Below are 141,538 nucleotides of genomic sequence, written 5' to 3'. Positions count from 1 at the left end.
TTTCTGCATTCATTGCAGCTGCAAGACTGAATGCATGCAAAAATAATGTCTTAAATTTAAAATAAAACAGGAGCCCTACTCGATCATACTCAAGGGCACCCCCAGCTGAGACTTGCACTCACAGTGGCTATTCAGAAGCTTCCAGGAAGCCTGTAAGCAGGGCTTGGTGGCAACAGTCCTCTCTGGCTGTTGCTCACCAGCAGCAGGTATTCACAGATAGACTGCCCATGAACATGGGGTCTCCATCATATATATTATGGCCAGTGATAACTGATAGATGTCTCCACTATGAATTTTAAAGGCATTTCTCCTGTAGCTTCAGGTTCCCAAAATTAAGGTGCATCATGTGAAGGAAACACTACAATTTGCCTCTCAGAACTGCAGGATTATTTCCATCTTAACTCAAGGAGCTGATTTTGAGCTTCAAAAACTTGTAGGTGGTGCAAAGGTAGCTTTTCTTTTGTACTAAATTTCCTCTTCCCATCACTCTCATCCATCACCTGGTAACCACAGGATTAGTACTGAGGCTGAGGGTTTTAGCACAAGCCGTGGAACCCATGCACTAATGAGCAAGAGAACTGCTCCTGAGCATGTCCAAAGTCCATTTTCTGCACCACTGAATGACAGCCCATGCCTGCACACATATGGAACAAAGGGGCAGGACAGTGAGTGTGGCTTTCACTTGCACTTGAACAAGAGCCGGAGTGAAGCAGCTGCTTCCCCCTTTGAATAAAATTTAGGTGGCTGCCCTGAATTTTTAACTTTTTTTCTTTTTAAGTACAGTGGTACCTCTGGATGCGAACGGGATACGTTCCAGAGCCCCATTCACATCCTGAAGTGAATGCAAACTGCACGTGTGCAGGTCGCGATTCGCCACTTCTGCACATGCGCGTGACATCATTTTGAGCGCATGCGCGAGCAGCAAAACCTGGACGTAACACACTCCGTTACTTCTAGGTCACCGTGGAGCGTAACCTGAAAACACTTAACCTGAAGCACATTTAACCCGAAGTATGACTGTATGTCTCTATAGTTCTCATACTTACAAAGACTTAAGGGTGATGTGCAGACAGATATTCTACAGGAACACTGCCCACCTCCCATTCCCCCCCCCCCCGGCGAAGAGCTAAACTACCTACTTTGCACAGAGAAGATCACAGCTTCAGTTCCCCAATGGCATTTCCAGATTGGGCTGGGAACGTCCCCTGCTTGAAACCTTGGAGAGCTGGTGCCAGTCATTGTGGACAATACTGAGCTAGGTAGACCAGTGGTCTAAGGCAGTTCCTGAGTTGCTGGCCAATGCATACAGAATTCTGGAGTGATGGATAAGCACTTACTTATTTAACAATTCCCAGTGTATTTAACCCCTTATGCTGCTGGCATCGACTGGGGGCTTGCTATGTCTCCCCACCCACAGTGGTGTCAGTTGGGGATTTAACCCCTTATTAGCACCAGATGCTGCTTTGCTCCTTGGCATCCACACATGAATTTCAAAGTAGAAAAGATATAGCTCAGTTGGGAGAGCATGGGACTCTTAATCTGAGGGTTTCAGGTTCAAGTCCCACATTCGGCAAAAGATTCCTGCATTGCAGGAGGTTGGACTAGATGACCCTCGTGGTCCCTTCCAACTCTACAATACTATGATTCCATAGAGCTGGCTGAGTCGTGATTAAAAAGAATCCCCAAAGCCTCCATGCTCCTGTAGGCAGTTGGAAGCTTGGGGGTCCAGTGCTCCCTGGCAATGCTCCCTGTTCCCAAGGAGGCAACTGACAAGGGGATGTCCTCCACACTACGTTTTGTGATGGTCTTCCAACGGTGACTGGAGCAGAAAAGCAGCAGGAGCCTGACGAGAGAGGATGGCTCTACTGAGACATGAAGGGCATCCTGACTTGGAACAGCTTCCTGTCTGCTGACTGTGATCCAGCCAGAGCAAAAAAACCCAACAACCCGAGCTTGCTGTCCTTTTGGTCCTGGCAGAGGACCATCTGCTTGCCTGGAAGCCTTTCTGTCAATTGTTGTGGCCTCAGACACTTCCCCTATGCTGGCCGAGGGGGGCTGTGCTGTACTGCTTTTATGTTACATAAGATGATAAATAAGTATGTTTTGTTTTTGCTCAGAAGTGATCAAAGTGGTCACAAAGCTTTCCCCTTTACTGTTTGATCAACATCCCTGCGAGGAAGGCTAGGCTGAGGGACTGTGGCTTGCATCCAAAGTAGTGCTAAGTCACTCACTCTGTTAGCGCAAGGATTTCTTCTTATGTGGTGGAGCACGCCCCATTCTTTCCCCCCTTTGATTCCTGTAAACCTGCTGGGGGGTGGCCTCCCAACCCTCCAGAGCAGATTTGAGATGGGCATGGAGAAGAGAAATGGGGGGCAAGTTCCATTTCACCAGTGTAAATTCTTGCATTAGAGAATGACAATATTGGATACCACCCAAGGCCCAAGATCGCCCATTGAGCTTCATGGCTGAGCAGGGATTTAAACCCTGCTCTCCCAGGTCCAACCCTCTAACCACTACACTAAACTGCCTCTTGTGGTACTTGTACTGTACAGAGTAACAAGCCCAGAGACCCTTCTCCTGCTGACCAAGGAGACTGAATCTAGAGAGGCATTCTAAGGGGAGAGGCAGTGAAAGTGGCTTTCCCACACACTAGCTATAGTCTGTGGGGTGTGCATTCAAACCACTCTCCTCATGCTCAGAAGCCCTCTCCACATATACTCATGTGCAGGAGGAGTCGGGCTATACTGCTGACCCACCCACAACAACCATAGAGTGGGTGCATGGGCACCTGAAAACCTGAGTGGTTGCTCATGCATTGGGGCACCACATGATCAGGATACCTGTGACCAGTGCTTTTTTTCTGCGGGGACGCAGGGGTATGCATACCCATAATCATTTTGTGAATCTTTGTACTTTTGTTCATTTACTGTAATTATTTTTCCCAATTTGAACTATAAAATGGTGATTTTCTTGAGTCAAAATGAGAGTACACCTAAACATTTTTTAAGAAAAACAAGCACTGCCTGTGTTATAATCCATGGAGATGCTCTCTACTAAGGAGGGGTGATGCCAGGGGAGTGGGATGTTGCGCACTGTGGTCACCCAGAGAGGGTGAAGAGCAAGAGTAGGCAAAGACAGCATCTTGGAGGGAGATCAAGATGTGGGTTCGGGACCACAGATAGCAATGCTGAGCCCAAATGTCCTTCTTTGGTCATGGAGCAACAGGCTGACTTTATCACAGGGCTGGGTCCTCACACATTGGAGGACTCACACCTTGACTTTTTTTGCCTTCTGGCTAGTTAAAGGGCTTCTTCGAGGTTAAGGGCTTTCCAGCTACGAGGGCTGTCAAGCAAGCATTTCTCAGGCCATCCTGCCTCATTGTGCTGTGTCATCTCTTACACAAAATGGGATTCATCTGCTGAGCTCTCCAAATCTCCTGCAACTTTATATCAAAGGCCAGAAAGCCTACCACAATGGGCTGAGTGTAACTCGCTGTTCCAGTTCCCTATTTCCCCATTCTACTAGAGGCTGTCTAGTAAAGCTCATCTTCAACAGAAAATTTCTTCTCTGGCATGTGAACGATGTCAAAAGAGTACCTCTTTCAGAACTGCTGTAACCAAGGAGTCAGCTAAGCTAATCTCTTGGTCAGGCATAGGCAAACTGGCCCTCCAGATGTTTTGAGACTATAATTTCCATCATCCCTGACCACTGGTTCTGTTAGCTAGGGATGATGGGAGTTGTAGTCCCAAAACATCTGGAGGGCCAAGTCTGCCTATGCCTGCTTTTGGTTGTAAGAATGGGGACAGGGTCTCGTGTCACGTAGTCTTGTAGTAAAGTTGTTCACACACTCACATAGTGGCCAAAGCCACTTTTTTAGTTTGAGCATACGGCTTTTCTGTTTGGAATAGGGTCTTCAAGGCAAAGACAACTGGCTGGATGTGCCCATCCTCCTGGCACAGCAGCACTACAGCTCCTAAAATGTAAGGTGAGGCACTCCTAAAATGTAAGGTGGAGACAACAGTCTTTTTCTGTGAGGCAAATGTCAAAAGAATAGGCACCACTCTTTGGTCATTTTAAAGGAGCATTCCTGACGCAGGCCCCAGACAAATGCATTGTTCAGTTTTAACAGCTGACGGAGTGGGCCAGTAACATCAGATAGGCAGGGCAAAACTGCACCAAGAAGTTCAGAATTCCTAGAAACTGGCAGGCCTTTGTGGTAGATTTAGGTGGTAAATACTTGAAGTGCTGTGTTCCTTGTGTTTCTGGTTATGATCTTAGGTCCTTCCTCTGTTCTTGGTTGCTCTTTGGTCCTAACTCCCAACTCTTGACTTGCTCTGGACTGCTGCTCATAACACAGCCATGATGCACAAGGACAGCCTTGGGAGCCCTCCAGATGTCTGACAAATGCTCTAGGGCGAGAGGGCATTGCAACGCAACATCTAGAGGACCTCAAGGTTGGGAAGACAGTCCAAAGAGTTTCATGGTCAAGCAAGGATTTGAACCCAGCCCACTCCTAGTCTTATGCATTAACCACTACACCCCACTGTTTTTGCCACTGCTACTAGGGCTGTCTCCAGATTCCAAGACAAGAAGAGCTATCACACAGGCAGCACTCCTCTCAGTTTTCCCTTGTCTTCCTTAGAATGATTTGCACCATCACCCTGCTTTGTGCTTTCATTGTCTTTACACACCCACAGCTACTAAAACTACTCCAGGTAATTACCAATGCCCTTTGTTAGGAAAGAGGCTATTGATTAGTTTAGACGAATAAGAATTGGAACTGATTGTCAGAGATTAAGGGCCAATCCCCCCAAAATGCTGCAGATTTGGCAACTGCTGTTTGTGTTTTGCTTTTTGGAGAAAGTAAAATGTGCACCTAAAAGCCCTGTGTTCCTTCAGCCTCCAGGCATATTAAAAATCAAGCTTGTTGCCAAGTGGGGAAAATAAACACCCAGCAAACACAAGCCAGAGGGGCTGTTTAATTCTAAATGTTAAGGAGAGTGACAGTTGTGTACATTCCACCCCCAAAAGAGGGATTAACAAGAGCGACCCGTTTCCTCTCCCCACAAAATGAAAGTTTGTTGTTTATCTGCAAAATGACTTGGGTCCTCTGCAGCCCAACCCAAATGTTTAGTGCTGGGGGGGCATTGCTTAGCTAGCCCCTAAACCCATCATAAAGTATCTTCATCTAGACTTCATCTTTAAGCAAATTCCAAATGTTAGAGCTTTCTGGTGAGGGCATCCCAAGGAGAAGAATAGATTGGGATGGTCAAAGAAACAGAGGATTGAGTGCAGACATGAAAACCCTAGAGAGACTAAGAGGTGGGAGAGTGGGGAACAACATTTAGATGGCCTTTAAAATTCCGAAATGCTGTCTCCCCCCCCCCCAGTGGGAGGGAAATGGCTGTTTTAAAATATAAGATCTATAGGATCATAATAATGGGACAAGAAAATCAAATTAAAACTTAAGAAATATTGCTTGAGTTTGCTTTTTTCCTCTCCCCCTTCCCACCCTCATTCTTTTGCATCATGTCTGTTAAGTTGTAAACCTAAAATCTGAGCAATGACATTTTGAAGTCAATCTGGGTGCCTCTTCTTTTTTGGCTGAAGAAGAGTAGGGTGAAAAGCAAATGAATGTGTCCTGAGAATGAGGACAGGATAATTGCAGTGAATGCACCTGATCAGCTCTCATTAGATCCTTGTCCATCCTTTTAAAACTAGATGAGGCTCACTGCCCAGTGAGCAAACTGGTTGTGGTCCCTCTGCCTCTGGTGGTGGAGAGGGTGGTGTGGAGATTGATCATCATTCTAGAGCAACTACAATCTGTATTCAGACCTGGTTTCAAAACTGAATTAAACTTGGTTATCCTGATGGAGTCTGACCAAGCTGCGGGAGGCAGTGGAAGACAGGGGTGCCTGGCATGCTCTGGTCCATGGGGTCATGAAGAGTCGGACACGACTAAATGACTAAACAACCCTGATGGATTACCTTTATCATGAGATCCTTCCAGGAGGAGTGTGACCCTGTTACTTCTGTTTGATATCTCAGTGACTTTTGGTCCCACCGATCATCGTATCCTCCTTCACCGACTTAGTAAGATGGGCATCAGAGGCACTGCATTCCAGTGGTGCCATTCTTACTTTCAAGGATGTGTCCATAGAGTAGCACCGGGTGAGTGTTCCTCAGCCCCCTGCCATTTCTGTTATGGGGTTCCGCAGCCTGCTATTCTCTCCCAATGCTATTTAATATCTGTATGAAGCTGCTGAGTATAGTCATTAGGAGTTTTGGAGCAAGGAGAAGCAGACTATCGATGGCTCCTGGCCACAAGGGCACAATTGGAGGCAGCAATGCTTCTGAATAGCAGTTGCTGGAAGCCACAGGAGGGCCTTGTGCTTGGGTCCTGCTTGCGGGTTTCCCATGGGCATCTGGTTGGCCAATGTGAGAACAGGATGCTGGGATAGATGAGCCCCTGGCCTGATCCAACAGGCTCTTCTTTATGTCCTTATATTCTCCTGCACTGCTTCAGCACTTCCTAGAGGCAGCTGTTGGCCAATGTGGGGAAGGGGATGACTCTGTCTTGATAGACCAGTGCACTGTAGCAGGGTCCAGTTGCCCTCTTCTCACTCTCCTCCAACAAACAAACAGTTGCACTGACTGACTGACGGACGGACGGAAGGACTAGGTCTGCATATATGCTTGTTGGGTGGGTGGGACTGGGCATCCTGCTCAGGGCCATTTGCAATGCATGCTGGAGAAAGTAGGCACAATTTGGGTTTCACCTCTGACTCGCCAGGGCTTCCCTGCAGCCCCAGCCCACTGCCTTCCCCACAGGTGTACGTGCTGCAGGGGGCAGAGAAAGAAGGGCGGAGAAGAAAAACCCTTTCAGGGCCTCTGCTGGCTCCATCTGCAGGCATTGTCCTGAGAGGCTTGTTTCAAATCCTGCTTTGTGAGAGCCATTCAGAGCTGTGCATGAGTTAATCACTTCTTTTGCTTCTCTTGCTGTAGATCAGGTTACTGTCCTTAACAGCAGGATTCTGAAAGGCGAGAGGGATGGTGGAGGAGGAGGAGGAGGAGGAGGAGGAGGAGGAGGAGGAGGAGGAGGAAGAGGAGGAATCTTCCGGCTGCCACCTCCATTTTTCTGTCTCCTGCTTGAGCTGGGTTAACTGTTAATGCTAAATGGAAGGAAGTAGAAACCTCAGGCCAATGTGGTTTTGCAGGACTATCTGTCTGACCTCAGGATTTTCCCGAGTCCATGCCTATCCCTGTGTCCTTCTTCAAACCGTTCCATTATTTTTTGCCTGTCTGAAATGTGTCCTTCAACTCTGATAATGGGCAGTGGCCCACTTTAAACACCTCCTGAAGATCCCTCCATTTAAGTAGCCATTAGGTTCATCGCTATGCACTATTTTATTATCTGTTGAAATTTAATCTAAGGTTTTGTTGATGGTATCTCCATTTTTACTGATGCATTTCTTTGCAATTTTGGCTTTAAATGCTTCATATACATTTTTCTTTAAAAAATAAATAAAAATGTAATGGTCTTACTGTGTTTTATGTAAACTGAGACGGATGCGGCTGGCGCTGTGGTCTAACACACTGAGCCTCTTTGGTTTGCTGATCAGAAAGTTGGTGGTTTGAATGCCCACGACGGGATGAGCTCCCATTGCTCTGTCCCAGCTCCTGCCTACCTAGCAGTTCAAAAGCATGCCGATGCAGGTAGATAAATAGGTATCGCTGCAGCGGGAAGGTAAACAGCATTTCTGTGTGCTCTGGTTTCTGTTATGGTGTCCTGTTGCACCAGAAGCGATTTAGTCATGCTGGCCACATGACCCAGAAAGCTGTCTGTGGACAAACGCTGGCTCCCTCAGCCTGAAAGCGAGATGAGTGCCACAATCCCAGAGGCACCTTTGACTGGACTTAACCATCCAGGGGTCATTTACCTACCTTTTACCTTATGTAAACCACTCAGGGATTTTGCGTGCTAATTGGCATATAATGATGAGGGAGAGGGAGGTGTGTGTGTATTTCGAAACCTCTTGACTTCTGCATGGGTGGAATGCAGCCAGTTGTGGAAATGTAAGAGTCACACAAATTGCTCCAACCATTTTTGCCTCAGGCCCCGCCTACCAGCGTTATGCACCCCCAGATGATTGCCCATGAGCTGTGGTGGCTCCTGGCCTGAAATGGTTCTGCTCTTCTGCTCCGGAGGTTAGAATTTCCACACAGTTTGGGGAAGCTGTGATTTATCTCAGACATTTCCCTCTACTAAGTGACTGCATCACAAGATGGGGAACAGCAGCTTTTCTTGTTACAGGTAGGTAGCCGTGTTGGTCTGCCGTAGTCGAAACAAAATAAAAAATTCCTTCCAGTAGCACCTTAGAGACCAACTAAGTTTGTTATTGGTATGAACGTTCGTGTGCATGCACACTTCTTCATGAAAGCTCATAACAGTAACAAACTTAGCTGGTCTCTAAAGTGCTACTGGAAGGAAGTTTTTATTTTGTTTCAGAAGCTTTTCTTGTTTGCTTCTCTGGGGGTGAAGAGAGTTATTAGATGAGTTATTAGAGACAACTTCTGTGGGGTGACACCAAATTGGGAGCAGTAGCTAAAGCCTCAGAAGACAGAATCTGGGTTCTATATGACCTTAACAGATCTTAACTGGGCTAAAACTAACAAAATGAATTTCAAGAGGGAGAAATGTAAAGTTCTGCACTTAGGCAGGAAGAACCAGCTACACAAATATAAGACAGGGGACATCTGGCTTACTAATAGTACATGTGAAAAGGATCTATGAGCCTTAGTAGACCACAAGCTTCACATGAGTTCACAGAGTGATGCAGCAGCAAAAAAAGCAAATGCTCTTCCAGGCGGCATCAGCAGAGGTCTTGTGTCCAGATAAGGGAAGTCATAGTCACACACTATTCTGCCTTAGTCAGACCCATGGGTGTAGCCATGATTTATGTTAGGGGAGGGGCACAACCTCAGTTAGCTATGCATTTTTATTGATTTAGGGGGGCAGTTGCCCCTTCCTGCCCCGCCTTGGCTATGCCCATGGCTCAGAGCCCACCTAGAATTCGTTGTTGTTTAGTTGTTTAGTCGTGTCCGACTCTTCGTGACCCCCTGGACCAGAGCACGCCAGGCACTCCTGTCTTCCACTGCCTCCCGCAGTTTGGTCAAACTCATGCTGGTAGCTTCGAGAACACTGTCCAACCATCTCGTCCTCTGTCGTCCCCTCCTCCTTGTGCCCTCCATCTTTCCCAGCATCAGGGTCTTTTCCAGGGAATACTGTGAATACTGTGAATATAGAATACTGTGTCCAATTCTGGGCACTACTATTTAAGAAGGATGTTGACAAGCTGGAAGGTGAACAGAGGAGGGCGACCAAGATGATCCAGGGTCTGGAAACTGAGCCTTATGAGGAATGGTTGAGGGAGCTGGGTATGTTTAGCCTGTAAAAGAGGAGACTGAGAGGAGATTTCCTCAGATATCCCAAGGGCTGTCACATGGAAGATGGAGCAAGCTTGTTTACTCTTGCTCTGAAGGGTAGGACTTCAGCCAATGGTTTCAAGCTACGAGAAAGGAGATTCTGACCAAACAGCAGAAACGGTCTCCCTCAGGAGATGCTGGACTCTCCTTTCTTGGAAGTTTTTAGGCAGAGATTGGATGGTCATCTGTCATGGATGCTTTAGCTGAGATTCCTGCATTGCAAGGGGTTCGACTGGTTGACCTTGGGATCCCTTCCAATTTACGAATCTGTAACAATGGCAGAAAGATTGAGATATGTTTGTTGCTCTGGTGCAGCTTGCAACTGTTTTTTTTAAAATGGATTCATCTGCATTCAGAACTGTCATTCACACAATGTAGAACCTGGGTGTTGCCACAGGTTTGGCCACGTGCAGAGAGCATCTTAGCTTAATATCCAGGAACTGGAACTTTGACGCATGTTGGCAACTACCATTCCCTTCAATTGCTTTCCAGGATGAGAACACATTAGCTTCTGGAGGGGGTTTTTTGGATCTCCAAAAGGTCCACCAGATTGCAATAAACAACAACAAAACCTTTCCAAACCTTGAGAAACTGGGAAATGTATGCAAATGTCTGGCCTTTGTAGATTAGCAGGTAAGTGCTTTGGAAGTGGCTAGAGCTTGCATTTCTATTCCTTTAATTCCTTCCTGTTGCAGTGTGTTGAGTCACAGAATAGCAAATAGATTTTATTGGTGGGGTGGGGAATTTTGCTGTCATGATATCACTGCCACAGCATCTGCTGTTCAGCCTTTTAGTTTATGAGGTGGGCACAGAATAAATTTGCAGAATTATAGTTTGCTTGGCTCAGGATCCTTAGAGAAATAAGCCTGGTAAATTCTAGACCCTAGCTATTTTGTCTGTCTCAGGAGACAACGGTGGAGTACGTCTTCAGGGGTGAAGTCAAACCACTGGAGAGTTACGGCGCCTGCTGTGGCTGTAGAGACTGGTGTGGTAGAGAGGTGTTTGGTTGCAGCTGTGGCAGAGGAAGGCGTCCAGTTGTGCTGCTGCAGGTGCACCAGGGCGTTTCTTTCTGCGCTCCTCCCAGTGGTCATTCCTCCTCTGGTCACTGCTGTGGATACCCAACCTGTCTCCACGCACTGTGGTCATCTACAAGGGATTTCCACACAGCAAGGTTGATGTTGCCAGCCTTCATGTCTTGTTTTCAGTACAGAATTTTTGTTACTATTTCATATGTCACATGTTTACTTATTTATCTGTGAGCCAGTGCTGCAGACTGTAGTAGTTAAAAGTGTTTGGTTAGGACCAGAGGAATTTGATTTTGAAAGCCACGTTAGCTTACTGTGTGACCTTTGGCCAGTGACTTTGTCAGGCTCAGAGGATGAAATTGTTGTGGAAATAATAATATATGCCAACCTGAGCCCCTTAATTGGATTTAACTAATTAATTTAACACATTTTTTTTCTTCAAAAAAAAAAAAAGCATGATGGAAGGGAAATATGCCCACACATGTCCACATGGGTTTGCCCTTGAAGACAGTCTAGAATTTGCAACTGGTGCAGAATGTGGCAGACAGATAGCTGGTAAGTTCTGCTGCTTTGGATGCATAATACACCTGTTGTGAAATATTTGAAGCAGTTGCCGGTTTGATACTGGGTCCAATTTAAGGTGCTTCTGTTGATGTAAAAAGTCCTAGGCTTTTAAAGGGTGTTTTTGCTTAGTTTTTCTTGTTAAAATTGAATGTCTGTTTGCTTCCCTGGGTCCTGAGGGTGGGGGAAGGGCAGGTTACAAAGCCAATAAATAACTAATGGTGTACCCATCCAAAACACAAGATTCCTGCATTGCAGGGGGTTGGGCCAAATGAATCTTGTGGTCCCTTCCAGCTCTGTGATTCTACAACATTTTGAAAAATTGTGTGTTTTGTGCATCTACAACTGGTCTGCCCCGCCTCCTTCCTGGCGTGACTCATATTAATGCCTGAAGGAAAGATTTCCTCCTTGTGGAGCAACTCACCCTCCTGGGGCTCAGCTTCCCCGTCCTCATCCCCTTCCCTCCAGCTGTTTGCATTGAGCTCCTGCACTGGACTAAGGAAGGCCCAGGCACCTCCTCTCCAAAGCTGAAAGCTCTGAAATGCCACTGTGCTTTGGAGCCACCTCCCCCTCAGAGGACATTTGGGCAACCTGGTGATCCACATGCCAACTGTGTCCCTTGGTCAGTGAGTACCCGAGGTCTGCCTCCTTCTCCTTCACTTTGCTTGATACTAAGATCGTCTGCATCTCCTGTGACCCTTGATGTCTTGTGGGCTCTCCAGAGTCCCTGGAAGCAGAGGGCCAGAATGGACATGGCCTTAAATGATGTGTGTCCTTAGCAGGTATTGGGAGATCATTGTTGGTTGGGTGATTCTTGGGATGCTAGCAAGTTCTGATGCTGCACATCTGACAAAAGCCATTCCATTTGAACCTGCTATTTACATGAGCAGAGAGCCCCCCATGATTTCTTCACATGGGGATAGCAGCTTTAAATGAGTGGTTTCAACTCAGATAGTTATCTGCACCTTCCGCCAGAGACGGTTATCTGTCATACCCTCCTACATTTCTCCCATGAAAATTGTTGTTGTTGTTTAGGCATTTAGTCATGTCTGACTCTTCGTGACCCCCCTGGACCAGAGCACGCCAGGCACTCCTGTCTTTCACTGCCTCCCACAGTTTGGGCAAACTCATGTTGGTAGCTTTGAGAACACTGTCGAACCATCTCGTCCTCTGTCGTCCCCTTCTCCTTGTGCCCTCCATCTTTCCCAACATCAGGGTCTTTTCCAGGGAGTCTTCTTTTCTCATGAGGGGGCCAAAGAATTGGAGCCTCAGCTTCAGGATCTGTCCTTCCAGTGAGCACTCAGGGCTGATTTTCTTAAGAATGGGTAGGTTTGATCTTCTTGCAGTCCATGGGATTCTCAACACTCTCATCCAGCACCATAATTCAAAAGCAAATTCAAAACTCAGAGAAGCTATGAGCTATGCCGTTCAGGTGATCAGCCTTCTTTATGGTCCAGCTCTCACTTCCATACATCACGACTGGGAAAACCATAGCTTTAACTATACGGGCCTTTGTTGGCAAGGTGATGTCTCTGCTTTTTAAGATGTTGTCAAGGTTTTATCATCACCTTTCTCCCAAGAAGCAGGCATTTTTTAATTTCATGACTGCTGTCACCATCTGCAGTGATCATGGAGCCCAAGAAAGTAAAATCTTGCACTGCCTCCATTTCTTCTCCTTCTATTTGCCAGGAGGTGATGGGCCCAGTGGCCATCATCTTCGTTTTTCTGATGTTGAGCTTCAGACCATATTTTGCGCTCTCCTCTTTCACCCTCATTAAAAGGTTCTTTAATTCCTCCTCACTTTCTGCCATCAAGGTTGTGTCATCTGCATATCTGAGGTTGTTGATATTTCTTCAGGCAACTTTAATTCCAGCTTGGGATTCATCCAGCCCAGCCTTTCGCATGATGAATTCTGCATATAAGTTAAATAAGCAGGCGGACAATATACAGCCTTGCCATACTCCTTTCCAAATTTTGAACCAATTAGTTGTTCCATATCCAGTTCTAACTGTAGCTTCTTGTCCCACATAGAGATTTCTCAGGAGACAGATGAAGTGATCAGGCACTCCCATTTCTTTAAGAACTTGCGATAGTTTGCTGTGGTTGACACAGTCAAAGGCTTTTGCATAGTCAATGAAGCAGATGTAGATGTCTTCTGTTGTCTTTGTCCATGGAGTTTTCTTGGCAGGGATACTGGAGTGGCTTGCCGGTTCCTGCTCCAGGTGGATCACGTTTGGTCAAAACTCTCCACTATGACCTGTCCATCTTGGGTGGCCCTGAACGGCATAGCTCATAGCTTCTCTGAGTTTTGAATTTGCTTTTGAATTATGATGCTGGAGAAGACTCTTGAGAGTCCCATGGACTGCAAGAAGATGAAACGCATCCATTCTGGAGGAAATCAGCCCTGAGTGCTCACTGGAAGCACAGATCCTGAAGTTGACGTTCCAATACTTTGGTCACCTCATGAGAAGAGAAGACTCCCTGGAAAAGACCCTGATGTTGGGAAAGATGGAGGGCACAAGGAGAAGGGGATGACAGAGGACGAGATGGTGGGACAGTGTTCTCGAAGCTACAAACATGAGTCTGACCAGACTGCGGGAGGCAGTGGAAGACAGGAGTGCCTGGCGTGCTCTGGTCCAGGGGGTCACGAAGAGTCGGACATGACTAAACGACTAAACAACAAAAGATGTCTTTCTGGAACTCTCTAGCTTTCTCCATAATCCAGCACATGTTTGCAATTTGGTTTCTGGTTCCTCTGCCTCTTCTAAATCCAGCTTGCACTTCTGGGAGTTCTCGGTCCACATACTGCTTGAGCCTTCCTTGTAGAATTTTAAGCATAACCTTGCTAGGGTGTGAAATGAGTGCAACTGTGCGGTATTTGGAGCATTCTTTGGCACTGCCCTTCTTTGGGTTTGGAATGTAGACTGATCTTCTCCAATCCTCTGGCCACTGCTGAGTTTTCCAAACTTGCTGGCATATTGAGTGTAGCACCTTAACAGCATCATCTTTAAAAATTTTAAATAGTTCGGCTGGAATACCATCACTTCCACTGGCCTTGTTATTAGCAGTGCTTTCTAAGGCCCATTTGACTTCACTCTCCAGTATGTCTGGCTCAAGGTCAGCAACCACACTACCTGGGTTGTACCAGACATCCATATCTTTCTGGTATAATTCCTCTGTGTATTCTTGCCACCTCTTCTTGATGTTTTCTGCTTCTGTTAGGTCCTTACCACTTTTGTCCTTTATTATGGTAATCTTTGTATGAAATGTTCCTTTCATTTCTCTGATTTTCTTGAACAGATCTCTGGTTCTTCCCATTCTGTTGTTTTCCTCTATTTCTTTGCATTGCTTGTTTAAGAAGGCCTTCTTGTCTCTCCTTGCTATTTTTTGGAAATCTGCATTCAATTTCCTGTATCTCCCTCGCATTTTGCTTGCCTTCTCTCCCCCACTATTTGTAAGGCCTCGTTGGACTGCTTTCTTGCATTTCCTTTTCTTTGATGATGATAATAATACCCCACCCCTTTGACTGGGTTGCTCCAGCCACTCTGGGCAGCTTCCAAACAACAACAACATTAAACAATAAAAGACCCCTTCCTATAGGGCTACCTTCAGATGTCTTCTAAAGGTTGTACAGTTACTTTTTCCCTTGGCTCGGGTGTTGCATAACTCCAGACCCTCCAATGAAAATAGTGCTTTCCTACCATACTCTCCTAAATTTCTCCAAAGAAAAAAGGTGTATCTTAAGGAAAAGTGGGACATTCAAGATCAAATCAGAAACTGGGATGGTTTTCTGTAAATCTGGGACTGTCCCTGGAGAATAGGGACACTTGGAGGTATCTTGGACATGAGTATCTGCCTTGCATGCAGAAGGTCCTGGGTTCAATCCCCAGAGGCATCTCCAGGTAGGGCTGAGACAGACTCCTTTCCTGAAACCCTGGAGAGCTGCTGCCAGTCAGAACAGACAATACTGAGCTAGACGGACCAGTGCTCTGACTCTTAATAAGGCACCCTCCTGTTTTTCTGTTAACAACATGAGAACAGCCTGGGAAACCAGGCCAGCAGCCCATCTAGTCCAGCATCCTGTTCTCACAGTGGCCAACCAGATGACTCTGGGAAATCCACAAACAGGAGCACAAATGGCCTCCAACTGTGGTTTCCCGCAACTGGTATTCAGCTGCATTTACTGCCTCTGACCATGGAGACAGAGAGCAAAGCCACAAAATTCTCCAGTCCTCTTCTTCAGACATCTGAGCAGGTGACCATCCCTGCAAGTTCCATTGTTTAACTATGCTCTGTGTGAAGAAGGACTTCCTTTTATGCACCCTGGATCTTCCAACATAGTTGCATATCACAAGAGAAAAAGCAATCCTTCCCCCATCTCCCCAGAATCTGCAAAGGGTGTGCGTGTTTTATCACAATAAACTTGTCTTTCTCACTCCTCCTGAGTGTGGGCCTCCAACATATCTCTGAAAGAAATTGAGGCAGGCTTGTTAACGCCCCTGTTCTCCTCTAAAGGATTATGACCCAAAGCCACCCACTCCCTTTCACAACTGTGAACTGTTTGTCTTCACTCTGTAATAGCTAGGGCTTTTTGTGGGGGGGGGGGGGGTTTCAAAAATTTAGAAGCCTGGGGTTTTTTTGTTTTTGCTTTTAAGGGAGAGGAATTGCCTTTTGGGGCTTTTTATTTTAAAGCAAACGTTTAGCCCAGAGAGCAATATGTTGTCAATGAGCCCCGCTAGCATGTTAAAAGGCAAGGTATGAGCTGCATGGCACTCGCCTGGGTGCATCTCCATGTGTGTGTATTGGAGATGAGATGTGTGCAATCTCATCCCATTCGGAGAATAGACTACTAGAGGCCCTGGGAGTGAGGAAAGAGTTGAACCGTCAAGAAAGACAGCTTAACAACATTTCTTTCGTTTAACCCCACTCCCCTTGCATCCAAGGAGCTCAAGGTCCTCATTTGATCCTCTTTTTTCCCATATCATTTTTATTAATTTTCCAACACAATTATACATTTTTCTCCATATTTTAACAAATTAAACTTTTTGACTTCCTCCCGCTTCTCTGGTAATCATCCATATTTACTCTTCAATTACGCATTCCCTTCATTGTATTGCCATTTGTCTTCTCTCCCCTTTCTATTTCTTATTGACAATACGTCTCATACTTTTACAGTGCTTCTTGAAACCCCACTAGTGTTGTTTGCACATCACATACATTTTTCAGATAATCTACAAACTTTCCCCAATCTTCGATGAACTTTTGGTTTCGAACATATCTTATTTTCCCAGTCAGTCTATCCAGTTCTGCATAGTCCGTTAATTTCGATCTCCATTCTTGTATCGTCGGTACTTCCTCTTGTTTCCATTTCTGGGCCAATAAAATTCTTGCGGCTGTAACTGCATACTGGAAAAGTTTACAGTCTTTTCTTCTTATTTCATTTCCTGTAATCCCTAAGAGAAAAGCTTCTGGTTTCTTAACAAAGGTGTATTTTAACATCTTTTTCAATTCATTATATATCACTTCCCAAAAGCTCCTCACTTTCTTACATTCCCACCACATATGGTAAAACATTCCCTCTTTTTCTTTACATTTCCAACACATTACATGTTTTATACATTTTTGCAAGTTTTACCGGTGTAATGTACCATCTATAAAACATTTTCATAACATTTTCTTTCAACGCCGTGCATGCAGTAAATTTTAAATTTTCTTTCCAAAATTTTTCCCAATCCTCAAATTGAATGTTATAACCAAAGTCTTTGGCCCAGTGTATCATTACTGATTTAACCTCTTCGTCTTTCGTGTACCATTCCAATAATATCTTATACACTTTTGACAAAGTTTTATATTCATTATTTATTATATCTATTTGGAACTTAGAGTCTTTTTCTACATAACCACTTTCCTTTATATCTTTTTTAAACATTTCGTTTACCTGGAAATAATGCAGCCAATCATACACATAATCTTTAACTTGTTCATATGGTTTTAATTTCCATTTTCCTCCTTCTTTAATCACCATTTCCCCATATGTAGCCCATTTACCTCTCATATTAATTTTCTTTACACACATAACCTCCAACGGGGATAACCAATGTGGAACTCTCGGTTCCAAAAGACTCTTATACCTGTCCCATACTTCTATTAGCGAACTCCTGAAAATGTGGTTTGCAAAACCTTTATGTACTTTCTTCTTATCACACCATAGGTAAGCGTGCCAACCAAATCTGTTGTCAAAACCTTCAAGGTCTAGCAATTCCATATTTTCTAGTTTAACCTTTCTTCCTTTAACCAACGTAAACATGCTGCTTTGTAATATAATTTCATATCTGGCAGGGTGAAGCCTCCTCTTTCTTTTACATCTGTTAATAGTTTAAATTTTATTCTTGGCTTCTTGCCCTGCCATATATACCTTTAAATCACTCTTTGCCATTCTTTAAAGATCCCTATCCCCTTAATAATGGGGATAGTCTGGAATAAAAATAACATCTTTGGAAGCACGCCCATCTTTATCGTAGAAATTCTGCCCCAAAAAGACAGTTTAATTCTGCCCCACACCTCCAGGTCGTTCCTTATTCCCTTCCAAACCTGTACATAATTGTTCTGGAACAGGTCAATATATTTTTTTTATTAGATTTTTTTTACAAATTTCTCTTTTACAAATTATTCAAACATTACCATATTTGCCAAATTACAAATTTTTGACTTCCACCAGCTCCTCCCACAATCCTCATATTTTATATTTATTATGCATTTCCTTTATAATATATTGCCAGTTAATAATATCCCTTCATCTCTTTTTCTTTTACAATACCCTTTCTCATCACAAAGCCTCTTTAAAACCGACTAGCGTTGTCTGTTCATCACAGATATTTTCCAGATAAATCGTAAACTTTCTCCAGTCCTCAGTGAACTTGTGATCTTTCTGGTATCTAATATTCCCAGTCATTTTATCCAGTTCTGCAAAGTCCATAAGTTTCATTCTCCACTCTTCCACTGTCGGTAATTCCTCTTGTTTCCATTTTTGGGCCATTAAAATTCTTGCCGCAGTCACTGCATATTGAAAAAGTTTGTAGTCACTTCTATGAATTTCTCTTCCTGTAATTCCTAACAAAAAAGCTTCTGGTTTATTTTACAAATGTACATTTAAACATCTTTTTCAACTCGTTATATATCATTTCCCAGAAGCCCTTCACCTTCCTACACTCCCACCACATATGGAAAAAAACCCTTCCTTTTCTTTACATTTCTAACACTTATTACATGTTTTGAACATTTTTGCAAGCTTAACCAGGGTGATATACCATCTATATACCATTTTCATAATGTTTTCTTTTATCGTCATACATGCAGTGAATTTCATATTTTCATTCCATACTTTTTCCCAGTCTGCTAATTGTATATTGTAACCAAAATCCCTGGCCCAATGTATCATAACCGATTTGATCTCTTCGTCCTTTGTTTGCCATCCCAATAACATTTTATACATTTTTGACATTATTTTACAATCATTATTTATTATCTCTGTTTGAAATCTGGACTCTCTTTCAATATATCCCCTCTCTTTAAGATCCTTTTTGAACATTTCATTTATTTGAAGATAATGCAACCAATCATATACGCAATCTTTAACTTGTTCATATGGCTTAATTTTCCATTTCCCCCCTTCCTTGATAACTGTATCTCCATAAGTAATCCAGTGCTCTCTCATATTTGTTTTCTTTATACTCATAATCTCCAGTGGAGACAACCGATGTGGTACTTTAGGTTCCAAAATGTTTTGATACCTATCCCATATTTCTATTAGGGAACCCCTAAAAATATGATTTTCAAAACTTTTGTGGACTTTCTTCTTCCCCAACCATAAATAGGCGTGCCAGCCAAATCTATTATCAAAACCTTCAAGGTCTAACAACTTATTGTTTTTTAATGTTATCAAATATAGATCAATATTTTTAGGAGTTAACCAAATTCCCAAGTATTTTACTTTCTTCACCACCTCTAACTCTGTCTGTTGTTGCATTATTTTTATCATATTATGCTCCATATTTTTAGCCATTATTTTAGTCTTTTTCTTATTCAATCTAAAACTGGCTACATTTCCAAATTGTTCAATCTCCTTCAATACTTCTTTAACACTTTCCATTGGTTCTTCCATCGTTATAACCAGATCATCGGCAAAGGCTTTTACTTTATATTCATTCTGACCTACTGTCACCCCTTTAATTGAACTATTTTGTCTAATCACATTTAAAAAGACCTCAAGGACCGTTATAAATAACAATGGCGAGAGCGGACAACCCTGTCTTGTTCCTTTAGATATCTTTATATCTTCCGTAACTACATTATTAACTATCAGCTTAGCTCTCTGCTCTGTATATATTGCCTTGATTCCATTGAAAAACTCTTTCCCCACTTCCATATATTCTAAATTTTTCAGCATAAAATCCCATACTACATTATCAAATGCCTTTTCAGCATCCACAAACATTAATATCGCTTGTTTCTCATTCCTGGCAGTCAGAAATTCCAAAATATTAATTATATTCCTTATGTTATCTTTCATTTGTCTGCCTGGCAGAAACCCTGCTTGGTCTTTGTGGATAGTCCTTATCAATATTTTTTTCATTCTCTTCGCTAAAATCCCCGCAAATATTTTATAGTCCGTATTCAACAGTGAAATAGGTCTGTAGTTTTTAACTTGGGATAAATCCGCATCTTGTTTTGGAATCAAAGTAATAAATGCTTCTTTCCACGTTTCTGGGATCTCTCTTGCTTTTAGAATATTATTCATAACTTCTTTCAATGGTATCATCAAAACATTTCTCATTTCTTTATAATATCCTGATGTAAATCCATCTGGTCCGGGGGCCTTTCCCCTCTTCAGTTCTTTTATAACCTCTTTGATCTCTTCAACTTCTATTGGGGTGTTCAGCTGGTGTTTTTGTTCTGTCGGGATCTTCTGCACCTTTTTATCTTTTAAAAATCTTTCTATTTTCTTCATATTATTCCTTTCCTTATTTCTATATAATTGCCTATAAAAGTCCAAGAATCCTTTCCTAATTTCTTTCAGATTAACTGTCTCTTCACCGTTCATAATAATTTTGTTAATTGTATTCTGTTCTTTTCTCTTTTGAATTTGCCACGCAAGCCATTTACCTGATTTGTTAGAGAACTCAAAGTTTTTGTGTCATAACTTTTTAACATTCCATTCCACTTCTTTATTTATTATCATTGCAAATTGAGTTTGAAGTGTCTTGATTTCTTGCTTGATTTTTAAATTATTTGGTTTTTTAATTAATTTTTGCTCATTGTCCATGATCTGCTTTAGAATTTATTTTTTCCCTTTTCCCCTATGTTTGTTCTTCAGTGAGTTCTGCTGAATAAAGAATCCTCTCATAACTGCTTTGCTTGAGTCCCAAACAATGTTCATCTTTGTACCTTTGTTAGAATTGTCTATAAAATATTCCGTTAATTTCTTTTGTGCTTTTTCTATAATCTTCTGATCATCCAACAAATAATCGTTAATTTGCCATCTAAATGTTCTTTCTTCAAAACCTTTAAGTTCCATTTTTATTGGACTGTGATCTGAAATTACTTTAGGTTGTATTTCAATTTGTTGGATTCTTGGAGTCAATTCATTCGATATCCATATTTGATCGATTCTTGACATTGACTAATTCGGTTCTGAATAGTAAGTAAATTGCTTCTCCAGTGGGTGTCTAAGTCTCCAGATATCAATCAGGTTACAGTTCTTGGTCATTGTAAAAAAGGTCCTAGGTAGTTTCCTTTCTTTATTTATTTATTCCTTCTCTTAATCTATCCATTTCCAATGAAAACACTCCATTCATATCTCCCATTATTATGATTTTCTGGTCCATGTGTTCAAAAAGATTTTCTTCCAAAGCTTTATAGAATTCAGTCTTATTTCCATTAGGTGCATAGATCCAGACAATTATTAAATTTTCGCCTTGCCATTTGATCTGAACTGCTATAATTCTTCCTTCTTCATCTTTAAATATTTGTAGAGCTTCAATTTTGTTTTTGATATATAAAACAACCCCTCTTTTTTTCTCTTTATCCGAAGATATAAATTCATTCCCTAGTCTTTTGTTGATCAAAATTTTTCTGTGTCTCCTTGCCACATGTGTTTCTTGTAAACATATAATGTCCAAATTTTTCTTTTAAAAAAATTGTTCAATTTTATTTTGTTTCTTTTTGTCATTCATCCCATTAATATTCCAATTCCATAGTTTTAGAGCCATGATAGAAGCCAATTAAATAAATTTACGTTAATTTACTTATAACCTGTCTTCCTTTTCTTCTACTTCTTCTTCTTCTTCGGAACTCTCTTCTTCCACTGATTCTGACTCGTCCCTGGGTCCTACTCCTCCTTCTGCACCTTTGACCTCTTCTTCTTCCACTTGCAATTCTTTGTATCTTCTCGTAAACTTCCCTATTTCTTCAGGGCTTGTCAACTTACGTTTCTTAGTTTTATAGACAAAGGAAATTCCTTCTGGAAATTCCCATCTGAAGTCAATCTTATTCTTTTGAGAATCTGCACCAGTGGCTTATAGGGGTCCCTTCGTTTCAACAGCCTTATCGGAATATCTTTGAAGATGATTATGTAGTTCCCATGATCTTCGTTTAGTCTTTTCTCTCTATTCTTCTGTAGTATCAAATTTCTCATCTCTTGATCTTTAAACGTAATTAAGCAGTCACCTGGAAATTTCCTTGCCTTGGTTGTTTTCACTCTCATCCTAAATGCATTTTGCACTGTTTTTGCTACTTCTTCTACAGGGATCTCCAGCCACTGTGCCAGTTCTGTAATCAATCTCTCTTTAACATTCTCGTTCTGACTTTCCGGTACAGATCTCAGCCTTAGGTTGACTTCCCTCTGTCTCAATGCATTCATAGCAATTGCGTCTTTAATTTCCTCCTGCGATTTATTTATTTTTATCATCTCCACCTTCATTCTTTTTTCCTCTCGTTTCACTTCCCTCATCTCCAATTTTGTCTTTTTCAACCCCTCTTCTAGTGATTGTGTTCTTTTGGAAACCTCTTTTATTTGCCCTTTCAGTTCATTAACTGTCTCATCAATTTTTTTATCCACTTGTTCCATTTTATTATCTACTTGTTCTAATTTTGTTTCTAAGTTCTTTTCACTTTGTTTAATTTCTGCAAACATTTTCAATATTTCTGCTCTAAAATCAGATTCTTGCTTTGACGGTCTCCTGTCAGTTGGTGTCCCCCCCCCTCCATCCCTTTCTTTTGTTGATATGTCATTTTACCCAAGATATCCTTTATTACGTTCCCTACCTGTTCAAATCACAGCAAATATGACCAATTTACAAATTTTTTTTTTTTAAATAGCTATGATGGAAAACCCACAAACTTTTTTACAAATAAAATATCTTATAATTTCCAAAAGAAAAAGAATTAATTTAAGATTAATTAGTCCCCCTTTAATAGGGAACGTTAAAGGGGAAGTCACAATCCTGACCAAAGTTGACCAAAGTTGAAGACAATCTTCTTGCCCCCACTTGGGCTAATCCTAATTGGGTTCTTCCTTCTGTATTTGTACTTGCCTCAATTGTAATCCAAATAAAATTGTAATCCAAATTGTAATCCAAATAGAGTGTAAATCCAAAAGATCAAAATTTAAAAAAGAAAAATGAGGAACTTAACTCCAAATACAAATTATATATTCCACTTAGGATGGGGTGGTCCTTTCACAGTATCAATATGGAGAACCGATTAAACCTTAAATTTAATGTCTGGATTATCTGTTTAATATTCCAAAAAAATGGTGTTTAGTGTCTGCAGAAAATAGCCACAAATAACTGAAGAGGGAAGCTCCACTGAGAAAGGAAAAACAGCACAAGGAGGAAGTGGAGCCAAGGTCACTTCAAAAAAGAAGAGAAAAAAATAATAAAAATTCCACTAACATTGGAAGAAGCACAGAAAAACAAGTTGTAGTAACTTAATCCATGCACTAGGTGTCCGTGCCCAAATCCAGGGTGAATAAATTAATAGTCCAGATAAACAAATTCCAGCTTTTGTTTTTATATACCGAAATCCAATTAATAAGGAGATTGAAGATACATAAAAGATGTTAAATCCTGTACGTTGCAACTGCAGGCTTTTCAGATTCCCTTCTATTATACTATTAACAATGGCGTCGAAAGCTTCTCCTTTTTTATCCTTAAAAGCGAAAGTGGGAAGACAAAGAACTTGGCTCTCTGTAAGTCCTCCAATCCATCAAAGATCTCTATTTACCACAACAGTTCCTCTGTTCCCTCTTTTGGTCTAATACTTCTTTCAGCCTCTTTAGAACTTGGCAAAGTTACTTTTTAGCTTCTTTGTTTTGTTTCTAAAAGTTACGGGGAAAACGGAAACAATAGCCGCTAGCGGCAACTTACTTTCGCTTTCCAGCTCTGCATTTGTTGCTGCGTCAAAGCTGATCCCAGATGACAGCCGAACTCGAAAAAGTATCTTTATTCTTTCGGAGCCTTCCTTGGTTCCACCTCTTGCAGTTTATAGCTTAATTTAGGTCCAAATTTCTTAATTTTGAGAGCGAAGCGCTGTTCTTTGCAAGCTCGGGGCTTCGCTATTCGGGTGCAGCAATGGCTTCCCGATAGCCTGCTAACCCGTTCCGCCGTACTCTTCACCCCTTTTTGGGGTTACCTGACGGCCAGATGGGCAGTTTTAAGGGCACTGCCGGGAACCTGACACCCCTGGACACCCTCCAGAGGCTTTATAGGGGGCTACCGCGCCCTGTAGCACCCCTTTCCCACCCGAAATAGCTGGGATTCTTCTCTGCGAAGAATCCCTCACTTGCGGCAAGATTGCGCTCCACCGGAAGTCTCCCCTCATTTAATTAATTTGATCCTCTCAACAACCCTGGCAGGTAGGTTAGACTAAGTCTGGAGGTACTTCCAGACACAGCTCCGTCCCTGGAGGCTCAGGTAGCTTCAGGGGCATGAAGTGCCATTTCCCAACTGCAGTTGGTACAACAGCTACTGCCATTCCTGGACTGGGAATATGTGGCCACAGTTGTTCATGCATTTCTTAATTCAAGACTGGATTACTGCAATGTGTGGGGCTTCCCTCATGCTTGATTTGGAGACTGCAGTGATTGCAGAATGCTGCAGCATAACTGCTGACAGGAGCGAGACCTTGTCAGCATGTAACACCTGTGCTCAGAGATCTGCGCTGGTTGTCGATTTGCCACTGGGCCAAGTTCAAGTTGCTACTAACAACTTAAAACCAGTTTACTTACAATGTCACCTTACCACCTCAATATGCAGAACTGGCACTGCTGTACAAAATACCCATTCAGCATTTGTAAGAAATAAATCCTGTAGTGTGGCAGCACCTACACTTCGGAACTCCCTGCCTGTTGACGTCAGGCAGGTGCCTTCACTATATTCTTTTCAGCGCCTGCTAAAAACATTTTTGTGTAGGCAAGTCTACCCATTTTTCATTTCATTTCAGATAGATAGAACTTTGATTAGTGTTTTAATTTATTTATCATTTTAACCTTTTCAGTGCTTTTAAATAGTTGTTTTAAACTGTTTTTACCTATAACATCATTTGACTCCTTTTGTAGACCACTTTGAGGGTTTTTATACAATCAAGCAAAGTATAAATTTTATGAAATGAATAAATTGAATAGACCGTCCCAAGTTCATACGGTGGGCTTGCTGGCTGGGTGGGATTGGAACATGGATCTATTTGGGTCTAGTCTAAGACTGTATGCCATTGGTTTCCAAAGGAGGTGGTACCACTACCTGGGGGGCTGTGGGATGACCATGGAGGGCATTAAGAGGCAGGGGAGTAGCAGTGGGGCTCTGGAGTTCTAAATGGCTATCAGACTTTGAAAAGTTGGTATAATTGAAGTTCATCAGTTTTGTTCAATTAATTAACCCAATAGCTTTAACTGGATTTTGAATAAATGTGCAATAAACTGCTACTGTTTTGAATTTTACTGTGTTGTTATTTTCCTTAAAGAGGTCATGCAAACAACTATTGTGAATCATGATTTTTATAGAGTAGGGTAGAGTAGTGGGCAGTGGGGATCAGTTTATGGACCAAGGGAGCAGCGCCCTGAAAATGTTCAGGAACTTCTGCTCTAAACACTAAACACCAAAGTGTCTCTCTACACCAACCCTGCATTGTCCGAAGACAAGAGTGTGGTCACACATGCAACACGTTCAGGGACAAGAAGACGTGGATACATAGCTGTAACAAAGAGCGGTGCCATTTCTTCTTGTTTTGCATTCCCCTTACACTTTCAGGGTACAGAAGAATCCACCTCCTCCCCCCTCCATTTTCTTCCTCTGAACATTGTTCCTTTTGATCTGTGGCTGGATGAGGTAGATGAAAATTGATCTTGCTTGCCGTGGAAAAATAGATCAAAGGCTTCACCAGGGTTCCATGTGCTTTAAAACTAGCACTTTCTCTTGCAATGGGGGCAGGAGTGGGGGCTAGAGGAAGAGTGAAGGGCCTTCTGGAGTGTGCCATCGTGATTCCAGCATTCATCTACACAAGTGATGACTGCCTGGAAGTGCTTCAGAGGCTGCTGATCTTCCCAGCTGAGTTCCTAAGATTACCCTCTGAGCAGCTGCTGGGTGTGAAACCAAGCCTCTGCAGAGGATGGATCTCCCTTTCCTAGCGAGGGCGCCTGCTGCCTGGAGGAGGATTCCTTTCCCAGGCAGGCACACACTGCCTGTTTTCTCCAACAGACAGATTTCAGAACCATGCAGGGTAAAGCAAGTACAAGTGAATAAAAAACCTGCGAGGCAATTGGTGTTGCTTCTTCCAAGCCTTGCATTTCAGAAGCATCCTTGCACCGGGAAGGTGACTGCTGCATTGCATGCCCAGGAAGAATGCAATGCAAGACAGGAAAGGAGATCCCTTTCTTCCACTGGAACAACTTCTGTTGGCGATAAAGAAGCCCTGCTGCAGCGGCTTTCTGCTTGACTCGAAAGCTTCCCATAATTTTCCGACAACAAAAGTTGGCCCAGTAAAAGGTATCACTTTACCTATATGCTGCTGCCTCTCCAAATTCACTAGCTGCCCCCTCGGCCATGTCATCCTAGCTGGCCCCGAGATCTTAAAAGGTGCCAGGCATTTGCCTCCATTGCCTGCTGCCCTGTAAGCCCTTCGGTCATTTTCTTCCCCCCACCTTTTTCCCTTTTGCTCAACCTAAAAAGCAAAATCTAGAATGATAAAGAAAAGAGAGGCAGCGGGAATTGAGGGAACTGGGCCCAAAATTTTAGAAACCAAAGAGCTTGCAATGGCTTGTAACTTTGATAAAGGTTATGGTCCAGTTCTGCACTTTGCCATGCAGTTACCTGGTTCAGACTCATTGCGGGTCCGGCCCTCCTCACGCAGCTTGCATTGTTCTTAGATTGGGTTGCCAGGTCAGGAGCATCCCAGACCCTGAGATTTCAGGGCCGAAACCTGAGACCCAGGGCTAACCCCTGACAATGGTGTCGTGAGGTGGGCCCTGGTGATGGCTCTTCTGTGTTCCCTACCAGTGCTGAGCCCTGGAGACAGAAGAGGGAGAGGAGAGGAGAGGGGCAGGGGGAGGCAGACACCCCGCACCCCCACCCAGAGTTTATGCAGCAGGCTCCTGTCATGTTGAAGCTTACAAGCATACACCGTCTTCCTAATTTTGTATATATATATAATATCTGTGTGTGTGTATGTGTGTGTGTGTGTGTGTGCAGTCTTGCCTGGAGATTCAGGCTCTCCCTCTGCCACCTTTTAGGCCCAGGAAGTCCTAGAGTTTTTATGAATAGTGGGAGACACATCCAGATGGCAATGGAGCCTGTCCTGCAGGCACAAATTCCTGCCTTCATCTATCCTGCCACCCCCAAACTCATGGTAATGGCTGAAGCAGGTCACTGTCACCTCAAGCAGATTGCCAGGCCAGCCTCCCAAAGAAGCCTGTAACTTGTAGTTTTATTAGGATGGTGTGCAGACTGCTGTTAGGAGTAACTAACTCTAGTTCCTTCCTAGGGCTTCAGTGTGGGAGCTAAAGAGGTTTAGTTACCCCTCTGCCTGCCTCCAAGGACCTCCGCCCTTTGACATGAACCCTTACACATAGGGTTGCCCAACACCTCACTCCCAAATGGCCAGCACTTCCAGATTTCAAGAAGCACCAGCTTCTTTGTAGGATACAGTTTCCAAAACTGTCTGCTGTGTGACTAGGGTTGCAGCTTTTGCCACTGGTACCAAAACAGTTGGTTTGGAAAGCAGAAGAGAGGGGGAGGGGTGTTTCCAGATGACCTGTTTATTGGGCATTCATCCTCATTTGTTTGCAGGAAGGTTAGATGACGTTGGCTACTTAATGAGCATTGTTTCTGATTTGTTTGTTAGAAAGGAAAATGAACTTGCATCAAAGCAATGTTCTAGGTTGTTTTCACATCCCTTTCATTACTGCAAGAAGTCCAATCTTTTGGGGACGTGGGTTTGCTGCGCAAAAGCTTCCAATCAGCTATAATTGCATAACAAAAGAAATAACTTCTTCACGCAGTGCATACTTAAACTGTGGAACACACTCCCACAGGAGTGATTCTATGATTCTATGAGGAGACAGCAATGGCCTCCAACCTAGATGGCTTTAAAAGAGGATTAGACATATTCATGAATGAGTGGGTTAGTGTGGCTATGAATTTAAGGTCTTTAAAAAAAATTTTCTGTGGTGCAGAGAGAGACTTTCCCATGATTGCAAGAGTTGCAAAAAGAGCAGGGAGCACTTACCGGAGGGATCCTTAGGAGGATGAGGGAGGCGCCTTTTGCCCTGTCCGGGCGGAGATAAGTGCTGATAAGTCCGTAACGTAGTCCAGAATCACATTCACACGGGAGCTCTCACCGGGGATCCACTACGTGGATGAACGACGCGTCTGCAGCCCTGCCGGGCGAGGTGAGGCTGAACGTTGTAAAACAGCATGAAGTCCGAAAGAAATCACACGGGAGCACTCACCAGGGATCCACTACGTGGATGAACGACGTGTTGGTGAGTGCTGAATAATGAAAAACAACGTGAAGTCCGAAGGCAGTCACACGGGGCACCAATTGTCGAGTTGCAGCTCGGCATCCAAAGAAAAATCAGTCTCACACCATAATAGGTTCCGAAATATAGCTACCCCTAGGGCTCATGCAGCACAGCTTTTATTGTGTGAAATCAGAAAGATACAAAGTACAAGCCAAGTAATTTGTTCTAGCAAGCAGATAAGAACCTTCGCACTAGACCATGCGAGCATCAGGCCATGCCACGTTAGCCAATCATATAGGACAGCACGAGCTGTTCACGCGCTGTTCATGCTCCAAGGATGCTTCTAGCTATGAAATCACCCTGTAACAATAAGAACTTTGCTCATGCTCTCATGTACAAGCAATCATTTTCCCACAATGCTCTTCCTCCATGGTCAGAGGCAGCAATATTTCTGAATATCAGCTGCTGGAAACTGCAGGAGGGGAGACAGTGCTCCTGTGTTCGGGTCCTGCTCTCAGGCTTCCCATAATGGGCATCTGATCAGCTACTGTGAGAACAGGACGTTGGACTATGTGGGCCACTGTCCTGATCCAGCAGGCTCTTCTTGTGTTCTTAACCGAATTTACCAGTATGTGACTGGATTTAAGGCAGTTGGCATCCACCTGTCTCTTGGGAGACAATGGAGGAGTGCACCTTTGGAGGTAAAGTCAAACCATTGGAAAGTTGCAGTGCCTGCTGTGGCTGGAGAGACTGATCAAGGAGAGACATGTTTTGTTGCAGCTGGGGCAGAGGAAGGCATCCAGTTTTGCTGCTGCAAATGTACCACGGGGTTTCTTCTCTCTTTGCTCCTCCCATCAGTCACTCCTCTGACCACTGCTGTGGATGCACAACCTGACTAAATTCCACATGAAAATTGCATGTCTGTAGGCGTCCAGAGAGAGAGAGAGAGAGTGAGAGAGAGTGCAACTGAGAGAATCACTCCTGACTGGCAAAAAGACCAGGGAGGGAGGTTATTACCCAGCAACACTGTAGCTGGCCTGCCTTGGATCAACTTGCTGTGTCAGTGGGGTGTGGGGTGGGGACAATCTGTGGCCATCCAGTAGCAGCAGCAGAAGCCTGAGAGCAGCTGCTTGGCAGGGCACAATCCTCTAACAAAATGGCACAAGCAGGATTGTTGAGAATGGCCATCAACGTTCATGCTGAATGAGCCAGCATTGTTTTCTGAAGAACGCCAGTGGAGGAGGAATGCAAGAGCATAGCTAGTGGATGAAAATGCAGGGGCGGTGGGGGGGGGGGGAGAAAGACAGAACCTGGAGAGGACCAATACTTCCCTGGTCTCAGTTTTGTTCCCCACACTTGCAAGGTTTAAGTTTAGCTTCCTTTCAAAAGCCCTCCAGTGCTCTCTTTCTGACCACACTCCTTATGAGTGTTTCTGCTCAGCTGTAAGGTCTCTTTGAACCAGGATGGAGGGTTGAAAATGGAGTGTGGAAACTGGCCTCTCAATACTAGGTGCTGGAACGTCCTCTGGAAGAGGGTCTGCAGCCTAGGGGCTCTGCTTCTCGGAGGCATCTGGTTGGCTGCTGAGAAGCAGAGATGTCCAGCTTCCAATCCATCAGGGCTTTTCTGTTTGGTGACCCAGGGCTGAATCAGCCACAAGAGCCAGGATGGAGCCCCACATCCACTTCGCTTGGCTCACGGGGAACCCATCCCATTTCTCCTGGAGCCACCAACATCTCGCTTCAGCAGACTGGTTCTCTCTCGCCTTGATTTGGTGATCTGCTCAGCTCCCAAGCAAAAACAAAACCAAACCCCAACCCCTTTGTGTTATTCAGGTTTTCTGGTAATCCTGTATCTCTCCCTCCCTCCCTCCTAGGTTGTATCAAACCACGAATAGCAAGCTGCCTTGCATGATCCCCCCCCCTTGTCAGCACCCCCACCCACTTCCTCTCGCCCTCCCTTTTTATCTCCTCTCTTTGGAATGAAAAAATGTACTACACCCTGCTGGGCTGTCTTTAAAATTCACATTGTCCCTGGGAAGAAAGGCTGGGATGGTTGTGGAGCTGAGAAAGCAGGGCTCACTCAAAGTTGGCAGGCCAAGAGGCTGAAAGGCTTCGCTCTTTCTCTCTCTCTGAAGGGCTTTGCAGCCTTAACTTCATGAGAACTTGGAGCTCAGTTTGTCCCCACACAGGAACGTAAAAGCTGCCAATGAAGCAGAGAAGAGCTTTTGAGCAGGACTGAGGAAAACAATAAGCCGTTCACCCACCAGTCCAGCCTTTAAACACACACACACACCAACCCCCCCCCAAACCCAAACCCCCTCGAGAAGCAACAAACCTTCAGACCCCCCTGCTACAGGCTATGCTTCTCACTGAAAACTTAAATCAGTTTAACTGAAAGGAGGGTGGGCAGTTAGGCGTTGGGAATCTTCATAATCTGCAGATGACGGAGAAGCAAAAATATCTGACATTCTGAAAAGAGATGGCTTCCAGCAGCCTCCTAAACTGGTACCCTTGGGATGGCTTGGACCTCAGCCGTCCCAGCATTAGTGGCCTTGGGAGTTGTAGTTGTAACCATCTGTGGGGCAGGAGAGTTGGGGGAGGCTGGCCGAAGGGGTGGTGGCAGAGACAAATATGGAGGTGCTGTGCAGATTTGTGTCACTTCCAATATTTCTTAGAATCATAGAACTGTGGAGTTGGAAGGGACAATGAGGGCTATTGAGTTTAACACCTTGCAGTGAAGGAATCCTTTGCCCAACAAGGGACTCAAACCCATTTGCTGGAGTGCCTTTCCCAGTAAGCTGCAGGGAGCAGACAGTGGTCAAATGGGTTCAGAATATGTATGCACTGGGTGGTATTCAAAGCTGTCCAGGATGGAAATTTTTCTATGCAGGGTTGCCAACTTACATGGGGGGCGGGAATCAGGCCTAACTTGCTCTTGTGCCTTAACAGCCAACGGATCAGTGGCAAGCAACAGGTGGCCATGCTTGTGCCCATGGTGTGAAAGGACTTGCTTGCTGATTCCTGCAGATTGGTCCTCTGCTATAAAGGAACAGCTAACGAGGAATGTTTACCAAAACAGCTATTTTGACATATTAATATTTGTTCTAGTGAAGTTCTGTTTCCTCCTTGGCAGTGGGTCTCCCCCAGTCCTACTTGGAGACTTCAGCATGCTCAGCAGGTGCTCTACCATGGAGCTATAGCACCCCCCATTTCTCCCTCTCTCTTGTAAGCCAGATGGGACCCTCTAGAATAAGAGAACTGTAGAGCTGGAAGGGACCTTGAGGGTTATCCAGTCCACCTCCCGGCAATGGCATTGCTGAACTCCGGCTCCCATGGTCCCTGGTCACTGGCCATGCTGGCTGGGGCTAATGGGAGTCTAGAGGATCTCAGGTTCCCCACCGCTGCTCTAGCCCTGCCTATTCAGTCCCACTTCCCTTCCATCTCTGGCCACACTCTTTCTCAAGGAAACGGATATGAAGTCCCATTGAAGTAACATGTTTTGTAACATGCTTTGGCTGCCACTCTTCCTCTGGAAATGAAGGATAGGTCCCCCCCCAACTCCCTTGGCAGACTAGATGCCATGCTCAATGCAATGCATATTTCCCCCAATGACTAATTGAATTCAAAGCAGCCATGGAGCAGAAGAATGTTCAAGGAAGAAGGGGAGGAGGATGCTTGTTAACTTCCATATCCAAACTATCCTCCCTCTCCAGCAACCTTTCACCCTGCAGGGGGAAAAGATGAATGCACCTGAACATCCTCACTGCTGCAAGGCACAAAGAACACAGGTAACATTTTTAAATTTCTGGCATTTATACCGTGCCATTCCTCCCACAGCATCATTAAATCGATTGCTGACCAATTATCGTTTTATCCCGGTTTGAGTATGGCCTTATGGGAGGCCTTGGGCAAAGCAGTAATTCCTGGCCTCAGTTTCTCAGCTGTGCAACCCTGCGCAGGGGGAGAGGAGCTGACTTGCCTCACAGGGTCGTTGTGATGTTGAAACAATGACTTATGTATCTGGGAATTTTTTTACAAAGCGACAGAGACTTGGGAAAGTTTCCTCATTGTAGCTACACGTTGTGCCTTACAGTTTACGGATCAGGTCTGCACCTGTTTTGCTTTGGAACAGCTGCTATTTTTCACAGGCTGTTCACTGAGCTCTGAGTGATACAGATTTTTTTTTAAAAAAAATATTATTTTCAGAAAAAGACAAGAATGCAAATCATAAAAGCAGTAACAGGAGAGAAATTTCCAGGCCATAACAACAAAACAAAGTAAAAGCAAACAAGATGTAAAACAAAGGTCTGGTTATTCTGCTTCTCTTCACAGGCTCCCAATGAAGCAGCAGAGAACTCCAGAGATACTGGGCACTGATCTCTTTGCTGTTAAAGATGCTAGAAACTCACATACCTTGCTGGTGAATCTGCAGATTCTCTGGTTGTCACTGCTGGTTCTCGGTATTTTCTTTTCATTGTTACAGGGAAGTGATGGTGCCCATTTGATATCTTTTCAGGTATAACACACACAAATATTCTGAACAATATGGGTGAGAGGCGGGAGATCCCATTTGTCCTCCAAGTCCACTTTTAAACTCTATTCGTGAAACATAAGATGTGTGAAAGGCTTTAAAAACAAAACAATGCCTCAGATTGGATCAGAAGTTGAAATCCTTGAACTGGTGCCACAGTGCAAGCCTTGTTGCTACTGATCAGTGACTTCCTAAATGAACAAGTTACGGTACTTTCGTCTTTTCTGCCCAAGTGATCAGATGATATTAAAACCTATGTGCAATTTGGCAGGAATCAGGGAGAAAGCGAGAGAGCAGCAGTCACTAGCAAACCTAAACTATTTACCTTATGTCAGGTTCTGCCAGGGCTACAAAAAGCTGGTTTTCATGTCACCAGAACAACACTTGGTTTCTCTCTTCCCGCTCCCCCACTCCTCCTCCCCATTTTGGAATTAACAAAGTAAACTGATCTTCCTGCAGAATGTGTCATACAATTAGGATTGGGATAAACAGGTTTCTCAGTATGGCCTCTGTATCCTGGTGGGCTGAGGAGACAAAGGGACAAGGATGGGGAAGGTGGAGAGAGCAGGTTTCATCAAACAAAGCTTGCGTTTGTTTTCAGTGCCAGAGTCTAGATGCATGTATGAAATGGGGTGCTTCTTCTGGGATCAGATAGAACTCATGGGCATCCAATGAAGCTGAATACTGAAAGTCTCAGGACAAGGAAAATAAGGTCCTTCTCAGCACAGTGCATGTTTAAACTTTGGAACTCACTGCCACCGGAGGCAGTGAGAGCCACAAACTTGGATGGCTTTAAAGTGGATTGGACAAGATAATGGAGGCTGTCAATGGCTACTAGCCACAGTGATTGAAGGCGGCAATGCTTCTGAATGCCAGTTGCTGGAAACCGCAGGAGGGAAGAGGGCTTTTGTCATCAGGTGCTGCTTGCCGGTTTCCTACAAGAATCTGGGTGGTCACTGTGAGAACAGGATGCTGAAGAGAATATTCTTATAGGCAATGCATAGGAAGTACATACCAAGTTAGAACACTTGCTCATCTGGATCATTATGCTGTACTCTGACTGGCAGTGGCTGCCCAGGGTTTCAACTGGAGTCATTTTCAGCCCCAGCTAGAGATGCTTCTGGGGAAGGAAAGCAAAAGGAGGCCCTACCACTGAGCTATGGTGCATATGCCAAATATACCTTTCAGTGAGTCAGATGATTATCAGAGGATAGGTACTTAAAGCAGCTATTACCAGGGCAGCTCAATGCCTTTATACTGAGATACACACACACACACACACACACACACACACACACACACACACACAGAGAGAGAGAGAGAGAGAGATATTGCCTAGCCACTGCTTGCTCCACTCACCCACCACACCTACCCCCTTGCAAATCACCCTTCTTCCACACCCAACCAAGCCCTAACAACTTGCCCAAAGTCCCATCCATTTTTTAAAGGAGGGGGGAGCAGTTTGCTAAGCTGCCTTGTAAAGTGTGCCCTCCCCCGGTTAAGCAGCTTGCCTATGGCGCCTGCCCCGTGCTGCTTCCTTGCTTCTCTGCCTGTTTGCCTGCTGTTCATCACAGAACGTTTCTAACTATATAGGAAGATATACTTGCGATTCAAGACAACACTTTGTGCATCTGATGAAGTGGACTATAGTCCATGGAAGTTTGTTGTGCCATTGGTTTTTAAGGTGCAAAGCAAACAAACAAACAAAAACAGCCTGCACACCCCTCTCCGTTGTTTTTTTGCTGAAAGTAGACCTGCCATGGAATCCTTTCTGGAAGTTCCACCTACAGAAACACTGAACTGATCTTGTGTACCAGGTCGTAAGAATAAACAACATGAAAGGGTGGCTGTCTTCATTCTGTTTGTGAGCTTTGCACAAGATGGGCTTTTACTTGGTATGATCCAGTGAAGCATTTGTGAAGAGGACATGCCAGTCTCTTGACCACCCTTTCAACAGATGGTGATGAAATTGGCACCAGGCTGCCTGTCCGAAAGAACAAAGGAGCGGCCTCTGTCCAGCGGACAGCACATTCTTTTTCCCTTCAGGCAACTACACAATTAGTTATAACCCAGACCTATGCATGCTTACTGAGAAGCACCCATTAAGTTGAATTGGACTTGCTCTAGGTTGTGGAATGGCTGTAGCACAGATTTAGAGCACCTGGTTTGCCTGCAGAAGGTCTTGGGTACAATCCGTGGGATCTCCAGGCAGGATCCCCTGTCTGCCACTGCCAGTCAGTGCAGGGAATACTGAACTTGATGGAGCAATGGTCTGACTCTATAAGACAGCTCCCTGCATTCCTATGTCTTAAGGGAAAGCCATCTGTTTTGCATGCAGAAGATCCCTTGCTCAACTTCTGATGTCACCAAGTCAGGCTGGGAAAGACCCATAGCTGAATCCAGTACTGAGCTTAGTGAACTGATGCTCTGACTCCATATAACTGAGTATCCTCTGTTCCTAAAGGAAGGACTAAAGCTCAGTGAAAAAGCATCTGTAGGGTGGCCATATTTCAAGAAGTAAAAATCCAAACACCCACAAAGTTGTTGAGTTTTTCTTGGTTCCAGGGCAAACCGCTGCCTTCCCCCTGAATGTCACTTCCACCTTTGAAATTCTGGTAGCACCCAGACATAGGGCAGCCACAGAGGTCCATGATTCAATCCCCAGGATCTCTAGGCAGGACTAGGAGTTGCCCCTGTCTGAAACCCTGGAGAGCTGTTGGCAGTCACTAAACTAGAGTTAGTCACTGAATTAGTGGACCAATGCTTTGATGCAATATAAGGCAGTTTCTTAAGAACTGTGGACTCTGTATGTATGTGCACACACACAGTTTCATGTATGTACGGAAAACACATTTAAAAGACTTTGAGCCAGACATGCTGGTGGACACACAACCATAACCACAGTCCTGCACGGTCAGACTAAAGTAGGCCTGTTTTGCTCAGCATGCTGATACCTCAGAATCCCTCTGCAGGTGTGAACAAGAATTTGTAGGGTGCTAGGATTCCCCTTCTAATTTCTGGGTGTCAGATGCTGGATTTAGCATATTAAAATCCAACCCAGGAGCCAGCTTGCTAATGGCCTGCTAAAAATGGGTGCATTAGGGTGACAAAGGGATTGACTCTGTGCCAGACAACAAAGTTAGTTACAAAGACAAAGGCCTTTGAAGGAGAGTTTTAGTGTTTCTGCTGGGATGTGAGTTCAGGGAGAAGTGGCAGTCTGTAAAATGCAGAAAGCTGGAGCACAGGGCCAGACAGATGTCAATTTGAACCCAAGGCTGCAGCAAAGGAGAAACAAGAACCTTTTGTTGTTTTGATGCTGTGAGCCCCTCCATCATAGGGCCAAAAGGCCCTCAGCGCTGGATCTCAGTGTCCAGGCAGAACTGGGCGGGTGGAGACGCTCCTTCGGGTATACTGGACTGAGGCAGTTTAGGGGTAGAGGACCCAAGGCCGTTTAAAGGTCAGCAGCAACACTTTGAATTGTGCTCGGAAACCTACTGGGAGCCAATGTAGGTCTTTCAGGACTGGTGTTATGTGGTCTCGGCAGCCTCTCCCAGTCACCAGTCTAGCTGCCGCATTCTGGATTAGTTGTAGTTTCTGAGTCACCTTCAAAGGTAGCCCCACATAGAGTGCATTGCAGTAGTCCAAGCGAGAGATAACTAGAGCATGCACCACTCTGGCGAGACAGTCTGCAGGCAGATAGGGTCTCAGCCTACATACCAGATGGAGCTGGTAAACCGCTGCCCTGGACACAGAATTGACCTGCACCTCCTTGGACAGCTGCGAGTCCAAAATGACTCCCAGGCTGCGCACCTGGTTCTTCAGGGGCACAGTTACCCCAATCAGGACCAGGGAGTCCTCCACACCCACCTGCCTCCTGTCCCCCAAAAACAGTACTTCTGTCTTGTCAGGATTCAACTTCAATCTGTGAGCCACCATCCATCCTCCAACCATTTCCAGACGCTCACACAGGACCTTCACTGCCTTCACTGGTTCTGATTTGAAAGAGAGGTAGAGCTGGGTATCATCCACATACTGATGAACACCCAGCCCAAACCCCCTGATGATCACCCCCCCCAGCGGCTGTATGTAGATGTTAAAAGGCATGGGGGAGAGGACGGAACCCTGAGGCACCCCATAAGTGAGAGCCCAGGGGTCTGAACACTCATCCCCCACCACCACTTTCTGAACACGGCCCAGAAGAAAGGAGCAGAACCACTGTATAACAGTGCCCCCAGCTCCCAGCCCCTCTAGACGGTCCAGAAGGATGTTATGGTCGATGGTGTCAAAAGCCGCTGAGAGATCCAGCAGAACTAGGAAACAGCTCTCACCTTTGTCCCTAGCCCGCTGGAGATCATCGACCAGCGCAACCAAGGCAGTTTCAGTCCCATGGTGAGGCCTGAACCCCGACTGGAAGGGATCCAAATGGTCCGCATCCTCCAGGTGTGCTTAGAGTTGTTCAGCAACCACTCACTCAATCACCTTGCCCAAGAATGGAAGATTTGAGACTGGGCGATAGTTGGCCATATTGGCCGCATCTAAAGATGGTTTTTTAAGAAGCGGTTTGATAACCGCCTCTTTCAGCGGGTCTGGGAAGGCTCCCTCACGGAGGGAAGCATTCACCACCCCATGAAGCCTGTCTCCCAGCCCTTCTTGGCTAGCTTTTATAAGCCAGGATGGGCAAGGATTCAGGAGACAGGTGGTTGGTTTCACTCGTCCAAGCAGCCTGTCCACATCCTCGGAGGTAAGAGATTGGAATTGATCCCACGCAACTTGACTAGACAGGACTCTAGCACTCTCCCACCCTGGCCCTGCTCCCACGGTGGAGTCTACTTCTTCCCGAATCTGAGTGACTTTATCTGCAAAAAAAACTTTGCAAAATCATTGCAGAAGATCATGTGACCTGTACTGGGCCCCGATGGAGCAGGGGCAAACCACCTGAAAGAGTCTCCTGCTGCTGTTTTCTGCAGATGCAATAGAGGCGGCGAAGAAAGTCCTCTTTGCCGTCGCTATCGCCACTGGGTAGGCTCGACATTGAGCTCCAACCCATGTCCAGTCAGATTCAGAATGAGTTATCCGCCGCCGGCACTCTAGCCGTCTCAGCGAAAGAAGCCCAGTTGGCCATGGGTGCTCTGCATCTTGACTTGGAGAAAGGGTGTTTGTTTATAGAAAGTGGCTTTGTTGGGTATAACATGGGAGTGGATGAAGTGAATTTGGTTTATATACAGTGGACTTACCTTCTGAATTTTATTTTTCTCTCTCTCAACCTCTTTTCAATTTTTCTTTATTTCTCTTTTTCTCTGTTTTTAATAATTTCTCCCTCCATTCTCTTTATATTTTTATTGTATTTAAATCAAAGTCTTAGTTCGGATAAAAAAAGAGGAAAATATATTTGATATTAAGTTTTGCATTTTTCTCTATAAACCCTAATAAAATTTATTCAAAAGAGAGAGAAAGGGTGTCATTTGGGCTGCAACATTTCTTAAGATAGCCTTTCGCCTGGGAAAAATGTGTGTGCTTTGTCCCCATGTCTTGGAAAAATTGCTACTCCTTAATTCTAAAAATGTAAGGAAATAGATCATAGAATCATAGCAACTTTAAAGTGAAGGAAAATGTGTTTAGGCATGACAGGAGATTTTCTATTAAAATTGCTATAGGCAAGTTTACATCTATTTCTTTTTTTTAAATGGGCATAGCCAATCATGGGAGGGGTGTGGTTAAAGATAGAGAGGCGGGGCTCCAGGAGATGCTAACACCACTGATGCTTGGGGTATGTGTGTGTGTGTTTGTGGAAGCACGCATGCACATGTGCAAAGACAACCAATTAATTTGAATTGGTTTACCTGCCAATCAGAAATCGCCACACGGAAAAGATCTGCATCAAAATCCATTTGGGTCACTGACTTTTAACCCAGGCCTGCAGGAAAACAAAGAGATGTTGGGAGTCCCAGGAATCTCCCCCTCCCTCTTAATAATAACTAATAAGCCTCCAATAGAAGGAGTGTAGAAATTGCAAATCTGATGGAGTTAGTAAATAACAGACAAGACACACCACTGAGTGTAACACCTGTTTATTATTGTAAAGGCATCTGGTTCCTTAGCTGTTGTGTCAGCACCACAAAAATGTCAAAGTTGCCAGTAAAACACACACACACACACACACACACACACACACACAAAGAGGGTAAAGATGAGGCCAAATCTGTTTGAAAAACAAATGAACTTGTTACAAAACACAGCTGAGTGAAAAACAGGTGAGTTAATAAATTTGAACCAAATACAGTGGTACCACGGGTGAAGAACTTAACCTGTTCTTAACCTGAAACTGTTCTTAACCTGAAGCACCACATTAGCTAATGGGGCCTCCTGCTGCTGCCGTGCCACCGGAGCACAATTTCTGTTCTCATCCTGAAGCAAAGTTCTTAACCTGAGATACTATTTCTGGGTTAGCGGAGTCTGTAACTTGAAGTGTATGTAACCTGAAGCGTCTGTAACCCGAGGTACCACTGTAGTGTACAGCCCTGTGCATTATGTGTTTCCACAGAAGTAAGTCCCAAGGGATGCAATAGTTTATTTTCCAGCTACCTGTAGTCTGAAATGTGTGTTTTCAGGGTCCACCTTATTCCTGGGACTGAACTCTGTTTTAACTGTCGTTAATTCTGAATACAATGATGTAACCTGCTCTGGGATGTGCTAGTCAAGGCTGGATGGTAATAATGGTAATAAGCTGCTGCTGGTGTCAATAAATGCTCATTTTCTTTTCTGTCATTGTAATAAGACTTCTTGGTGTAGGGAGCGGCTACCCTACTACCTGAAAACGACCCCCCCCGCGTCGACTTCATTCGGGCTTCCTTCTGCAAACACCTCACCAGGAACAGGCTGCGCGGATCCAACCCTCCGCCTACTTTCAGGGTTTAACAGGACCCGCTCCATTCTCCCCCCGCACGTCTGATCAAAAGTAAGACCAATTGTTTTCAACGGGACTTGCCCCCAGGTGAGCAACCGCAGACTTTTCCCCGCCTCCGTCAGAGCCATTCTATGCACGTGGCTTCGGAAACAAATCCCAGGAAGGCTTACTCGCGAGGAAGCGCATGGAAGATTTTTGCAGCCTACAGCGCGCCGGGAAACACCCACCCACGCACCCCTCACCTGTTCCTTAGGCTCTCATTGAACTCAATGGGTCTCCCTTCTGGCGCAGACGGAGGGGGAGGGGCGTGCGGCTTGCCAGGATCGTAGCGGCGGCCAAAAATCTGCTTTTGGAAGGGAGGGCACGCTAGGGAATGGAAGCGAGACCCGCGCAATCTATTTTATTTTTTTTAAAAGAGCCCCTGCGAACTCTCAGCCGCTTCTCTCTTATCTTCATTATGGGCAGGGGCGGAGGGAGGGAGATTCGCGGTTGGGGCCAGCCCACCGATTCACTGCCCCCTCTCCGCACTCCCATCCCGCCCCCGAGCGCGCCTGCCGGCTTCCCCGCGCGGAGGGAGGTGCGCGCGCGCGCTTGGAGAGGCGGAGGCGAAGGCAGGACTCCAGCTCCACTCCGCCCCGCCGGGCTGCTCCTGCTCTTCCTGGGGGCCGCCGCCGCTGCCTGTCCCGGCTGGTGTTTCTGCCGCCGCCGCCGCCGCCGCCGCCGCTGCGTCTTTCCCTCCGAGGCGCCTAAAGTTTCTTCTCCGCAGCGGAGCCGCCGAGGACTCGGCCGCGGTGGGGAGCCTCGCCGCGCGCGGCAGGGCGCCCTCGCCGTCCTCCGCCGGGCCGTGTGGCCAGCGGCGCCCTCTCCTCTCCGGAGCCCGCGCGCCTTCGTCCAGCATGCTGGCCCGCCCACGGCTCCGGCCCCCGGCCACCGCCGCCTGGAGCCGGCCGCTCCTTTGGCTGCTTCTCGCCGCCGCCGCTGCCGCCGCAGCAGCCTCGTCGTCGGCCGAGCCGCGCTCGCGAAGTTGTTCCGAAGTCAAGAAGCTCTACGTGGCCAAAGGTTTCAGCCAGAGCGAGGCGCCCAGCCACGAAATCAACGGTGAGGGGCGGCGGGGAGTTAGGGGAGTGGAGTAGCCGTGGGGGACCGGCTTTGGGTCACTTTCTGCGGTGTGGGGGAAATAGAAGCCTTCTTTGTCGTCAGTTCTGGAGTAGGCTCGGGGTTTAATTTTATTATATTCCACGACTCTTTCTCGCTCTACCAAGACTTTTCCAGTTCTGATTTGGCAACCCATGCTGTCTGAACTGCCTTGGAAAGCAGGGCCTCGTTGGGGTGGGTGCGGGAAATGGACCCCAAACTCCTCGATACCGGGCCCCCTCCCCCTTTGCAAACTTGGGACAAGGCTTGCAAGCCCGACGCCGTTTTTCTGTGGAAGTTCGATTTGGAGCTCAATCCCAGGAGCGTGTACTTGCATGTAAGCCTCCTGGAGCTAAGTGGGACTTACTTCTAGGTAGGCGCGTGTATCCCCAAAGAAAGAATTGGGGAATGGGGATTTGTGTGAAGGAGAAAAATTTGCCCCCCCCCCGTTCTCTTTCTTTATCAAGTTGTTGCTTGTGTAAGGCTGGGGGCGTGCGGCGGCGGCCGTGTGGGGAGAGCCGAGGGGGAAATCTTCAGTGAACAAATTGGCAAAAAGCTGTATCCTTTTATTGCAACCCCCCAACACACACGCACACAAACGCACACAATTACAATTTAATTGTAATCTGGGTTCCTGAGTTTTCCAAACACACTTTTCAAGAGAGCCCTGGATTGCAGCCATTTCATTCTTTCTTTAAACAACTTCAGTTTCGGAGCAGCTGAAAAGAGGAGGGGTGAAGAGAGATTATTTGGTGAGGAAATCACCTCCCGTCTCTCTCCCCCAGCCCCCCTTCGGATCTACTAAATGAATTCAGGCAAACCGTGGAGGAATTTGCTGATGGAATTCGCAACAATTGATGCCTCCCAAACCATGTGGCTGTAGCTCTCTTCTCTACCCCCCCCCCCTTGCAGTGGGGTGGAGTTTCTAGCAAGGAAGCTGAACTCGGGATTGGTGGGAAAGAAGGTAGACTGCATTTACATTTCCTTGGCAATTGAGAAGCCTCTGCCATTGAGAAGGCCACACAGTATTCCTACCCCCCCTGCTGCTTTTTTTGTCGTAGCAAAAAGAAAGAATTCAGTAACTCCTAAGTAGTTTCGGGAGGCAAACCATAAAGAGGAGACATGGCTGGCCACCTTGGCCATTGCCTTGACCCGCGTTTCAGGCAGTTGATGAAAATTGATAATGGCCTGGAATAGCCAGGATGCCAAGAAGGATGGTGAATAAAAACTTACGAAGAGCCTGGCCAACATGGTCAGGCCAAAGGGGCCCAACTAGGCTAGCACCCTGCCCTGCCAGTAGCCAAGCAGATGACCCTGTGGGAAATAGCCTGCAAGCGGGACCCAAGGGAAACAGCCCCCTCCCCACTAGCAGCCCCCAGCAACTGGGAGTCAGAAGCAATACTGTCTCCAGCAGTGGAGTGAAGAATCTAACCACTGACACTAAGCCACAAATTGCCTCCTCTGCCTCCTCCAGGAACTTGTCCAGTCCTCTTTTAAAGCCATCCAAGTTGGTGGCCATCATAGGAGCCAACTCCTAGGGGTTGAAGGGTCTTTCCCCCCCCCCATAAAATATTTGAGCCCCCCAATAAATAGGCATTGCCATTCAAATTGTGTTTATGTGCTGCATCGTGTGAACAGTTATGTGGGGCAGGGCTTACCTGTCCCCCCAAATATTTTATTCAAGTTGGCATCCCTGGTGCCCATTGCTACATCTTGTGGGAGGGAGTTCACAAAACAGAGTAAAACTGTTTTGTGAAGGAGTCTTCTGACATTTGGCTTCGTTGGATGGCACCTAGTGCTACTCATCCAGCCCTGCATGCCCTGCTCCCCCCCCCCAGATATATTTATCTTTAAATGAAAGCAATTAACATGCCCTCTGTATTTTTATCACATTGCAAAAGCCACATTTAACTTGTTTGCTGCTTGCCATATTGTGCAGCTAGGCAGCCCCCACACCCCAAGCTGCCTCACCCTCTTGGGAGAGCATCACTTTAACTGGCCAATGAATTTTGGCGGACTTCTTGCCGAAACATGAGACTCTCTCTGGCCTTTCTCTGGTTTTACATTTGGACCCCACCAGGCTTTATAAATAGGCATCCTGACTTTTGCCTCTTGCCCTTTAGAAGAGAGTTAACAGCAACACTTCCTAGGGAGGAGGGGTGGGAAAGAGAGGTGTTGATCCCCTCCCCCTTAAGAATAAAGAGAGGCTGCATGCATTGTTCCGTACTTTTAAAGCTCATTCAGAACAAATCCTATTCCTAAAAAGAATTCTGGGCACTGTAGTTTTACCTCTCACAGTTACGGTTCCCAGCAACTTTTAACAGGTTGCAGTGAGGGGTCGAAAATGTGTATTGAATGTGCTTTAAAGGTATAGTGTATGCCCAGCCAGGTGTTACTAGGGGATGGCCTCCTGCATAAAGGACCCTGTTTTAATTGTCCCATCTAGCCCAGGACTGTATGCCTGCCTCCCTGCTCTCCAGATTACACTTCCATTCAACCCCAGGTCAAGGATGATGGGAGTTTTAGCTTACCAATATCTGGATGACACCTGGTTGGTCTTTGCTGACTGGTGGCAGCCAATCAGCAACTCTCCAGGATCTCTGCCAGAAAGAGGTCTTCCCCAGCTGATATTCTGCAAGATTGACCCTGGGAAGATGTGCATGCACTGCTGGCCCTCTGAAGGGAGAATGAAGGAAGAGACCTTACGCAGGGTCAGCCTGCTATTTAGCTCTCCCGCACTTCCCAGTCTTCTTTGACTGCAGTGACCCTCCAGGGCGTCTCTCTCCTCACTTACAGCCCAGATCCTTTAAAGCTGAGGAGGACTGGGTTTGAATCCCTACTTCGCCAAGCACTTTGGATCGGTCTCTGTGCATTCCCTTCTTGTCCTGTGCCAGTAAATGGGTGGTGGCGGTGGCAAAACCCTACTATTTAGGGGTTTTAGAAGCTGATTTCTGTGGAGTTTGGTCCTTTGTCTATCTAGTTCATTACTGTCTGCATGCTAAATGGCCATCCATCCCTGCATAGAGATGCCAAGGCTGAACCTGGGACCTTTTGCTCTGCTACTGAGCTGAGGCATCTGTGAGAATAAAATGGATTGTAAGACACTGCGTAAGATCAGTACTGTCCTGCTCTAGAAGAAGGACAAATCTCTGAGGTCTTATCCTTACAACGACCCTGTGAGGTAGGCCCGTGTTCTTATCCCTGCCCCCCAACATATAAATAGAACAGTCCTCTGTATAGAGGCTAAGTCCCGCCAACAAACAGGGCTTTCTTCCAGGCGGGGCTTCTGGGGTCTCAGCTTCTCCAAGTTTATAATGGAGGTGAGGCTTGAATGGATCCTTCTGGATTCACAGCTCAGTCTTGCAGTGATGTTTCTCAAGGCTACCTGAGAATGGGCCACAGAAGCTGAGTGGCAGAGCATTTGCTTTGCATGCAGAAGGTCTCAGGTTCAAGTCCCAGCATCCCCAGGTAGGATCTGCTGCTTGAAACCCCGGAGAGCTGCTGCCAGTCCGTGTAGACAGCACTGCAGTAGATGAACAAATGGCTGCTGATTCAATATGAGGCACTACTGGCAAAGAAGGGTGCTTTCTTTTTCTAGAGTTCAGAACAGCTGTGCCCTTCCAGATGTTGCTCGAAGACAGTTCCCATCGCCCGTAGCCTTTGGAGGGCCACTGATGCTCTTCTCCACCACAGCCTTAGAGATAGTGCCAAAACCAAGGAGGCCACTTTGCGCCACCAAAATGCACCACTGGGAATGTTCATGGATAGCATTTGTGCAAATCATATGCTCACAGGTGACTTTGAACAGGCTGCTCCTGTTGCTGTTGTTGTTATATTTATTTATATCCTGCCTCTTTCCCTGACAGGCGACTTACTGCTAAAATAGAAGCAGCTAAAAATACAGGGAAAAGCAACCATTTTTTTAAAAGAAATGCACACATTTAAACATCAGTAGAATATGGATGCTTTAGCTGAGATTACTGCATTGCAGGGGGTTGGACTAGATGATTCTCAGGGATTTCTTACAGCTCTACAGTTCTATGAATCTACACCCACCCACCATTACAATAAAAAGTCTGGGAGCAGATACCAAGAAGGCCCTGTCCCACGTCCCCACCAAGTAGACCTGTGAGGGGGGTGGGACTGAGAGTAGGGCAAAAGCCTCCCAAAAATCTCAGAACCTGGGCACGTTCACATGAGTGAATATGCTCTATCAGATAGCCTGGACCTAGGCTGTATAGTGCTGAATAGGTCATAGCCAGCACAGTTTGAATTGAGCCTGGAAACAGACCGGCAGCCAGTGGAGCTTTTCTAGCCAGGGACTCGTCTGCTGCCATGGTGCAGTTGGCTGAGCCATGTGTCAGTCTCCCATTATCCAAGAGCAAGCTTCTCGTTGCTGTTTCAGAACTGCAGGACACCCCCTTTGCAGCTTTGCCTTGATGCATTTGTGTGACAAAGGTACCTTGCACACTTTAAGCAAGCAAAACCGTCGTCACTGCGCTTGCACCAAAACGTTTTATTTCTCCCCACAGCAAGCCTCTTTTTCACAGTTGCTTGTTTCAAGGTTTCCCCCCCCCCCACCCCTCCAAAAAGAGAGAGACTGCTGCCTTTATTTTCCCTACTGAATGACCTACTGGACTGCATTCTCCCAAGGAACAAAGGATGTGCCTTTTTAGCCGGGGCCTTTGAGAGACCACCAAGGACTCTCACCCTGGTGGTGCCATTTCACACTACCCCCACAATAACAAAAATGCATGACTGAATGACTCAGAAATGTGGAGGGTTAAGGCATTCATCTGAGTCTAGGACACTGTCACAACACAGACAGCCCCTAAGTAAATACCTTGACACAGCAGGAAGTAGGGAGTGGGAGTAAATCTTCACTGTTGCAGGTGCCCTCCAGGTAGCTGTGGCATATCCTCTTTCCTTGCCATGAACAAAGACAGTGTTAGTTATTTTTTGTGTCTTGGGGAGGTGCCAGAGTTCAGAGGTAGAGCATTTGCAGGAAGACCTGAGGTTCAAAGTCCACCCCCCTGCATTTCCAGGTAAGCTGGGAGGGAGGACTGCCTGAAACCCTGGAATGCCAGACTCTGCAGACAATACAGAATGAGATGAGGCTACGCCATTTATTTATTTATTATTTATATTTATGATAATAATAATTTCAGTCTGACTTCCCACCCCCGCCCCTCAAGGTGACCTATGTGGTTCTCCCCCTCATTTAATCCCCACGGTGGCCCTGTAGGGTAGGCTGAGAGGCAGCAACTGGCTCAAGGTCACCCAGTGAGTTTCATTGACAAGTGGGGATTCGAACCCTGGCCTCCTAGGCCCTGGTTCAATGCTTTAAAGTGCTGCACACATAGGCTCTGTCTCATTTATTCAGCAGCATGGAATGTTGGAAGGTGACCACTGCAGGGTCAGCAGTATAGGGAGGCTTCCTATCTTTCTGTGTCTTAAAGGAAGGGCCATAGATCAGTGATGGAGCCCAAGCTTTGTGTGACAAAGGCTGCAACATTCAAGGCCTGGCATCACCATTTAGCAGGACCAAGTAGGTGGAGAGAGGCAAGGTGCACAGAGCGCCAGACAGACAGTAACTGAACAAGGTTCATTTATTTCATTCAATTATTAAACTTATCACCCAAAGGTATTCAAGCAACTTAAAGCAAAAGGAATATACAATACATAAAGCCATGGGGAACGGGGGGGGGGGGCGGCGGGCAGGCGGGGGGAATCCTATAATACATGAATATAAAATAACGTGGAAATAAATATACCAGCCGTATAGGTAGTGGTGAACAACAATAACAATGTTCAAATAATAATCAAAGCAGTTTTCTGGCCACAAATTAGCAAATAAACAAAACTTCAACCTCTTCCTAGTCCAAAAATCATTCACATCGAACCAATATCCTGCCGCCCATTTAATCTCCCCACCCAGAAGTCTGGTGTTACAAATTGGTGGTGGGTGGGTCCAGTGTCCTCCAGGAATGGTCTGCAAAGCAGGAAAATAGTAACTGCTTTGCAGTTGATCCGGCTCCTCCTCCTCTCCTGCTGCTGGTGGGGTTGCAGATCAATATAGTTAAGAAGTAGATGAGCATAGCTCAACTCTGGAACTATGTGCCTCAGGAAGCAGTGACTGCTACAACGTGGATGGCTTTCAAAGAGCTTTAGACAAATCCTCCCTGTAGTGAGTGCTTTGGAGACGTCTTGGAAGACCTTGAGGCTGATGATCCTGCGGAGGGTCCCAGTGGGGTGGGATGAACCATGCTGGGCCCTGGGAAACATCAGAGATGTCTACAGAGGATGTGGCAGGTGAGGAAACAGATTCAGGGGAGGGTTCCAGTAAACCAGCCTTTCTCAACCCTGGGTTCTACCTGGCCTTACCATGAAGTGGCAGATCCAGTGCACACAACATCGCTAACAGATGGCAGAGGGGCCAAACTGCCTTGGAGAAGCAGACTTTGTGATATACAGTGGTACCTTGGATTACATACGCTTCAGGTTACAGACTCCGCTAACCCAGAAATAGTGCTTCAGGTTAAGAACTTTGCTTCAGGATAAGAACAGAAATCGGGCTCTGGTGGCACGGCAGCAGCAGGAGGCCCTATTAGCTAAAGTGGTGCTTCAAGTTAAGAATAGTTTCAGGTTAAGAACGGACCTCTGGAATGAATTAAGTACTTAACCTGAGGTACCACTGTATCATTAAATTGTGATGTTTAGCTGCTGATATATCATGATGTTGAAAACCAGATATAGTCTGCCCTGGTGGCAGGAAGTGAACCTGGAACCTTCTGAATGCCAAGCAGGTTCTCTGCCACAGAGCTATGGTCCTTCCCAGCTGGCATTCCGCCCCCCCCCCCCCCGCCTCGGTATCTTTTTTCTTCACCCTGATGCTGCTTCTCTCTCTTCCTTGGGATCTCCTTGCCTCTCTTCCTAATCAGAACATAAGAAGCGCCCATCTCAGTCAGGCCAATGATCTGTCCAGTCCAGTATCTTGCTCTCATTATGTCCAACCAAATCCATGTAGGAAAGTCACAAGCAAGACCCTTTCAGCTATTGGTTTCTGAAAACCATCCAAGCTGGTGGACATCACTGCCTCTTGTGGGAGTGAGTTCCATAGCTCAACTGTGCACTGTGCCTGATGCTCCTTCCTGCAGTTGTCATTCAGTGGTAATACCAGCCATTGCATCTTTGTTGCTTGTTGGTTTACACATTTGTCATTGCAGCCTTGGCTCCTTGCCGTTTGCTTCCAGGCCTGTTGGGCAAAACTTCACCCCTTTCTGTTCCATTGCTGGGCGTCCAAATCAGTCCTCCTTGTTTTCCTGCATTTTGGAGATGCTTGGTGGTGGGTCAGGTCAGCCAATATGAAGCTCAGAATTTTTCCTGAAAGGAAATGAAGCAAACGTCAGAGAATGTTGTCTGGGGAATCCAGCTTTTGATTATCCTTGCATTTGAAATGCATTTGATTATCCTTGTTCCTCTGAAGTCAGGGCTGCAGCCGTGCACTAATCTCCCACTAGCGTCACTGCATCTCTGCAGAGGTGGCTCAATCCTGGTGCAAGAGCATAAAATAAGGAGAGTCCTAGTGGATCAGACCAAAATCCTATTTGTCCCATGATTGCATTGCCCACAGAATCCAGCTGGCTTTAGGAGCTCATGAAGCAGGGCATGTGAGCAATAGAGCTCTCTCTCCTTCTCCCACTCTTGTCCCCCAATTTATATGAAAAGCATTGAGGGCTATTCACATAAATTGAATTTTCAAATCAGCCTTTTTGTGCACGTTTTGGTTTTTGTTTGCATTGTGGGAAGCCTGCAAGCAGGAACTGAGCAAAACGGTAGCCTCCCCTGACTTGTGATTCCTTCATTGAGTGCTCAGATGCATAGTAGTAGCTGTTGATAGTGTTGTCCTCCAGGAATTTGTCCCATCCTCTTTTAAAGCCATCTAAGTTGATGGCTATCGCTACATCCCCTGAGAGCAAGTTGCATGCCCTGTGCGTAGAAGTCCTTCTTTCTAGGCACCTTTGTCCCGCCCCTTCCAATATTCAGCTTTATTGGATGGTCCAGAGTTCTAATACTGGGAGAAAGAAAAGCTTATCGCTATCTGCTTTCTGTGTGTAATTTTATACACCTCCGTCACACACAAACTGTACTTGCCATGCAATCAAAGTATCCCTTTCTCTCAGGGAAGTTGTTCCAGCCCCTTAATCATTTCGGATGCTCTTCTCTGAACTTTTCCCAGCCCTGCATTGTCCTGAGGTGAGGTGATTGGAGCTGTAAACAGTATTCCAAGCACAGTTTCAAAATACTTGTCAGTGCAGCCTGATTTCTGGCCCCTTTCCTAATTATCCCCAAGATGGCAATTCCTCCCCACTTCTGCTGCACCATGGGTCAGCATCTTCATTGAGCTGTCCATTAGGACCCAAGAGTCTTGTTCTTGGCTGGTCACAAGATGCCATGAGCGTAGATTTGAAACTGGCATTCAGACTTGGTGTTGTTTCCAGGACATCTCTTCGTTGTCAAATTTTGCAGGGTGAACTGTGTGTCTGCCTGGGCCCTGTGTGAGGGTTGGAGTAGATGCATGGAGTTCTGGGGTCTGAGAAGGGAGATATGTTAGGAGGAGAAGGAATTGATGTTGTTATATATTTATTAACAATTTATATTACTGTAACATCCATGCATGCAACACTCTGTATTTCTGTAACATTCCCTTATGTTATTATTGTTTTAGATACTTTTACATGTTAAGCAGTATGGAAATGGTCCAAATAAGAAAATAACATAGGTGACACTTGTTCTCCACATCCCCCAAGTGTATATCAGAACATGTGAAAAGGATAAAATAATAATAATAATAATAATATTTATTTATATCCCGCCCTCCCCAGCCGAAGCCGGGCTCAGGGCAGCTTAGATCCTTGTGCCTTAGATCCTTGTGACATGGAAGCAAAGAAGCCTAATGCAATTAAGGGCTGCATTAACTGAAGTTACCATATTTTTCGCCCCATAGGACACACCGCCCCATTTTTATTCCCCCCCCCCAGGCGCGGGGCTGGCGCGGGGGAAGCCCAAGCTTCCCCAGCCCCCAGAACAGGCTGCCGCCCTGGCGCGGGAGGCTTGCGGACACCTTCCCGAAGCACGGGGCGTCCTCCGGAGGGCACCCTGTGCTTCGGGATGCAGGCTGCTGCCCCAAGCCTCGCGCGCCCGCGGGAACTCCCCCGGGCTCTCAAGGCTTGCGGATAGCTTCCTGAAGCCTGGAGAGCGACCCCTCTCGCTCTCCAGGCTTCAGTGAAAGCCTGCATTCGCCCCATAGGACGCACACACATTTCTCCTTCATTTTTGGAGGGGAAAAAGTGTGTCCTATAGGGTGAAAAATACGGTAATCACACCTGGAGTCCTGTGTCCATTTTTGGGCCCCACAGTTCAAAAAGGGTACAGTATTGGCAAACTGGAAAGTGTGCAGAGGAGGGCGCTCAATATGATCAGTGGTCTGGAAACCAGGCCTGATGAGGAATGGTTGAGGGAGCTGGGCATGTTTAGCCTGGAAACAAGGAGACTGAGAAGGAGATATGAGAGCCAAATATCTAAAGGATTATTACACACAGGATGGAGGAAACTTGTTTTCTCCTGCTCTGCAGGGTAGGTCTCAAACCAATGGCTTCAAGAAAGGAGATTCCAACTAAACATTAGGAAGAACTTCATGATAGTAAAAGCTGTTTGATAGTTGAACAGTCTTCCACTTCCATGTTTCTATGATCACTACATGAAACAGTGAACACTATTTCATTTTAAAGCATAACATGATAAATCAAACAATGTCTTTTGATAGTACTAACACCATAGCCCTTTAAATTTATTATGAAATTTCAGTCATTAAGACACATATCCATTGATCTTACTTGTGTTGAAATTTACAGGCCTGGCATGACACAATATAACTTTGCAGTGCAATTGGGCATAAATAAATAAGATAACCAGCAACCTGTTCCTCAGAAGTGCCAGATTCAGGAAACAGCAGCTAGATTATTTGGAGCCTGCTGCAGAAGACCCCTCCCCCAATATATTCTGCTGCTGTTCTTTAAGGGTCTGTCAGTAGCAGAGAAAGGGCAAGGGTCCCCTCGCCTCTTCCCTATACACTGGGAGTCTTCCTGCTTTCAGTTGCAGTGGCAAAAATTGTCCAGAGTGAATCAGGAAGGCAGCTCTGCCTGCAGAGCCACCAGACCCACTGGACTGGGAGCTCTGGCTTTTCCATTTTCTTGCCCTTGGGGGTTAAGGCTAAGAGAAATCTGTCACTGCTCTGTCGTAAGAAGATGCCTTACACTGAATCAGGCTGTTGGTCCACTTAGCTCAGCATTGTCTACACCAGAGCTTTCCAAACTTTCCCTGTTGGTGACACACTTTTCTACATGCATCATTTTGTGACATAGTAACTCAGTTTTACTAGCAAACAAGAGGTTAAACTAACCCCTTTCCAGCCCCCGGAGGAGCATGGGGAGCGTTCATGTGACACACCTACACACTGCAGCCAACACACTTGCATGTTTGGAAACCTCTGGTCTACACTGATTTCCAGCAGGGGAACATTCTCAGCGCCATTTGGCAATGCTGGGATTGAACCTGGGACCTTCTGCCTACAAGGCAGACACTTCCCACTGAGCTCTGGCCCTTCTTCCCCTGTGGGAGCAAAGGAAACTGCCTTAGTTCAACCATTTAGTTCTGATCCATTTAGTTCAGCAGTGTCTACACTGACTGGCAGCAGCTCTCCAGGGTCCTGTGCATGTGCCTTCCTTGAGCTGCTTTTTCAGAGGTTGAAAGGGATTGGCTCATTTTTGAAGAGAAGGGGCAGCAAGACATGTTGAAGTTGGTATCTCCTCTTCCCCACAGCCCTGCCTGATTTCCTTGAACAGGAGTCTGAGCTTCCTTCTTTGCCCTCCCAGCTGCTTGTCTTTGCCTTGCTGCCTTGAAAGCTCCAAGATAAGGGTTTTGTTTGGCAGCAGCTGGGATGTTGGGTCTGGGCAACCTGCAGCGTTAAGCGTGCGGTTAGCCAGAGCTGCTTAGCGATGGGCCAGTGTGAGTGGGAGGACCGTTTTGCTTGGCATCCACTTCACACAGAGCCCTGCTTGATGTGCCAGAATAAGCAGTCATTACATTCCACGTCATTTACAGTCAAATTATTATCTATTGTTGGAATTGCCTCAATTATCAGATGGCTGCCTTCAGAAATGCAGAAGAAGACAATCTCCCCCCCCCCCACTCACCACCCAGATCAGTGTGGAAGACTAAAGTCATTCCCAAAGGCAGATAGGAGTCACATTTTAAAGTACCGGTATCTTTGGACAATGCAAGGAATGTGTGTGTGTGTGTGAGAGAGAGAGAGAGAGACAGACAGACAGACAGACAGACAGAGATAGATAGATACTTGCAACACTGTTGGCAGTTTCTTTCCTTCAAAATCCTTCTTTTAAAAAAGTGTTCTTCAAAGTGAGGCAGGTCTCCCTGAGAGGCGGGCAGAGCTGGCCTCAAGACTCGACCCTCCTTCCTGATCCTCCTGTGAGGCTCTACCGTATGGAGAGGAGCATTGCTTTGTCTGTTACGCCATTTCAGTACATTCTGAAAGCCAGATGGACAGAGCTTTGGAGTTGACTTTGAGCTTCTCTGGCGGCCTGTTTTTATGACATCAGACAAGGGTGTGGACTCTGAAGGGCACACGTGTGTTTCACAGTGAGGCCTGCACAGCTGGATGCTTTTAGAGCACACAGACCTGGATTCAAAAGTCCTAAGCAGCAGCTCCAGAATTTGGAAGGCCTTTGGCGAAAAGGTGTGAGTGAGCGCCTTTAATTTGGAAGTGGCAAGTGGCACCAATTTGATCTCTGGCCTGCTGGGATGCCTAGACCAAACCAAGGGTGCTTTGGACAGCTGGGTCCCTTGTCCATCTATTTTGGTCTTGTCACCTTCTGGAACCAGCCGAGCTAACTGACTGGCTTTAGAAAGCCCAGACCCCCCCCCTGAGTCTAAGCTTGCTTTTTGTTCCTTGCTGGAAGTTAAATAAAGAAATGTTAATTTTTGCACGTTTGACCTTGATTCAGGTATGTTTGAGAGAGATTCCAGTGTGCACAGCAGTACGTTTTCAGGTATATTTCCTGATAGCCTTCTAAGCCAGCTTCACCAGCCTGGTGCTCTCCAGATGTTCTGGGTCAGTGGGAGTTGTAGTACAAAACATCTGGAGGCCACCAAGTTGGTGAAGGTGGCTGTAAAGAGCCTGATTAGTCCAAGGGCCATCTAGCTGGGCATCCTGTTCTCACAGTGGCCAACCACAGATTTCCCAGTGAGAAGCACATAAGCAGGACCTGAGCGCACTCTCCACTTGTTATCCTCCACAGCTGGCATTCAGGGGCTACTGCTTCTGACAGTGGAAATGAAGCGTAGCCATTGTGGCTGGCAGCCATTGACAGCCTTTCCCATGGATTTGTCTTTCAAAACTGCCCAAGTTGGTGGCCATCACTGCATCTTGGGGCAGAGAGTTCCATAGTATAACTGTGCACTGCATGAAGAAGTCCAGCTTCATTGCACACTCGCAAGTTCTAATGTTAATGAGATACAGAGAAAAATGTTCCTTAATCCACTTTCTCTGTGCAGTGGCCCACAAACACCCACAATATTTGCTTCTTTGGTGGCGCCCGTTTCGTACGTTGGCTACCCGTTCTACGCATCCTTAAGTGCTGTCATTAATATGATGACACCATCCTGCCCCCATCCCCCCAAATTAGAAGCTGGCTGAAGTTTCTGGTCCATTTCCAAGCTGTTGAAAACAGTGCAGAAAACAATTCCTGGAACTTTAAGTGTACCTAAAAGCTGATGCACTTGTGTGTTTTTAAAACGGCATGCTTAATTTCAGCCAGTAAGTAGCAATAACCCAGGGTCCCAACTTGCAACTCTTTTCTCTGTGGCAGTTGATTTTAGCTGAACTGTACACGAATTCTGAGACCTGCACAAAAGTAATTGGGGGGGGGTGCCAGTCAGAAATTGCCAGCTGAGCTGACTCCTTTATGAATTGACTCTGTTTCTATATTCCATTGTTTCACTGTGGGCAGTAATGCCTGGAACTGTAAATGAAACTTGGGTTCATCTTGCAGATTCTAATAACAGCATTCAAAAGGGACCATGGGGATTTACCCTGTGAACTTCTCACTATAATGTCCCCACTGTGGAAGGACGTGTGGATCCAGAATTGGCCTCCACAGTCACTTACGGACTCATTGTTTAAACTGTGTTTATGGAAGACAATCTTACTCAGCTACGAGTGATCACCAAAGAATAATAATAATAATTTATATGTGCCTTTTCAAAATAGTGTGGGTCCTGTGAAAGTCAGCATTCCTTTACTGCTGTATAGGGTTATATATACTATACAGTAATGTCATCTGAAGGAAAAAATGCAAGCTTGGAATGTGATTTCAATTAAAAGCATGAAAATCTAATCTGAATCTGTAGAACTAGTTGCCTGAAAATGTTTGTGTGTGTGTGTGTGTGTGTGTGTGTGTGTGTGTGTTGTTAGAAAGCAGTATTTTCTTATCCCCCCTTCCTTCCCCAAAACTTTATATTGCAAGATTAACTCTTGCGTAGTCTTTCTTTTGGGTTGGGGAGAGAATGCTTTGTTAAAAAGGATTAAACACAACCACAATTGCAAAGCCATTTGATTAATGGAAAAATGGAGCTCTCCCTCCTTCCCTGAAGTTTATATATTCAGATTCTTTAAGCACATGGTATGGTCTTTGCGACAGACTTATTTAAAATACGCTAACACTTTTATGATTGTGGGGGAAGTAGAAGAATTTTCAGGTCAGTGCAAAGCAGTTAAAACAACAACAAAACAGTTGCATGCTAGAAAGTACCGCCACACATAGCCAGTGATATTTTGTTCTTCGTTTTGTGTGCACTTCTGTCAGTTTTCACACACACGGACTCTCACATTTAATTATGGTGCAGGGAGGATAATGAAATGAATGTCTCTGCTTTCTAGTACATGTGTTTGGCAGGAGTGGCAAGTCTTCCACCTGAGGCCTTTTCACTCAGCTCCACAATTGAGGCTTAGCTCTCGCTGAAGTGGCAAATCAATGTCCTTGGCTGCACCATTCCAAGCAGCATGGGAGAAACCAGAGGACTGCATGTTAGGATTCTTTGGAACCTGAGAGTATGGATTTGATTATAACTACTGAACAAGGTGTGGTACATCACCAGGAGGGTTTCTTTGTGTATTTCTTTGTTTTTAAGATTGCATAAATTGGCTCTAATTTTAGGGGGAACCAGGGACATTGACTATTTCATATCATAATGACGGTGCAATTTTGTGTTTTGGAGCTGAGATGGGCACCTGTCTTCTGAGCCAATGGGGCACATTGCTAGTGGCTGGTAGTGTGTTCAGATAGGCTGCTGGTGACTAGACTGCAGAGTAATGCTTTTGTAGCCTGCTGAGTCAGTAGAAAAGGCTGTGCTTTGTTTGCGGGCTACATCCCTGGCTTGAGGCAAACAAATTATGTTTCTGGGTGTGCATCGCTTAAGAGTGTGCAGCCAGCTTTAACACACCTGTTACTAGCCTCTGGGCAAAATCTTTGATCCCAGCAATAACTGTATCGCTTCACTTGAGCCGTTTGTCATAGAGTTAATGAGTTGAGGCTTGTAGAATGCTTTGCACATTAACAGTTACTATGTAAATGGTTAAGAACGAAAGGCGTATCTATTTCCTTCAGAGTAATGCTTGATTATTTTCATTTTTTCCATTTTTTTAAAAAAGAGACCTTTATTGGTATTCTTTGTGTCCATAGTTACAGATCCCTGGGAGCAGAAGAAAGTTTTGGACTGCGGTAATCCTGTTTTAATTTTAAGTCGCTAGCAAAACTCCCATTGATTTTGTCATTTTGCAGGAGCAAAAACGAATAGCCACAAATCTAAATGATACTGTGTTTGTTTAACAGGTTTGCCTGAGCAAATGTACTCCATGAGCCTCTGATCAATGTTTACACCTGCCCTTTAGACTTCTCACAGACTTCCAAGAGTTTGATGACTTTTAATCAGTTAGAGGAAGTCAGAAAAGGGGGAAATGTGATTTTTTAAATTAGGTTGCTTGAAAAATAATTTGGCAGGATTATGATTTGAAGCAAAGCAGCTTTGCATTTTTGTCCCATACAATGAATGACTTGATGTTGACACATCTCTCCCCCCCCCCCCGTGGGACGGAGAGGGAAAGGGGGTAGAAAGTGGGTGGAAGTCTCTCCCTTTTAAATGAATCGCACACACTCCTATTGTTGATTAGGAGGCTGTTCCATAACTTCTAAGTCTGGATGTGCCAGAGTGCTTTGTCTTATGACAGTTGCAAATGCTTTTGACTGTCTGGAATTGGTTGGGTTAATTTTCCCTGAGTTTGGGGTGTGCATATTCCCATAGCACAGGTGTGCAGAATTTTTGCACTTTTGGATGTAGCTGAACTATAGTTCCCATCAGCCTCAGCAAGCATGACCAATGGGCAGGGACAATATAAGCTGCTGTTAGGAACATCTGGAGGGCTAAAGGTTCCTCACACCTAGTGTAGCGTCTGGACCCCAATGGCTGTACGGCCTAGGTAGAGAGTGCTTTCCCAGGCTCAGAATAAGCCTGTGTGGACCACAAGTCTTGGCCCCTTGGACAGTTCCCTTCTGGTCTAACCTTGTATTTATACAAGGCCTGGCCAATCTGGAGGCTTCATACTATCAGCCAATCAAAGGAGCTGATATTGCACACACTTATTCATGCACACAGAGGAACAGAGCGGTGCTTTACTGGACTTTTTGATTGGCAGATAGTATGAAGCCTGGTATGAATTGGTCAGGTGTGGTATTAATAAAAGGCAGGGTTGGACCCACATTGGCTAAATTAGGCTAATCTCTGGCTGGAGATTTCTAGCCCATGCTTGGATGTATTGTTATGATTTATTTAATTTACAGTCTGCCCTTCATCTCAAGAAAGGTGTTCAGGACAGGAAAAGGATATACAATTTAAAAACAAAGAAAAAATATTCAAAATCAGATCAAAACATTATGAGAAATTTAAAGTTGAAAAATCTAAAAGCAGTTACAGTTAAAAACATTTTTAAAAGCAATTACAACTAAAAACACACTTCTATCCAGTAACATCAAGGTTTCCAGAAATAGTATTCTTCTGCCTCCAAATGCCTGGGTAAAAAGGAATGCTTTCAAATTCCTCCTGAAAGTTAGTAGTGATGGAGACAGGCACACCTTGTCAGGGGGTGGGGGGAGGGTTTTCCGCAACCAGGGAGCCACAACTCTTTTTCTCTTTCCTTCTCTCTCTCTCTGGGTCATTGCAGTTTAGGGCCAAAATGGTTGTTTCAAAGGAGAATTGAGATTGGATCTTTTCTAATATATGTTCCTTTTGCTAAAAGCACCCCCCCCCCAGGAACCAGTTTGGATCAATGCAGGCTGCAGGCGGAGGGAGCAGGCAGGGAGGCTTAACACTTTGCCCTGGTGCCAGTGCCTTGACTTCACTGATAAGAGTGAGATTACTGGGGACTAGTTTCTGACCCTTTGTTTGGTTTTTGTGTGGGTGTTTGCTTTTGCTTTCCAAGGATTTAGAAGGGCAGCAATGAGCTGAAACAAAGAAGTGAGATATAGGTGTTGGAAATTCACTGTAAGAAACATGAAAGATTTATTCAAGGTTGAAAGCTTTCCTGAGAGAGGCATTTTAGCCCAGCTCAGAAGATGGGTTGGGTCAGCTGTCTGTGGCCTGTATCACACAGAGACTCAAGCTGGGGGCAAGGTTCTTAAAATGCAAGGAGCCATGTCTATAGATTCAAGAATAGCTGCTATGTGGATTGCATAGGAATGTGTAGATTCACAGAAGTTGCCTTGGGCTCTGTCTCCCTGGTACAGCTAAATCCCACTCTCCTGAACTGTTTCGAACTCATTCAGACCAAGACCAGTGTTCTTCGAGAAAATCTCTTCCAGTTGCTAATGTAATTAATTAAGTTTAGTTTATTTAATGAGTCACATTGAATGCAAGTCAAACTCAAAGAGTATAGCCATTGAAATAAATTTATCTCAGTGGGTCTTCTCTGGCCATGTTGGATGCCACCCATTCCTTTTTTATATAAGTTTATTTTATAATAAGCTTATTTTACAATAAACTTAAAAAGCTAACAGTTTCTAAGAATAATAATCCAAGCATTTCTCAGTAAAAAGAATATAAGCTTGCAACAGTGAAATAAGACAGTGAAAGAAAACACCCATAAAACAACAATAGTTAAAACTTAAAAAGATGGCTGAATTAAAAATTCAGGAAAAAGCATCATGAAATAACAAGTCAATTTGAAAGTGTGCCTGAATTAGAATAAGAACCAGTTTAGGAGGAACCTGGCATTGGCTGTTAAGAGTGAAAAACAACTCCAGATAAGATACAAGGAGGGCCCTGCATGTATAGTAGAAAAAAGTTGAGTCAGCATTTCCAAGGACTGTGGTTAGGAAGAGATATGGGGTAACAAAAGGTCGTTCGCCATAGGATGGTATGTATTTCCTATATAGTCAGAGGCATACCCAGGGGTTGACAAAACCAGCCTCCGCCAGGGGCCCACCCCAGAAATCTGTCACCAGTTAGCTGTGTAAGTTCATGAGTTTAGGCATGAGCTGGAAGTGGAGTGGTGGGAGAAATGACAAGGTGGGGTGAAGGTAGATTGCTGGAGATTTTGGGGCCCATGGCATATGTGTGTGCAGCAAGGCGAGATCAAACGCGGGAGAAGTTTCCTATCATTGCACCACGGCCCAAAGGCGTGAACATTTTTTCACTTTTCCTCCCTGCTTCACACATGCTCTGGATACTTTGAGCACTAGGGTCTCATAAAATATAGTAAATTCTAATGTAGTTATTGCAGCAAAGTAATTTTTTTTTGGAAGGGGCAAGAGACCCTAGGCACACATATGTATATAGCTTGGATTCTAATGGAAAGTGCTAGCAAGACTCTCTGTTAAGCATTACTGAGCAAAGTCTGAGCAATTGGGAAGCCTCTGTACTGAACCCCACAGGCTCCCAACAAATGTGATAATGGAATCATAGAACTGGAAGGTTGGAAGAATACTGAGGGTCATCTAGTCCAACTCCCCCGCAATGCAGGAATCTTAACTAAAGCATCCCTGACAGATGGCCATCCAACCACTGCTCAAAAACCTTCAAGGAAGGAGAGACCACAACTTCATGGGGAAGTCCATTCCACTCATCCTGGATGAGTTGTACTGCTGCATCAAGAACAAAAAGAGAGGGACAGCCTGCAGCCTGCAAGGATCCACCGCTCCTCCAAGAGCTTGTAATTAGCAAGCCATGGGACTCCTAACTCTTGTCGGCATTCCATTGGCAGACTGAGAGCTTAATTCAGGTGGCCTGTGGGTGCCTCTGAAGGACAGAAGCAGGAGGGAGCAAGTTGAAGGGGGCAAAGAGAAGGTTAGGAGGCAGAAGAAAGGAAATGATGAGAAAGGGAGGTGAATAGATTCCTCCCAGTAAATCACTTTAAAAGTGAAAAAAGGCATCTTTATTTTGTGAACTGATTTGCTAGAATGGTTGGAGAAGATTGGGGACCAGGAAGGCATCTTTTATAGAGGGAAACTGGCCACGCCCTTTTCCTAGCAAAGAAGTGGAGAAGAGGTCAAGCAGTTGCAAATGACAAAATTGCCTATAGCAAAGTTTTTCCCCATAGGAGGGGGGTGGAACCTTTCTGGTCTTGTCAGGCCAGGTCCTTTATCTCCCAACACTCTGCAGGCCAACTGACAGGTGAGTGGGATCACACACATGTCAGCGCTTAATAACTGGGTTTTCCCATTCACCTGTCAAAGTTGGCCCGTTGCAGGGAGATAGCGACCATAGGGAATGAAAACTCTGCCATTCAACTGTGTTCCTATACACACACACCTCTTGTGTGGCAGGTGAAGAAACCAAGGTTGGCAACCTCTGTGTTAGTCCATAGTTAATTCCATTTCCACTGTGTGTGTTTCTCCTCCTTGTGTTCTGGAACAAGTGACTTGTTGTAAGAGGAAGCTACAGTCAAGCAATGTAGCTGAGATCACAGAATCATAGAATTGTAGCATTGTAAGGGATCCCCTGAGACCATCTACTCCAACTCCCTGGTGAATTGGCAGTCTGTTATGGCAACTGTAACCTAGGTCTAAGGTGCCATTTGGCACCTGGCTTCTATATCTTAGTTTCTAACACTGGTTCCAAAGTGTTGGGCGTGAGTCTGGTGGGTGTCATTTGAGTGATGGTCCATTGTGTGTGTAATAAAAGGATAACTTTACCCCCCTCTTCTTTTCTGGCTAATGCCTTGAATTCCTTAGTTAATTTTTCAGTGTGCTAATATCCAAACTTTTTGTTTCCACTGTGATAATTGCAAATGTTGTAAAGATTTCCAGTTTTGATGAATGAGTTCTTTAGCAGCAGGATGGTGATTAGTTTGTTATAGCTCAAGTTAACATTACCATCTTAAAAATTCTTAGTAACACTAAGGTTGGGGTGCAAGTATCATTTTGGTTCATAATCAAGCTTATTTCATCAACATTCTTCTAAAATGGGCAACAGTATTTTTTTTAATGTTCTTTATGTTGCTCCGCCGTGACCTCCCTGCCAATTTAGATACAGTGACTGAACTAGAGGCCCCTTGACTGACTTCAGGTCCAGTGTTGGACCATTTCGATCGGATACTCCCTACCGATGTGGATAGATTCCTCCAAGTTGGTAGGCCCACCACCTGCCTCCTTGATCCGTGCCCGTCTTGGCTGATTAGGGAGTGTCCAGATGTTGTGCGGACCCCCTGGATGAAATTATCAATTTGTCCCTTGACACGGGGACATTCCCAGGGGAACTGAAGGAAGCAGTGGTGTGTCCACTCTTAAAAAAAACTTCATTAGATCCCTTATACCTATCCAATTACCGCCCAGTTTCAAATCTTCCATACCTGGGTAAGGTAATTGAGAGAGCGGTTGCTGAACAGCTTGGTAGGTTTCTGGAGGAAACATCGGCATTAGATCCATTTCAGTCCGGTTTCCGTCCTGGTTTTGGGACGGAGACGGCTCTGGTTGCCCTAACAGATGATCTCCGTAGACAACTGGATCGAGGCGGGTCAGGACTGCTGATCCTTTTAGATTTGTCAGCAGCCTTTGACATGGTCGATCATGATCTTCTGGACCACCGCCTCGCAGACGTGGGGATACAGGGCATAGCCCGTAACTGGTTGTGCTCTTTTATCTCTGGTCGGGGACAGAGGGTGGCACTAGGGAGGGAAATGTCATCGTGCCACTCCTTGGTGTGTGGAGTGGCGCAGGGCGCAATTCTCTCCCCGATGCTTTTTAACATCTTTATGCGCCCCCTTGCCCAGATTATCCGGAGCTTTGGGCTGTCACCAATATGCTGATGACACTCAGCTCTATCTGCTGATGGATGGCCACACTGACTCGGCCCCGAACACACTGACCAGATGCTTGGAAGCTGTGGCTGGATGGTTTCGTGGGAGCCGATTGAAACTAAATCCTTCGAAGACAGAGGTCCTATGGATAGGTCGGGATGGCATGGGGGATGAGGGACCAACTCCCTTCTCTTGCGGGAGCCCAATTAGTGCCAATGCCTTCCGTTAAGAGTTTGGGTGTAATCCTTGATGCCTCCCTTTCCATGGAGGCGCAAGTTACAGCAACAGCCAAGGCGACATTTTTCCACCTTCGCCGCATCAAGCAGTTGGTCCCTTACCTTTCCCGCCCCGACCTGGCCACAGTGATCCATGCATCGGTCACCTCCAGGCCTGACTACTGTAATTCTCTCTACGTGGGGCTGCCCTTGAAGCTGTCCCAGAAACTCCAGCGGGTACAAAATGCTGCAGCGAGGCTCCTCACGGGGTCTCTGCCATGGGAGCATATTCACCCAGTGCTTTTCAAGCTGCACTGGCTCCCGGTGGAGTACAGGGTCAGATTTAAGGTGCTGCTTTTGACCTTTAAAGCCCTTCACGGCCTAGGACCCTCGTACCTACGGGACCGCCTCTCCCGGTATGCCCCACGGAGAGCCTCAAGGTCCATAAATAACAACACCCTAGAGGTCCCAGGCCCTAAGTAAGACAGATTGGCTTCAACCAGAGCCAGGGCCTTTTCAACTCTGGCCCCGGCCTGGTGGAACGCTCTGTCTCATGAGACCAGTGCCCTGCGGGATCTGATTTCTTTCCGCAGGGCCTGTAAGACAGAGTTGTTCCGCCTGGCCTTTGGCTTGGAGCCAATTTGATTCCCCCCTCTCTTCCCCCCCTTTCTTTTCCTTCTCCTCCTGCGATGAGGCTACATTTTAATATTTTAATGTTCCATTATTTTATTATTAATCTTTGCTTCATTCCATTCCATTCATTCATTCATTCATTTATTCTACTACTACCAATAATAATAATAATAATAATAATAATAATAATAATAATAATTTTATTTTAAAAATACCAGCCTGGCCAGGGGTCAGGGGTGATGAGCGTTGGAGCCAAGGGGCCTGGAGGGCAACAGGCTGATGGAGAGGGGCTGCCATTGCACCCACTGGTGCTACAGGACAGGCAGCCCTCCCCTTTCTCCACAGATCTCCCCCTGCTGCTGGCTGCCCTTGCACATTTTGCATGCACATTCTTAGCGCTTCAGTGCAAAGATTGCTGAATAGTTTCAGAGCACATACTTTATTTCCATTACTAAAAGTGGGAGCTGGGCTTTGTAGAGGCCAAAGGCACTTCAGCAGCCCTGGGGATAATGAGGGAGCTGACAGACTGGAATGCAGATCTATCAGGGGGGAAGGCCTGGCAGAATTCCTCATTCTTCTTTCAGAAATAGCCCTTTCACACTCTGGGCTGGCTGCAGCGGGCCACTGATTTCGCCCCCCGCCTTTCCCCAAGTGTCTGTTTGCTACAGCATTTATTTAGAAATGGCAACACAACCTAATAGGTTTCTCTTTAAAAAAAGAAACGGTTGCACTCTAACATGAAATATTCAAGGCAAGCTGATCTGATTCCCAGTTCCATAAGGGGAAAAATAAATAAGACTGTCATGTTCTAAAGATTAGGCTCCTGCATTGGATTCCTGTGGCAGTGACTCCTAAATTTCCAAACTGGATTTTAAAAATTACTTTAAAGCCAGTTGTTTGCCAGCCATTACAAAAGAATCTGTTGTGGCAGCCTGCCACTGTCCTTAGGGTGTGTGGGGTGGGGTGGGTTGCATCTGAATGGTTTCAGCCCAGTGAAGTTACCTGTGCATCATTCAGCCTGCCATCCTGTACACCTTTACTTGGGAGTAATCTGCATAGACGTCAGTAGCCCTTGCTGCTGAACACACACGTTTAGGCTTCCATTGCGGAGATAATAATGTGCAATATTGCTGTTAAGGCTGAAACCCATCAATTTGTGCAGCCTCTGCCAGCATTGACAACCCCTCTTCCATGTCCTTGGACTCCAGCTCCCATCAGCCCCAGTCAGCCCGGCCAGTAGCCAGGAATAATGGAACTGGTGTCAAAGAAAATGGTTGCCAGGCTGGAGAAGATAAGAATAGAGAGACCCCAGGCATGTCAATGGTGTGGTTTACTAGAGTGTCTGGAGTAGGTCCAGGGATGCTCAGATATGAATCCCTCCATATCCATGAAATTCGTTGGGTGATGGTGGGCCAGTCACTACTTCTCATTTTAATCTCACTCACAAAGTTTTACCCTGGGAGGGTAAAAAATTGGGGAGGATAATACATGCTGGCCTGCCCCCTTTGGAGAGAATGTGAGAGATTTGTCATGTGGCTAGATCAGCTGTTGAGTCTTATGACATGGTTATAATGGACCCAAGTCTGGCTGGCTAACTCTTCATTTTAGAAGAAAAAGGCGGAGAGCCAATCTGGTGTTTCTGTGTTTCGACTCCTTCTAGGTTCAAAGGAAATCTTCCATGGAGCATTGTACAAGGCCACAATCTGCACTCTCCAAATAACCCTTTTGCAAACAATTCCTAGGAAAGGAAGATTTTCTTCGAACTCTTTGAACCAAGTAAATGCCTCCCCTCTCTAAGTTGCTAAAGTTTGTCTGTTAAGCCTCGATTACTCTATAGAGAGGTGGCCAAATGGCACCAGTCCTAATCTGAAGCTCTTTCTATAGCAGGGTGGACAGACTTCAGGCTTATAGGATCTACAGTGGTACCTCAGGTTACATACGCTTCAGGTTACAAACTCCGCTAACCCAGAAACAGTACCTCGGGTTAAGAACTTTGCTTCAGGATGAGAACAGAAATCGTGCTCTGGTGGCGCGGCGGCAGCAGGAGGCCCCATTAGCTAAAGTGGTGCTTCAGGTTAAGAACAGTTTCAGGTTAAGAATGGACCTCCGGAACGAATTAAGTATGCAACCAGAGGTACCACTGTACTTCATTTTTTACTAACCCTCAACACCCACTAGTCAGCACCATATGCAAAATACTGGTTTTCAAGTAACACAAAACCATGGTTAACTGGTTTATTAACTGTGGTTTAGCATTATAGCTGTGCCCAGCCTAGCAGATTAACTGTGGGTTGTTAACTATGGTTAAAGGTCACCCATTTACCAAGGTGTGTAGTTATTTTGTAAACCTTAGTTAAGCTTAGCATTATGTGTGAACCTGGTCCTCCCCCATTACCACCCAAAAACAACAGAGCTGTGAGTGAAGATCAACACAGAATTCAAACCCTGCTCAAGGCTCACCTCCTTCACTGGAGCTTTTAACTGTTGGGTGATCTAAGGTTTAAGCAACCGTCTGCCAGGGTGCCCCAGCCTTAACAATGGTTTACTAACTGTGGCTAATGTTAACCATGGTTTAGTGTTATCCACAAACCAGGCCAGTGGCTTGTCTGGGTAGATGTATCCTAAGAATAAGAGAATGTGCCCAGCCCAGGAATCAGTATCAGAAGCAAACTCACAAGTCCTTACACATGAAAATTGACCCACCCCAAAAAAACTCTTTTCCAACAACCAGATTTAGGAAGGCTAGAAGTTGTGTGTGTTTTTTGTTTAGTTACTGCTATTTTGAGAGCTTTGGGAGCCAGAAACCCCTTGCCATTTTATTGCTGACCAGCCAGAGATCCCTAAATAGATCCTGTTCTAGCTTCTGTGCACTCCTGATCTAGAGCCAGGGTTAGGAAGAGCTGGATTCGCTGCAGCTCCCTTTCATGGCTTCATTCTGCACATTCCAAGGGTCTTGCTGGAAATTTCCTTGGGCTGTTTTGCTGGCACTTTTTGGTCTCTTCCTCGACTGGTGTCGTTGGCCTTCTCACGAAAGTGCTTCTGTGCTGGAGATAACTGTCTTCATCCTATTGGGTGGTCCTTTGTTGCCTGCTTGGGTGGGAGTCAGCAAAGGTAAACACAGTACTGTAAGTACTTCCAGGGACTGACCTTCCAGACACTCTCCGGCTCAAGACAGTGGAATGCAATGACTCTTCTGCCATGATGTTCTTCCTGAATGAGGGGGCTCCCACTGAGGGTTGGATGCTCTGCAACACAGAATTTAAGGATTGCCGTGAGACACAGCCAATGCCTCTAGAATGTCTGTCAGACAGATGTGCGACGAAAGGAGTCTGCTGGTTGCTCGGTCCCTGCTCCTGCCAACCTAGCAGTTCGAAAGCACATCAAAGTGCAAGTAGAAGTGTAAAGTGCAAAGTCCCGCTCCGGCGGGAAGGTAAACGGCGTTTCTGTGCACTGCTCTGGTTCGCCAGAAGCGGCTTAGTCATGCTGGTCACATGACCCGGAAGCTGTACGCCGACGGCCTCGGCCAATAAAACGAGATGAGTGCCACAACCCCAGAGTCGTCTGCGACTGGACCTAACGGTCAGGAGTCCCTTTACACCTTACCTTTATGCAGTGGTACCTCGGGTTACATACGCTTCAGGTTACAGACTCTGCTAGCCCAGAAATAGTACCTCGGGTTAAGAACTTTGCTTCAGGATGAGAACAGAAATCGTGCGGCAGCAGCAGGAGGCCCCATTAGCTAAAGTGGTGCTTCAGGTTAAGAACAGACCTCCAGAACGAATTAAGTACTTAGCCCGAGGTACCACTGTACTATACTACACTGAAATGTTGAAATGTTTCATGGTTTGTTCATACATCTTCCTGCTGCACTTGCCACCCTCTCCTGCCACACCTTTTGAAAACCACTGGGTTAGAAATATAGTTTAAAGGGCGGGGGGAGGTAGCTTAAATAGCTTAATTTGCTGTTTATATTCTGCTTTCTTCTGTTAAGGAAACTACATCAGAATTAAACAGCAACAACTGAATGCATCAAATAAAAAGCTAAGAGTAACGAATCAGTAACACCATAGAATTCAACCACGGTCAGCATATGTCAACAAGCAGTCAGAGTCCCTATTGTTGTTGTTGTTTAGGCGTTTAGTCGTGTCCGACTCTTCGTGACCCCATGGACCAGAGCACGCCAGGCACTCCTGTCTTCCACTGCCTCCCGCAGTTTGGTCAAACTCATGCTGGTTGCTTTGAGAACACTGTCCCACCATCTCGTCCTCTGTCGTCCCCTTCTCCTTCTGCCCTCCATCTTTCCCAACATCAGGGTCTTTTCCAGGGAGTCTTCTCTTCTCATGAGGTGGACAAAGTATTGGAGCCTCAGCTTCACCATCTGTCCTTCCCGTGAGCATTCAGGGCTGATTTCCTTAAGACTGGATACGTTTGATCTTCTTGTAGTCCATGGGACTCTCAAGAGTCTCCTCCAGCACCATAATTCAAAAGCATCAATTCTTCGGCGATCTGCCTTCTTTATGGTCCAGTTCTCACTTCCATACATCACTACTGGGAAAACCATGGCTTTTACTATACGGACCTTTGTTAGCAAGAGCTAACAAAGATGCTTTTTAAGATGTTGTCTAGGTTTGCCATTGCCTTTCTCCCACATTTTGAAAGAACAGACCACATTTTGAAAGAACAGACCACATTTTGAAAGCCAGCTGGGAGAAGAATACTAGACGTCTAAAGGTAGGCAAACAGCAAACTCAGCAGATCTCAATAAGAAGGATTTCCATAATCTTTGAGCCACCACTGCGAAAGCCCTGCTTTTCATAACTGCTCACCTGGCTTTGTGAGCAGACAGGAGAAATAGCAGGGCCTCTGAGGCTATTTGCAAAGGCAATTTCAGAACAAAATTTGGGAGACTTTACTAACCAATGATTTGACATAAAATGCTTCCTTCTTTACACCTGAACTTCTGTTAAATTTCAGCAGTTGAGTGTTTTGGGGCTCACACCCACCTCTTTTAGTTCAGGTTTGATCAAGATTGTTGCGAACCTTTTTAGATTGCTCTCAAAAAGCACTTCCAGTCCCATTTTCCAGTCCCATCTGAAGTTTCTCTGAGACCCAGATGGTAGTTGGAGATGAAGTGTGGGGTGCTGTATTATACAGTAGTCAGGCCATTGGGTCTGCCTAGCTCAGTAATTCCTGCACTAGCTGGAAGTGGGGCTCTCGGGTTTTGAATTCAGGTCATTCCCAGCCTTACCTTGAGATGCTGCCGATGACTGACCCTGAGACCACCTGCATGCAAGGTTCAGCCGCTGAGCTACAGTCCTGAGATGGAGAAGAACCCCTATTTGTCTTTACATACAAGAGCTCCATATGGAAGGTTTTCTTGAGGTGGGGGTATGGAGGGGCAGCCCAGCCAGTTCCTTATCACTGCTTCTGCTGTGGCTTTGCAGAGTATAGTTGCTAGAAGGACTTCAGGCATTGGGGTTAAAATAAGCTTTTGAGGGAGGAGTGGTGGTGTCAGAAAGCAGAATCGACATATTTTCTGCTCTTAACCCGCTGTTCATCACCACCATCATCATTATTAAAACCTCATTCATCACTTCTTACCTTAAAGGTCTTCAGATGACCAACATTGATAAACAAGACTACATTTTAGCATCGTGGTGGTTCATATAGTCCAACCCCGTGCAATGCAGGAATTCTGCCCAAAGCCATCCCTGGGTGGGCTTGAGCCACCAGCCTTCAGCCAGACACACGGATTCATTGCACCACAGATATTGCAGGTTTGGTTCTAGATCACTGCAATAAAGCAAATAATGCAATAAAGCAAGCCCCACACAAAAATGTTTTGTTTCCTGGCCAACTCCACTCCTGTGGCCAGAAGAGGGGCAGGGGGGGAGGGGGCCTTCTTTGTTCCTTTGGAAGTGACTGGGCTGCCTGGAGCTGCACCCTCATCCTCACAAGGAGCAATATCTGTGAAGTGCAATAAAGTGAGGTGTGCCTGGACAACAGCTTCTGTAAACTGCTTTTGAGGTTTTCTACAACCAAGGGGGTTATGCATTTTATAGAATGAATGAACAAATGAATTAACGAACGAACAAACATAGAACACTTCTTCATGCAATATCCAAAAATCAGAGCCACTCACACTAGCTATAAGGAGCTTTGATGTTAGAGCAGCATGCCACCTCCAGTTCTTTAAAACCAGAAATGGCAATCGGGGCAAACACCATAATCCTGCAACTTGCACCCCCCTGTCCTCTGGTCATCTCTGCAGCCCCCCTTTCATTTCCATATTGGGCAAAAAAGGCAAGCATTCTGCAGGTGCTGCTCAGTCACACAAACGTGCTAGAAATATTCATGCTGCAGTATATGTCTGTCACTCGGATTATTATTTTTTTTAAAAAACTATTATTTTCCCACTGGCCTAAGCTCCAGCACCATCAGCATTCTTGACCCTTTCAGGTCTTCTGGCTTCCCCAAGTTCCAAAGAGCAAACAGGGATGTTGTCTCCACTGGATCCTTCTGAAGGATGGGACATTACTTCAGCTCTCTGAACACCTCCCAGGGCCCTCGCATTGTCTTATGCAGATCATTAAAAGTGCTCCCTGCTGGGTCCTCTTTCAGCGCCCCCTCCCTGCAGTTTGTCTGACCTCCTCCACTTTGATAGCAGGGGAGCTGAAAACCTTAAAATGAGGAAAATTTGGTGTCCCATGGATGGAATTCCATTTCAAGAAGAGGGTAGCTTCCCCCCTTTATACATTAAGATTGGGTTGCCATATTCCCAAAAGTGAAAGTTTTTAATTTTTTTCGTCAAAGTTGATGAGCCTTTTTGGGGAACATATCAGCAAAACACATTCATTTGGGGGCGTTTCTTAGATTTTAAAAAATAATTTAAAGAAATGAAAATAGCCCAACTTGCCGTAGGTCTGGGTTTCCCCAGACATTTTATGCTGATTGAGCAAAAATCCACCCAGATGCCATTTTTCTGAGTGATCCCTGGATTTATGGAAGCCCTAATTAAGGAGTCTGGCAAGAGGCAAACCAAACGGACATAAGGCAACTAAATACCTGATGTTCTACAGCGGGGGCGGGGGGGGGAACCCTTCTTGGACCAGTGGGTGGAGTCACAAAACAGCTGCCGCCTGGGCATGGCAGAACACCAAAATTAGAGGAGCTGGGAAGAGACTTTGTGGGGGCCATGGCTCCCCCAGTAACTGGTTTGGTGGCCCTTGTTCTGTGGCCTGATGCAGTCTGTTTGATGATGATGACTGTAATATTTTTAAAATTAACTTTCTCCTTCTTTGTTTTAATTTTCCAAAAATGTTTCTGCATTGCTTTCTGTTCAGACAAGCAAATGTTTAAGTGTTGAGGCCCCAAGATAATAGGATCATAGAATCTTAAGAGGGACCCCAAGGGTCATCTGTTCCAATGCAGAATGGTAACTTGGTGGGATAGGACTTCTTTTCAAAATCAGACAGCTGTTGCCAATCTTGCTTCGGACAGCAGGTGAGATGCAGAAGAAGAGGGCTCTGCTGTTGATGGGCCAATCTGCACAGGGCATCCTGCTTTCAGGCTGGCACCTCCAGCTGTTTGGAATTCCAACAAGTGTACTGGCTGGAGGGGATGGTGGCAGTCACCTTCCAAAACAGCTGGAGGGCAGGCACCAGATTGGGGCAGACTGTCAAATAGCTGGGTTGATCGAGTGTGGTTTGTTGTTGTTGTTTTGCACCCAAGGTGGTGGTGCCCTGATTCCAGAATGCTTTCTCCAGACCTGCCTGCTAGGAGCCGCTTCTGATGCCTTTTAGGGCCCAGGCAGAGGCCATTTTACTTCCCCATCCCACCTGCTGGCCTTTTGTGAGTCCGCAAAAGCTTAGGACATAAGTGTGCTAATCTCTAAGATGTGACAATACAGCTTGTTGTTGCTGTCTTCAGAAGGCTGCTGTTCTGTTTTATCCTGCTTTTTAGTTGTTGCTCGGGTTTTATTTTGGATGTCATCCATGCTATTCCTATTTGTCCTGAGAACACTTATATTGAGGGGCTGCATGTCAATTCTCCAATCAGTCAGTCAGTCAGTCAATCAGTCAGTCAGTCAATGCCTGTTATCTTTCTGCTCCTTGAAAATGAGCTCCATCTCCCACTTCCAAATTTCTGGAAGAGGTTTGCCTTTTCCAGCTTTGTCAAAAGCATTCTTCAAGATCATATTTTCTCCCAGCAGTACTTTGATGTGCTTCTCCTCTGCTGCTTACAGTAGAATGCCATTTGGCTGATGTTCCTTTTTATTGGTAGATTTCTTTTTAACGGTGCTGAGATTTTATATTTACTGTTATGAGCCACCCTGAGTTAGTTTCACCATAGAACATGCAGGATATAAATGTCCAAATAAATCATAACAAATCAAGTATGATGTGTAAATTGCCACAAGACTGCTTTGGGTAGAGTTTCTAGGGGGTGGGGGCGAGAAGTAGAAATTCTGGTTTTCTTGGGCCACCAAGGAGCAGCTGCGAGCAAGACTCCACCCTTCCTCTCTAAGTAGCACTGGCATGTGTTCTGGAGGTGGAAGAAAAGATGGTGGCCTTAAAAAATAATAATACAGATGTTCAGAGAAGGCATAGGGAGCTGTCTTAATCCGAGTCATGCCTTTGGTCCATCTAGCTCAGTATTGTCTGCACTGAGTGGCAGCAGCTTGCCAGGGTTTCAGGCAGGGAGTCAGCCTCAGACCTACCTGGATAGATGATTGGGGATTCAACCTGGAAACTTTCACCTGTAAAGCAGATGCTCTGTCCCTGTCCTATTTTTGCTCAAGGGCTTTTGAATAACTCCCTGTGCACAGCCAAGGAGCAACAGCACAAACAGGGTGCAGGGTTGTCTTTTCATCTGGACTGATAGGAGTTGGGCGTCTGACAACATCTGGAGGGGCACAGATTCCCCTCAGCCTTGGCAGCAAGCAGGGATGGGGATTCTGGGCCCCAGCTTCCATCACCCCTGATCACTGGATAGCTCACTTGGTTAGAGCATGGTGCTGATAATGCCAGGATTGCAGGTTCTACCCCCATACGGGACAGCTGCACATTCCTGCATTGCAGTGAGTTGGACTAGATGATCCGATTCTTCCAACTCTGAAATTTTATGATTCCATGGTCATGGGCCAGCCTGGCTGGGGCTGATGGGAATCTGAGTCCAGCAACATGTGGAGGGCTACAGGATCCCTGCCCCTAGTGTAAAGGGGCATTGATATCAACTGTGGTTAATGCTGTCCAAGGTGCGCTCACAACTACCATTTGAAACCAGGGTTAGCAAACCTCAACTGAGAAGGAATCTGTTTGCTTTATTCAGCATGCATCTCCCAAGCAGACGTTAAAGCAATGCACATAAAACCCGACATCAAATCAGCAACAAATACCTTAAAGCAGCAAGGCAGTAATAAAACTAATTTACTGATGAAATTAAAGTTCTGACTGATTATTATTTTTTAAAAAACCATGTCTTTGCCTGGCACCAGAATGAGACAAGATTTGGCAGCAGGTGGATGGAGTCTTCTCTAGGCAGGTGCCACCACTGAAAAGGCCCCTTTCCTGGTTGCCACCTTGTGGTACAAATGAGGACCACTTCCTACCCCTTTTGAAGAGAACATTGCTTCAAGGCTAATCTGCTGGAGAGAGAGCTCTGGAGGTGGGTAGGACTGGGGCTAACAGTTGACGGGGGTTCCTTTTCTCTCTTTCTGCCACCGCCATCCTTTTTCTGGCTGCATATACTTGGCATTTATAGCATTTCCTTAACTGTTAATTCCTACATTATATTTGAGCAGTCACAGAAAACTAATGGAATGCAGTGCATGCTGAGCGTTCATTTCTGTGTTATTTGATTCCGGGGTGGGGGGGGGACTGTTTGCAACTCCCTTAAAGCAGTAAAATTGTAGTAGCAAGCAAAGTGAAAGGTATACTGGCATGCCATTCCCTCCCCCCTGCTGTTTTCATGGAGTAACAGAAGCAGGCATGTGCAGAAAGTCTGGAGGAGTGACTTTGCCTGATGACATTTGTTGTTGTCTTATGCCACTCCCCACTAGCATGAATGAAATTTAACATGCCATGCTGGTATATCAGTGCAAAGGCCACAGTTCCATATTGCAGCAGGTACTGCAGGGTGAGATGAATGTTCAAAAATGGAGTAGAGGCGCTGCCATTATAGTCCAGCAAGCTAATGCAGTATTCTGAATGCACCCTCTCTCTGTACCCGTCTTCCAACCTGCTCAGTGGGCTGCCAAGGAAAGGGACACAGCACTCCCTTGCCAGAGGTCTGAACTGATTGCTTGTGTTGGGCTTTTCCCTCTTCTCCTTCCATTGCTCCATCTCCCCATCACCACCACTTCCTTCCCTCTTCCTTGGCTCCCCCAACCTGCATGAAAGGAGACTGAGAGCCCACAGATTAATCTTTAAAGCAGGGGTGGGCAATGCCAGCATTTTGGATTGCCCTTACAAATAAGACCAGTAAGCTATTTGGAACCGACAAAGTGTGTTCCCAGTCAGCTGGCTAATGGTCATCTTTTGGACCAGTTGCTGCTTCTGGCTGCACTTCTGTGGCAACTCCACACACACTGCATTGCAGTAGCCTAGTCTGGATGCTAGCAGAGGGTACGCAACAGTGAGCCGGCTTATCATGTTGCCACCGTAATCCTTAACTGCTGTAGAAGTGGATGGGGGTTGGCACCCATGAGGAAAGTGAGGGGGTGAAGATTTTTGGCCTGCTCCTGTAGGTAAGAGACCCCAGGAAGGGGAGAAACCACGAAGAGCCTAATGTGGGGTACCTTGTTTGCTGGTGAAGTTTGCTGTGCAGCTGTCTTGTTCTGGGATGAATAGCTTGGCAGCTTTGAATTCATAGAATCATAGAATCATAGAGTTGGAAGAGACCACAAGGGCCATCGAGTCCAACCCCCTGCCAAGCAGGAAACACCATCAGAGCACTCCTGACATATGGTTGTCAAGCCTCTGCTTAAAGACCTCCAAAGAAGGAGACTCCACCACACTCCTTGGCAGCAAATTCCACTGCCGAACAGCTCTTACTGTCAGGAAGTTCTTCCTAATGTTTAGGTGGAATCTTCTTTCTTGTAGTTTGGATCCATTGCTCCGTGTCCGCTTCTCTGGAGCAGCAGAAAACAACCTTTCTCCCTCCTCTATGTGACATCCTTTTATATATTTGAACATGGCTATCATATCACCCCTTAACCTCCTCTTCTCCAGGCTAAACATGCCCAGCTCCCTTAGCCGTTCCTCATAAGGCATCGTTTCCAGGCCTTTGACCATTTTGGTTGCCCTCGTCTGGACACGTTCCAGTTTGTCAGTGTCCTTCTTGAACTGTGGTGCCCAGAACTGGACACAGTACTCCAGGTGAGGTCTGACCAGAGCAGAATACAGTGGCACTATTACTTCCCTTGATCTAGATGCTATACTCCTATTGATGCAGCCCAGAATTGCATTGGCTTTTTTTGCTGCCGCGTCACACTGTTGGCTCATGTCAAGTTTGTGGTCAACCAAGACTCCTATTTTTTTTTTTATAAATATTTATTAAGATTTTTACAGAATAAAAAATCCAATAATAATCAACAGTATTGCTTTGTTTTAACAAAATTTCATATCATCCTTGAGCTTCCTCACGCCTCCCGCTCCCATTTACATCTTCAATAAATTTTTGTCAAGCAAATTATCATCTTATTTCCAAATTTTGTGACCGCTTATTTAATTACAATAAAGTAGTTCTCCTGCAAATTTGTTTCTTTTAATCTCTCCCATCTTCAATTCCTGATCTATTTTAGTGATGGCCAATTATTTATAACCAAGCATCCTTCTTAACATTCCATTAAATCACAATATTTTTGTAAGTAAGTCTTAAATTTCTTCCAATCTTCTTCCATCCTTTCTTCTCCCAGGTCTCGGATTCTGCCAGTCATCTCCGCCAGTTGCATATAGTCCATCAGTTGCATCTGCCATTCTTCCAGTGTGGGTAGATCTTGAGTTTTCCAATTCTTAGCAAGTAATATCCTTGCTGCTGTTGTCGCATACATGAAAAATGTTCTATCTTTCTTTAACACCTTCTGGTCGACAATGCCCAGGAGGAAGGCCTCTGGTTTCTCCTAGATCCTTTTCACATGTACTGCTCTCAAGCCAGGTGTCACCCATCTTGTATTTGTGCCTCTCATTTTTTTTGCCCAAGTGCAATACTTTACATTTCTCCCTGTTAAAATTCATCTTGTTTGTTTTGGCCCAGTTCTCTAATCTGTCAAGGTCGTTTTGAAGTGTGATCCTGTCCTCTGGGGTGTTAGCCACCCCTCCCAGTTTGGTGTCATCTGCAAATTTGATCAGGATGCCCTTGAGTCCATCATCCAAGTCGTTGATAAAGATGTTGATTAAAACCGGGCCCAAGACAGAACCCTGTGGCACCCCACTAGTCACTCTTCTCCAGGATGAAGAGGAACCATTGATGAGCACCCTTTGGGTTCGGTCAGTCAGCCAGTTACAGATCCACCGAGTGGTAGCATAGTCAAGACCGCATTTTACCAGCTTCTTTACAAGAATATCATGGGGCACCTTGTCAAATGCCTTGCTGAAATTAAGGTAGGCTACATCCACTGTGTTCCCTTCATCTACCAGGCTTGTAATTCTGTCAAAAAACGAGATCAGGTTCGTCTGACATGACTTATTTTTCAGAAATCCATGCTGACTATTGGTGATCACAGCATTCCTTTCTAGGTGCTCACAGACTGTTTGCTTAATGATCTGCTCCAGAATCTTCCCTGGTATTGATGTCAGACTGACTGGGCGGTAATTATTTGGGTCCTCTCTTTTCCCCTTTTTGAAAATAGGGACAACATTTGCCCTCCTCCAGTCTGCCGGGACTTTGCCTGTTCTCCAGGAATTCTCAAAGATGACTGCCAGTGGTTCTGAGATCACATCTGCCAGTTCTTTTAATACTCTTGGATGCAGTTCATCTGGCCCTGGAGACTTGAATACATCTAAACTAGCCAAGTATTCTTGTACTATCTCCTTAGTTATTCTGGGCTGTGTTTCCTCTGCTGAATCATTTGCTCCAAATTCTTCAGGTTGGGCATTGTTTTCTTTATCGGAGAAGACTGATGCAAAGAAGGCATTGAGGAGTTCAGCCCTTTCTGTGTCCCCTGTTTTCATTTCACCATCTTCTCCTCTGAGTGACCCCACGGTTTCTTTGTTCTTCCTTTTGCTACGAAATACATACCCATAAAAGCCTTTTTTGTTGCTTTTAACCTCTCTAGCAAGCCTGCGTTCATTCTGTGCTTTAGCTTTTCTGACTTTATGTTTACACATGCTGGCTATTTGTTTGAATTCCTCTTTGGTGGTTCCCCCCTTTTCCATTTTTTGTACACATCCTTTTTAAATCTTAACTCAGTTAAAAGCTCTTTAGATAGCCACCCTGGCTTTAGATAGCCACCATGGAATCTCACCCAGCACTTCCCTAAGTCTTATGAAGTCGGCTTTCTTAAAGTCAATTGAACAGTGAAGTCCTTAGGTTGCAGCCATGACTCCTAGGATACCTGCCTTCTGACTGGGCTTCCCCTCACTCTGCTCAGCCTGAATAAACTCTGCCTTTACTTTCCCAGCAGAAGTGCTTTTGGTTGGGGCCAGAGAGAATACTTTGCCGGATAAGGGTTGGTCTCTCTGACAGAGGTTATATTATGCAGAGGCTCATACAGTACAGTGAGCAATTTGTGTGCGAGAGTTGGATGGCTTGCTTGGCTGATGTGTGGAAGCAGCGTTCAGAGCGGCTGGCTGGCTGGCTAGCGAGAGACCGGCAGGAATTTAAACACAAATAGTCACTTCAGCACAACTCCTGTTAAGGATGGTCTGGCTCCTGTGGATAGCAGCTGGCAGAGGAAATGAGGGAGCAGAGGCTTTTGGGGAAAGGGCTACAGGCAGGGCTGTGTGTTTGTGCTGGAATGCACAGTTTGGGTACAAAGCCTTTTAGGGATCTTGTTCAGGGCGGGGAACATTTATGAAGCCAAGGGCCATATTCCATTCTGGGCAGCCTTTCGGGGGCCACATGCTAGGTGCAAGCAGGGCAAGAGGCAAAAGCAGATACAGCAGTTGATGTGAAGTTTTCCTTTGTGTCATCAATTCTACATGCTCATTTCCACAACCCTCTTTAACCTCCACTCAGGCAAGCAAGAGTAAGAGTAAGTATGCCTGTCCCTTTTTGTTGCCTGAGGCAAAATGGGAAGGAGCTGCCCTACACATATGCCCCCTTTGCCACCCCCACCGGAGCCGTGCTTACCAGGGTTCTGCGGCTGAGGATACCAGCAAGATCTTTCAGAGGCCTCACGCAAGCTTCCCAACACCCCAGTGAGTGAGGCAGGCTTGCAGGAACCCGCTGCAGCTGCTTTTTGCTTCTCTGACAACAGGGGGCATTCCCTGAGACATTGCTTGGATTGTGCTGCCTGAGATGGCTGCCTTAGTCTGCCTAATGGGCAGGCCACCCCTGAGCAAGAGGCATGATATGAGTTCAAGAGTGTGTTCCAGTTAGGTGAAAGCACTCAAGGAGGGTGCAAAGCTGGTGAGTGTGTGTGACCTGGGGGAGAGGGATGTGGCTGATGAGGGGACGTGGCTTCCCAGGGGCCTGTATTTTTGTTGAAAGCCCCCCCCCCCAAGTGGCTGGGACAACCCAGTCAGAAGGGTGGGATTAAATCAATCAATCAACAAAGAATATGGCAATTGCAAAATAAATGTACTTGGCTAGTTTGCATAATTTTGGCAGGGTGCAGAATCCAGCTGCTGTTGGTGCAGAGTTTGCATTACCCAGGCAAACCTTTTTTTAAACATGGAGCATGTGCCAGCTCTGGATTCTGTGTCTACAATAGTGCACTTGGTGCTATTTTTTGACTTCAGAGTGGAATTTGTTGCCCTAAGAGTCAAGGGCACTTTTGAGTTTCCATCTGTCACGTAGTCTCCCTCCTTGTTGCCTGACGGTGGTCTTTTTAAAACATTTTTGGCCTGTGCCTTTTGTTTTAATTTATGTCTTTAGTGCTTGTGAAAGGTCTATTTTTAAAAGGGAGCTTGTGCATAAAGGTCTTACCAAATTGGGCACCCGTGCCCCTAAAATGTTGTCTCTACCTTGTGCACAGTCAGGCTGGTTCTGAATCCAGACTGCCTCCAGATTGTCACTGTTCAGTCCATACTGGAAATTTAGGTTTCATGAAGTTAAACTGGGTTAAAGAGCAATGTTGCAACAAATCTGCTTTAAAAACACGCAGCCCTTTCGCAGTTAGGTGATGTGGGGCTGCACTCAGAAGTGAGGAAGAATGATCACTTGACAGGAAGACATATGATGTCCCTGCAAACAAATGAGAACAAATGGTCAGTAAAGACAAGGCATTGTATAACCTCTTTGTGGAAGCAAATTGGGATGGAATCTCAATAAACAGGATGCTTGGAAGAGGCCACAGTTAGACCCAAGTCAGGGTGAGAGCAAGCAGGCATACCACTTTCCCCTTATAAAAGACCTCCTTTCTTCCTGCAAAGGACACCTCTAGGGTTGTTGCCCAGTTCAAGATATCTTAGTGGATTCATTGATTAAATCTGCATATGTTTGCATACAAGGGGGAAAGAATTGAAAAGAAAAAAGAAAGTGCTTGCATTTATCATCTTAAAAGAGGTGTCTCTTCCCATGTGAGGGAGGAGCAGGAATGCTTATTGTGAGGTGTGTGGGTTTGCTGCCTACCTGCCACTTTTGTAAGTAATTCTATTCTATTCAAAATAAAAATAATACTTTTCTTTAAAATTTACAGCAGCTTTGTGTTTGCTCTGACCAGTTACTAATTGGCTAATCACTGCTGTGATGATTCTTGCTGATGGAACACTGACCACCCCCAGCTTCAGTGGCATGTGGTCAGTGGACTAGGAGAACTGAGCTACTCCGTAAATGCTTCTGGTAAAGAGGAGGAGACCCTTGAGAGTCCCCCAGTCCATTCTTAGGGAAATCAGCCCTGAGTGCTCACTGGAAGGACAGATCCTGAAGCTGAGGCTCCAATACTTTGGCCACCTCATGAGAAGAGAAGCTACCAGCATGAGTTTGACCAAACTGCGGGAGCAGTGGAAGACACGAGTGCCTGGCGTGCTCTGGTCCAGAGGGTCACGAAGAGTCGGACACGACTAAACAGCAACAAAAATTAGAGTATTAAAGCCTGGCGCCTCCTTCCCAAAGCCCAGGAAGCTTCTACCCAGCTTAGGCACAGTGCTGTCTACACTGACTGGCAGTGACTCTCCGGGGTTTCAGGTTGGGGACATTCCCTGCCTTACCTGGCGATACCATTGGGGATTAACCCTGGGACCTTCTGCATGCCAAGCAGATGCTCAGCCCCTGAGCCACAGCCCTTGCAGCTTACTCATTGCAGGCAAGCCCATTCTACTTTGGAGGCTGCAGTTTGAAAGAGGTTTGGAAACAATGGCTTGCCCTAGCTCTGTTTTGCCATTTTGCCTGAATTCACAGACGATTAACTAACCTTAACCTTGATGGGCAGTGTTTAGCCATGTTAGCGCAAACCATCTGTTGCTTGAATTGAGCCTTAAAAGAAAATCCTCAGGCAAACAGCCTTTTTTTAGCGAGAGTTTCTGCACTCCAAACACATGTAATTTCTGCTGAGTATAATAAAATGCAAGGAGTTTCCTTCTAGATGGTTTTTGCTAAATTTAGGAGCCTGGTGTCATATATTTATATATTTATTCAAAATATTTCTAACCCACCCTATATCATCTGATCTCAGGGCAGGGTGTATATTTCAGTTAAAACAACAATTCACCATGTGAAACAAACAATAGGAGTAGTCTTTAAAAAGCAAAGTGAAGAATCCTCAAACTGAGCAGAAAAACTGACTATATCCAGATCTTGATGTGCTGTTGAAATAAGGCCATTGCATCCTGCCCATCACAGGAGACCAGCACCCCCCGGCGAAGTTCCCCACACAATTTATAGCTCTGAAAGAGGGGGTGTGGAGGAGACATTCCATGACAGAGGAGAGCAATGGTCAGAGTGTTGGACTAGGACTTTGGGAGACAGAGGATCAAGTCCCCACTCAGCCATGAAACCCACTGGGTCACCTTGGGCCACTAATTGACTTTCAGGATATCCTATCTCAGAGGGTAGTTGTGAGGATGCTACAGCGAGGATGAGTACAGCCTTCTATGCCATCCTCTAGCTTTTTGGAGGAAATGTGAGTTAAAAGTTTAATAATAAAAATAAAATACTAATGCTCAGGTAGGACATTGTAGGAAGAGATGCACCTAGGCTCCAAGATCTTGAGGGCTTTGTAAGTCACCATTAGCATTAATCACTTGCCATGTCTATGGCCCTTATTCTGCAGGGGACATTTTTGTCTCAGCTAACCTTCACAGGTGTACCTAGAACATCAACAAAAACTCCAGTTCAAATTTTTAGGACAGCATAAGGAAACTTGAAATTTCTTGAAATTATATCCCACCCTTCTTCCTGAAGGAGCCCAGATATGTGGTGTGATATAAATTATATGTGATATAAAATTATTCTCATTTTCATAGAATCATAGAGTTGGAAGAGACCACAAGGGCCATCGAATCCAACCCCCTGCCAAGCAGGAAACACCATCAGAGCACTCCTGACATATGGTTGTCAAGCCTCTGCTTAAAGACCTCCAAAGAAGGAGACTCCACCACACTCCTTGGCAGCAAATTCCACTGTCGAACAGCTCTTACTGTCAGGAAGTTCTTCCTAATGTTTAGGTGGAATCTTCTTTCTTGTAGTTTGGATCCATTGCTCCATGTCCGCTTCTCTGGAGCAGCAGAAAACAACCTTTCTCCCTCCTCTATGTGACATCCTTTTATATATTTGAACATGGCTATCATATCACCCCTTAACCTCCTCTTCTCCAGGCTAAACATGCCCAGCTCCCTTAGCCGTTCCTCATAAGGCATTGTTTCCAGGCCTTTGACCATTTTGGTTGCCCTCCTCTAGACACGTTCCAGTTTGTCAGTGTCCTTCTTGAACTGTGGTGCCCAGAACTGGACACAGTACTCCAGGTGAGGTCTGACCAGAGCAGAATACAGTAGCACTATTACTTCCCTTGATCTAGATGCTATACTCCTATTGATGCAGCCCAGAATTGCATTGGCTTTTTTAGCTGCCGCATCACACTGTTGGCTCATGTCAAGTTTGTGGTCAACCAAGACTCCTAGATCCTTTTCACATGTACTGCTCTCAAGCCAGGTGTCACCCATCTTGTATTTGTGCCTCTCATTTTTTTTTGCCCAAGTGCAATACTTTACATTTCTCCCTGTTAAAATTCATCTTGTTGGTTTTGGCCCAGTTCTCTAATCTGTCCAAGGTCGTTTTGAAGTGTGATCCTGTCCTCTGGGGTGTTAGCTACCCCTCCCAGTTTGGTGTCATCTGCAAATTTGATCAGGATGCCCTTGAGTCCATCATCCAAGTCGTTGATAAAGATGTTGAATAAGACCGGGCCCAAGACAGAACCCTGTGGCACCCCACTAGTCACTCTTCTCCAGGATGAAGAGGAACCATTGATGAGCACCCTTTGGGTTCGGTCAGTCAGCCAGTTACAAATCCACCGAGTGGTAGCATAGTCAAGACCCCATTTTACCAGCTTCTTTACAAGAATATCATGGGACACCTTGTCAAATGCCTTGCTGAAATCAAGGTAGGCTACATCCACTGCGTTCCCTTCATCTACCAGGCTTGTAATTCTGTCAAAAAACAATATCAGGTTAGTCTGACATGACTTATTTTTCAGAAATCCATGCTGACTATTGGTGATCACAGCATTCCTTTCTAGGTGCTCACAGAGTGTTTGCTTAATGATCTGCTCCAGAATCTTCCCTGGTATTGATGTCAGACTGACTGGGCGGTAATTATTTGGGTCCTCTCTTTCCCCCTTTTTGAAAATAGGGACAACATTTGCCCTCCTCCAGTCTGCCGGGACTTCGCCTGCTCTCCAGGAATTCTCAAAGATGACTGCCAGTGGTTTGATCAGCTAGAGGCTGTTTTTGCTTTCTTCAGGCAAGGGGTTATTTGCAGATGGTTTTTAGTGTGTGTTTTGAAACTTAGTTCCTTCTCCCTGAGGCAGAAAGAGAGGGAGACCCTGAATCTTTACCTCCTTAAGAATCTTTGGAGTGCAGTTTCATTTAAGTGTTAATACAATTTGCCTTTTTAAATTGCAGAGTGTATTTGCAAAAATAAAAAGGCCCTTCATGACTAAATGTGGTTCTTTTATGTGCCTCGGAAGAAACTCCTAGAAAGTTATTTGACACCCACACAAAAGAAACCAAAGTCCTGCCCTTCTGCTTGTCATTCCTAATAAAGTTTGCTTAGCTCTTAATTTTTCTACTTCACTTCACAAAGTAATTGACACTTCCTTTTTGCTGTGAGCTCCCACCCACCCCCAATGCTGAAAAAGTATGTGTTTTGGTCAGTGAGTTTATGGAATGTCACCAAGAAATGTAGATGTTCTTGTCAGGAAAGGTTTTTGCCCTGCAGATTTGCACCCAGGACTTGGGTTGGAGGTGTGCGAGGTATATATTGGTTGACAAGCAATTCCCTGATGCTGCAAACCATCCTAGACGTAAAGAACCTGTTCTTTTCTCCAGAGATGTCTGAACATGCAAGCAGAGCTTTAGGAAGTGAAGCAGATCCTGAGAGAGCCTCAATACCTGCAAACATTGGACAGATCAAGTTGAGGTGGGCAGAACTGTACCTGGAAGTCGGTTTGCATGCTTTGTCTGCCTGGAAGACAATTTAAGACACATCAAACAATTTCAATATCTTATCTTTCATTCACGACCTCCTCACACCTCCCTTTTTGTATTCCACTTCAGTTAATTGTTTCAGCAATTCCTTTCCATCTTCCTCTGTTTTCTGTCCTATAATTATCTTAACATATTCTAACCTTATTTTTCCCTTTAATACACTAATAATCTATTTGTACTTAGTTCCTTATAACATTTCTACTAAAGCCATATAACTTCATTCCAACATTTTTCTAACATTCATTAATCTTACAGTATTTCTGTAAATAGTCTTTAAACGTTTTCCAGTCTTCTTCCACCGACTCTTCTCCCTGGTCTCGGATTCTGCCAGTCATTTCCGCCAGTTCCATATAGTCCATCAACTTCACCTGCCATTCTTCCCGGGTGGGTAAATCTTGTGTCTTCCAATACTTTGCGATGAGTATTCTTGCTGCTGTTGTTACATACATAAAAAAAGTTCTGTCCTTCTTTGGCACCAATTGGCCGACCATGCCCAGGAGAAAGGCCTCTGGTTTCTTCAGGAAGCTATATTTAAATACCTTTTTCATTTCATTATAAATCATCTCCCAGAATGTCCTAATCCTTGGGCATGTCCACCAAAGGCGAAAGAATGTACCTTCAGTCTCATTACATTTCCATTACATTTACATTTCTCATTACATTTATTGTCGGGTAAATTATAAATTTTTGCAAGCTTGACTGGTGTCATGTACCACCTATAAATCATCTTCACTAAATTCTCTCTTAGGGCATTACATGCCGTGAATTTCATACCTGTGGTCCATAACTGTTCCCAGTCTGCCATCATTATGCTATGTCCAATGTCTTGTACCCATTTTATCATAGCTGATTTCACCATTTCATCCTGAGTGTTCCATTTCAACAGCAAGTTATACATTCTTGACAAGTTCTTAATTTTTGAATCTAACAATTCTGTTTCTAATTTTGATTTTTCCACCTGGAAACCAACTTTTTTGTCCAAATGCCTCCATTAGTTGGTAATAATGGAGCCAATCTTGCACTTTGTTTTTCAATTTTTCAAAGCTCTGCAGTTTTATTCTGTCTCCATCTTGTTCCAGAATTTCCCAATATTTCGGCCATTTGGCCACCATATTGAGCTTTTTCTGTGCCTTCGCTTCCATTGGTGACAACCATCTTGGGGTTTTCTTTTCTAACAAATCCTTATATCTTATCCAAACATTAAACAGTGCTTTTCTAACAATATGGTTTTTAAACGCTTTATGTTCTTTTACCTTATCATACCACAAATATGCATGCCAACCAAATGCATTATTGAAACCTTCTAAATCCAGCAGGTTTTCAAGAAGCAGCCATTCTCTCAGCCAGCAAAAAACAGCTGATTCATAGTAAAGTTTAACGTCTGGCAGGGCAAATACACCTCTTTCTTTAGCATCAGTTAATATCTTAAATTTTATTCGAGGCTTCTTGCCCTGCCAGACAAATCTGGAAATATCTCTCTGCCACTTCTTGAAACAAACCATCTTGTCCAGAATTTGCAATGTTTGAAACAAAAACAACATCCTTGGCAATACATTCATTTTTATCACAACAATTTGGCCTAACAATGATAACGTCAAATTTGTCCATATTTCTAAGTCCTTTTTCACTTCAATCCAACATTTTTCATAATTATCCTTAAATAAGTTCACATTCTTGGAAGTCATGTTAACCCCTAAATATTTCACTTTCTTAACCAATGTTAGTCCTGTCTCCTCTTGAAACTTCTCTCTCTCATTCACAGTTAAATTTTTCTCTAAAACCTTAGTTTTCATCTTGTTCAACTTAAAACCTGCTACCTGTCCGAATTCTTGAATCAGTTCCAATACCCTTTTAGTACTAGATTCTGGCTCCTGTAAAGTCAATACTAAATCATCAGCAAATGCTTTCAGTTTGTACTGTTTAGCTCCCACTTGTATACCTTTAACCTCTTGGTCCTTTCTAATCATATTTAACAAAACCTCAAGGACCAATATGAAGAGCAATGGAGAAATTGGGCAGCCTTGTCGTGTCCCTTTCTCGATCTTAAACTCTTCTGTCACTACGTTGTTCACAATTAATTTTGCCTTTTGTTCTGAATAAATTGCACCTATACCATTTTCAAAACCTTGACCTACCCCCATCCCCTGTAGATTCTTCTTCATAAAACTCCAAGAAATGTTGTCAAAGGCTTTCTCTGCATCCACGAATATCAAAACTACCTTGGTATTGATATCCACTTGTAGTTTTTCTAAAATATTAATTACCGTATTTTTCGCTCTATAACAAGCACCCGACCATAACACACACGTAGGTTTTAGAGGAGGAAAATCCGTAGGCATGCCACCCGTAGGCATTTCCTCCATAACACGCACAGACATTTCCCCTTACTTTCGAGGAGGAAAAAAGTGAGTGTTATGGTGCAAAAAATACGGTATATTCCTCATGTTATCAGACAAATGTCTACCCGGGAGAAAGCCCGCTTGGTCTATGAATTTCTTCTGCTAACACCTTTTTAAATCTTTTAGCCAAAATGTCTGCAAAAATTTTGTAATCCACATTAAGCAAAGATATGGGGCGGTAATTCTTGAGCTGTGTCTTTTCAGTCTCTGTTTTCGGTATAAGTGTAATATAAGCTTCCTTCCACGACTCTGGTGCCCTTTTCCCTTCCAATATTTCATTGCAGACTTCCTTCAATGGTTGTATTAACCATTCTTTCAAAGATCTGTAATATCTTGAAGTCAAACCATCCGGTCCTGGAGATTTACCTAATTGCATGTTCTGGATGGCCCCTTCCACTTCCTGATCCGTTATTTTGTAATTCAACATTAGCTGGTTTTCCTGAGAGATTTTATGTAGTCCATTTATTTTCAAAAAATCGATCGATGTCCATTTCTTTCTGCTTCTCCTGTGTATAAAGTTGTTTAAAATACCTCTGAAAGCATTTCCTAATCTCCACTGGGTTCTGTATATTCTTTCCTTCCACTTCCAAATTCGTAATAGTATTAAGTTTTTGTCTTTTTTTATTTGCCAGGCCAACAATTTTCCACACTTATTTGCCGATTCAAATGTCTTTTGCCTCATCTGTTTGATCTTCCATTCTATTTCCTGATTCATCAGCTTCATATATTGTACTTGGTATGACTTTATCTCTTTCAGGATCTCCTGTGACTTTGGTTTTGCTCTCAGTTTCTTCTCTCCTTCCTTTATTTTCTCCGGGATTTTATCCTTTTTTTCATTTTGAGTTCTCTTCTTAATTGCATTCTGTTGTATTAAGAATCCTCTCATAACCACTTTACTTGCATCCCAAATTACTCTTTTTTCCACTGTAGTATTCATATTTATCTCAAAATAATCTCTCAGAGTTTTTTGGGCCTTCTTGGTCACTTCTTCATTCCTGAACTATTTTTAGAGACCCTTGAGCAGCGCCTGTGAATTTTTGCTGACCGAGAGCATGAAGGAATCAAAAAGTCTGCCCCCAAATTAATGTCCCATGTTATAGAAAAATAAATAAATAAAGGAAGGAAGTTGGCATTTCTTATTAGTGGACAAAACCAAGCATTGTTTTCCCTGAAGCTGCAATAATTTCCAAAGGCTGTTAAGGGCCTTTTGTCCATAAAACAAGATTTTGATCTTACTTACAAAAGTCACGTACCTAGTTAGTATTTCCCCCCCCTCCCAGTAGACTGCCAGTGGTGTAGAAGGTATAGGGAATGGAGAGCAAATGTTAAAAAATAAATGCTTGGAATAGATTATCAATGCAAGACCAAAGTTGAGTTGAACACAAATTTAAGGGATGTAGGTGAGGGGAGGGAGAAATGGAAATGCCTGCTTAACTCTGTCACAGTTAACCAGGTAGAAAGCATTGTTAATACTAGAATGGCTCCTTCTTCTTTTCTTTTCTTTTTTTTTTTTGCATTTGTGCGAACTTATCAGGTTGGCTTGCAGTAAATAAGCAGGGTGGGTGGGGAATTGAAATACAAAGTAAAACGCAAGACCATTAAAATATCAACAAACAAAAGCAAGAAATGAATAAAAGCAGAGCTCAATGCAAGGCATACATGTGCCCAAATTAAAGCAGAGGCTACGACTACTATGGGCAAATGACATGCTAAACACACTTCACGCACCATAGTCTTAAGAAAACAAGTGCTTTTGCCTTGATTTACAGTTAGGGAACACCAAGACCTGGAAGTGCACATGTAAGAAGGGACCTATTGGCTGAGCCACCTGGGCCAGCATCCTGCTTTGATGGTGGCCAACCAGATGCCTCTGTGATGCCTTCAAGCAGAGGAATGTGCCCCATGGAACGCAGTAGAGCTTACCTAGGGAAGGGCTGTAGTTAATGATCTTCTGCTTTGCTTTCAGAAGACCCAAGGGTAAAGCCCCGGCATCTCCAGGTAGGGCTGGTCCAGAGACACATTTGTAGCCCTGGAGAGCTGCTGCCAGTCAGTGTAGACAATACTGAGCTAGAAGGACCAAGGGTTCGACTTGGTGTAAGCAGCTTCCTGTGCACTTAAACAGAGGAGCGTGCTTCTGAGTAGATGTGCGCAGGATTGCACTGTTGGAAGACGTGAGATACCACTGTGAATTTCAACTGTTCAGTGTGTGTTTGGGTCCACTGAGGAAGCTTGTTGAGTATTTTCTGCCCTTCATTTTCAGACACTTTCACCCTGACTTTCCAATTTTCAGCCATGGTCCGCTGATTATAAAGCGGTCAGTTGAGAGGTAAGTTTGCAAAGCTGGAATGGCAGGGACAGGAAGCAGAGGTCAGGAGGCCGCAGGCAGAGTCAGGTCGTAACCTTTTGAGCAGGAGACAGGCATAAGGGGGCGCTGGGATTTGCCTCTACATTAAAAAAAAAGCAGTGCAGTTGATTGCATGAAGGAATGTGGTAACAGGATTCAAAGGAAACATACAGAGCTAACAAGGATTAACCTTAATTATTTGCCCTGGTTCTTGGAGAAGGGGCAGGAAGTGGGTTTACATAGGAAACCCAGAATTAACCCCCAGCCTGCCTCTTTTATCAGAGTGGTGTGGAATGTGACATTTTTTAGAAACACAAATATATTAAACAGAAAACACCAATTACTTCTGGTTGTTTTTTTAAAACAACAACAACACACACACACCAAAAAACCTGTGCTTTTGAAGCAGCAAGTTATCCTGGTGTTGCCTTAGATTAATTCATTTGTTCAAACAATGCCCTAAAGAAGACTTACGGTTGGAATATTCTGCTTTATTAGGATGTTGGCGGGGTTGTGTGCAATTTAATAAATTGAACAGTGGGACTGGGGAACAGGTATGCCAAGTCTGCTGCACCCCTCCCAGGTGTAAAAAGTAAAATGCTATGTTGGACACGATGCTCAACATATCTCTTTTAGTGTTGTGTGCATGTAAATAGTTCCATGTAAATGGTGGTGAGCTGGTCATTGTTGTGGCTGGGCGGAGAGTTCAAAACCACCACCACCCCAGACTGTAGCCTGGAGCAAAACCACCCACCAAGCTTTTCCTTCCTTACGCATCTCTCATTGGCTTCTGCGGTTGATGCCCTCCAGGTGCAAATAGTTTTCATCAGGATCCTATCTTCAGGGGGGAACTCTTTCTCCTTCCTGCCACACCCCCAGTTCTAAGTCTGATCAGGCACCCCAGGCAGCTGCCTGCATTCCTGCAAATGTTTGTGCAACACAGAGAGGCACATGTTTAGTCTCACGTGAAGTTTGGGGCTGAAGATAGGTTAATATGTGCCACTTCTGGAGAGGGCGAGGGGAGAAAAGGTGGAATCCTTGCAGTACCATATGATGGAAAGTGCTAAATTTGTACAAATGGGAACATAAGAAGCTGTCTTATTTGGTGACAGGTCAGACCACTGGCCCACCTAGTATCGCCTAAATTGACCCAGTCCTGCTTAGAGCTGCCACCTGGGATTGAACCTGCGAAGAGGTGCACTGCTGCTGAGCTATAGCCTTTCCCCTGGATGGAACCAAACTACAAGAAAGAAGATTCCACCTAAACATTAGGAAGAACTTCCTGACAGTAAGAGCTGTTCGGCAGTGGAATTTGCTGCCAAGGAGTGTGGTGGAGTCTCCTTCTTTGGAGGTCTTTAAGCAGAGGCTTGACAACCATATGTCAGGAGTGGTCTGATGGTGTTTCCTGCTTGGCAGGGGGTTGGACTCGATGGCCCTTGTGGTCTCTTCCAACTCTATGATTCTATGATCCATGGCTTTCCAGTTCCTTGCTAGGAACTTGGGCAGCAGGAAGACTAGTTTTAATGGCTACTCCTGGACCAGCATAGGTGTCCTCCACCAAAACAGAGTGACTTCCAAAAGAGCCAGTGAGATGTTGCAGGTTTGAGTGTTGAGCTTTAGCTGAAGAAATCTAGAGATACAATAATGGTTCAGGACTGGGAAGAACCAGTGGTATTCCGAATGTTGCTGGACTCCCCAACTCCCATCAGCCTCATCCAGCATGACAAATAGAAAAGATGGGAGTTTGTAGTTCAGCAGCAAGTGGAGAGCAACAGGTGTAGCTTTATCTTAATCTGGAATTGTTCATGCTCGTCCTTATCATGCGGCTTTCCACCTGGGTGGTTGTGGTTTGGTTGCTTGATGTGCACTTGAACACCCATGCCATTTCCTCTTTCCACATGCCCCAGGTGAATGAAGAAGGAAGTGGCAATTGCAGTCTTGGACTATGCCCACCCACAATGCCATTGGGCAGGTGTGAATATGTCTCCCATTGCAGGGATTGCCAACATCTGCTTTCAAAATGGCATAATGCAGAATCAATCTACAATGAGCTTTTCTTTTCAATATGAAACTGGCTTCTCAAGAAGCACTTTGAAGCTGGAAAGAAGTGCAATGGATCTAGATGGTGTGTGGCATATGTAGAAAAATACAAGTACTCTGTCTTCATTGAATAGAATAAAATCCTCTGTATTCACAGTGACTTGCTTTATTCTAGAGAAAAGTAAAGAGAACAGCTGGGTAGTTTTTATAAGCCAAGTTTGGTGTATGTCACGATTTTGCAGGAGCAGAATGTAGTCGTGGGTGTCTTTGTGTTCCTTTTTTTAAAAAACAGGAAATTTCTGGGCCTTCTGGCTCGAAAGATAAACTTGAAAGTGGTTTGTGGGCGATATGTTGATGTTTCAGACATTGGAGAGGTGGTTGAATGATACTTCTCAGTCTTTTTTTTTGCGGGGAGGGGGTTGCATTGGTGTCCTTGCCACTCTCATACCTAAAGAAGGCAGGATTTTAAAAAAAATAATAATACAAGAGAAAAGTCTTGCAAAACTTGCTGCTAGAAAAGGTAGCGAGCAAATGCAGTTTGGATTGCAAAATCTTGAGAGATGCAAATCCTGTTGTGCTATGGAGGAGGCCCTAGGCATCTCTGGCTAAATGGGTCAGGGGGTGGGATAGACCTCAGACTGTCTCTCCCTGGCCCGTGGGATTGTTTCCACACCAAACCCTCTCCTCTGGCCACATCCTTCACTGACTCTGCTTTGCCAAGCTAGACCTCTGATAGTGGTCACACCCATACATATCACAGAATAACAGGATCATAGAACAGTAGAGTTTGAAGAGACCCTGAGGGTCATCTAGTCCAGCCCTCTGCAATGCAGGAATCTTTTGCCCAGTGTGGACCTTGAACCCACAATCCTGAGATTAAGAATCTCATGCTTTGTTTACTGAGCTAACAGCAGTGGGTGTCCTTCTCTTGTCTCCCTTCTTTTTCTCTGTTTTTCCTTATTCTTTCTGGGTGTTTCTTTTGTTTTTAAGAACAAAAACAATAATTTAAAAATGAGAAGCTTCTGATACCTTTAGGAGCTGCAAACCTGAGCACCCTCTCTTGCCCGAAAGCCCCGCTGAGTACAATAACAGGATTGCCCTGTAAGGGTTGGATCCAGACCTCATCCCCCTTGGAATCAATGGGACTCAAAAGTTGACTCACTACCATAAGATATAGTGATGCACACCAATTTTGGCTGCTAACCATGATGGCCGTGTCTTACCTCCATTGTTGGAGGCAGTTCCTGTGAATTACAAGTAGGGGGGCTGTTGCTTGCAGGCTTCACATTGGGGTTGGTCACCAGGAGAACAGGATGCCTGCACTATGATGGGTCTTTGGCCTGAGCCAGCAGACAGGCTCTTCTGATGCCCTCATGTTTTTGGGTGGCCTGCTATGCATTGTAACAAAATAGGACATGCATTACAAACACGGAAAGGGACATATTTGCATAACATTTGCATATCCCACCATAGCATGGAAGTAGAGGGAGTAGAGTAGCTGAATGTTAAAAGATTCAGGGCAGAGAAACAGAAAGTCCAGCACAGTTAAAGTATGGAACTTGTTCCTCCAGGAGGCAGTGATGGGCTCCGACTTGGATAGTTTTAAAAGAGGATTGGACAGATTCATGGAAGATGAGAATATCCTTGGCAACTAACCATGAAGGCTATTCCACTGCATCTATGGAGGCAGTATTGCTTCTGAACACCAGATGTTGGAAGCTGCAGGAGGGGAGAGGGCTCTTGAGCTCCAATCCTGCTTGTGAGCTTCTCATTGGGGCATCTGGTTGGTCACCAGGAGAACAGGATGCTGGACTAGATGGGCCACTGGCCTGATCCATCAGTCAGGCTGTTCTTTCACTATAAAGTACATGGCAGCCCCAAGTCTTGGTTGAGGACCAGACTCTACTAATGACTTGATATAGCATTTTCTTTGTGGGTGTGGGTGGGTGTCTGTGTCCATCCACTTTGATGTGGACTGGCTCCATCTAGCAGCAGCTATTTTATTTAAGTCGTTCATATGGCAGCTGCATTTGCAGGACTGGACCCTGGGGTTGTAAAACAAGTATTTGTAGAGGGAAATTTGGGAATGAATGAATGGGAAGGCAAGGTCTCTCTCCCTCACCCCTTCCAGAACAGAATTCAGTTTCCTAATGTGCCTTTTGGCTCCTTGGCTTGTACAGAGAGGGGCATAAATCTTTCTCATTCTTTCCCTCCTTTTTTTAAAAAAGTGTCTGGTGTTCTCTCTGTAGTAAATCCACAGGCCCTAAGCTGTCAGCAAGCAAAGTGGGGAAAAAAGCGGGGTGGGGGTGGGGGTGGAAATTGAAATCCAGACAGCCTTTGGTTGTATAGGGTATTTTAAGTGCATGCCACAGAAATAATTAGAAATTCTTGTTTTTGTGGTGAGGAGCTTGTTGCATGGAAGGGAACCATATAGTCTTTAGACCCAGGTGACCAGCCAGCAGCTGAGGACACAGACAACAAAAGGCTTGCTGAAAATAGACCCCCCCCCCCAGCACATGGGCACTGAACTCATCCGGAGGGCCAGTTTCTTAGCCACTTGGCAAAATTTGGCAAGGGTCTGGTTCCACATTGTAGGCCATTGTAGCATACTGGGTGAGGCTTTTGTTGTGAAAGCTGCCCAAAGAACATCTCCCCCTCCAAATTTAACTTTTGTGTGCTCAGAATACCTTGTGACCATCCCATAAGGCTTAATAAAGACTGGTTTTCTTCCCTGCTCCATCTAATTACAGCCAGCCCCCAATGAGCATGGCATTGGGAAGTGTTGCATGCCCTCACTCTTGTAAACAGCTCCTTAGCTACCTGCCTGTGGTGAGTTAAGTATTTGCTCCCAGAAAGAGAAACTCTTGTAAACTAGAAGCAGGTTCGCTCCCTTTTTCTTTCAGACCCACACATGTGCCTGGAATGATTCGTGAAAGTTCATCTCAGGGGTTACCAAGTTTTTTAGCATGTGGGCACAGCTGGAGTTTTGAAAGAGTGCTGTGAGCATGCCCCCTCCCCAATTATGTCTCTCTTGCCCCCTTCCCATTCAGACTGAAAGAAAGTGGGGACACACACACACACTGCTTTTCTAAGGGATCTGGGTAAAAGTTGGATCCAGTAGAATTAATATGGGTTTTGAAAAAGCAATGGGGCTGAAAGGTCAAGTGGAAAAGTGAGCCACTCTTCTAGCTTCCTCCATCAGCTCTATGTACTTTACAAGTGTGTGTGTGTGTGTGTGTGTGTGTGTGTGTGTGGCGGGGAGAAGCTAACCATCTTCACCACTTCATGGCCAAGGAGACAGTGAGTGAGGTGGGCTCAGAGGTTTCATGGGCAGCAAGGGAAGACATGAAAGACACCATGTTGGTCACCCCTAGTTTATACACTTGGGGCTTGTTGGAGCAGTAGAAATTGGGTTAGAAGTCCTAAATCTGTAACCCTGAGTAGAATCCTAGAGCAGCATGCTCAGTTTAGATCTGGGAAATTGCCTTCTGAATTGGAATGATAGTTGGTGCAGTGGATGTTCCACTTTGGTGTTGGTGGTAGTGGTTGGTGAATTCAAGCACTTCTTTCTTTGGACCGACCCTCTCTTGCACTGACTGACTTAGTGAAGCTTTGATAGTCTGGTTAGTGGAAATATTTGCAGACTAACAACTTATTTGCAAGGCTACCTTATTTCTACTATAATTTAATACTACAATATTTATTTTATATTTTATATTTGTTTACATCCCTTTACAAAACATATTTGATTCATTGTATACAGCACGATCAGAGTGCACAAGTACAAAGTTATATAAAGGAAAATAGGGGTCCCTACTTGAATAGAATAGGGATGCCGGTGGCACTGTGGGTTAAACCGCAGAACCTAGGACTTGCCGATCAGAAGGTCGGCGGTTCGAATCCCCATGACGGGGTGAGCTCCCGTTGCTCGGTCCCTGCTCCTGCCAACGTAGCAGTTCAAAAGCTTCTCTGTTGGACGAGAAGTAATGCATTTGGATTTGGAAGTGACAATATGTTTTGTTGGCATGGAAATCAATAGTATTTAGCACCTCAAATAGCAGAATTATTATTACTTTCAAATTTATAATTAATAGTGGTGGTTGGTAGAATGAAATCTGCACCTGCTGGTAGCAGTGGAAGTGGAATGTAGTTACAGCCAGTTTGCACAAGAGCCCATGAACAAGCCTCCTTGATGTAGGAAGCTTCTGGGTGGCATTAGCAGCTTCTCAGTTCTTAGCAGCTGCACCCACCTGTGGAGAGCCCCCTTCCATCTCTCTCAGCCACTTACTACAGCACCACATCTTTGTGGTAGTATGCTGCAAATTCTCTTGAACTGATGAAAGGGGGGGGGGAGACACTCTCGCTGTCTGTATCAATTTGGGAACTGACAACTGCTACAGTCATCTGGAGCCTTCCTCTATAGTTACAGTGTTAAAACAAGGCCATAATATGTAAAGGTAAAGGGACCCCTGACTATTAGGTCTAGTCATGGCCGACTCTGGGTTGTGGCGCTCATCTCGCTTTATTGGCCGAGGGAGCCGGCGTACAGCTTCTGGGTCATGTGGGCAGCATGACTAAGCCGCTTCTGACGAACCAGAGCAGCGCACGGAAACACCATTTACCTTCCTGCTGGAGCAGTACCTATTTATCTACTTGCACTTTGACGTGTTTTCGAACTGCTAGGTGGGCAGGAGCAGAGACCGAGCAACAGGAGCTCACCCCGCCGCGGGGATTCGTACCGCCGACCTTCTGATCGGCAAGCCCAAGGCTCTGTGGTTTAGACCACAGCGCCACCCGCATCCCTAGCCCATAATATGACTGAATCTTAAATTTTCTTTATATGACCCCTGAAGAGGGTGACGAAGGATCTATAGCTATCTTTTCTGTTTCATAAGAGCATATCAAGAGCTTACAGGATCAGGCCATTGCCCCATGTAATCCAGCATCATGGTCTCACAGTGGCTTACTGAATGCCCCAAAGGGCAGCCCTCAAGCAGAACCTGAATGCAGCATTTCCTGTGCATTTCATTAAATCTGTATTCTTACGCATCCACCAATTTTTCCAGTGAATGTCATGCATCTGACAAAGCCCGCCGTAAGTTGATGGTAGAATAAAGTTGTTAGTCCCGTTTAAGATGCTCTGGGACTCTGCACTGTCCTTTCTCCCAAATACTAGACTAACAGGGCTTCCATTCTGGAAACACTTGTTAATTAGCAATGATAAGAGGGACCCTAATACTCTTGATAAGGAGAACACAGGTCTAGTGTGAAATTGGATTAGCCCTGGGTTCTTTTTATAGCTGATTCTAAAGGAAGTCATAAACCATGAAGGAGGATGATACAAGCTGGTGGTTGAGAGAAGAGGATAATATTTTGAGTTGGAAATCCCAGTGAGTGTTTCCAGGAAGGAAGGAAGGAAGGAAGGAAGGAAGGACTGAGGTTTCAGCACCAAGGGCACGAACCAGTCCGTCAGTTGGGGCAACAGCTGCCTTGTCTGCAGAAGTCTCTTTCACTTGGCAGTCTTCCCATGCTTTCTTGAATCACCTGCTGTATCACAGAACCCAACCTTGCAAACCATTTCTGCTCTTCTTCATAATGGAGAATAATAACAACCACAGCATGTCTTACTCAACCTTCACCAGGCCACAGGGCAAATTGCAGCATACAAAACTGTAATGCAGTTTTAAAAAGTGTACAGCAACAACCCCACCCATAGCCCAAAAGCAATACTTCCACACAACATATTACAGGTAGGGTACAAAAACAAGTTCTTCGGTTTTCAAAGGTCAGGAGACAGAGGTGTGTCTTCATCAGCCACCCGCCACATCCCGTAATACTATTGGCTATGCCAGCTGGCACTGATGGGAGTTGTAGTTGAAAATTTCTGGAAGGGTACCAGTTTGGCAAAGGCTGCTGCAAAGAGATGATGGCAGGCACACCTCTTGGGGGAGGGAGATCTGCGCTCTTGGAGGCATCAGCAAGGAGGTGGGAAGTGCTATGTGAACTCTGTACTTCACAACTGAAGTAATGCACACATCTAAAGTACATGCACACGCACAAACAAACACACATATCCCATAAGACTGCTACCTGCTATAACTGATTCCAATACTTACTTGATTAAACAGCTGGGTGTTCCTTAAATGGTTGTGAGGTTCCTGTCCGTTCCGCATTAGTGCTTTTTATCCAGAGCAATTGCCACCTTTCTGTGTATCTGCACACAACTGCTGCCGCAGCAGCAAGCTCAGCCTCCGCCCTGCCCCGCCCCCCATGATTGTCATAGATTGATGCACTCGTGTGTAAAGCTTTCTCACCTTTGTGTTTCCAGGTGATCACTTGAAAGTCTGCCCTCAAGGCTACACATGCTGCTCTCAAGAGATGGAAGAAAAATACAGCCAGCAGAGCAAACAGGACTTCCGAAATGCTGTGATGGAACTTAGTAATAACTTGCAAGCAACCTTCAGTTCCCGGTACAAAAAGTTTGATGGTGAGTCCTAGCCCCTGCATTGCCCTTAGCTAGCCCAGATGAGAAGTGCTGCAATATATTTATGGACTTTGTTTATGCCAACCTTTGTTAGCCTGGTGGGAAGTGATAGACTGGAGCATCAGCAGAAGGTCCCAGGTTCAGTCCCAAACATCTCTGAGTTGCAGCACAGAGTGAAACCATGGGACTCTGTCCCACTGGAGGTAGTGATGGCATCAACCCAGATGACTTTGAAAGAGGATTAGACAAATTCAGGGAGGAGGAGAGGTCTATTGACGGCTACTAAATGCTTCTGACCACCAGTTGCTGGAAGCCACAGGAGAGGAGAGTGCTCTTGTGCTCAAATCCTGCTTGTTTTAGATTACAATTCCCATCAGCCCATACAACTGGAGGGCACCAGGTTGGTTTAGATAGACAAGGTTTTGTTGTGCTTTGTCATTATTTTTGTTTGTTTTTCTACAACTCTCTTCTTTCCAAAGTTGTGCTTGAATGACTCAAGACTTTGGTATGACAAGTTCAGAGGGCTGCTTATTTTGCAAACCAGTTTGATAGAAATATTTGCTGATTGCATCTCTTTAGTTACCCACAAGGGGTGTGCATCTGTCTTTCCAATTTGATTCATGAACAGCAAACTCTGTAATAAAGCAGGGCACTTGCATTTTCTTTAGCTGTTCCCAGATGGGCATGATTCGCAAGAGTCCACCCAAACTCTTTTTAGACCTTACTGCTTACTTGTAGCTCTAATGAACACTTCCTCAACATTGAGTCTTGCTTTAACACCCTCATGGAGAATCCAGTTAGCAGGATTGGGCACAGTGTGGATGTGAAATGCAGATGTAACGTCTCTAGCCCCCTCCTTGCTTTTGCCCTTGGAGGGGCTGATACATGGTGATGAGGAGTTTTACCTTCACTGCGCAGCTCCTAAATGTGCAGCTTCTGGTTGCCACAGGCTGTAGGGGTCTTGCAACTCCTTAAACTTTATAATGAACAGACAGGAAGCTGCTTGAGATTATGAATCTTCCCCACTTTTTAAAAATGCACCTGAGGATTGTACCTTGCTTACCTGAAAGTACAGATCTCTGGCCTAGTTCACAGGGTGGAAAATACCCACGTTGAGTGACAGAAAATGCTAGATTTGTCTTATCCCCCCCCCCACCCCAAGATTTACATACCGCTTGGTTGCAATTCTATTGCTTGCCAGCAGAAAAGTTTCTTGGAAGAGAGGACTATTGATGGCTACTAGCCATGGCGAAGAATGCTCTGCCTCCATGGTTGAAAACAGTAATGCTTCTGGATACCAGTTGCCAGAAACTGCAGGGAGGGAGAGAGCTGCTCTTGTGCTGGGGTCCTGCTTGCTGGCTTCCCACAGGCACCTGGTTGGCCACTGTGAGGACAGGATGTTGGCCTCCTCCAGCAGAGCTTGTCTTAGGTTCTTCTACAGCTGGCTCCAAACATTGGTTTTTTGCAGCCTCCCAAGCACCGCACAGTCTGTGTCAGGTTTCTTAATTAAACACTTCCTTTTTGTGGAGTAGGGAGGGTGAGTGGGCCACAGGACATGCCAACCCTGATGTCTTACTGGATGAGAAGCAGAAGCCATTTCTTGGCAGCCACCCCTGCAGCTATGATGAATGTTGGGAGTACCTCAGAGGTAGAAAACATTTAGAAAGCATGCAGAAGCTCCCAGGCTCAGCCCCCAGCATCTCCAGGTAGGGCTGGGGGGTGCCCCCTGCCTGGAATCCTAGAGAGATGGTGCCAGTAAGTGCTGGTGGTATTGAGCTTGGTATGGACCCAATGGTCTGACTCATATGAGGCAGCTTCACACGTGCCACAACTGCTCCCAGTCTGTGTCTAGAACACAGGATCATAATGTGGCATCTAAATGATGAACGAGCAGAAGCCATGGTTTGGCATTCTGTCCTTACCCCAACCCACATTTGTTTTCCTTCCCAGATTTCATGCCACTGTAACATCCTTCCCTTATCCATTGAGGGAAAGTCTGTGATCATCATCAGCTACTAAAATTATTTCACATGAAGTTTTAAAGCTGCAAAGTATATGTTTGTTAGGGCCAACTAATAAGCCACAAGTTGTCATCCAGAGTTTTGTTTTGTTTTTAAATCAGGATGGATGTTTAGCAAAACAGTAAGGGGAAGGGAAGGAGATGCTGGGTATGATGGGAAATACCCAAGACCTTCACTGTACCAGCCTCAAAATGGAATGCAGGAGGTGTTGGGAAGGTTTAAGTTGAATGAGTGTGCTAGAGACAAAGCAGATTTCAGGCAACACTTGTTGGGGCTTGTAGGAGTTGTAGCTCAAATTGACTGTGCTGGCTGGGCATCTGTAAGGGGCCCCAGGTTGGTGAAAGCTGCGGTGGGGTCTTTCGAGAGAGTCAGTGTGATGTAGTGCTTAGTGTGACAGACTCAAATGAAATTGTCACTGGGTGACCTTCACCCTGCCACCATCTTTCAGTCTTAGTCATCCTCACAAGGTTGTCATGAGGATAAATCAGGGAAATGCCATGCATGCCATCCAACTGGTGGGGGGCAGATGGAACTACTGGCGAAGTGGCAGTGCTTAAAATCAGGTGAGGAAAGGTGGGTGGAAGGAGTTGTAGCCCTCTTCAGTTAGTTTCTGGTTCCTCTTAATCATGTGCATAAAGCCATCTGTGTTGTGCCCACAGGAGAGCCACGATGATGTGCTTTGTGCTTTTAGTTCTTAATTGATATAAGCCAGCCTGACATTACTTGTTCATTGTTTAAAATTTAACACCATTTCCGACTTCAATGCTGCCTGGTTCCCCTCACCAGCACCACATGCTTTATTTATTTCTCTCTTATTTATTTCTCTCATTCCTTTCAATAACGTGCCCAGGTAGCTGAAAAATAACCATGAAAATTCAGCACCAAAGAATTCAAATAATGTTAAGAGCAACGACCACTGGCAGAACAAATAGAGACAGTGGACAAGCAACAGGTCCTTTGATAGGGGAGGCCTAGACCCTTTTCCTATCCATTTTCGGACACCCACCCCACACCAAGCTGTTTCCAGAAGGCTGAAGTAGAAGCCGTGATTTTGCTATACAGTGGTGCCTCGCAAGACGAAAAGAATCCGTTCTGCGAGTCTCTTCGTCTAGCGGTTTATTCGTCTTGCGAAGCAAGCCCATTGTCGGATTAGCACTATTAGCGGCTTTTAGCGGCTTATCGGCTTAGCGGATAAGCGGATAAGTGGCTTAGCAGCTTAGAAAAAGGGGGGGAGGAAAAAAAACCCCGCAGGAACTCGCAGGAACTCGCAAGACATTTTCGTCTTGCGAAGCAAACCCATAGGAAATCCGCTTTGCGAAGCACCTCCAAAACGGAAAACTCTTTCGTCTAGCGAGTTTTCCGTCTTGCGGGGCACCACTGTACAGTGGTACCTCGGATTACAGATGCTTCAGGTTACAGACTCCGCTAACCCAGAAATAGTACCTCGGGTTAAGAACAGAAATCGCGCAGCAGCAGCAGGAGGAGGCCCCATTAGCTAAAGTGGTGCTTCAGGTTAAGAACAGGCCTCCGGAACGAATTAAGTACGTAACCAGAGATACCACTGTAATTGGAGAGAGTCTGGGGTGCAATTTTAGGGTTTTGTTACAGAGGCCCCACCCCATAACTTAGACTACTGTTCTCACTTCTTCCAATAGCAAACTCAGGTGATACCTGTTGATAAAAATGGAGCCAAGAGAGCCTCACCTGCACATAAGAGGGAGAACCTTGAGAGTTAAACCCCTTTTAAAAATCCTAAGAGGGATAGAGAAAATAGCAGAATGAGGACTGAGCATGCTTAGTAGCCACGTGTCAGCTGAAAAAGAAAGATGGAAAGAGGAGGATGGAATGGAGTAACTTGGAAGTGGGGCATGGCTGGCTGGCTAGAACCCAAAAGAAGAGCCCTTGTTCCCTTCCCAGAGCTACAATTCCCAGAATGGTTTAACAATTCACCCCTCTTCCCAGGGAACTCTGGGAATTGTAGCTCTGTGAGGGAGATGGGGTCTCCCAGCAAGTCAGTAGAGTGCAGCCCCCAGGATCCTTTGGGGGAAGCCCTGACTGTTTTAAGTGGACTCACAGTGCTTTAAGTGTATGGTGTAGCCAGTGAGCCTTTACTTTTGTAAAATGCACGTGGGCTTGATCATTGCAGGCAAGGATGACCAACTGAGCACCGTCCAGCTGTTAAAGAAATCCCCACCCCCATCATCATGTTACCTTTGGCCACACTGGTTGCCCAGCAACATCTGAGGGAACCAGGTTGGTCTACAGCTCTCCCTGCTGTAAGGTGTGGAGACTTTTCCAAAGGCTTCGTGGAAAGCTGGTGGGGTGGGGTGGGGGAAGAATGAGAGGTGGCATTGTAGAGGTGATCCAGGAGGCAGTTCTAAGGATACGGGACTGCAAGAGAAAAAGTCCTTTGGGAGAGGGACCGGGAGGCCTGAGGGTGGTAGACAGCTGCATTCCACCATCTTCATGGTCCTCAGAAGATCACCCTAGTAGCTGAAAGTAGCTATGAGAATTTACACACCCACACACCCACGCCCACATCCCTAGACAAATATGGAAACTTTTAAGGACAAACAGGACAGTTATGAGATCCGCCAGCAATGGTGAAATTCATGTTCTCTCAAGAGGCCCCTGCTTTAAAAACCAAAGCCAAAAAACATCCTTCGCCAACTTGGTGCCCTCCATATGTTTTTGACTACAGCTCCCATCAGGAGCTTCCACAGCATCTGATGGGAGCTGTAGCCCAAAAACATGTGCAAGGCACCAGCTTGGCAAAGGCTGATGGTTAAAGGCTCTAGTCTTGTTGCCCTAAGTCCTTGTCATTCATGATGTGAATTCCACTGGGTATCCTTTCTATAACAACAGCAGCAAAAGGAATTCTGCCTTTTTCTTGGCTCTTTAAAGGGTTACACTCTTCCCTCCATGCCCCAGGCTGCTCCCCCAATACAGGGTGTAACATCTTAAGCTTAAGTTTCTTCACGCTGTGTGAATGAATTCTCTTCCTGTGTGCATAAGTGCTAACACATGTTTTGCAAAGTCAAACAGCTCCGAAAGCTTTTGCGTTTTCTCCATTGCCTTTTCTCTCCTCTGCTCCAGATTCTGTAAGTGTGTGTCAACCTTCTGTGTACATGCTGCAGCCCTTTCTTGGGGCTTTCTAGTGCTTGAGGAGAGGGAGGTGTATGGACCTTTAAAAAATAGTAGTAGTAGTAGTAGTAGTAGAAGAAGAAGAAGAAGAAGAAGAAGAGGGGTAAGTTAGAAAGTAGAATTCACGTGGACCAGCCCAAACTTAAAAATGGAAAGTGTAATGCTGGTGGCCAACAGAAGAGGTTTAAAGACTTTTTTTTTAGTAGTATAAACATTGACAACTGGGAAACACTGGCCTGTGAGCGCTCCAATTGGAGAATAGCCTTTACCAAAGGTGTCATGGGCTTTGAAGACACTTGAACTCAGGATGCAAGGGAAAAACGTGTTAGGAGGAAGGCACGCTTGGCAAATCCACACCGTGGTCAACTCCTGCCCGGAAACCAATGTCCCCACTGTGGAAGGACGTGTGGATCCAGAATTGGCCTCCACAGTCACTTATGAACTCACTGTTAAAACCGTCTTCATGGAAGACCATCTTCCTTGGCTGCAGGGGATCGCAAAAGAAAGAAAGAAGGAAAGAAAAGAAAGAAAGGCTCTGTGTTAGAAGGATGTTGGAATGAAGTTATGTGGTTTTAGCAGAAATGTTATAAAGGATTAGGAAAAAAACAGACTGTTAATTGGTGAAAGGAGGGAAAGTAAAGTTACATTATATTAATATAAATTACAGGACACAAATTGGAAAAGATGGAAAGGATTTGCTGAAATAGTTAACCGAACTAGAATACAAAAAAGGGAGGTGTGAGGAGGTCAAGGAAACAAGCAAATGAAAGATAAATTATGGGAATGTTCGTTGTGTTTTTTTAAATGGATTTTATTTTTTCTGTTTTCTTCTTTTTCTTTTTTCCCTTATTGTGATGTGTTGTTTTGTTTTTGTTTAATATGGTGTTTTTACTTTTTCTTTTTGTAACCTTTAAAACTTTAATAAATATTATTTAAAAAGAAAGAAAAAAGAAAGAAAGGCTCTGCTAGGAAGAGCTGATGGGAGTTGAAGTCCACTGGCAGCCAGAGGGCAGCAGCTTGGGGGAACTTGCCATAAAACTGTTGGTTGGGTTCAGCAATGATTGGCCAGCGTTTGTGTGCACTCCATGAAAGCTCTGCTCTGCCTTGACGGTTGTAGGCAGCACTGCTTCCGAAGACCAGTTGCTAGAAGCCATGGGAGGTGAGAGGGCTCTTGTGCTTGGGTCCTGCTTGCGGGTTTCCCATAGGCATCTGCATGGCCCCTGTCAGAAGAGGATGCTGAACTAGAGGTGCCCCCCCCCCATCACACAAGTGGTGAGAGACTTCAGGAGTTCCGGTGCTTTGATCCTGATCTGGATTTGGTGACTGGTGGTTGCTATTCACTACAGTTTTTAAAAAAGCATACAAGAGCCAACCAAATACATTATTTCTAACGTGGTCCACTTTGTAGATGAGGGATGGAGAAATGCTGTTGGGTGACAGAGTCGGACCTTGTGATAACCGAATAAATGATGCAGAGAGGGAGCTGCAGCCCAATATAGGAACTAAGTGCATTCAGATCTCCAGGGCCAAAGGATCTTGCAGATGTAATCTCAAGAGTCTCTGTCTATAATCCTTCAGGATTCTGGGAGAACAGGTGAGGTCCCTCCGGGCTGGAGACTGGCAAATGTTGTCCCTATCTTCAAAAAGAGGGGAAAAGAAGAGCCAGGTAACTGCTGACTGGTCAGCTTCATGTCAATACCAGTAAAGGTCCTAGAACAGATAATTAAATGGTCAGGCTGCAAGCACTTAGAAAAGGATGCTGCGATTACTAAGACCCAACAAGGGCTTCTCAAAAACAAGGCATGGTGGACAAATCTTACTTCTTTTCTTTTGATAGTTTTGAGCTTGGTGGAAAAGGCAAATGCCTGATTTCAGTAGGGCTTTTGATGAAGTCCCCCCATGTTAATTTTCCGCAGACACTGCTGATTCCTGCATTCCAGGGGGTTAGGCTAGAACGGGAGTCAGCAATTTTTTTCAGCAGGGGGCTGGGCCATTGTCCCTCACTCCTTGTGGAGGGCCGGGCTATATTTTTTTGGGGAGGGGGATGAACAAATTCCTATGCCCCACAAATAATTCAGAGATGCATTTTAAATAAAAGGACACATTCTACTCATGTAAAAACATGCTGATTCCTGGACTGTCTGCAGGCCGGATTGAGAAGGGGATTGGGCCGGATCCAGCCCCCAGGCCTTAGGTTGCCTAGCCATGGGCTAGATCAGTGTTTCCCAACCTTGTGCCTCCAGCTGTTTTTGGACTACAATTCCCATCATCCCTTGCCACTGGTCTTGCTAGTCAGGGATGATGGGAGTTGTAGTTCAAAAACAGCTGGAGGCACAAGGTTGGGAAACACTGGGCTAGATGACCCTTTGGGTCATCCCTCTCAACTCTACCCTCTCAACTCTACCATCCTATAATTCTACAGGGGAATTGTGATGTTCTAGGTTTTACTGGACAACAGTTCTCTTCACCACCGGCCATTGACCCTGTTGGCTGATAGGAGTTGGGAGTCCAACAAGGGTTGTAGATCAGAGTCACTGTTCACGCTTCCTGGACATGCAGGCTCAGAGCAGAGACCTATTGTTCTCCATGACCTTGTAGAATGTCAAGCAGGGTGACTTTTTGTTCTTCTAATCTAAACTTAAACATTTAGAACAGGCTGTAAATAGTTCAGGGTATCAATGGAAGTCCACCTTTAAGCTGAGGCAGAGAAAACATTGTTTGTGTTGGTCTCCCCCACCCAGAGCACCCACTGCAGCGCTGATCAGGCCTTTACAATGCCATAAAACAAGAAAAGTGTAATCCCTTAAAGCACAACTTTTGTTTGAGAACAAGCCCAATTTCCAAGACAAAAGAAAGGTGTTAATTCATTTTGCCCTTCAACCTGTCAAGATAGCAGACCAGCCTCCCTGCCCCCACCTCCATTCTCTCCCTCCCCTCAAGGTCAGAGGGGTTATTCCTGGGCCACGTTGTGGCTCATTAATCAGCCAACAAACCATGAGAGGGAGAGAATTTATACCTAACCAGGAGAAACAGTAGCAAAGTCTTGCCTTTCAGGAAGAACCAATGCTGCTATTTGCATCAGGAAGAACTTTCTGACAGCAAGAGCTGTTTGAGAGTGGGATGGAAGGTGGGGGGGGGGCTCTCCTTCCTTGGAGGTTTATAAGCAGAGCTTGGATGGACATCTGTCCAGGATGTTTGAGCTGAGATTCCTGCATTGCAGGAGGGTCCCTTCCAACTCTACAATTCTATGCTTCTAACAAGGATGCAACTTATGCCAGTCTCTCCCAACCTGGCTCCCTCCAGATGGGAGTACATAGGATTCGGTCAGTCAACCAGCCAAAAATCCACCTAACAGTAACATTGTCTATGCCAGAGGTCAGCAAACTTTTTCACCAGGGGGCTGGTCCACCGTCCCTCAAACCTTGTTGGGGGCCGGACTATTTTTTGGGGGAAAATAATAATCGAACGAATTCCTATACCTCACAAATCACCCAGAGATGCATTTTAAATAAAAGGACACGGTCTACTCATGTAAAAACACGCTGCTTTCCGGACTGTCCGCGGGCCAGATTGAGAAGGGCTTTAGTTTGTCTACCCATGGTCTCTGCAGAAGGTTCCAGGTTCAATCCCTGGCATCCCCAGGCAGGGCTGGGAGAGACTCCTGCCTGATATGCAAGAGAATTGCTGCCAATCAGCTTAGACTTGCCTTTGTCAACTTGGTGCCCCCCAACTCCCATTCTCCACAAGCAACACCACATTTGCAGACAACACTGGACCAATGGCTTGACTGTGTGTAAGGTATTGGATTACCCAGTTCAGGGTTTGACCACCTGGGGTTTCCAACTTGGGAGGACTACAACTCCCATCACCCTTCACTTTTGCGTGGATGATGTTAGTTGTATTCCATCAACATCTGAAGGAAACTGTTCTAGTGCACCAATTCCACATCCTGTCTTTGTCCTTATGGTTTGCCCCTTCAGTCTTCAAGGAATTAGCAGCTGTGTTCTTTCTGGCATGTTTTAGTGTGGCAGAACCCACACTTTGGAACTCCCTGCCTGTTGACGTCAGGCAGGTGCTTTCACTGTACTCTTTTCTACACCTGGCAAAGACACATTTTGTTCAGGCCAACCTACCCAGATTTATTTATTTATTTATTTATTTACCCACTTTTCCTCCAAGTAAAGGACCTCTAAGTGGCACACAAAGTTGAAACAGACTTATAGCACAAAACAAATCTCTGTAAGTAAACCTCTTTGAGTTGTTGTCATTGTTATTGTTGATTTTACAGTTGAGCGGTGTATATGTTTTATTACATATATAGATGTTTTGTTTTGTTATTTCTTAACACTGATACAAATAACTGAGCTCCGTCCATAATGCCAGAAATCTCTTAAGTAACCCAGGCTTCTGCTCTTTGGATTAGAAGATGGAGGTGTTTTAACAGCATCATTTTCAAAACCAGTTTTGTCATAAACCTTTTCCAGCTATGCTTCCAAGGGTGTAGCTGGCCTTCTCTGGTGTTCTCTGGCCTTCCTATTCCTATTAAAAGTTCTGCAGTAGGGGGGGAGGGGGCAGGTATAAAAGAGAAAGAAAGAGAGGTGAACAAGGTGAGCTTTCAGAAGGATTAAATGAATTAGAAATTAATACATACAAAAAAGAAGAAGAAGAAGTTAATACATACCCCCCAGCCATTCTCTATAGTATATATTAAATGCGCACAAGAGTGAGAGAAAATTGTAGACAGGAAATGCCGGGCATGAGAACCAGCAGAGAAGTTCGTGCTGATACTGGACAGAGGATGTGTTGGGAGGCGGGTGTCAAAATAAAATCCTTTTTTCCCCTAGGGGTCGTTTTCCTCCTCCTGCACTCTGAAAGTTGCTGTGCTTTCTGCTGCTCAGTCAAGCTCCAAGCCCAGAACTGTGTTAATAAAGAACACCTTTTAAAAAATGCACTTCAGTGATTCCCCCTCCTTGAACCCCACCCCATCCCGAAAATCTTCTGACTTTGTTTGTACTGGAGCACTTTGAAGACTTAAAAAATTTGAACTCCAACATACTTCATACATTTTAACAAGGTTTAAATTCAAACCGAGCCAAAGACTCTCTTTTTCCTGCTCCTGCTTCTAACAACTTTTAAAGTAAATACTGCCTCCTTTGAGGATCCCAGCGCAGAGGCATGTTTTATTAAAATTTTATTTATTGAACATGAGTCACAAAAAGGCACAGGACAGAATGCCAGATATCCAGTGCCCTGGAGGAAATAATTGGTTTCTACCGTCCTTCCCAGGGGGGCTTTTGTTTTTGAGGAGTGCAGTAGTCTGTGCAACAGGGAACCATCAGGACTGCACACAAGAAGTCTGGGAATTCCAAACCTATTGACCTTCCTTCTTCACCCCACCCTCCTTTTTTGAACGATATTAAATCATAAAGTAGTTATGTACAGGACAGATGGGAAAAGGTAACATTGCATAGAAACTCTGCGAAAACAGAATCATGCTTTCTGTTACAGACATCTGTCCCACATTAGACACTTTTTAAGATTATTACGCTGCTGGTATTATGATGGTATTAATGTTACTTGTTGAGCTTTCTTTGAGTCTCGTATGAACTCCCCCCCAAAATAAACCCCGCTGTGCCTTCTGACCACAGAGCTGGGGCTGTGGAAATCTCGCACCTTTTATCTCATTTTTGGGATGGGGGTGGCAGTTCTGCTACGTTGCATTTTCTAGGCATGATGTGAGACACTCCCAAGAGCAATCCCTAGGTCTGGATTCCTTTTTCAGTTTGAATCAGCTGATCTGGCTTTTTGTGTATGAAGTTGCACCTATTAAAACATTTAAGGTTTTCTGTGTCCAGGAATCTATATGTGGCACTTTGGGGTGTCTGCTGGCACCCTGGACAGTGCCCACCCTTGGCATCTGCCCCAGGTTCCCCTCTAACAGGTGATGGTGTTAAGGCGGGGATTGGGAGCAAGTCAGCAATAACCCACAAGGTGTCAGTGAAGTTAACCCTGTATTCAAAGAAACAACACATCCCAGGCCTCTTCACAGTATAACTTGCCCCTATGAGGCAGTTGTGGGGATGTCCCTGCCTTCCTGCAGCTCTCTGTCTCCTCCTCCCCTGGGTCCATCCCAAACAGTCTGACACTCCAATGCCTTGTTTGTCTCTGCTCTGCCCTCTTCATACCTCTGTGGGTTCTGGGAGGGGAGCAGGTCACAGCAGGAAGAGGAAATTCCCTGGCTTCTTCAGCAGCCTGACTCATATCGGCTTCTTGGCCTCTCCACTTCTGTCTCTGATTCTGCTCTGCTCTCTGCCATAGCCTCTTTCTGCTTCCAACACCTCCCCCCCCCACGTCTTCTCCCTGTGGCCACTCACTGTCACCCCACCACCACTCCCCGGGTCCTGAGCCTTTATTCCTTGGGGGTTCACCAGCTGCTGACTCTACTCTGCATCCACCCAGTCCATGGCAAGTGATCAGCAAGAATCTGGGTCTAGGGTTGTGCTGAAGAATCCCCCCCATGTGTTCTCCCCCAGAGAGAAGAAAATGCATTCAAAAACAATCAGAGGGGAAGGAAATTGTGGTGCATTGAACAATAAGAACACAAGAAGAGCCCTGGTGGATCAGGCCCCAACAGTCCATCTGGTCCAGTATTCTGCAGTCATGGTGACCAAACAGCTGTCTTTGGCAAACCATCAAGGAAGACCCAGCACCTCCACCCTCCCATGGCTTCCAGCAACTCGTATTCAGATGTATTTCTGCCTCCAGCTGTGGAGGCAGAGCATGGCCACCCTGGCTAGTAGCCACCAATAGCCCCCCCTCCAAGAATTTGTCTGGTCCTTCTACAAAGCCATCCAAGTGGGTGCCCATCACTGTCTCCTGGGGGAGGGAATTCCATAGTTTAACTATGCATTGCACGAAGGACTTTCTTTTGGATTGGGTGACCTCCATTTTCCCAGTTTGGGCAGAGTCTCCCTCTTTCCTTTAATAATAATAATAATAATATTTTATGTATTTATACCCCGCCCTCCCCAGCCAAGGCCGGGCTCAGAGCGGCTTACAAGCAATAATAAAAACAAGATGAATGATTACAACTTAAAAACAAAAATAAAATACAACATTAAAATAATGGAACATTAAAATATTAAAATGTAGCCTCATCGCAGGAGGAGAAGGAAAAGAAAGAAGGGGAAAAAAGAGAGGGAGGGAATCAAATTGGCTCCAAGCCAAAGGCCAGGCGGAACAACTCTGTCTTACAGGCCCTGCGGAAAGAAATCAGATCCTGCAGGCCCTGGTCTCATGAGGCAGAGCGTTCCACCAGGCCGGAGCCAGAGTTGAAAAGGCCCTGGCTCTGGTTGAAGCCAATCTAACTTCCTTAGGGCCCGGGACCACTAGGGTGTTGCTCTATATGGACATTAGGGTCCTCCGTAGGGCATACCGGGAGAGGCGGTCCCGTAGGTACAAGGGTCCTAGGCCGTGAAGGGCTTTAAAGGTCAAAAGCAGCACCTTAAATCTGACCCTGTACTCCACCGGGAGCCAGTGCAGCTTGAAAAGCACTGGGTGAATATGCTCCCATGGCAGAGACCCCGTGAGGAGCCTCGCTGCAGCATTCTGCACCCACTGGAGCTTCTGGGACAGCTTCAAGGGCAGCCCCACATAGAGCGAATTACAGTAGTCAAGCCTGGAGGTGACCGTCGCATGGATCACTGTGGCCAGGTCGGGGCGGGAAAGGTAAGGGACCAACTGCTTGATGCGGCGAAGGTGGAAAAATGTCGCCTTGGCTGTTGCTGTAACTTGCGCCTCCATGGAAAGGGAGGCGTCAAGGATTACACCCAAACTCTTAACGGAAGGCAATGGCACTAATTGGGCCCCCGCAAGAGAAGGGAGTTGGTCCCTCATCCCCATGCCATCCCGACCTATCCATAGGACCTCCGTCTTCGAAGGATTTAGTTTCAGTCGGCTCCCACGAAACCATCCAGCCACAGCTTCCAAGCATCTGGTCAGTGTGTTCGGGGCCGAGTTAGTGTGGCCATCCATCAGCAGATAGAGCTGAGTGTCATCAGCATATTGGTGACAGCCCAAAGCTCCTGATAATCTGGGCAAGGGGGTGCATAAAGATGTTAAAAAGCATCGGGGAGAGAATTGCGCCCTGCGGCACTCCACACACCAAGGAGTGGCGCGACGACATTTCCCTCCCTAGTGCCACCCTCTGTCCCCGACCAGAGATAAAAGAGCACAACCAGTTACGGGCTATGCCCTGTATCCCCACGTCTGCGAGGCGGTGGTCCAGAAGATCATGATCGACCATGTCAAAGGCTGCTGACAAATCTAAAAGGATCAGCAGTCCTGACCCGTCCAGTTGTCTACGGAGATCATCTGTTAGGGCAACCAGAGCCATCTCCGTCCCAAAACCAGGACGGAAACTGGACTGAAATGGATCTATGCCGATGTTTCCTCCAGAAACCTACCAAGCTGTTCAGCAACCGCTCTCTCAATTACCTTACCCAGGTATGGAAGATTTGAAACTGGGCGGTAATTGGATAGGTATAAGGGATCTAATGAAGTTTTTTTTAAGAGTGGACACACCACTGCTTCCTTCAGTTCCCCTGGGAATGTCCCCGTGTCAAGGGACAAATTGATAATTTCAACCAGGGGGGACCGCGCAACATCTGGACACTCCCTAATCAGCCAAGACGGGCACGGATCAAGGAGGCAGGTGGTGGGCCTACAAACTTGGAGGAATCTATCCACATCAGTAGGGAGTATCCGATCGAAATGGTCCAACACTGGACCTGAAGTCAGTCAAGGGGCCTCTAGTTCAGTCACTGTATCTAAATTGGCAGGGAGGTCATGGCGGAGCAACAGGACTTTCTCTGCAAAAAAACTCGCGAATGCCTCACAGCTGTGGGTCAAATTTGTGCTTAAATTTGGTTGCCCTCCTAAGGACATTATTGACCTAATTATTTTAAAAAGCTGTGCCAGGTGAGAGCTAGCGGATGCAATGGAAGCTGCGAAGTAAGATTTCTTAGCAGCTTTCATAGCCATCTCATAGGCTTTCATAAGCGTCCTATAAGATGTTCTTGAGGCTCCGTCACGAGTCCGTTGCCATACTCGCTCTAGCCGTCTGAGATCCCGCTTCATTTTCCGGAGCTCCTCAGTAAACCAAGGGGCCCGGTTTCGACGGGGTCGCAGAGGGCGCTCTTTCCAATCCCCTTCACCTTTCATCTTGTATTCTTTATGATGCTCAGGTAGGCATGTGTGTGTCCCATTGTTGTGTTACTCCTGGATGATATTGGGTGCTGCAGAAATAATAACTTGCAGGAGAGCATAAATCTTCCCAGAGTGGAAGGCAGCTTCTGCCTCTCCACCCTGAGGGTCTGGTATTTCGTTTTTCAGAAACTTTGCTCTGTCCCACTTTTTGATTTATGGGAAGGCCACATTTGGTAGAGAACACCCATCACCTTGCTGCATCTCTGGGAGTCTGCAAGACTTAAAATTGATTGGAGGGAAGATGATGATCAAATGTGTACCTTTTTGTACTATTGGAGGAAGGCTATTATATGCATGCTGCCTCTGGGCAGATAGAATTTTTTTTAATAAGATATTTATTAAAGTTTTAAAAGTACAAAAAGAGAAATAAAAAAAAATCCTTTTAAACAAGAAAAAATAAAATACAAAAAGGAAAAAAGAAAAATCAGTAAGCAAAAAGAAGAATCCAGAAGGAAAAAAAAAGAAAAGGAAAAGGAAACAAATCTTCCCATTACTTTCCTTTCATTAGCTTATTTCCCTGACCTCCTCACACCTCCCTTTCTTGTATTCTAAGTCAATTATCCATTTCAGCAAATCCTTTCCCTCTTTTCAAATTTTTGTCCTGAGAATTTTTCTTGATACTAATATAAGCTTACTTTCCTTCCTTTCACCAATTAACAGTCTATTTTTCTTAAATCTTTGTTACATTTCTGCTAGAGTCACATAAATTCATTCCAACATCATTCTAACATTCATTGACTTACAATACTTTTGTAAATAGTCTTTAAATTTCTTCCAATCTTCCTCCACCGTCTCTTCTCCCTGGTCTCAGATTCTGCCAGTCATTTCCGCCAGTTCCATATAGTCCATCACCTTCATCTGCCATTCTTCCAGAGTGGGTAGATCTTGTGTCTTCCAATACTTTGCAATAAGTATTCTTGCTGCTGTTGTAGCATACATAAAGAAAGTTCTGTCCTTCTTTGGCACCAATTGGCCGACCATGCCCAGGAGAAAGGCCTCTGGTTTCTTCAGAAAGGTATATTTAAATACTTTTTTCATTTCATTATAGATCATCTCCCAGAAAGCCTTAATCCTTGGGCATGTCCACCAAAGGTGAAAGAATGTACCTTCAGTCTCTTTACATTTCCAACATTTATTATTGGGCAAATGATAAATTTTCACAAGCTTGACTTGTGTCATGTACCACCTGTAGATCATTTTCATTATATTTTCTCTTAAGGCATTACATGCCATTAACTTCATACCTGTGGTCCATAACTGTTCCCAGTCAGCCATCATAATGTTATGCCCAACATCCTGTGCCCATTTAATCATAGCAGATTTCACCATTTCATCCTAAGTATTCCATTTCAACAGCAAGTTATACATTCTTGACAAATTCTTAGTTTAGGGATCTAACAGTTCTGTTTCCAGTTTTGATTTTTCCACTTGGAAGCCAATTTTTTGTCCAAATTATATGCCTCCATTATCTGATAATAATGAAGCCAATCTCGCACTCTATTTTTTAATTTTTCAAAACTGCAGTTTTAATCTGTCTCCCTCTTGTTCCAGAATTTCCCAATATTTCGGCCATTTGGCCTCCATATTGAGTTTTTTCTGAGCTTTTGCTTCCATTGGTGACAACCATCTTGGGGTTTTATTTTCTAACAAATCCTTGTATCTCATCCAGACATTAAACAGTGCTTTTCTGACAATATGGTTTTTAAACGTTTTATGTGCTTTGACCTTATCATACCACAAATATGCATGCCACCCAAAAACATTGTTGAAACCTTCTAAATCCAACACATCAGTGTTCTCAAGAAGCATCCATTCTCTCAGCCAGCAAAAAGCGGCTGATTCATAGTAAAGTTTTAAGTCTGGCAGGGCAAATCCACCTCTTTCCTTAACATCAGTTAATATCTTAAATTTAATTTGAGGTTTCTTGCCCTGCCAGACAAATCTAGAAATATCTCTCTGCCACTTCTTGAAACACTCCATTTTATCTAATATTTGCAATGTTTGAAACAAAAACAACATCCTTGGCAATACATTCATCTTTATCGCAGCAATTCGGCCTAGCAATGATAACTTCAGGTTTGATCATATTTCTAAATCCTTTTTCACTTCCATCCACTTTCATAGTTATCCTTAAACAGATTCACATTTTTAGCACTCATGTTAACCCCTAAATATTTCACTTTCTTAACCAGTGTTAACCCTGTCTCCTTCTGGAACCTTTCTCTCTCCAACCCTGTTAAATTTTTCTCTAGGACTTTGGTTTTCATCTTATTCAACTTGAATCCCGCTACTTGTCCAAATTCTTGAATCAATTCCAGTACTCTTTTGGTACTAGATTCTGGCTCCTGTAATGTCAATACCAAATCATCAGCAAATGCTTTTAGTTTGTACTGTTTAGCTCCAACTTGTACACCTTTAACTCTTTGGTCCCTTCTAATCATGTTTAAAAGAACCTCCAGGACCGATATAAAAAGCAATGGAGAGATTGGGCAACCTTGTTGTGTTCCTTTCTCTATCTTAAATTCTTCCGTCACTACATTATTCATGATTAATTTAGCCTTTTGTTCTGAATAGATTGCCCCTATACTGTTTTCAAAACCTTGACCAACCCCCATCCCCTGTAAGTTTTTCTTCATAAAACTCCAAGAAATATTATCAAAGGCTTTCTCCGCGTCCACAAATATCAAAACTGCTTTAGTGTTAATATTCACTTGTAATTTTTCTAAAATGTTAATTGTATTCCTCGTGTTGTCCGACAAGTGTCTACCCGGGAGAAAGCCAGCTTGATCTTTATGAATTTCTTCTATTAATAACTTTTTTAATCTCTTAGCCAAAATGTCTGCAAAGATTTTGTAATTCACATTAAGCAAAGATATGCGGCGGTAATTCTTAAGCTGTGTCTTCTCAGACTCTGTTTTCGGTATAAGTATAATATAAGCTTCCTTACCCAATTGCATATTCTGGATGGCCCCTTCTATCTCTTGCTCCGTTATTTTGTAATTCAGCATTAACTTATTTTCTTGAGAGATTTTTTTGTAGTCCATTTATTTTCAAAAAACTGTCTATATCCATTTGTTTCTGAGTTTCCTGTGTATATGATTGTTTAAAATACCTCTGGAAACACTTTCTAATCTCCACTGGATTCTGTATATTTTTCCCTTCTACTTCCAAATTTGTAATAGTATTAAGTTTCTGTCTTTTTTTCATTTGCCAAGCCAGTAGTTTTCCACATTTGTTTGCCGATTCAAATGTCTTTTGTCTCATCTGTTTAATTTTCCATTCTATCCTGTGATTTTGGCTTCGCTCTCAGTTTCTTCTCTCCTTCATTTATTTTCTCCAAGATCTTATCTTTTTTCTCAATTTTGGACTCATCTTTTGGATCGCACTCTGTTGTATCAAAAATCATTTCATGATCGCTTTACTTGCGTCCCAAATTACTCTTTTTCTACAGTGGTATTCATATTTATCTCAAAGTAGTCTCTCAAAGTTTTTTGGGCCTTCTTAGTCACTTCTTCGTTCCTAAACAATGTGTCATTCATCCTCCATCTGAAGGAACCAGTTGGGGTTAGTTTCAATTCCATCTTTACAGCATTATGGTCGGAGCACATTTTAGGGCATATTTCCACCTTTCTAGTCTTTGGAACCAGCCCTCTAGTTACCCAAATTTGGTCAATTCTTGTCCATGTCATTTTGGCCTCAGAGAAGAAGGTTCCCTCTCTTCCTAAAGGGTTTTTAATTCTCCAAATATCAACTAAGTCCATATTGTCCGTCATATTGAAAAAAGTCTTTGGCAATCTACCATCCTTAGTAGCTACCTGTCTCTGTGCTTTATCCATGTTTGTAGACACCACTCCATTCATATCCCCCATCAAAATCATATTATAGTCCATATAGTCCATCAGAGTCTCATGTAACTTCTTAAAAAATTCCGATTTCCCCTCATTTGGTGCGTAGATACCTAATATCAAAAACTTCTCTCCTTGTGATTGGATTTCAATTGCCACAAATCTTCCTTGATCATCTTTAAAAAGAAATTTCAGTGATAGGCTCTCCTTTGCGTAAAGTACTCCTCCTCTTTTTTTTACTTTGTCTGATGAAATAAATTCCTGTCCCAATCTTTTATTTACCAATATTTTCCTGTGTAGCCTTATCACATGTGTTTCTTGTAAGCAAATCAAGTCCAATTGTTCCTTTTTTAGTACATGAAAGACTCTTCGTCTTTTCTCAGGGGAGTTCATCCCATTAACATTCCAGCTTAATGTTTGCAGTGCCATGATGTAGTTACTTTAAGTCTCCTCCAACTGCGCCCAGTGCTTGTTCTTGCTCTGATGGTGGTGCTGGTATCCCTTTCGCTGGGTAATCCAATCCAAAATTTAGCTTTGCTAAGTCCAGTATGGGTGATCTTTTGTCCAGTGCTCTTTGCTCTAATTCTCTGTCTGGTGATCCTTGGTCCGATGCTCCTGGTTCTTTTCCAAGTCCCTTCTGTAGATCCTCCTCGTAGGTGCTCAAAAATTTGTCTTTATCTTCAACTGTTCTTATTTTTATTTTCCTTACTTTAAAGCTAAAGGATAGGCCTTGAGGAAATTCCCACCTAAATATGATTCTATTCTTTCTCAGCAGAGCAACCAAATCTCCAAAGTTGGACCTAAGGTCCAAAAGATATTTCGGGATATCTTTAAATATTTCCACTCTTGACTGCAATATTCCCAAAGGTTTCTGGAAGTGCCAACCCAAAATTTTATCTCTCTCTTCTTTGGATCGAAGGGTAATCAAACAGTCTCTTACTCTATTCTTCTTCCCTCCTCTTCCGAGCCTAAAGGCACTCACGATTTTCACTCCTTGTTCCAAATCCAACTTCCAAAACTCTGCGAATTCCTGCGTAAGAAATTCTATCAAGCTATCTTTCTCCAATTCGGGTACGGCTCTAATCCTCAAGTTCCTCTGTTTTTCCTTGAGCTCAATCATAGAAAGAATCAGCCTGTTATCCTCAACTTGTCTCTGTATATCTGGGACTCTTTTTGTTTCCAGTTGTGTTACTTTAACTTCCACAGCATCCACTTTTTCCTTAGCTTCCTCTGCAATTTGACAAGTCGAGGCAGAGTCCTGTATCAGTTTCTGTATTGCTTCTATGTTAGTATTCACCTTTTGTCCCAGACTATTTATACTTTAAATAGAAAATACTTTCTGTATTTATATCAATTTTGGCATTTGCAGCATCCACCTTGGCATTTGATGCATCGACTTTTACATTTGTCTCATCTACTTTTTTACTGAGTTTTTCCAAAGATTCATTTATCTTACCTAGCACCATCGCTAAAGCCTCTTCTGATGACATTCCTCTTTGTTTAGGTTGAGTTGGTACAGCTTCAGATGAGGCAGAAGGACCGGATGCTGACGCTCTTCACTGCCAAGGCTTCCCAGATCTCATTGTTGATAAATCTACTTTTTCTTTCCCATTTGCCATAACACTCAAAAAGTCCAAGGTCAATCCCACAGTCAGGCAGTTTTATCTTTCTAATGGAAAATTCCCCTGGTCCAGTTCTTATTACAGTTTCCACAACTGCCTCTAGGGGGAAACAGTTGCAGTCTATACTTGTATTTATCCAAAATATCTCCTTTTAAAGCATAACTCAAAAAAAAAATAGTTTCAATTTTCCGTTACTCCCCCCCCTTTAAAATCAGAGGGAGCAATTAGAAACAGTTAGACACAATGTATCTCTCTTTTGACAGCTTACAGTCAGAGCGCATTCCAAACACGGCAGCCTTATTGTCTAATTTGCAGCCCGTTCCCAGGTTCTGAGCAGTGGAGTTTTAATTTCCTTCCCTCTCTCTCGCAGGTATAAATAGTCCAAAACTTCTCCCCCCTCTTCTTCTGCTCCAGGGGGGAGTTTTCTATTTTAGAAGTTGATATTTTAATCCTTTCCAGTCGGCTCTCCAAGACTCTAGCTTGCAGCCTCTTTGCTTTGTTCTGTCTACAAAAGCGGAAGGCGGACTTCCTGTTTATGCCTCCCCGCTACAATTCCGAATTAAAGCTTCTTCTTTTAAAAGTTCCAATTTGTTCTATTTTCAAATAGTATCTTTAAAATCCAATTGTTCTACTCACGGGTAGTATCTTTTTAAATCCAATTGTTCATAGGAAAAAGTCAGTGCTCTCTGGCAACGGCTATGCGGCTTCACTCCGTGGAAAGAGCAGTCGATTCACAGCACCGTGCTGCTCACCCTACTTCGCTACGGAGCCCCACGAACAGGTTTCCCCGCGAGTAGGGGAGGCGCTGAGGGTGCCCGCCGAATCCCGCGTTCACAGGCTTTGCCCGCCTGTGATTTCTGAAGGGTCTCCGCTTTCGCCGTAGCGGCCAGACCCGATTTTCACGGAGCAAATTCCTCTTAGTCAGAGGAATTCAGCCATTACCGATGGTGCCAAACCCGGAAGTCTGGGGCAGATAGAATTCTTAACCACATTTAATGCAAACTGTGGTTTGCAAATTGTGGATGGAATCATAACCTTGCTTTCAGCCAGTCTTTAACTCTAGCTGAAGTATTCAGGTGTTCTCTTTCACATTCAGATGTCGAAGAGAAACGATGACTAAGGATGACATCTGCTGTGACCTGTTATCCAGAGGAAGGGCCAGCTTTAATTCAGAGGAGAGATGCAAAGAGCTTCTCTGTGAATAAAGCATATTAGTGGCCATTGATGTGGAGTGGGAGATGGTGGAGACATGCCTGCACCATTTTGTGGTTGTGTCTCTTTATCTGCTCTTTTTGATGCTGCGGTCATTTTGTGTCCTCTGAGGCCTCCGCAGCAAAAGAGGCCCAAAAGAGGCTTCTGACCCTTGTCCTAAACAGTCCCCCCCCTGCCCATACCCGTCAAAATAAAAACGTGTGGCCCTAATTTGCAGTCCCTCCTAGATTAAAATTGAGCTTTGTTTATTACACCCAAAGCTTTGGAGACACATTGGAAGCTTGCCCTCTTGTGCATAGTCCACTGGGGTTCTTCGGCTGCGATTCCTGCATTGTAGGGAGCTGGGCCAGGCGACCCTTTGCAGCCCTACAATTCCATGATTCTGTGAACCAATTCTCCCCTTCCCTGCAGAATTCTTCAGAGAGCTTCTCGAGAACGCCGAGAAATCCTTGAATGACATGTTTGTAAGGACTTACGGCCTCCTGTACATGCAGAATTCAGAAATGTTTAAGGACCTCTTTGTGGAGCTGAAGCGCTACTACACAGGCGGCAGCGTCAACCTGGAGGAGATGCTCAACGACTTCTGGGTCCGGCTGCTGGAGCGCATGTTCCGCCTGGTCAACCCCCAGTACCACTTCTCTGACGAGTACCTGGTGTGTGTCAGCAAGTACACGGAGCAGCTCAAGCCCTTTGGGGATGTGCCCCGCAAGCTGAAGCTCCAGGTGACACGGGCGTTTGTGGCAGCACGCACCTTCGCACAAGGCCTGGCCGTGGCAAGGGACGTGGTTGGCAAGGTGTCTGTGGTGAGTTGTTGTTGTTGTTGTTGTTGTTGTTGTTGATAGAATTTATATACCGCCCTATATCCAAAGATCTCAGGGTGGTTCACATTAAAAGATTACAGTATAGAAAATAAAAGCAGGGTGGATAAAAACCAATGATTTTTAAAATATATATATCAAAAAAGGATTTTTTATTTAAATCAGATTTTTTAAAATTTAAACTGGATTTTTAAAATAAAATCCTTTTGGAGGAAAAACCTTTCTAAAGATCGTTTTCTATTTAAGTTACATTATACTCCAAAGGCTATTCATCAGGAAATAATGATTTGTTTTAACTTTTCATTTGTGCTAAAACTCAGTCTAAGGTGGGGTTTTTTTTGGGGGGGGGGGGTTTAAAATGATAAACCAGCCAAAGTCCTGGTTAAAAAGGAATGTTTTGCATTATATTTATTTACTAGTAACTTTTCATCCAAGGCTCTCTAAGCAACTTATGTTAAAGAAAATATGTGCACATGCATAATAACATTTGTCAAGGTAGGCGGGCAAGGTGGAAAAATCATATAATACCTTACCACTTCATCTAACACACAACTTATGGAAAAACAAAAACGACACACAAGTCCTGTAAACAGTAACAAGCAACGTTAGCAATAGTCAAACAGCAAGCAAAGCAATACTCTCACCCACTGATGAGCAGATAAACGAAACTGCGGTCCCCCCTCTCCCCCAGAACAAAAACCATTCACAGCAACCAACAATTCCCTTAACCTGGCCACCCCCAAGTCTGGCATTAGCCCAGCTGCTGCAAATCAGTGGTAAGTGAATCCAGGGTCCTCCTCCAGGGAGTGTCCAGCACCTTTCCTCTCCCTTTGGTGGGAAGCAGTAGCAAAGCAGAGCAAGGGAGGTGGTAGCAAATGTTTTACCTGCTTTGCAGCTACCCTGGCTACTGCTCCTCTCTTGCTGCTGGTGGGGATGCAGGAGACAGACATGCTTGCCGTTGTTTCAGCCACCACTTTCCTAGGGTTCAGTGGTGGTGGACTCATTGTCCACAACAGAAAGCCCTTTACGGTGCATCTGGGGGGAAAGGGCTGTGGCTCAGAGGCAGAAGGAATAGCTTTGCACACTAAGTAAGATCTCCCTGGTTCAACCCCTGAGAGCACCTCCAGTTAAAAGGATAAGGAAGAACAGAATAAGAGACTGCTGGATCAGTCCAGTTGTCCATCTCCTCCATCATCTTGTTTTCAGTGGCCACCCGGTCCACAAGCAGGACCCGAGAGCAACACCACCCGTCTCCCTGCCTGATGCTCCCAGGAAGTGGTATCCAGAAGCATTACTGACCATGGAAGCAGAGCAGAGCCGTTGTGGCTAGTGGCCTATCTACCATGAGCTTGTCCAATCAATCCTCTTCTGAAACCATCCTAGGTGGTGGCCATTGTTGCCTCCAGTGGTAGCAGGTTCCATAAACGTCTACCACCTCTGAGAAAGGTAGCAGATCATGGGAAGCACCTTTTATGCCTGAAGAAGCTCTGGAGAGGCACTGCTAGTCAGTGCATAGAATATTGGTCCAAGAGTCCTCAACGTGGTGCCTATGTGTTGAGGCCCTGTCTGAATCCTGTTGCTGGGCAAGCAGGGGCCAGGAGTCTCTGAGGAACACTTCCTTGAGAGCAGAAACCACATATGAAGTCAGACAGTTCAGAGGTCAGGGAATCCAGATGAACACAGGCCAAAGGGTCCAGATGGAGAGCAGAAAGCAGCAAAGTAGTGTTGGGAACCACAGGCGTTGTTTCCAGCATCTGACTGCTGCTGAGAGCTCTGTTTAAGAAGACCAGAGCCAGCTGGTTCTCATCAGTGCCTTCTCCTCTCTGTCTCTGAAGGCTGATCAGCTGCAGGTAGAGTCACTCTGCCTTCTTGCCCTTCAGGCTGCGGTTCAGCAGGTGAAGCTGACTCCTGGCCCATGCTGCTATGGGCATCACAGCTCCTGCTGATACCCTCCTTAGTTTTCTGACAAGGCCTCCTGCTTATCCCAGTTTTTAGTTTTACAATGGTACCTTGGGTTACAAACACCTTGGGTTACAAACACTTCGGGTTACAGACTCTGCTAACCCGGAAGTAGTACCTTAAGAACTTTGCTTCAGGATGAGAACAGAAATCGCTGCAGCAGCGGGAGGCCCCATTAACTAAAGTGGTGCTTCAGGTTAAGAACAGTTTCAGGTTAAGAATGGACCTCCGGAATGAATTAGGTTTGTAACCAGAGGGACCACTGTATTTAAAATTGAGTTGTTTTGCTTTAGTTAAAGGGGTTGACTCTGGAGTAGAAGTGTTTGGTCAAGGGTTTTTTTTTTGGGGGGGGAGGAGTGTAGTGCATAGTTAAACTACGGAATGTAGTTGGTGATGACCACCACTTATATGGCTTTAAAAGAGGATACAATAAAACCATCAAGGATAAGGCTATTGGATAGCCATGGTGGCTAGTCAGAGGCAGTTGTTGACACCCATTTGTCTTGAGAGAAACTGGAGTGCACTTCTGTGGGTGATGTGAAACTGCTGAGTTAGCAGCACTGAAGTGACCACTCCAGGGCCCAAGCCTGGGCAGTGTGTATGGAGGTTCTGGGCAGGCCAGATGACAAGCCCCCCACCTCTTGGCCTGGCTGATGTGCTCCAAAGTAGAGCAGTACATTTGGCAACAGCCTGGCTGCAGGAGTTGCTAGAAGGAGGTGTACAAGGCACCACCCAACTAGGGACTCCACTCCAGATTTGTTTACAGTTTACTCCTTGGCCCTTTCCCCCCCGAAGATATTTTACAAGGCAGTTGAGGTTTAGGATCATAGTTTTCCTTTTCCTAGATGGGCTCCCTTCCCAGCTGGACAAGCTCACTTACCTCTACAGCATGAGCAGAAACCGCCTTCTTGGCTGTTGGACCCATTATTGGTCTTGTCCACTCCATCTGCCGGAGCTGTCTTTGCATGCAAAACCCTCTAACTCAATGAGGGTTTGAGACCCATCGGCTGCTCTCACCCAGCTTAGCCAGCCAGTCAAAGCCATTCCCAGGTGTGGCTGCTATCTCATGCTGACAGCTTCTAGGAGCCACAGGTGAGAGTTGAGTGCAGGGTGGGGTCCAAAGGTGGCAAACTACCCTAGAAGGAGCATGACGTGTCCCCCAACAGAGGTATTACTATATTGTCCTGAATATAAACCTCACTCCCCCCCCCCAAATTCCAGCTGTGAAAAGTTAAAGTGTGACTTATATTCAGAACTAAGTGCTACAAGCCTGCCTCCCAGCACTACCTCCCTGAAAGGGGCCGGCCGGCGCTGGCTTAGGGAGGTAGTGCCGGGAGGCAATAGTACCAGGAGATAGGCACGCAGCATGCTCAGAACCAGGCACTGGCCACCCCCCCCCCATTCATGGTGGTAGTGCCAGGAGGCGGCAGCTTATTTGTGGATGCGTCTTATATCCAGGCCAATATGGTACCTCTCCCATAACACCACATACACCCTTTGTATATCACGATTGCATGATACCATGATTCTGCACTATGATACCACGGAATCATGGTTTCATGAATCATGATATCACAGAATCGTATCACACAATCGTTATGATTTCACGCAATCATGATACCCAAGCAGGAGCATGACATGACCCCCACCAAAGGTACTACCCCTGTTCTAGCACCCTATACACCCCAGTATGCCCCATGTTATACTGGTTACCGGCAATTGCAAGGGGCAATGGGAGAGAGCTGCAGTCACACTCAGATCCTGCTTGCTGATTTCCCACAATGGGCATCTGATTGGCAACCAGAATGGTCTCCTATAGCAGACCATTCAGAACAAAATACAAATCTGCTGCTCTTGTGCTGCAAGAAGCACTCTTTGAAATGCTACTCATGTTTTAAGTTTTCTGTGCAGCCCTGCAATGTAAACCCTCTCAGGGCAGCTTACTCAGTAGAAAACAAGCACCACAGCAAAGCAATAGCAAGATAAAAGTAAAATTCAATCATGGAAAAAAGGCCTGGCAGCAATAAAATTTTGAGGTTTTGTTTTTAATAATTATAAAGCCAGTGGGGGGGGGGGATTAAAATGCTTTCATTGACTAAATTTGAAAACATAGCAAAGGAAGAAGCAGACTAGGCTCTCTGGGGAGAGAATTCCACAAATTCCTGTAAAATGCTGACTTTTCCCATTGTCTGATTTCCTTCCCTATTTCTCCCAGCCTCAAAATTCTCTCCCTGCACCCCACCCCCAACTGAATTGCCTCAGCCCCCACGAAGATGTAACATTCACAGTGTTGAATCAATCATGTTAGCAGGCCCAATTCAGATGTCACGGTGCCCACTTACCTAACTGTGTACCACGTGAATTTCTTTCAGTTTTGCAGATCTACGGGAATTATGTATAGCCAGATTTCATGGCCTTAATTTTCAGCCCACTCCCGAGGAACCTGAATTTCTTACGCAATCACCTCATTTTGCATTATTATTATTATTATTATTATTATTATTATTATTATTATTATTATTCCAAAATTCTCTGTCAAGTCTTTCAAGTGCTCCTATGCTGGTGGTGGGTCAGTTTTAATGTTGGCCAAGAGGGGAATTCAATGCAACAGCTGCACTACTGGAAATTCGTTGTGTTGAAGACTGCACAGCAACAAAGTCACCAGCAGCCAGCTTATGCGTTCTCTTGCATGGGGGAAAAACATTTTGCCAGCGGGACACATATAATGCCAAATCGCTTTAGCTTAGCGCTACATTGGATACAGCTTATTATCATTACAGTTTTGCACTTTTTAATTTATAAAAATATTTATATATTGCAGTTCATAAAAAATATATTAAAAAGCAGCTCTTCTTATTTTCACAAACAGAAAGTAGGGCATCCAATAGGAACTTTCACCATGTAAAAGCGACCTGCCGCGGGGCCTCCTTTTCCTGTGGTTTTCATATATCCACATCTAATCTGAGCGTTGTTTGAGCAGAACCTATCCATTACTACTCCAAATTTTACTTTGCCCTTTGGAGGACAGGGCTCTGGGGTCCCCCCCCCCCGAGAGGAATTGTTCTTGTTCCTGCCCTTGGGATGGTTGGGGCTATAAATTTCACTTAATTATAGGACATAGGCTAGTGGGTGCCAAGGGGGTAAATCTGAGCAGAGCCCTTTCAACTGCAGGTGAAATGTATTACAGTGGTACCTCGGGTTACATACGCTTCAGGTTACATACGCCTCAGGTTACAGACGCTTCAGGTTACAGACTCCGCTAGCCCAGAAATAGTACCTCGGGTCAAGAACCTTGCTTCAGGATGAGAACAGAAATCATGTGGCGGCAACAGGAGGCCCCATTAGCTAAAGTGGTGCTTCATGTTAAGAACAGTTTCAGGTAGATATAAGGATTTGCTTGAAAATAAAACCCCAAGGTGGTTGTCACCAATGGAAGCGAAGGCTCAGAAAAAGCTCAATATGGAGGCCAAATGGCCGAAATATTGGGAAATTCTGGAACAAGAGGGAGACAAATTAAAACTGCAGAGCTTTGAAAAACTAAAAAATAGAGTGTGAGACTGGCTTCATTATTACCAAATAATTGAAGCATATAATTTGGATAAAAAAATTGGCTTCCAGGTGGAAAAATCAAAATTGGAAACAGAACTGTTAGATCCCAAAATTAAAAACTTGTCAAGAATGTATAACTTGCTGTTGAAATGGAACACTCAGGATGAAATGGTGAAATCAGCTATGATTAAATGGGCACAAGATGTTGGACATAATATTATGATGGCTGACTGGGAACAGTTATGGACCACAGGTATGAAGTTTACGGCAAAAAAATTGGAAAAGATGGAAAGGATTTGCTGAAATAGCTAACCGAACTAGAATACAAAAAAGGGAGGTGTGAGGAGGTCAAGGAAACAAGCAAATGAAAGAGAAGTTATGGAAAGGTTTGATGTGTTTTTTACTTGTTTCTATTGTTCTGGGGTTTTTTCTGTTTCTCTTTTTTTCTTTTTCTTTTTTCTTATTGTGATGTGCTGTTTTGTTTTTGTTTAATATGGTGTTTTTATTTTTTATTTTTGTAACTTTTAAAACTTTAATAAATATTATTTTCAAAAAAAGAACAGTTTCAGTTAAGAATGGACCTCCAGAACGAATTAAGTACTTAACCCGAGGTACCACTGTAATTTGCAATATGATTTCTCTCTTGTCCTCCCACCCTGGACTGCTCTTTCCAACCAGAGTGAAGGCCTTTTTGGCTTCTTCTTTTTTAAAGTATGGGAACTTTCTCTTTCACATGTTCTCTCCCTCACCCTTCCTCATGTCTATCCCCCCAAGGCAGGGGAATTGGGCTATTATTGAACCCTTGACAGATATTAAAATCAACGGGTTTAAATTGCTGCCAAGCATGGACATTTCCTGCCTAAGCCCCGAGGGCACTAAAAAAAAGGATGTTTGGTGGGAGCAGGAATATGTAAGCCAGATCCCTCAGTGACTCAAGGTGGAGGGGAACTTGATATTTTGCAATTCATAGATTTCAGAAATATCCTCATAATGAACAACACATGGCTAAATTATATGTCGTTTAAAATTGGGGCTAAGCTGAAAAGCAGTTAGGAAGAGGGGCAGAATTTGACATTTTTGTGAGCCGTTTGTGGCAGCATCAGATGCCCCTCTTGAGTCTTGACAGCTCATTTCTGATGCTCCAAAAGAGACCCGAATTCTTCGTTTATGCAGGACCTGTGGCCTTCAGTTGACAATACAGCCACATTGCCAAATCCAATTGGCTACCTACCAACGTTGTCCTGATACGTAGCTTGACACCTGTTTAAATTTCAAGCAATGCTTTTTAAAAATTACACATCCAACCAAAGAAAAAGGGTGTGTGTGTGTGAAATGAATGTTCTTGAGTCTACTCAGAGCAAGACTAATACTGGATGTCACACAATTATGTTTTAGACACAATGTTGTTGTTAAAAAAAAAAGCTAACATGTGACAAATTGAAACAAATGGCTTTTTAAAGCCAGGCTAATGGTTCCAGAAGTAGCAAACCTCTACATGGAAGAGGAAGATGATAGTTTCTTTTATTTTCTCTTTTTTGTATTTGTTTTGGCTTCTGTCTGCCCTCCCCCCCCCAAGCCTCACTTGCTTCTTGATCCTCTTAACTGGAAATATTGGGGATTTAACTTTGGGACTCTGCATGTAGAACATGTGCCCTTATCACTGACCTATGACCTCTCCTTCCCTGCTTATTGTAGTGGCAAAGCTGTGTGTGCAAAGTTGTCCTCTGGTCCTTAACAACGGTGAGGGAGACCATTCCAAACAGTGGGACCAGTCACATCCCCACCCCACCCCAAGCCAGGCAGTGTGGACTCTTTAAAGCCAGGTGCAAATTTTTTGCAAAGATTTCCAATCCAAGGTGCCGACCAACCAGACTTTGTTTCCTGGTCACCAGACTCCTCAGTTAAGGGCTCTTAATTGTTGTGTGAGATGCAGCCAGGAGGCAGAGAAGTGTCTTGAAATTCACATGGAGAAATCTCCAGGGGATGGGTTACTCTGCTGGCAGGCAGAGCTACGGAAATCTTGAGACTTGGAGAACTGTTTGTTCCAGCCTTAAACTTGCTAACATGCAGCTCTGACATCTAAGTCTTGAAACCCTAAACTGTAGCACGGTTTTCCTTTCCAGTTAAATACAGTCCCAAAACCTTTCTGGAGGATTTATCACTGCATCGCGCGTGTGTGTGTCTTTTTGTACATGCTACCTCCTGACTCTGCAGCACATGTTGCTGAGTTGTGCTGTGCTGCTTTTCAAAGTGCCAGCGAGCCACAACCACTTCCAGCACATTCTATTCCAGGGGTAAAGAGCTTCAGTAGGCCGTGTGTGTGTGTGTGTGTGTGTGTGTGTGTGTGTGTACGAGCGCATACACACACACACATCACCTTTCTCTTTTTTTTAAAAAAATATTTATTAAAATTTCAGAAAATTACAAAAGTATAAAAAAATAAAATAAAAAATTACAAAAAACTAAAACAATAAAAAACAAATCAATTTTCCCATAACTTATCTTTCATTTGCTTGTTTCCTTGACCTCCTCACACCTCCCTTTTTTGTATTCTAGTTCAGTTAGTTAATTCAGCAAATCCTTTCCATCTTTGTTTTTATCTTATCATTTATCTTAATATATTGTAACTTTACATTCTCACCTGTTGACAACCCATTTTTACATACTCCTTTATAACATTACTTCTAAAACCACATAACTTCATTCCAGCATCCTTCTAGCATTCCTTCACACACCATCTTTCTCAGGCCTTTGAAACTCTTCCCAGGCCACACCTCTCAACAACCAGGCTTCACACACGCTCCTTCCATGTCTTTGCCTGACTAGAATTTTTCTTGCGAACCACTTAGCGGTTCAATCACAATCAAGTGAGCCAGGCAAAAAACATTCCTTTTCAACTGGGGCTTTGGTTGATTTGATTGACATCCTAGGCCCTTTTAAAATGTGTTCGGGGGCGGGGGGGGTAGGGGGTTGTTGGGTTGTTACTGCTTTTATTTTGATTATGTATTTTGTGGTTTGATATTTTGATTCTATTTTGTGAATCGCCCTGAGACCTCCGAGTATAGGGTGGTATATAAATTCAATAAGAAAGAAAGAAAGAAAGAAAGAAAGAAAGAAAGAAAGAAAGAAAGAAAGAAAGAAAGAAAGAGATATGTATAATTTGTTATATAAACAACAAAGTAAGGATAACATCTCTGATCACGCTTCTTGCTTTATCTTGGTGGAGGATAGTGAGGGGTGTGTGAGTGTGTGTGGAAATCGCCCTAATGTACAAAGGCAAAAAATCAATTTTGCCTCTCATCCAAACAAACTCTCAGGCTGCATTCAGACAGTGTTTTATTCCATTTTCCTCTCATTTCCTCACCTGATTTCCATGTTTCATGCAATCTTCCACATGACGTGAAAGCCTGTTCAGCAAATCTAATGGAAGTGTAGTGCTCATTCCCTGTGTTCTTTCCAGAGGTAAAAATCCACCTGCAGCCCTGTTAACTCAGAAAATTGCAGGAGTTTTGTGTTGTAATTTCACGAGATGAAATTTGGGGGTGGTATCCCAGCATGCAGGACGCAGGTGGCGCTGTGGGTTAAAGCCTCAGCGCCTAGGACTTGCCGATCGAAAGGTCGGCGGTTCGAATCCCTGCGGCGGGGTGCGCTCCCGCTGCTCAGTCCCAGCGCCTGCCAACCTAGCAGTTCGAAAGCACCTCCGGGTGCAAGTAGATAAATAGGGACCGCTTACCAGCGGGAAGGTAAACGGCGTTTCCGTGTGCGGCTCTGGCTCGCCAGAGCAGCTTCGTCACGCTGGCCACGTGACCCGGAAGTGTCTCCGGACAGCGCTGGCCCCTGGCCTCTTAAGTGAGATGGGCGCACAACCCCAGAGTCTGTCAAGACTGGCCCGTACGGGCAGGGGTACCTTTACCTTTACTTATCCCAGCATGCAGTTCTTTGCCACCATTTAAATTTAGCATGGCATGGTGGTGTGTTGGTCAAAAAACTACAGCTCTGTAATGGAAAAGGTAATGCCGTGTAAATGGAATGTTGGAAGTGGGGACAGAAGCGTTATCACCAGGAAAACTTAATGAAATAAGCCCCATGTCTGAATGCAGCCTCAGATCACCTCCCTGCAAAATTTCACAACAAGGAGGGTTCTTGGAACCTGCTGACAGCACCCTAGTCTGTCACTCCAGGGATTATGGGCAGGCATCCAGGTCTTGCAGAGCTTCCTTGGGCTCCCCGCATCATCTGCACTGCATGCACCCAGGTCCAGGCTACCATTGGTGAGATTCCCAGGGGCTCCCAGAGATGACAAATAGGATTACAGTGGTACCTCTAGTTACGAACTTAATTTGTTCCGGAGGTCCACTCTTAACCTGAAACTGTTCTTAACCCGAGGCACACTTTCGCTAATGGGGCCTCTTGCTGCTGCTGCTGCTGCTGCTGCCGCTGCACCACCAGCACACAATTTCCGTTCTCATCCTGGGGCAAAGTTCTCAACTCGGGGTAACTCTTCCAGGTTAGCGGAGTTTGTAACCTGAATCGTTTGTAACCTAAGGCATTTGTAACTTGATGTACCACTGTACTCCTTCCCTCCTCCAGCTGCTTTTCTTCATGGCAAGGCGCAGGGGAGACTAGTGTGGCCCCGTCCATGGGCTAGTGAAGGAGCAGCTGGTCCTGCTGTTGCTTTCCTTGTCCCACTCTGTTCCTTTTTCCTTTTGTGCTGTGTCTGTTAGATACTGAGTCTGCTGTATCTTTTGGTATCAGTGCTTAGAAAATAGTAGGCACTTTATAAATGTTAAAGACAAAATAGTTCTGTCTGTGGTTCTCCTCCTGGCCCCTCCACCCATGCTTTTATTTTTGTTCTCTGCAAAGGTCAACCCCACACCGCAGGGGGCCCAAGCCTTGCTGAAGATGATGTACTGTCCGTTCTGCCAAGGCCTAGTTGCTGTCAAGCCGTGTTACAACTACTGTTTCAATGTCATGAGGGGCTGCCTCGCCAACCAAGGCGAGCTGGACACGGAGTGGAATAACTTCATAGGTGAGTGGCTCTTGTTTGTTCAGTTTATTTAAACCAGACGATGGAGAATTAACAAAATGAAACAAACCCCTGTGTGATTTAATTAATTATTTAGAAAAGTGTATATAGACTGCTTAATAAAAGCAGAACAACATGGCTGGCATAAATTGATAAGATGTTGCCCAAGAATAGGGATCCCAGGAAGGTTGTCAGTTGGGGAAAGAACAAGAGATAGGTTAATAAATAAGGTTAAGGTACAAAGAAGTCAGACTCCTCTAGATTTACACCAAACCACCACAATTAAGACTTGTTGCTTAGTTCTTTAGCTAGCTTTTTAACTAGTAATGGACCCAAATATAAGCATTTTGAAGCATAGAAGTTTACACTTACTTTTTGACACTGAAGGTGTTGAAAGTCCTTATGTGTTAGTTCAGTGTGCTGTGTCACCTGGGGTGCCTTGAAGGATGGTCAGGGATGCTGCAGACAAGAGGGGCTGCAGCGGAGGACTCCCAAGGAGAGGGGAGGAGGCTGAGGGAACACACCACAAGGGAGTGTGTTCAAAAAGGGGTGAGGGGCTGCTGGCTCTGCAGGCAAGGGGGGACATAACTGGGCTCCTCAGGTTCAGAGCATGTTTTCCCTACTAGGCACCTGAGCCCCCAGGGGAGTTGCAGAAACAATGTAGTTGGTCAAGGGAGCTGTAGACTCAAAAAGATTGAAAAGCTCAGTATTTGTGGATCTCCCCCCCCCCCCATATAATTTAATTTAATTATTTTTCTCTTGGTTTCCACCACTCCCCTTACCTTTTAAGAGCCATGCTGTATAAAGTGTGATATCGCAACTGGCTGAATTTTCTGACAGCATTTTACTGAACAGCTCTAAGCACTGTATCCAAAACAATATAAAGTAATGATCCACAATACTTAAAAGGCCAATGTCCAACAAGACTAAGGTTCCTTATCCCTTCTTTAGGCCTTTTGACTATTTTTAGTTCCATTGGGATGTAACTGAAATTTTCTGCTCCAGGCATCTAAATAGCTGGCCCTGTTATCAGTGGAGCAGGGAGAGGACTTCTGAGCCTTCTGGGAAATCCACCCTAAGCAGCTCAGGGATTACAATTCCCAGGGTCCTTTGGGGAAACCCTGAGAACAGGGGTGGACAAATGTGTCAATTTGGTTTCCCCCGCTTTCTAACTTTTCTAGTATAAATTCATTTTGCTACTCTCCCACATCAGTCTGGATCTCTCTTTTTAAAAGTCCTTGTGAAAATTCACCAGCATTTTAGTTCAGTGGACGCTCGGGTTGTGAACCTGATCTGTGTGGGATGCACGTTCGCAACCCGCAGCGGTGCATCTGCGCATGTGCAAAGCACGATTTAGCCCTTCTGCTCATGCACGACCACCGAAACCCGGAAGTAACCCGTTCCGGTACTTCCGGGTTTGGGCGGTCCATAACCCCCCCAAAAAAATGCAACCTGAAGCGTCTGTAATCCAAGGTATGGATGTACTTGTTTATCCTAAGGGACACATTTTTGTGTGCAATTTTTCCTTATACATTGCATTGTTTTATGTTTCTGTTCTTATTATCATTGTTCCTCTTATCATTAGGATCATCATTAAATGTGTTGCCTGCTCTTCATCCAGGGCAGATTGCAAACATTTAAATTTTGTTGTTGGAAACAGTTAAAACCATTTACAGTCACAGAAACAGAGCCAGTCCTGTTGTTTTTCCACTAATACATGCAGATGTGTCTGAATGTGTGTTTGCTTGTTTGTTTTATAACCAGATATACACATTTTCACGGGATGTGGGTGGCGCTGTGGGTTAAACCACAGAGCCTAGGGCTTGCCGATCAGAAGATCAAATCCCTGTGATGGGGTGAGCTCCCATTGCTCGGTCCCTGCTCCTGCCAACCTAGCAGCTTGAAAGCACATCAAAGTGCAGGTAGATAAATAGGAAGTTAAACAACGTTTCCGTGCGCGGCTCTGGTTCGCCAGAAGTGGCTTAGTCATGCTGGCCACATGACCCGGAAAAACTGTCTGTGGACAAATGTTGGCTCCCTCGGCCAGTAAAGCGAGATGAACTCTGCAACCCCAGAGTCAGTCACGACTTGACCTAATGGTCAGGGGTCCCTTTACCTTTACCTTTACACATTTTTACACACTGTTTTTGGTCAGAGAGCTGCACTGCAAAATGCGAAGTACTGTACACATTTTGTTAGGTAGTTGCATATTGGTAAAAAGTAGAGGTTCATGTTAAAAGGTGATCTGAACTGAATTTCTCACCCCACCCCATCATTCCCGGAGAACTTGGTAGTGGAGATGACAAGGCTTGCAGATGCTGTAGCAGGAACTTCTTCCAGGTAGCCAAGGCACAGTTACACTCTAGCAATGGCCCTTTTCATGGGCTAAAAACCTTTCTAGATTCCCTTGCCAGGCTGTTCTAGCCATGGCTCCGGATGATTTTCCCTCCCTCCCTCCCTCCCTCCCTCCCTCCCTCCCTCCCTCCCTCCCTCCCTCTGTGTGTGCAGGGGTGTTATTTGGCATAGAGGCCTGATATCCCTTCCTCTTGGGGCTTGTTACAGAGGCTTGCCTTGTCCTGCACCTCTGCACCGAGCCTTCAGAAGCCCAGTTTCACCAGAGAGGATGTGAGCACACTAGCTAATTCATCCAAGACCATAACCAGAAGAGCTCAGGGCTGAAAAGAGTTGCAGCAAAAAAGTGCAGAATGTTTCAAAGGAGAAGGGCTGAGTGCCAGGAAGCTCGACAAAGGAGGACAGTCTGCTAATTGTAGGGGCCTCTGCACCACTCACAATGGCTCAAGAGGCAAAGCTCCTAGTGAGGAGGGAAGGCAGGAGCACTGGCAAAACAAGAGAGCCAGTGTCGTGTAGTGGTTAGAGTGCCTGCCAGGACCTGAGGGTCTTCGGTTCAAATTCCCACTGGGTGGCTTTGGGCCAGTCGCTGCTTCACAGGGCTGTTGTTATGGGGAGGAGTGTCAGGAGCCAGTCAGGACCAGGTCAGAATGAAAAACACTGGTGTCAGTGAAGTTAACTCTTTATTGAAAAAAACCAAAACAGTGCAGGCCTAGCAACTCTTCCCAGTAGGGGCAGTTACAGGGACTGAAGGAGAGATTCCCTGGCTTCTTCACCAGCCTGCTTCCTCTCTGCCTCTTTGCCGCCCTCCTCTGCAGCCTCTGCTTCTGTCTCAATGTTTTCCTGCTCTCTGCCCCAGCCTCTTCCTGCTCACTAAACCCTGTTGCCTCTTCAGCTTATGACACCTTCTCCTCCCAGCCTGGTCCCTCGTCTCCCTCTGACCATTTATCATCATCCAGTCCCCTGGCTCTGAGTCTTCTTCCCTTGAGGGTTCCCTTGGGGGTTCCCCAGCTGGTGCCTCCCACGCACTCCTCTGCACCCAGCCTGTCCATGGCACTCAGCCATTGAGAGCTTGTAGGCAGATGTTGCTGGTCAGAGCCAATGAAACTGAGTCAACAGACAAACATTCTGACTTGCTGCTAGAAGGCAGCTTCCACTGCTCAGGTGTTCAGCAAATGCCTGATGAAACAGGTGGAGGGATGAGTTAATTCACCACCTTGTGGAAGAGAGTCTATAGCTCTGGTGCCACAGCCAAGAATGTCCTGCCTCCAAGTCACAGCAGACCAGTCTTCATAAAGCCACCTGTCCCATCATTGCATCCCCAGATGTTGCCAGGGCTGCCTGCCCCTGAACATTGTCCATGCAAGCTGGAGGTTTGTGGGGGTGTTGCACTGCAACAACATCTGGGGATGACCCAAGGCTGAGGAAGGCTGCCTTAAAAGGAATCCAGCAGGTTCCAGGTCTTAATTGTAGGGGGAGGGGAGGGAATGTACACATGAGAGGAGGCATTTCCCCCACCCCCAGGTAAACAAGCATGCTGCTCTTACTGCTGTTCCAAACCATTATCAGCTTTGCCCTGGGGCACCTTGCTTCCTCCTCTACCCAGCCTCCGCCCACCTCCTCAGTTGTGTAATTCTAAAGCCCTCTTGTCCTGAACCACAGCCCAATGCTGTTGAGGGGGGGAGGGGGATTTACCATTCATCAGGATTTGTTGGCAGGCAAGATCTTAGCGGGAGCAAGGATGTAGTCATTCCCATGCACCTTTAACACATCTCCCTCGCTAAATCCTTGCATTTAAAAAGTGAAAACTTCACCCTCCTTCAAAAATGCCATCTGTCTCCCACCTGATTCATTATGGGTGGGGGTTGCAATAAAATGTATTTCTTCTTGGCCCATCCCTTTCAGCCCCCTGCCAGCACAGAAAGAGTTTCCATCTGTAGCCTTCCTCTGAGAGCAGAAGTGTGCTTATCTCTGAATGCTTTGCGCTGGCAACTTGGATTGCTCCTCTCTCTCTCTCTCTCTCTCTCTCTCTCTCTCTCTCTCTCTCTCTCTCTCTCCCTCCCTCCCTCCCTCCCTCCCTCCCTCCCTCCTGTCCTCTCCTCTGCCCCCACCCCCACTCTCCCCTCCCAGCCTGAATAAGGATGAGATGCCTGAGTGGTGATTTGTGTGCTGCCATGACAATTGCAGGTCACAAAGGCCCCGATTCAGGAATGCTCTACTTAGCCACGACAAAGACACCACATAACCCAGAGATCCATTCTTTCTTCTCTTCTTCTGCCCCCACCCACACCCAAGCCTCTCTTTCAAATTTATTGATTATTTTGAAAAACCAACCAACAAGAATACTACTTTTTTGTGTGTATCTTTTTTACAGTGTCTGTCTATCTATCATCTTTCTATCTCTATCTATATCTATCTATCATCTATCTATCTATCTATCTATCTATCTATCTATCTATCTATCATCATCTATCATCTATCTATCTATCTATATCTATCATCTATCTATCTATCATCTATCATCTATCTATCTATCTATCTATCTATCTATCATCTATCATCTATCATCTATCTATCTATCTATCATCTATCTATCTATCTATCTATCTATCTATCTATCATCTATCTATCTATCATCTATCTATCTATCATCTATCTATCTATATCTATCATCTATCTATCTATCTATCTATCTATCTATCTATCATCTATCTATATCTATCATCTATCATCTATCTATCATCTATCTATCATCTATCTATTTATCATCTATCTATATCTATCATCTATCATCTATCATCTATCTATCTATCATCTATCTATCATCTATCTATCTATCATCTATCTATCTATCTATCTATCATCTATCCATTTTGCTGTCACATCAAAAGCCATTTCCCCCTCTTCACCCCCAGTACAATGAGGGATATTCATGGGAGCAGTCATTGCTCAGAAAGGCTGAAAGCTGAGTGTTATGGGAGCCGACTGCAGTTCCATCTCAGGCTATGCCTTGCCCAGCTGTCCCATCCCTTGCTCTGCATTTACTGAAGTTCTTTGGTCGGTCCATTTGCCCTTCCTGGGTGGGCAGCTTTGCAGGTGGGCACTGCATCTCCCCATGCACTGGTCTATTGCTGGCCAGATCGAACGCCTGCTGCCAAATTGGCCAATAGCGGCAGGTGGAGGGGGGAGTCAGTGACATGCGCCATTGCTTACTTCAGTGCCCATGGCCAAACTTTTCACATCTGCAACCAATAAAGTTGTGGCATTATTTGATACCAAAAATCCAATAAGCTGTGTGGTGTCTGGTTATTTGCAGCTTCGGGAATAGGGTTGTCACAGGGCCTCGCCATGCAAACATGGAGTGAGGATGAGCATGGTTTGCATTGGTGCTTAGCAGGCACTCATGGGTAATGCAGAAGGTCTGTGCCTTGGAAGGGAGTGGCTGCCTCTTCCCTTGCAAATATCCGTTTTTCACAAGCCTTTCTGAAATCACCAAGATGGGATTTGGCATAGGGGCCACTTCATTTGGCCTGCGGCTACAAAGAGTCTTCTTTCAGCTTTAGGAGCAGTTGTGGCACGGCAAATTCAGATGTGCAAGGTCCCTTCATGATAGTCACAGGCTTGTCCACAAACACTTTCCTAAGATTATACAAATACCTTACAACTATGCAGCAATACTCACTGCCTGCATGGCCTTTCTGCTAGATCTACTTGTGTTCATTGCATGTACACAGGTAAATGATTTGGAGTGCTCCAATATCTTATTTTGGAGTGACTTAAGAAGTTCCAATGTGCTTAAAAGGGCTTGCACACCACTTTCTTGAAACAGAAGCACCTTGTGTCCCCAGTGTTCTCAAATGCTTCTTGGAGCATACAAAACAGCTCTTCTTTAGAGTTCTTCCCACGCCCCTTCTCCAGAGTGATCCTGGGAGTCAATCCTCAGTGTCTGATAGGCTCCAATCAGCACAAGGTGTGAGAAGACTCCGTGGCTAGAAAGCTTTCCTTCCATGCTGATTGGGTGGCTGCAGGGTGCTGGAGACAGGAGCCCTGCTGCAAGGATAGAAATGGGTCTTCAACCACTACACCTCTACTTGGGATCACAAGAACAGCCTGGCTGCTGGATCAGGTCCATTTAGTCCAACACCCTGAGGCTGGCCAGATGGCACTTTTGGAAGCCTGGAAGCAGAACTTGAGCACTATCCCTGAATTTTGCTCCTCAGCAACCAGTATTCAGAGCCATAAAACACTCAGTTTCCTTAATGTTCCTCGGCTGATTCCTGCCACCAATAAGCTAACAATGTAAATATATACAAGGGATGGAAGGCCTTCAGTGGAGAGGGTGTGTGCATGGGTGTTCTGATTTTTTTATATATATAAAAAGAAATGAAACAGGAAAACTTGAAATGCAGCATGAATAAACAAGGCAGATGGTATTATTTATTTTAGACAATCTGCTCTGATTGCAAAATTTCAGGGGAGGGTGCAGTTTGAAGAGCCTGGAATCTCTCCCTCCCCCTGGGGCTTAGAAGGCAAATGGGGAGGGGGAGGCAAGCAGGAAGCCCATATGGGAACTGGTGTGAGGAAGTGGAAAGCTGGGCGAAAAGCAGACGTCTAGCTGCCTTCCTTGGTTTCTGAAACGATGGGATGCCTACCTCGAGAATGTTCCAGATTTCGACGTTGTTTACTCTCCTTGTTTCATCAGCATGAGCAGGAGAGGTGCTGTTGGGAAGCTGGTGTGGTGGGGGGGCAGCATAATAGATTGTAACTGGGTATCCAGTGGCTCACAAATTGCCATTCCCTGCCCCCTCGCTAGCAAACCTGTAATGTGAAAAAGCTTAGCAAGACCAGCAGAGTAAGCAGGCCTTTCGGTAGTTTTGTGACATCAGTGGCCAACATGGTCATGCTGGCTGGGATTGCAATGCTGTCCAAAACACCTGGAGGGTATTCGGGTGGGGAAGATTGACACATTGCATCTGCCACAAACCTCCACCCCACTGTTCCTGTATTCTGCCTCAGATTCCATGCTCATGGTGGCGGAGAGGCTGGAGGGCCCTTTCAACATTGAATCCGTCATGGACCCGATTGATGTGAAGATCTCTGATGCCATAATGAACATGCAGGAGAACAGCATGCAGGTCTCCCAAAAGGTATGGTGAGGGCATTTTGCATTTGGAGAGAGAGAGAAAGAGAGAGAAACTCATCTTAATGAAACCAAGGTTTCCAAGCCACGAGGCGCCATGACCTCACTATAATTATGAATTACTTTTTAATTATTTATTTTTCATCTCTTGACTTTTTTTAAAAAAAATGTAAGTACATTAGTTTGGTTGGATTGCATAATTTGAGTTGTCAAATTACCTGGATTTTTTTTTTAAATGGGGGAATGAATGTTTGTTTTTTAAGGCAGGAGTAGAAACTGAAAGCTCAAGGGATAAAGTTGTCTACTTTTCAAGGTTTAACCATCCCTATAAAGAGTCAGGATGCTGAGCTGGTCAGCTAGCAGTTGCTGTGCTAAATCAGAAAACATCTGTATTGCAGTCTAGCATGTTAACTTCAAACTACTGGCACAATGGCTGCAAGAAGTGAGCAGGAGGTAAGAACAAAGATGCACAAAATCAAACTTCTGATACTGTTATGTGTCTCCCATCGGTTTAGGTTTTCCAAGGGTGTGGGCAGCCCAAGACACTTGCGCAGAGCCGGACGTCTCGCTCCATTTCAGAAAGCAGCTTCAGTGCCCGTTTCAGACCCTACAACCCAGAGGAGAGGCCGACCACAGCAGCTGGCACCAGCTTAGATAGGCTGGTGGGTATACAGAGATCTGTGGTGTGTGGTTCAACATGACTAGGAATGGGGGTCTTCTCTCCCCTGCATAGAGCAGCGCTGCCGAGCTGGTGGCCCACATGCCTGAAGGCTCATTGTTGTTATTATTTATTACATTTCTACACCACCAGTCATCAGTGGGTCACAGGGCGGTTTACAGTATAAAACCTCAGTGGTACTAGACTTAGTAACGAACAAAACAACACCCCACACACACTTTGCCTGGTAGAAGAGGAATGTTTTTGCCTGACGCCAAAATATATGTAATGAAGGCACCAGAGGAGCCTCCCTGGGGAGAGCATGCCACAAACAAGGAGCCAACACAGAAAAGGCCTGTTCTTGTGTTGCTGCTCACTGGACCTCTCATGGAGGAGGCACACAAAGAAGACTGCAGTCCTGAGCCCTGATCTGGCCTAACAAGCCTTTTCGGCTGGCCTGTCAATGGCTTCAGCAGCAGCACTGAACAAAGCGTCGCTGACATTGATTGGATCAAAATACAATGCTCTGAAAAAATGAAGGAGCTCTTCAGTCTGTTTCAAAGTTTCCCATGGAGCAGCAGGCACCAGAGGCTGTAAAAGAGGCTGCTTTTAAGAAACGTTTTCTCTTCAGTCCCTGTTTGTGGGCTTTCTAGGAGCATCTGGTTGACGGCTAGGAGGCTTGGTCCTGCTCTAGATGGACCTTGCGTCTGATCCGCTTTTCTCACAGTGGCCACTCAGATGACTTTGGAAAGCTGAGCAAAACAGCAACTCTCCTCCTTTCAGTTCCCAGCTATTGGTATTCAGAGGACACTGCTTACGGCTGTGGAGGCAGAACATAGCTTCATGGCTGGTAACCGTGGGTAGCCTTATCCTTCACAGATTTCTCTAATCCTCTTTTTAAAGCCATCCAAGCTGGGTGCCCTTTTGGCAGCACAAAAGCTGTTTGCCTGCCAACTTCGTTAAGAGACCCCAAGTTCCAGCGCTGTGAGAGGGAATGGGAATAGCTCAGTGTGGTGCAGTGGTTAAGAGGGGTAGTCTCGTAATCTGGGGAACCGGGTTCGCATCTCTGCTCCTCCACATGCAGCTGCTTGGTGACCTTGGGCCAGTCACACTTCTCTGAGGTCTCTCAGCCCCACTCACCTCACAGAGTGTTTGTTGTGGGTGAGGAAGGAGCCGCTTTGAGACTCCTTCGGGTAGTGATAAAGTGGGATATCACATCCAAACTCTTCTTCTTCTTCTCCTCAATGGTAGAGCATCTTCTCTGCATGCAGAAGGCCCCAGACTCCCCAGGTAGGGCTGGGGGGACAACGACTCCAGCCAGGAACCCTGGAGAGCCACTGCCTGTCAGTGCAGACAATGCTGAACTAGATGGATCAGTGGCATAAGCCAGCTTCTTTTTTCTGGGGTTGTTTTGCTGAGCAAAAGAAGAGTAACTTTGATGATACTCTTTGACCAACAGGTGACAGATGTGAAGGAAAGGCTCAAGCAAGCCAAGAAATTCTGGTCCTCCCTTCCCAGCAATATCTGTAGCAATGAGAAGATGGCTGCTGACAGCATGAATGAAGAAGAGTGCTGGAACGGAAGTGACAAAAGCAGGTTTGGAAGAAGCCCAATTCCTCCTTTCATAGAATCATGGAATTGTAGGGTTGGAAGGGACCACAAGGGTCATCTAGTCCAACCACCTGACAATGCAGGGATCATAGCTGCATAATCCCTGGCAGGTGGCCATCCAATCTCTCTTTAAAAACTTCAAATGAAACCTCAAACCTTTCAAGGTAGTCTGTTCCATTGTCAAGCAGCTCATACCCTCCGAATGTTCTTCCTAATGTTTAGCTGGAATCTCCTTTCTTTTAATTGGAATGCATTGGTTCAGGATTCAGATTCCAGACAGGAACCCTGTGTTAGGTAGGTGTGTTAGTCTGGTGGAAAAATAAAATAACAGAATGCCTCATTCTCACATAAAACTAAGCCGTGGCTTGCTAACAAACCATGAGTTGTCCCAGAGGAGATTAAACAAGCTGTGATATGTGTTTCCAAAACTCAGTTCATTTCCCAGCTGCACTTTCCTCATGCCTTTGTGGCTTGGTGAGCATTCGGAGTGGCCAAATGAACCATGGTTAATGCCAGTGTAATGCCAAACCATAGTTTAAAAATCTAAGAACTTGCAAACCTACAACAAACCATGGCTTCAGATCATGGTTTGCTGGCAGTAAGCACACCATAGTTCAGTGGCTGGGCAGCGTTCACACATAGTTTAAACCATGGTTTAATATACCATGGTTCAATAAATGCTGCATTAGCATTTGTGTGAACCTGGCCAAAGAGGCTAACAACCTTTCATTGGCATTTGGTTGGCCTGCTGGACTAGATGAGCTGTTGGCCTGATCTAGAACCCTCTTCAGATGCTTGAACTGCGATCCTGAGTTACAGGTGTGTGTGTCGCTGGATAGATAGATAGATAGTAGATAGGTAGATAAACACAGAGTTTGTGGGACAGTGGTGGTGGTGAGTTGTAAGCAGTGAGGTTAAAAATACAAAAAAAATATAGGCAACTGTAGTTGCAGTAATAACAGTGGCCAACAGTTGCTAATGATGACTCATTCAACCTGGCATTGGAAAGTTATTAATGCATGTAGGGCAGCTGAAGTTTCCAGGTATGACTGGAGATGCCCCCTGTGGAAACACTACCGGTTAGTATAGACAACATTGAGCTTGGTGGACAAATGGTCTAACTTTGCATAAGGCAACTTCCTATGTTCTTGAGCAGACAAGAGGGGTGTGAAGACAACGTCACCTCTCCCACTGTCTGTTCCATTCATCCCTCATCATGACCATTGCTGACAGTTGACTGAGTGGCCTCTGATGGAGTGAATGCTGTTTCTCACAGGTATGTCTACGCAGTGACAGCAAACGGCTTAGCCAACCAGGCGACCAATCCTGAAGTGCAAGTTGACACCTTGAAGCCAGACATGGTGATTCGCCGGCAAATCATGGCTCTCCGCGTGATGACCAATAAGATGAAGAATGCCTACAACGGGAATGATGTTGACTTCATTGATATAAGTAAGTGCAGATGAGTTTTCCCAAGGCAAGGAGAGAGAACCTTAGGCTTGCCAGATATTGCTGGATTCCAGCACCCATCATTCCAGACAACTGACCACGCTGATGGGAGCTGGAGGCCATCGACTTTTGGAGAATGCCAGGCTCCTGGCCATATATCTAGAGCTTATTGCAGTTCTAGGATGCCTGGGGGGGTCTGTTTCTGCAAAATGGAAGGGTGCATAGGATTCTTCTGCATTCCTCTGATTTTCCCAGAGATCTGACTGGGTGCTGGAAGTGTGGAAAGAATTTACCAATTTTGTTGTTGCTTAGTCGTTTAGTCGTGTCCAACTCTTTGTGACCCCCTTCTTGCAGTCCATGAGACTCTGAAGAGTCTCCTCCAGCACCATAATTCAAAAGCATCCATTCTTTGGCGATCAGCCTTCTTTATGGTTCAGCTCTCACTTCCATACATCACTACTGGGAAAACCATAGCTTTTACTATACGGACCTTTGTTGGCAAGGTGATGTCTCTGCTTTTTAAGATTTACCAATTTACCATGTGGCAAAATGATGCGAGCCTGACTAGTGGTAGAATGCCGAGCATGAGAGTGATCACTTGGTGAACAGCCTTTCATTCTGCAGATAGATCACTTGGGCGTTGGAGGCAACTGGAAGCAAGTTCCATAAACTTGGGCCACAGAGCTCCTTGCAGATATGAGCCATACATTCAGGTCCTGGGGGACCACTAACAGTGACTCCCCGGAAGGCCTCAGTGATCAGTCAGGGATATAATGAATCAAATTGTTAAGAATCTTGTAACAGAATACAAAAAGCTTATTTGGCAGCCTGGGTAGACTTTTGAGCCCTGGAGTTAGGTGCCAGCAAGAGTCTGTCCCCATCAACAGTCTAGCCGCAGTGTTTTGCACCTGCTGGAGCACCGATCCAGGCTCAAAGGTGAATTGCAATTTTTGAGTCTGGAGTTGATGGGCTTCCTTAACAAAAAGAGTGGGGAGGTGCTGGCCCAGTCTGGATGACGTTTGCCCTGCACTGCATAGGTTGAACTTTAAAACTTTCAATTTCCAAAAAAGAGAGGGTGTTAAAAAGTTGTAGTAAGGCTTAGGAATTGAAAAGATATTTTGATTAAATAAACATAATTTGGTGTTGCTTGGTAAGTAAAATGTGTGTAGAATTGCATAGAAATCATTAAAAATGATTGCCAAGTACTTGCAGTTATATATTAATATATATTTTTATTATTGTTGTTGTTTACCATTATCTGACATTTTCAAAAGGCAATATTAAAATTCTTTGGTTTTCCTAAAGCAGTTTATGTGCCTCACAAAAATAGTAGCAGATTCAAATTCCTCATACCCCAAAACGTATTTTTAAATACCCCCTGACTGAAGAAATTTGCAAAAATTATATCCCCACCATCTACAATAACACACCCTGAATTGCACTTGTTGTTTGCAGCTGACCCCTGTCCAATTTTTGCCTCTTTGGTGAGGAGTTGGTAGATGGGTTTTGCTCCCTGTTCAGGCTCCTCCAAACTCATAATATGGTGAATCTGAATAGAATGCTAGAATTGTAGAGCTAAACAAACTGTCTGTGCAATTCTTCCAGGTGATGAAAGTAGCGGAGAAGGCAGTGGAAGTGGCTGTGACATGCAGCAGTGCTCTTCCGAATTTGTGTTCAACGCAACAGAAGTCAAACAGAACACCAACAAAATGGACAAGAATGCCAGCCCCAGCAGTGCCTCCCCCAGGGTGGCCTCCTTAGAAGCACCTCTCCTCTTCAGCACCCTCTTTTTCCTGGCCGTGCAGAGACAGTGGAGATAACTGTGCCACTCCTTTCTTTCTTTTACTCTTTGAGGGTGGAAAATGACTGCTATTAAAACGAAACAGGCACCCGAATAGGCACCCGATTTCACTTTTGTACCATCTAGTGACTGGGGGGGGCAGGGAGGAGGGGTGTGTGATTTGTAAGTTAATGGACAGCAGTGTACAGTTTTTACCATGTTGCCGCTGGGTTTCATGAGTTTTTCCAAGATCTATCTCTTCTCTCTCTCTCTCTCTCTCTCTCTCTCTCTCTCAATTTTTGGGAAGGGGAAGATGAACGTGAGGATTTGGACCAGTTAGTCTGACCTGTTGACTGAGAAACCACAATAGATGTGGTGAACTAAGTTGTATATACAGGCCTGTAGGTAGCGTTGCTTTTGTGTTGTTGTTTTTGTTGTTTTTAAATAGCCCATTTCTCTCTTGCCTCGCCACAACCCCTTTCCTTTTATTTTATTTTAGCCTGTTCCCTGCAAAACAAATGGCTGAACCAGAGTCCTATCTTGGCATGTATCAAGGATGATATCTCTCCCCTCCCTCAAAAAAACACCAAAACACACACACACACACAAACCCAACCCACATGAAATTATCTGTACAGAAGCAAAAGGTTTTTTTATAAAAAAAATCATCATATTTCATGGGCAGTGAAAGAAGCTGTCTCTCAAGCAAACAGACACTTCTTTGTATAATGTTGAGTTCCCACATGTATCCATTACGCTCAGATGCCTTACCTAGGAGAGGAAAGGGGCTAATTTCTTTGTGGGGTGTTCCAGTCTTTAGAACAGAATGTGAATGGTTAGCTTTTGCACACCTTGTTCCCAGCTGTGGAAAGCAAATCATCATCTCCGCCAGCCCTTCCCCAAGAAATTACCCAGGTGCATTTATGGCAGTGGTTCCCAGCTGGTGTTCCGCAGGCCCCCAACTACCATAAGAGATACCAAAATTTTCAAAAGTAGGAGGTCCATGGGTTGGCTTTTGAAAATGGGGGGGAGGTCTGCAGCTAATTGTGAACCATTGATATATGGGGTTCTGCCCCTCCCCCAGCTTAGAAG

General features: G+C 45.1%; 1 protein-coding gene across 1 annotated transcript; it reads left to right on the top strand.

Annotated features, from left to right (window-relative positions):
* The first annotated feature begins 40,187 nt into the window (after positions 1–40,187).
* Positions 40,188–141,032, top strand: GPC4 (glypican 4). Its single transcript, XM_081896965.1, has 9 exons — positions 40,188–40,615; positions 94,841–94,999; positions 116,519–116,910; positions 127,297–127,462; positions 134,825–134,955; positions 135,464–135,610; positions 137,066–137,202; positions 138,494–138,669; positions 140,272–141,032. The coding sequence occupies exons 1-9, from the start codon at positions 40,414–40,416 to the stop codon at positions 140,484–140,486; spliced, it is 1,725 nt and encodes a 574-aa protein (XP_081753091.1). The 5' UTR covers positions 40,188–40,413; the 3' UTR covers positions 140,487–141,032.
* Positions 141,033–141,538: the final 506 nt, after the last annotated feature.

The sequence above is a fragment of the Podarcis melisellensis genome, assembly GCF_964234715.1.
Source record: "Podarcis melisellensis genome assembly, chromosome: Z".
In the NCBI taxonomy this organism is placed as follows: domain Eukaryota; kingdom Metazoa; phylum Chordata; class Lepidosauria; order Squamata; family Lacertidae; genus Podarcis; species Podarcis melisellensis.
The sequence above is the reverse complement of the archived record's forward strand: the minus strand, read 5'-3'. Positions and strand labels throughout refer to the sequence as shown.

Excerpts from the sequence above, each read along its gene's own strand:
- GPC4 (XM_081896965.1), top strand. The coding sequence starts at position 40,414 with ATGCTGGCCCGCCCACGGCTCCGGCCCCCGGCCACCGCCGCCTGGAGC. Across the intron at positions 40,616-94,840 it reads GCCCAGCCACGAAATCAACG|GTGATCACTTGAAAGTCTGC; the intron begins GTGAGGGGCGGC and ends TTGTGTTTCCAG. Across the intron at positions 137,203-138,493 it reads AACGGAAGTGACAAAAGCAG|GTATGTCTACGCAGTGACAG; the intron begins GTTTGGAAGAAG and ends TGTTTCTCACAG.